The sequence below is a fragment of the Neovison vison genome, unplaced genomic scaffold (genome assembly GCF_020171115.1).
Source record: "Neovison vison isolate M4711 unplaced genomic scaffold, ASM_NN_V1 Scaffold_085, whole genome shotgun sequence".
Classification (NCBI taxonomy): domain Eukaryota; kingdom Metazoa; phylum Chordata; class Mammalia; order Carnivora; family Mustelidae; genus Neogale; species Neogale vison.
The window spans coordinates 1-142951 of NW_025334889.1; the positions used below are offsets into that span (position 1 = coordinate 1).

The following is a 142951-nucleotide window of genomic DNA, read 5'->3' on the forward strand; positions in this document are numbered from 1 at the left end:
GTTGAGGTCCACCAGGTGAGAGAGGACGATGCTTCTGATAAAGATGATGAAAATGAACATGAGGGTGAGCAGCACATGCACTTGAGAAAAACTTCCTTAGAAAGAAGGAAGCAGGGGCGCCTGGGTGGCTCAGTGGGTTGAGCCTCTGCCTTCGGCTCAGGTCATGATCTCAGAGTCCTGGGATTGAGCCCCGCATCGGGCTCTCTGCTCACTGGGGAGACTGTGTCCACCCCCTCTCTGCTTGCCTCTCTGCCTACTTGTGATCTCTGTCTGTCAAAGAAATAAATAAATAAATAAAATCTTTGGGGAAAAAAAAGAAAGAAGGAAGCACTGAGCTTAACGATCATCTTACCAATGGTTATTTAAGGCTGCTGTGGACAGTGGCTCACCATTCTCTGGAGACATGGGCACCTGGAGGGATTGCGGTGGTGTGTCTTGATCCTGAGAAATTGGGAAGTGTCCTTGGGGTGTAGAAATACCGCACATTCTTTTTAGCACGTGGCATGTGTTGTGTCTCTAAGGCAATTGCTTCACAGATGTGTCTGGTGAGGTATCACACACATATACATGAGCGGGGGACAGAGGGAAGGCTTGCTTTGTGGATACACATTTGGGTGCCGACAACATATATCGGTACTAGGGACTTAGGTAGGGTTTTAAGAGGAGCAGTTTGAGAGTGGAGAGAATATGCCTGAGAACTTAGTAACAAGTTAGCTTCATTTAAAGATCTGATAGAGGAGATAGATCTATACTTCTACTCTGTTCATTCCTTTATTCATTCATTTTAACGAGAATATTCAATGCTCCCTTACTATATGTCTGGCACTGTTATAGGCAATGTTTCAGATATGAACATATAGTTATACATCTGATAGGAAGAAATAGTGGTCCTTATGGAGTTTATATTCTACTGCGAGTGGCAGAAAATATTAAATAGATACCATAGTATTTCAGCTGCTGCTAAGTGCTCTATTGAAAACTAATGAGTAGGAGGGGGACAAGGAATGCCCTGGGTGATTCAGCTTTAGTGTTTTTTTTTTTAAGATTTTATTTATTTATTTATTTATTCGAGAGAGAGAGTGTGTATGTGCTCATGAGTGGGGTTGGGTAGAGGGGGAGGGAGAGGTAAACAGAATCTTTTCTTTTTCTAAAAGATTTTATTTATTTACTTGACAGAGAGAGAGAGAGAGAGCACAAGCAGGCAGAACAACAGGCAGAGAGAGAGGAGGAAGCAGGCTCCCCGCTGAGCAGAGAGCCCGATGCAGGGCTCAATCCCAGGACCCTGAGACCATGACCTGAGCTGAAAGCAGAGGCTTAACCCAGGCACCAAGGCACCCCTAAGATTAAGATTAAGATTCATCAGAGAGAATCTTAAGCAGACTTCCCCTGAACGTGGAGCCCGACGTGGGGCTTGATCTCATGACCTTGAGATCATAACCTGAGCAGAAATGAAGAGTTGGGCGCCCAACTGACTGAGCCGCCCTGGCACCCCCTGTAGGTGATTCAGTTTTCAATAATCTGGTCAGGAGATTCTTCCTGAGAGTGTGATATTTGAGCAGAGACTTGAAGGACTGGAGGGAGGACGTGATGCATACAGCCTTTGGCAAGAACATAGAGGATAGAGCGGATATGTAGGGGAAAGATGGAGCAAGGACAGTTATTGGTGCATTTAGGGAATAGGAAGGTGACTAGAGGGGCTGTGGGGAGACTGGGGAATGAGCCACAGGAAGAGTTTAAAGTGCCAGCATATATGAAGTATTGTAGGTAGTGTAACTATTTTGACTTTTTTTAGGGAGCCACTAGATATTTTTGAACAGAGGAATGACATGGCCCTATTTATCTTCAGAAACAAAGATGATGGTGGTTTTCTACTCTACCAGTTCCAAGAACTCCCTTTCCCTAATGGTTTCAGGATGGGCTTGACGGAGGCGATGTTGGTGCCATATTTGGAAGCTGGAAGAGAAGCAGTAGCCATATGCTCTGAAGGACAGTGTGGGCCCAGGTGCTGCTGCAGCTCCCCACGGGGCTGCTCATCTGCTGACTCAGTGGCGGGCACGGGGCCCCAGCTCCTGCCAGGACCTTGTTCAGATCCTCCCAGCACTGTGCCAGGTGTGTGTGCAGCCCGGGACTCGGTGCCCACTTCTGCATGTTGCCCACATTGTAGGAGGTGGAGGTCGTGAGGCACCGACTTGGGTCCCAATTTGTCCTCGCCCTCTCCTATTTCACACCCAGCTTTTATGGCCTGTGTGGCCTGTGAACCTGCAGCGACCTCAGGCCCACCCCTGGACCTGTGTGGCATCCTGTAGACTCCACAATGGTGAGAGGTCTAATCCTTATTTTAAGAAAACTTCCTATTCCATTCCCCTCCTATTCCATTCCCCTCCCGTGGTTCTACTTCTCTGATTGACTCCAACCTGATACAACAATGTTCCTCCTGGGTTCTTGTTTGGGAGATCAAAGGACACAAGAAGGCAAATTTGCGTATATTTTTACACATTTGCTTTTTTCCTTTTCTGAGGCAGTTACAATTCCCAGGCAAATAGGAGTCTTTTTTAAAAAAATATTTTATTCATTTTTTTGAGAAAGAGTGAGAGCGAGAGTGATCACAGAGTGAGGGGGAGAAGCAGACTCACCACTGAGCAGGGAGCCCAATGTGGGGCTCAATCCCAGGACCCTGAGATCATGACCTGAGCCGAAAGCAATCTGTTAACTGACTGAGCCAGTCAGGTGCCCTTAAATGACATCACTTTTAAAGTTTCTTTGTTAAAAAAAAATAAAGTTTCTTTGTTGGTAGTATTTAGAAAGTACATAGAAATAAAATCAGCATTGTATTTTGAATTTGAGTCCAGCAACATTGCTAAATTATAGTATATTGCTTAATTTTTAAAAAAGATTTTATTTATTTTTTTGACAGAGAGAGATCACAAGTAGGCAGAGAAGCAGGCAGAGAGTGAAAGCAGGAGGAAGCAGGCTCCCAAGCAGAGAGCCCGATGCGGGACCCGGTCCCGGGACACTGAGATCATGACCTGAGCTGAAGGCAGAGGCTTAACCCACTGAACCACCCAGGTTCCCAGGATATTGCTTTATATTCCATTTCATTTTCTATATGCACCATGCTGTCATCTGCAGATATAACAAGTTTATTCATTTTCATCTGATCCATATGCCTTTTATTCATTTGCCTTGCCTTAAATTCATTGGTAGAACCTCTAACAACATGGTGAGAATGGGCTTATTTAGTTAATTCTGATGTTATGAGGGAAAGCTTTCCATTTTCATCATTAATTATAGTAACTCATCATTGTGATTGGCTGTAGAAATTTTCGATGTTAGTGTAAGAATAAAGAGGTTTTCTTCGATTCTCACTTTGCTAAGAATTTTGCATTTCTTGAATAAACCCCCATTTGGTTGTGATATATTTTTTTTAAAAAGATTTTATTTATTTATTTGACAGATAGAGATCACAAGTAGGCAGAGAGGCAGGCAGAGAGAGAGGGGGAAGCAGGATCCCCGCTGAGCAGAGAATCTGATGCGGGGGCTCAATCCCAGGACCCTGGGATCATGACCTGAGCCAAAGGCAGATGCTTAATGACTGAGCCTCCTAAGCACCCCATGTCGAACATTTTTTCATGGGCACATTGACCTTTTAATTTCTTCTTTGGGAAATGACTGATATCTTGCTCATTTTAAAATGGAATTGTTTGTATTTTTCTTACAGATTTCAAGAGTTGTTTATAAATTCTAGATATGAGTTAGATATAGGGCTGTAAATGCTTCCTTCCATGCCATGGTTTGTCTTTTTTTTTTTTAAGATTTTGTTTATTTATTTGACAGACAAGAGATCACAAGTAGACAGAGAGGCAGGCAGAGAGAGAGGAAGGAAAGCAGGCTCCCTGCCGAGCAGAGAGCCTGATGCGGGGCATGATCCCAGGACCCTGAGATCATGACCTGAAGGCAGAGGCTTTAACCCTCTGAGCCACCCAGGTGCCCCATGGTTTGCCTTTTTATGTTCTTAACTGCAAATTTTGAAGATCAAAAGCCTTTAATTTTGATGAAGTCCAGTTTTTTTCTTTTATGATTTGTATTTTTGTGTTCTGTTTAAGAATTCTGCACCTACTTCAGAGAAATATATATTTTCTTCTGGTGTATTATAGTTTTAACTTTCATATTTAGTTCTATGATCAAATCTGAGTTAATTTTTGTGTATGATGTAAGGTATGGGTCCAGTTTCTCTCTCTCTCACTTTTTTGCATATGGATGATGAATTGTTCTGTAAGTCTTTATATGAATTTTTAGAATGAATTTCTTATGCAACAGCTAATGGTTGGTTCTTGCATTTTTATTTTTTCAATTTTATTTATTTAAGAAATCTCTATACCTCATGTGGGTCTCAAACTCATGACCCCAAGATCAAGAGTTGCATGCCTCTCTTAACTGAGCCAGCCAGTGCCCTGGGTCTTGCCTTTTTTTTTTTTTTTGAAGAGTTTATTTATTTGACAGACAGAGATCACAAATAAGCAGAGAGACAGGCAGAGAGAGAGGGGAAGGCAGTCTCCCTGCTGAGCAGAGAGCCCGGAGCGGGGCTCGATCCCAGGACCCTGAGACCATGACCTGAGCCCAAGGCAGAGGCTTAACCCACTGAGCCACCCAGATGCCCCGGGTCTTGCCTTTTTATCCACCCTACTATTCTCTGCCTTTTAGTTGAAGTATTTTTACCATTTATAATGTGATTATTCATATCATTGAACTTAAATATACCTTTTTTGATATCTTCTTTCACTTTCACCCTCTGTCACTTATTTTTTCTCCTTTTTTCCTTTTTGGGTTAATTGAAGGTTTTTTTGGTTTGTTTGTTTTTAGCATTGTGATCTCTGTTACTGGTTTATTAGCTATATATCTTATTTTATTGTTGTTGCTCTAGGGTTTTGCAGTGGACAACTTACCAGTCTACCATCAAGTAATGGTGGGCCACTTCACATACCAGGGAGTCTGCTTCTCCTCTCACTCCCTTTCTCCCTCTGTGTTCTCTCTCTCTCTCAACTAACTAACTAACTAAATAAAGTCTTTTTAAAAAAAAATAAAAATAATATTTTAAGAAATCAATGATGAAGAACACCTGGGTGGCTCAGTGGGGTTAAAGCCTCTACCTTTGGCTCAGGTCATGATCTCAGGGTCCTGGCATCAAGCCCCACATTGGGCTCTCTGCTCAGCAGGGAGCCTGCTCCCTCCCGCCCGCCTCTGCCTGCCTCTCTGCCTACTTGTGATCTCTAGCTGTCAAATAAATAAATAAAATCTTTTTAAAAATTTTTAAAAAATAAAAAAGAAATCAAAGATGAGAAAAACTCCTTTGATATTACCTACGCATTTCCCATTTGCAGATTTATTTGTGTAAATCTAGGTTTCCATCTGCTATCATTTTTCTTCCATTCAAAGAACTTCCTTTAACTTTTCTTCCAGTAAATGCCTGTTGGTGATAAATTCTGTTTTTGTTCATCAGAGAAAGTCTTTGTTTTTATTTATTTTTTGGAAAGTCTGTAAATTCCCTTGAGAAGATATTTTATTTGGGTATAAAAGTCTAGGTTGACAGTTTTTTCCCCTTTCAGCTCTGTAAAAATATAATTCAATTCTCTTAGGCTCTGTGTAAATTCTGATTAGAAATCATTAATGTTTCTTATTTTTGTTCCTCTTCTTCTTCTTCTTCTTTTTTTTTAGGTTTTATTTATTTATTTGGCAGACAGAGATCACAAGTAGGCAGAGAGGCAGGCAGAGAGAGAGGGAGGAAGCAGGCTCTCTGTCAAGCTGTGAGCCTGATGTGGGGCTCTATTCCAGGACCCTGAGATCATGACCTGAGCCAAAGGCAGGGGCTTTAATCCTCTCAGCCTCCCAGGCACCCCTCCTCTTCTTTTTTATCTTATCTTTTTTTTTCATTAATGTATAATGTATTATTTGTTTCGGGGGTACAGGTCTGTGATTCATCAGTCTTACGCAATTTACAGCATTTATCATAGCGCATACTCTCCCCAATGTTCATCACCCAGCCACCCCATCCTTCCCTCCACCCCTAGCAACCCTCGGTTTGCTTCCTGAGATTAAGAATCTCTTATGGTTTGTCTCCCTCTCTGGTTTTGTCTTGTTTCATTTATCCCTCCCTTCCCCTGTGATCCTCTGTCTTGTTTCCCAAATTCCTCATATCAGTGAAATCATATGATAATTGTCTTTCTCTGATTGACTTATTTCACTTAGCATATAGCCTCTACTTCCATCCATGTCATTGAGATGGCAAGATTTCAAGTTTTTTGATGGCTGCCTAATATTCTATTGTGTATAGATCCCACATCTACTTTTCCATTCATCTCTCCTTTTGGGCTGGTCATAACTTGAACACCTTCCAGTTTTGAATGAGCTCTGGGAACTGTTTAGTTCATAGCTACCTATCTTTTGTATGTGTGACCTTATGGAGTTTCACCCTATGCACGTACAATTTAGTATTCAGCAAAGACTCTGGTGGAATCCCATGCAGATTTCTGGGACCCTTTTTATGCATAGCTCCCTATTCTCTCTTATCGCCTCTGGAGCCTATTACATACATATTCTTAGTTTTCTTTCTTTTTTTTTAAAAAAGATTTTATTTATGTGAGGGAGAGTGAGAGAGAGCATGAGCGAGGGAGGAGGAGAGGAAGAGGGGCAAACAGAATCCCTGCCAAGCAGGGAGCCCAAGGTGGGGCTCAATCCCAGGGTCCTGGGATCATGACCTGAGCTGAAGGCAGATGCTTAACTGACTGAGCCACCCCGGGCTCCCCACATACTCTTTTTTCTGTCATGTCAATTCATCCCAATATTTATTTTTTTCTCTCTGTGATTTGCTGGTCAGTCTTTTGTTGATCCCAGTATCCTTAATTCTTTTCTTATTTCATCACCCTGACCTAGAAAAATCTCAGCATTAATTGAATCTAGTGTCCATTTTCCCCCTGTGTCTACAACTATGGCAATTTTGTGCAGCTGAATACACAACTTGGTAGAGTGGTGTCAGCATAAATGTTTCATTGGAAATAGCCTGAATTCCTCCTGTGATTCTGCCCAGCAGATCCCTTCTATTTCATCTTTCAACTCTTTCTATCATTATATGTCGGTGGGCTTTCAAATATTCTCAGCCATCCTCAGATCTTCATGCTTCTTCCTCCCTTTTAAAATATGCTTGTCTCCTACATCATAGAGAGGTTGAAGTTATCTGTTGAGAAATCCCTGTGTTTCCTTCCACAATTCAGAATGATCCTCACTTTACACCCATTCTTTTTTTTTTAAGATTTTATTCATTTATTTGACAGACAGAAATCACAGGTAGGCGGAGAGGCAGGCAGAGAGAGAGAGGAATAAGCAGGCTCCCCGCTGAGCAGAGAGACCGATGCGGGGCTTGATCCCAGAACCCTGAGATCATGACCTGAGCCGAAGGCAGAGGCTTTAACCTACTGAGCCACCCAGGCGTCCCGCATTCTTTTTTTTTTTTTAAGTTTTATTTATTTAACTAATCTCTATACTCCGCTGGGGCTTGAACTCATGACCCCGAGATCAAGACTCAAATGCCCCCCTGACTGAGCTAGCCAGGTGCCCCATACCCATTCCTTTTTCCTACACTTATGTTAAGTGATGAATTCCTTTTTAAAACTAAGATTAGGGGCGCCTGGGTGGCTCAGTGTTAAGTGTCTGCCTTCAGCTCAGGTCATGATCCCAGGGTCCTGGAATAGGGTCCCGCATCAGGTTCCCTGCTCAGTGGGAAGCCTCCTTCTCCCTCTCCCACTCCCCCTGCTTGTGATCCCTCTCTCACTGTGTATCTCTCTGTTAAATAAATAAATGAAATCTTAAAACAAAAAAAAAACCCCTAAGATTAATTTTTTTGCTAATGCACTGGTCCAATGTTTCTTCTCCTCCTTCTTCATACTTAGTAATGGGCTTTGATTTAATTAATATTAAATATGTCTTTCTACTGTAATCCAACAAATCCAATCTACCAGCTCTTACCCATCAGTATTTAAACTCTCTCTCTTCCCCATGAGGTTCTGGTTACTCTCTCACAGTTACATTTATTGGTAGAGTGATCTGTACTCCCCTCCATTGCCTCACTCCCATACACTGAGTGCATAGTAAATTGGCCTTCCGTCACACAGCCCCACTGCATTTATTTTATCTTTTTTAAAAAATATTTTATTTATTTATTTGACGAAGAGAGAGAGGGATCACAAGTAGACAGAGCAGCACACAGAGAGAGAGCAAGGGGGAAGCAGGCTCCCTGCTGGGCAGAGTTCCCGATGCTGGGCTTGATCCCAGGACTCTGGGATCATGACCTGAGCTGAAGGCAGAGGCTTAACCCACTGAGCCACCCAGGCACCCCTATTTTGTCTTTTAAAATGGGTCTCTGTCAATACCTACTGCCTTGTTTATTTAGTTTTTTAAATTTCCATGTATTTATTTTAAGTAATCTCTACACCCAAGGTGGGGCTCAAACTCACAACCCTAAGATCCAGAGTCACACACTCTTCCAACGGAGCCAGCCAGGTGCCCCTCTTCTGTCTTGTTCAGATATCCCGCACGCTCCTTCCTTGGAAGGCCTCCTGTTTTCCCTACCAAACCTTTGATAGGTGGAAGTCATTCAGGCCTGTGAGAGATTTTCCAAAGATAAGGCAGAGTCCTATGTTATTCTCTAAGCCTCACTGTTTAATGACCTCACAATTATTTGACCTCATCCCGGTAGAGAATACAGAAAAATGTTTTCTTCCTGCTCCCTCTGATAGCATCTTGCGATATTCTCTTGAAACACTGATAATTAATTTGGGTAATTAGTATGCTGAGAAAAAAATGTTTAGAGATTTTTCTTGGAGACACTGTCATTGATGCTAGAAATAACATAATAATCACAGCTCTAAAGAGATGAGGTCAGTCCTTCTCCTCGCTCGTGCTCTCTCTCTCACTGTCTCTCTCTCTCTCAAATAAATAAATAAAATCTTTAAAAAAAAAAATAAAGAGATGAGGTCAGTAAAACCAAGCCTGTAACTGAGGGTTCAGCTTTTCCCTCCCATGGCAAATCTGGTAAACTTTGGGTTTACTGTCTTCTAACAAAGGTTGCTCAGGTGAGTGGAGTTTTAGTTCAGATTTAGAAACTGGGAGAAAAGAGGGGTGGATATTCAGAGATGGGAATCTGCACAGCATCTGGACAACACTGCCTTTTCACAAGTACACACAAGAATACGTGTAGAGCCTGCCTTACTGGGAAAGGATGTTCTCTAATCATTTGGAGATTCTCTTGCCCTTGCCCACTTGCCTACAGTGTCTCCTTGATTCTTTCTCTGCATTAGTTCTGCCCCAATTTTTACCTCTGTTCTTTGATTAAACCTTAGTCTGAGATTCCTTAAGTGTGGAATCAAAATGAATTAAATGTATAATAGGGAAAGTTAGAGGCCTGATGCATAACATAGAATGTCTTAAATAAATATTAGAATGTCTTAAATAAATATTAACATCTTCTGTTTCCACTGGACCTTGTCCGGATGAGACTGAATTTGGACAATTTATTTATATGGGAGAGTACTATGTGTGCACAGCATGAAAAATTTAAAAACATTGTCTGCATCTTAATTAGCTTGGTACACTAAGAAATTATATCTTATTGTAGGTTCTGATCTTTTAATCAAAATAATACACCTTGGAACACATGCCAGACCCAATTCCGGAAGAAGGCATGCTTACCCATGACTATCTCACAGCTGGGTTCTCATTTCCAATAGCATACTTGGAACCAAAACCAAAATTCTGAGATGTGGTATATTGTTCTTACAATCAGACATCTGATGTGGATCCTTCTTTCTGCTCTCTGTTCCAGGGACATAAAAATCCTGAAAGCAAATATGACCGATCAGGACCATGGCTAGCACAGGGTCAGTGCTCACAGGGGCTTAAGTATTTGGTGCAATCTCACTGAATCTTGGGGGACATGGACTTTAGGAAGCCATTTTCACACTTTTTTGCTCAAGCACAGAGCCTATACAGAATTCATCATCAGCCGCCGTATTCCCTTGGTCAGCAGCACCTCTGCTGCTATTTCTTTTCTTTTTTTAAGATTTTATTTATTTATTTGACAGATAGAGATCACAAGTAGGCAGAGAGGCAGGCAGAGAGAGAGGAGAAAGCAGGCTCCCCGCTGAGCAGAGAGCCAGATGCGGGACTCGATCCCAGGATCCTGAGATCACGACCTGAGCTGAAGGCAGCAGCTTAATCCTCTGAGCCACCCAGGCACCCCTCTGCTGCTATTTCTATCTGCGTGTATGTGTCTGGTTCCTGCTCTTTCCTTTGCCCTGAAATTTATTTGTCTGTTAATATTTGATTTGACAATCCAACTTTATACTTCCCAAATCATCCACCAATTATTCTGCTCCCTCTTACCAAATGGCTGTTTTCTAATTTGTTGAATTTTCTATTTATTTATAATTTTTAATAATTTTATTTATTATAGAATTATAGATTCTAAAAATAGTAGAATTATTCTAGTTAATAATTATATTAATAATTATAGTTGATAATTATACCAATAATTATAATCTATAGATAATATAAATATTATAGAATTATAAATAATTCTATTTATTTATAATTTTTTATATTATATAATAATTACATATTTATAATTTTTTCTGGACACTTCATCCTGACCCATTGATATATTTGACTGGTTTTCAATTGTACCCACACTTTAATTGCTGTAATAAGTTCTAGGAAATCAGGTAAGCAATCCATTGTTATTATTATTTTTTAAAAAAATGAATCAGTTTCTGTATGTTTGAAAATTTTGGTAATAAAGTATTGGGGAAAATGACTTGGATTTTCTTGCACAATTATAGCTAAATTTCGAGATAAATTTCCCAATTCTCCCCAAAGCTGTCTTGCTATTTTGACTGACATTGAACTGAATCTACACATTTGAAGAAGTTTCAAGAGTTGAATCTATACCTTTGAGGAAGTTTCAAATCTTGAGGCATTATATTTTCCCATCCAGGAACATGCGATGAATTCCACTCATTCAAGATTTTTTAAATGCTATTTTTTTTTACTTTTATATTTCCAGCACATTACTGATCTAGTTTGGTTCCAAGATTCGAAAAGTGTTTATTCATAATATATCTTAAAATTTTAAAAAGATTTTATTTATTTCCTTGACAGAGAGAGACAACAGTGAGAGAGGAAACACAAGCAGGGGGAGTGGGAAAGGGAGAAGCAGGCTTCCCGCTGAGCAGGGAGCCTGATGCGGGGCTCGATCCCAGGGTCCTGGGATCATGACCTGAGCTGAAGGCAGGGGCTTAATGACTGAGCCACTCAGGTGCCCCTATATTTTAAATTTTTGCATACTTGTGTAACATTTGAGCAAATTACTATATTATTACTTCTAAAATATTTCAGCATGTTCTTCAAATGTTACACATAAAAATGATCTAATTTTCAAAGAGAAATAACTTTTTCCTGCCATTTTGTTGACCAAGTCAGAAAAATAATGAATTGTGTGCATGAGTTCATGTTAGTCATTTTTCCCCCTTGAAATGAGATTGTTTCTAATATTCATTGTCATATTAATCGTGGGTAGTCTCGGAATATATCTTCGTTAATGTATTATTATTAAGATATACTGCTCATCCAGTTTAGGTCCTTGATTCAGAGTTGTATTAAAAAATTACATAGGGGGACACCTGGTGGCTCAGTTAAGTGTCTGCCTTCACCTCAAGTCATGATCCCAGGGTCCTGGGATCAAGTCCCACATCGGGGACCTGGGATCAAGTCCCTTGCTCAGTGGGAAGCCTGCTTCTACTTCGCCTGCTGCTCCCCCTGCCTGTGCATGCTCTCTCTCCCTGACAAAAAATTACATTGGTTTATAGAAACATAACATTTGGCAGAGGGTATTTGATAGTATCCAGTGCAACATAAGCTACTTGAATACCTATCTCTCAGATAGATTAGGCTTTTACATAAACAAAACCAAGCAAATGCTCAAATCAAGCAAGAACATGCGGTTTCAAGTAACACAATTATTGAGCTTAAAGCATTATTTTAAACAGGTTTTATTTGTTTGTTTGACAGAGAGAGAGAGAGAGAGAGAGAGAGAACGCACAAGCAGGGGTAGCAGCAGGCAGAGGGAGAGGGGGAAGCAGATTCCCCACAGAGCAGGGAGCCTGATGGGGGCTCAGTCCTAGGACCCTGTGATCATGACCTCAGCTGAAGACAGATGCTTAACTGACTGAGTCACCCAGGCGCCCTTTAATGCACTATTTTAACAATTAAGTGGAGGATATGCATTCTGTGTTAAGAAACCTGTCAATGTAAAGAACATATTGAAATGACTTTTGGCGTGAAAATAATGACTCTATTCATATTTGTTTATTCATGTAATAGATATTAATTGACTGCCTACTAGTAACAGATTGTTCTAGACCCTGGATATGGACTGAAAACATGGAGACAAGACCCCTGCTTTCGTGGCTCTCATAGTTCTTTTGGAGGAAATGGTCTTCCTTTGATAGAAATAAGGTTATCCAATAAGATCATCTCAGTTGTTATAAGTACCACAAGAGATATAGTAGGTGATGAGGAGAAAAGAAAACTTCAGGGTTAGGATTTTTGTGCATGACAAGAGGATAGGTTTCCCAGAAAGGAGTTTTTAAAGAAATTATGGTGAGAACTGTAGTTCACTTGATTTGAAGACACTCATGTGTTCTTTCTGTTTCTCTCCAGGTGCTACGGACCCGAGCAAAATCATACCTCAGTCATGACCTTTAGTCACCGAAGCAATGATTTCTGCTAACTTGGCAATAGGTATGGTCATCCTTGCTCAAACTGGAATAAGGATTGTGGGTAATGCTTTACTCTGTTGTTATGTCTGCTCTCTTTTTAGGAGAGCTAGATTGAGACCATTAATGCAAATAATCAACCATCTTGCTTTAGCCAATACTTTGATCCTTCTTTGTGGAGGAATCCCTTTGACAATGGTAACCTTTGGGTTGAAATATTTCCTATATGATGTCATACATAAACTTGTCTTTTATTTTCAGAGTTGCCTAGGGAAATTCTCTTAGCATCACCTGTCTTTTGGGTGGTTTCGGGCCTTGAGTATAGACCCTACAAACTGTAGATGGGCAGAACTCAAATTCAAATCCCCAAAGCACATTAATTCACCATGTGTCCCAAGTTGGATGTTTCATTGGCTGATAAATATCATTGCTCCCATGAAAGCAACTGGACCAAAGACTAGCAGAAATATCAGTGTGAAATAAAATCTGGGGTGTTGCCCTAATTGGTTGGTTAATGCAATTACAGAATCAACACATTTAATTATTTTCACCTCTGTTGATGTTACTTGCTTGGGATTCATGATATGGGCCAGTGGGTACATGATATTTTTCCTTCACAGGCACCAACAGCAAGTCCAACACATTCTCAGCACTAGATAATCCTCCCAAATATCCCCAGAGACCAGAGCCATGAAAGCTATCCTAAGACTTGTGAGCAGTTTTTCTTTTTTTTTTTTTAAAGATTTTATTTATTTATTTGACAGAGAGAGATCACAAGAGGGAGAGAGGCAGGCAGAGAGAGAGAGAAGGAAGCAGGCTCCCGGCTGAGCAGAGAGCCTGATGCGGGGCTCGATCCCAGGACCCTGCGATCATGACCTGAGCCGAAGGCAGCGGCTTAACCCACTGAGCCACCCAGGCGCCCCGTGAGCAGTTTTTCTATATTTCATTCTCTCTCTTCTGGTTTTGAAATGCATGCTTCTCTTTTTGAAAACCACCCATTGTGGCTTGTGAACACCAGTGCGCTTCCAGCATCTTGTTTTCCAACCCTCATTCCCTTTTTGCTCTTAAAAAGGGACCCTCATATCTCTAGCTTCTGCTGTTCCTGCTTGAGAAAGTTGTAGAATTCACCCAACTACTGACAGTCTTCTAGAACATTCATTCACCCATGGATCTCCTACTGTCAAGTATGTGAAGTATATTCTCGGCACCGCTGACGTGTGTTAGGCACAGTGGTGAACAGCAAGGGTATTTGCTCCAATGAAGTCGGTGGGGAATCCAGACGTCAGACAAATAATGATAGAATTGCATTTGCGCGGATTGGTGCACTAAGGAACTCAGGAAAGCATGTTTTAGGACTGTGGAAAGCTCCCTTTACTTAGGATGCTCCCTGAGCATTTTGGAGGAAGTTTGCCAGCTTTAGTGGGTGTTTTAGGTAAACAGAAAAGCGTGTCTGGACACCATCTGCAGGAAGGAACAGAGAACATACAAAGAACTGAAGGAAACCCCATGTACCTCGTATGCCAAGAGCAAGGGACTTCGGCATGATTGAAGGACGGATGACAATTAGCTAGGTCTTACAGATTAGGTGAAGAATTTGTATCATGACTCTCAACAGTCGTTTCAGACAATTTAAGGATTTTCGTCTAGGAGAAAGGAGGCATTAAAAGAAAACGTCTAATTTGCATACCCATTCTGAGCAGGGTTTATTGAGTTGAGCAACAGTGGCTTTGGGAGGCAGATACGGGAGACTGTTGAGGTCCACCAGGTGAGAGAGGACGATGCTTCTGATAAAGATGATGAAAATGAACATGAGGGTGAGCAGCACATGCACTTGAGAAAAACTTCCTTAGAAAGAAGGAAGCAGGGGCGCCTGGGTGGCTCAGTGGGTTGAGCCTCTGCCTTCGGCTCAGGTCATGATCTCAGAGTCCTGGGATTGAGCCCCGCATCGGGCTCTCTGCTCACTGGGGAGACTGTGTCCACCCCCTCTCTGCTTGCCTCTCTGCCTACTTGTGATCTCTGTCTGTCAAAGAAATAAATAAATAAATAAAATCTTTGGGGAAAAAAAAGAAAGAAGGAAGCACTGAGCTTAACGATCATCTTACCAATGGTTATTTAAGGCTGCTGTGGACAGTGGCTCACCATTCTCTGGAGACATGGGCACCTGGAGGGATTGCGGTGGTGTGTCTTGATCCTGAGAAATTGGGAAGTGTCCTTGGGGTGTAGAAATACCGCACATTCTTTTTAGCACGTGGCATGTGTTGTGTCTCTAAGGCAATTGCTTCACAGATGTGTCTGGTGAGGTATCACACACATATACATGAGCGGGGGACAGAGGGAAGGCTTGCTTTGTGGATACACATTTGGGTGCCGACAACATATATCGGTACTAGGGACTTAGGTAGGGTTTTAAGAGGAGCAGTTTGAGAGTGGAGAGAATATGCCTGAGAACTTAGTAACAAGTTAGCTTCATTTAAAGATCTGATAGAGGAGATAGATCTATACTTCTACTCTGTTCATTCCTTTATTCATTCATTTTAACGAGAATATTCAATGCTCCCTTACTATATGTCTGGCACTGTTATAGGCAATGTTTCAGATATGAACATATAGTTATACATCTGATAGGAAGAAATAGTGGTCCTTATGGAGTTTATATTCTACTGCGAGTGGCAGAAAATATTAAATAGATACCATAGTATTTCAGCTGCTGCTAAGTGCTCTATTGAAAACTAATGAGTAGGAGGGGGACAAGGAATGCCCTGGGTGATTCAGCTTTAGTGTTTTTTTTTTTAAGATTTTATTTATTTATTTATTTATTCGAGAGAGAGAGTGTGTATGTGCTCATGAGTGGGGTTGGGTAGAGGGGGAGGGAGAGGTAAACAGAATCTTTTCTTTTTCTAAAAGATTTTATTTATTTACTTGACAGAGAGAGAGAGAGAGAGCACAAGCAGGCAGAACAACAGGCAGAGAGAGAGGAGGAAGCAGGCTCCCCGCTGAGCAGAGAGCCCGATGCAGGGCTCAATCCCAGGACCCTGAGACCATGACCTGAGCTGAAAGCAGAGGCTTAACCCAGGCACCAAGGCACCCCTAAGATTAAGATTAAGATTCATCAGAGAGAATCTTAAGCAGACTTCCCCTGAACGTGGAGCCCGACGTGGGGCTTGATCTCATGACCTTGAGATCATAACCTGAGCAGAAATGAAGAGTTGGGCGCCCAACTGACTGAGCCGCCCTGGCACCCCCTGTAGGTGATTCAGTTTTCAATAATCTGGTCAGGAGATTCTTCCTGAGAGTGTGATATTTGAGCAGAGACTTGAAGGACTGGAGGGAGGACGTGATGCATACAGCCTTTGGCAAGAACATAGAGGATAGAGCGGATATGTAGGGGAAAGATGGAGCAAGGACAGTTATTGGTGCATTTAGGGAATAGGAAGGTGACTAGAGGGGCTGTGGGGAGACTGGGGAATGAGCCACAGGAAGAGTTTAAAGTGCCAGCATATATGAAGTATTGTAGGTAGTGTAACTATTTTGACTTTTTTTAGGGAGCCACTAGATATTTTTGAACAGAGGAATGACATGGCCCTATTTATCTTCAGAAACAAAGATGATGGTGGTTTTCTACTCTACCAGTTCCAAGAACTCCCTTTCCCTAATGGTTTCAGGATGGGCTTGACGGAGGCGATGTTGGTGCCATATTTGGAAGCTGGAAGAGAAGCAGTAGCCATATGCTCTGAAGGACAGTGTGGGCCCAGGTGCTGCTGCAGCTCCCCACGGGGCTGCTCATCTGCTGACTCAGTGGCGGGCACGGGGCCCCAGCTCCTGCCAGGACCTTGTTCAGATCCTCCCAGCACTGTGCCAGGTGTGTGTGCAGCCCGGGACTCGGTGCCCACTTCTGCATGTTGCCCACATTGTAGGAGGTGGAGGTCGTGAGGCACCGACTTGGGTCCCAATTTGTCCTCGCCCTCTCCTATTTCACACCCAGCTTTTATGGCCTGTGTGGCCTGTGAACCTGCAGCGACCTCAGGCCCACCCCTGGACCTGTGTGGCATCCTGTAGACTCCACAATGGTGAGAGGTCTAATCCTTATTTTAAGAAAACTTCCTATTCCATTCCCCTCCTATTCCATTCCCCTCCCGTGGTTCTACTTCTCTGATTGACTCCAACCTGATACAACAATGTTCCTCCTGGGTTCTTGTTTGGGAGATCAAAGGACACAAGAAGGCAAATTTGCGTATATTTTTACACATTTGCTTTTTTCCTTTTCTGAGGCAGTTACAATTCCCAGGCAAATAGGAGTCTTTTTTAAAAAAATATTTTATTCATTTTTTTGAGAAAGAGTGAGAGCGAGAGTGATCACAGAGTGAGGGGGAGAAGCAGACTCACCACTGAGCAGGGAGCCCAATGTGGGGCTCAATCCCAGGACCCTGAGATCATGACCTGAGCCGAAAGCAATCTGTTAACTGACTGAGCCAGTCAGGTGCCCTTAAATGACATCACTTTTAAAGTTTCTTTGTTAAAAAAAAATAAAGTTTCTTTGTTGGTAGTATTTAGAAAGTACATAGAAATAAAATCAGCATTGTATTTTGAATTTGAGTCCAGCAACATTGCTAAATTATAGTATATTGCTTAATTTTTAAAAAAGATTTTATTTATTTTTTTGACAGAGAGAGATCACAAGTAGGCAGAGAAGCAGGCAGAGAGTGAAAGCAGGAGGAAGCAGGCTCCCAAGCAGAGAGCCCGATGCGGGACCCGGTCCCGGGACACTGAGATCATGACCTGAGCTGAAGGCAGAGGCTTAACCCACTGAACCACCCAGGTTCCCAGGATATTGCTTTATATTCCATTTCATTTTCTATATGCACCATGCTGTCATCTGCAGATATAACAAGTTTATTCATTTTCATCTGATCCATATGCCTTTTATTCATTTGCCTTGCCTTAAATTCATTGGTAGAACCTCTAACAACATGGTGAGAATGGGCTTATTTAGTTAATTCTGATGTTATGAGGGAAAGCTTTCCATTTTCATCATTAATTATAGTAACTCATCATTGTGATTGGCTGTAGAAATTTTCGATGTTAGTGTAAGAATAAAGAGGTTTTCTTCGATTCTCACTTTGCTAAGAATTTTGCATTTCTTGAATAAACCCCATTTGGTTGTGATATATTTTTTTAAAAAGATTTTATTTATTTATTTGACAGATAGAGATCACAAGTAGGCAGAGAGGCAGGCAGAGAGAGAGGGGGAAGCAGGATCCCCGCTGAGCAGAGAATCTGATGCGGGGCTCAATCCCAGGACCCTGGGATCATGACCTGAGCCAAAGGCAGATGCTTAATGACTGAGCCTCCTAAGCACCCCATGTCGAACATTTTTTCAAGGGCACATTGACCTTTTAATTTCTTCTTTGGGAAATGACTGATATCTTGCTCATTTTAAAATGGAATTGTTTGTATTTTTCTTACAGATTTCAAGAGTTGTTTATAAATTCTAGATATGAGTTAGATATAGGGCTGTAAATGCTTCCTTCCATGCCATGGTTTGTCTTTTTTTTTTTTAAGATTTTGTTTATTTATTTGACAGACAAGAGATCACAAGTAGACAGAGAGGCAGGCAGAGAGAGAGGAAGGAAAGCAGGCTCCCTGCCGAGCAGAGAGCCTGATGCGGGGCATGATCCCAGGACCCTGAGATCATGACCTGAAGGCAGAGGCTTTAACCCTCTGAGCCACCCAGGTGCCCCATGGTTTGCCTTTTTATGTTCTTAACTGCAAATTTTGAAGATCAAAAGCCTTTAATTTTGATGAAGTCCAGTTTTTTCTTTTATGATTTGTATTTTTGTGTTCTGTTTAAGAATTCTGCACCTACTTCAGAGAAATATATATTTTCTTCTGGTGTATTATAGTTTTAACTTTCATATTTAGTTCTATGATCAAATCTGAGTTAATTTTTGTGTATGATGTAAGGTATGGGTCCAGTTTCTCTCTCTCTCACTTTTTTGCATATGGATGATGAATTGTTCTGTAAGTCTTTATATGAATTTTTAGAATGAATTTCTTATGCACAGCTAATGGTTGGTTCTTGCATTTTTATTTTTTCAATTTTATTTATTTAAGAAATCTCTATACCTCATGTGGGTCTCAAACTCATGACCCCAAGATCAAGAGTTGCATGCCTCTCTTACTGAGCCAGCCAGTGCCCTGGGTCTTGCCTTTTTTTTTTTTTTTGAAGAGTTTATTTATTTGACAGACAGAGATCACAAATAAGCAGAGAGACAGGCAGAGAGAGAGGGGAAGGCAGTCTCCCTGCTGAGCAGAGAGCCCGGAGCGGGGCTCGATCCCAGGACCCTGAGACCATGACCTGAGCCCAAGGCAGAGGCTTAACCCACTGAGCCACCCAGATGCCCCGGGTCTTGCCTTTTTATCCACCCTACTATTCTCTGCCTTTTAGTTGAAGTATTTTTACCATTTATAATGTGATTATTCATATCATTGAACTTAAATATACCTTTTTTGATATCTTCTTTCACTTTCACCCTCTGTCACTTATTTTTTCTCCTTTTTTCCTTTTTGGGTTAATTGAAGGTTTTTTTGGTTTGTTTGTTTTTAGCATTGTGATCTCTGTTACTGGTTTATTAGCTATATATCTTATTTTATTGTTGTTGCTCTAGGGTTTGCAGTGGACAACTTACCAGTCTACCATCAAGTAATGGTGGGCCACTTCACATACCAGGGAGTCTGCTTCTCCTCTCACTCCCTTTCTCCCTCTGTGTTCTCTCTCTCTCTCAACTAACTAACTAACTAAATAAAGTCTTTTTAAAAAAAAATAAAAATAATATTTTAAGAAATCAATGATGAAGAACACCTGGGTGGCTCAGTGGGTTAAAGCCTCTACCTTTGGCTCAGGTCATGATCTCAGGGTCCTGGCATCAAGCCCCACATTGGGCTCTCTGCTCAGCAGGGAGCCTGCTCCCTCCCGCCCGCCTCTGCCTGCCTCTCTGCCTACTTGTGATCTCTAGCTGTCAAATAAATAAATAAAATCTTTTTAAAAATTTTTAAAAAATAAAAAAGAAATCAAAGATGAGAAAAACTCCTTTGATATTACCTACGCATTTCCCATTTGCAGATTTATTTGTGTAAATCTAGGTTTCCATCTGCTATCATTTTTCTTCCATTCAAAGAACTTCCTTTAACTTTTCTTCCAGTAAATGCCTGTTGGTGATAAATTCTGTTTTTGTTCATCAGAGAAAGTCTTTGTTTTTATTTATTTTTTGGAAAGTCTGTAAATTCCCTTGAGAAGATATTTTATTTGGGTATAAAAGTCTAGGTTGACAGTTTTTTCCCCTTTCAGCTCTGTAAAAATATAATTCAATTCTCTTAGGCTCTGTGTAAATTCTGATTAGAAATCATTAATGTTTCTTATTTTTGTTCCTCTTCTTCTTCTTCTTCTTTTTTTTTAGGTTTTATTTATTTATTTGGCAGACAGAGATCACAAGTAGGCAGAGAGGCAGGCAGAGAGAGAGGGAGGAAGCAGGCTCTCTGTCAAGCTGTGAGCCTGATGTGGGGCTCTATTCCAGGACCCTGAGATCATGACCTGAGCCAAAGGCAGGGGCTTTAATCCTCTCAGCCTCCCAGGCACCCCTCCTCTTCTTTTTTATCTTATCTTTTTTTTTCATTAATGTATAATGTATTATTTGTTTCGGGGGTACAGGTCTGTGATTCATCAGTCTTACGCAATTTACAGCATTTATCATAGCGCATACTCTCCCCAATGTTCATCACCCAGCCACCCCATCCTTCCCTCCACCCCTAGCAACCCTCGGTTTGCTTCCTGAGATTAAGAATCTCTTATGGTTTGTCTCCCTCTCTGGTTTTGTCTTGTTTCATTTATCCCTCCCTTCCCCTGTGATCCTCTGTCTTGTTTCCCAAATTCCTCATATCAGTGAAATCATATGATAATTGTCTTTCTCTGATTGACTTATTTCACTTAGCATATAGCCTCTACTTCCATCCATGTCATTGAGATGGCAAGATTTCAAGTTTTTTGATGGCTGCCTAATATTCTATTGTGTATAGATCCCACATCTACTTTTCCATTCATCTCTCCTTTTGGGCTGGTCATAACTTGAACACCTTCCAGTTTTGAATGAGCTCTGGGAACTGTTTAGTTCATAGCTACCTATCTTTTGTATGTGTGACCTTATGGAGTTTCACCCTATGCACGTACAATTTAGTATTCAGCAAAGACTCTGGTGGAATCCCATGCAGATTTCTGGGACCCTTTTTATGCATAGCTCCCTATTCTCTCTTATCGCCTCTGGAGCCTATTACATACATATTCTTAGTTTTCTTTCTTTTTTTTTAAAAAAGATTTTATTTATGTGAGGGAGAGTGAGAGAGAGCATGAGCGAGGGAGGGAGGAGAGGAAGAGGGGCAAACAGAATCCCTGCCAAGCAGGGAGCCCAAGGTGGGGCTCAATCCCAGGGTCCTGGGATCATGACCTGAGCTGAAGGCAGATGCTTAACTGACTGAGCCACCCGGGCTCCCCACATACTCTTTTTTCTGTCATGTCAATTCATCCCAATATTTATTTTTTTCTCTCTGTGATTTACTGGTCAGTCTTTTGTTGATCCCAGTATCCTTAATTCTTTTCTTATTTCATCACCCTGACCTAGAAAAATCTCAGCATTAATTGAATCTAGTGTCCATTTTCCCCCTGTGTCTACAACTATGGCAATTTTGTGCAGCTGAATACACAACTTGGTAGAGTGGTGTCAGCATAAATGTTTCATTGGAAATAGCCTGAATTCCTCCTGTGATTCTGCCCAGCAGATCCCTTCTATTTCATCTTTCAACTCTTTCTATCATTATATGTCGGTGGGCTTTCAAATATTCTCAGCCATCCTCAGATCTTCATGCTTCTTCCTCCCTTTTAAAATATGCTTGTCTCCTACATCATAGAGAGGTTGAAGTTATCTGTTGAGAAATCCCTGTGTTTCCTTCCACAATTCAGAATGATCCTCACTTTACACCCATTCTTTTTTTTTTAAGATTTTATTCATTTATTTGACAGACAGAAATCACAGGTAGGCGGAGAGGCAGGCAGAGAGAGAGAGGAATAAGCAGGCTCCCCGCTGAGCAGAGAGACCGATGCGGGGCTTGATCCCAGAACCCTGAGATCATGACCTGAGCCGAAGGCAGAGGCTTTAACCTACTGAGCCACCCAGGCGTCCCGCATTCTTTTTTTTTTTTTAAGTTTTATTTATTTAACTAATCTCTATACTCCGCTGGGGCTTGAACTCATGACCCCGAGATCAAGACTCAAATGCCCCCCTGACTGAGCTAGCCAGGTGCCCCATACCCATTCCTTTTTCCTACACTTATGTTAAGTGATGAATTCCTTTTTAAAACTAAGATTAGGGGCGCCTGGGTGGCTCAGTGTTAAGTGTCTGCCTTCAGCTCAGGTCATGATCCCAGGGTCCTGGAATAGGGTCCCGCATCAGGTTCCCTGCTCAGTGGGAAGCCTCCTTCTCCCTCTCCCACTCCCCCTGCTTGTGATCCCTCTCTCACTGTGTATCTCTCTGTTAAATAAATAAATGAAATCTTAAAACAAAAAAAAAACCCCTAAGATTAATTTTTTTGCTAATGCACTGGTCCAATGTTTCTTCTCCTCCTTCTTCATACTTAGTAATGGGCTTTGATTTAATTAATATTAAATATGTCTTTCTACTGTAATCCAACAAATCCAATCTACCAGCTCTTACCCATCAGTATTTAAACTCTCTCTCTTCCCCATGAGGTTCTGGTTACTCTCTCACAGTTACATTTATTGGTAGAGTGATCTGTACTCCCCTCCATTGCCTCACTCCCATACACTGAGTGCATAGTAAATTGGCCTTCCGTCACACAGCCCCACTGCATTTATTTTATCTTTTTTAAAAAATATTTTATTTATTTATTTGACGAAGAGAGAGAGGGATCACAAGTAGACAGAGCAGCACACAGAGAGAGAGCAAGGGGGAAGCAGGCTCCCTGCTGGGCAGAGTTCCCGATGCTGGGCTTGATCCCAGGACTCTGGGATCATGACCTGAGCTGAAGGCAGAGGCTTAACCCACTGAGCCACCCAGGCACCCCTATTTTGTCTTTTAAAATGGGTCTCTGTCAATACCTACTGCCTTGTTTATTTAGTTTTTTAAATTTCCATGTATTTATTTTAAGTAATCTCTACACCCAAGGTGGGGCTCAAACTCACAACCCTAAGATCCAGAGTCACACACTCTTCCAACGGAGCCAGCCAGGTGCCCCTCTTCTGTCTTGTTCAGATATCCCGCACGCTCCTTCCTTGGAAGGCCTCCTGTTTTCCCTACCAAACCTTTGATAGGTGGAAGTCATTCAGGCCTGTGAGAGATTTTCCAAAGATAAGGCAGAGTCCTATGTTATTCTCTAAGCCTCACTGTTTAATGACCTCACAATTATTTGACCTCATCCCGGTAGAGAATACAGAAAAATGTTTTCTTCCTGCTCCCTCTGATAGCATCTTGCGATATTCTCTTGAAACACTGATAATTAATTTGGGTAATTAGTATGCTGAGAAAAAAATGTTTAGAGATTTTTCTTGGAGACACTGTCATTGATGCTAGAAATAACATAATAATCACAGCTCTAAAGAGATGAGGTCAGTCCTTCTCCTCGCTCGTGCTCTCTCTCTCACTGTCTCTCTCTCTCTCAAATAAATAAATAAAATCTTTAAAAAAAAAAAATAAAGAGATGAGGTCAGTAAAACCAAGCCTGTAACTGAGGGTTCAGCTTTTCCCTCCCATGGCAAATCTGGTAAACTTTGGGTTTACTGTCTTCTAACAAAGGTTGCTCAGGTGAGTGGAGTTTTAGTTCAGATTTAGAAACTGGGAGAAAAGAGGGGTGGATATTCAGAGATGGGAATCTGCACAGCATCTGGACAACACTGCCTTTTCACAAGTACACACAAGAATACGTGTAGAGCCTGCCTTACTGGGAAAGGATGTTCTCTAATCATTTGGAGATTCTCTTGCCCTTGCCCACTTGCCTACAGTGTCTCCTTGATTCTTTCTCTGCATTAGTTCTGCCCCAATTTTTACCTCTGTTCTTTGATTAAACCTTAGTCTGAGATTCCTTAAGTGTGGAATCAAAATGAATTAAATGTATAATAGGGAAAGTTAGAGGCCTGATGCATAACATAGAATGTCTTAAATAAATATTAGAATGTCTTAAATAAATATTAACATCTTCTGTTTCCACTGGACCTTGTCCGGATGAGACTGAATTTGGACAATTTATTTATATGGGAGAGTACTATGTGTGCACAGCATGAAAAATTTAAAAACATTGTCTGCATCTTAATTAGCTTGGTACACTAAGAAATTATATCTTATTGTAGGTTCTGATCTTTTAATCAAAATAATACACCTTGGAACACATGCCAGACCCAATTCCGGAAGAAGGCATGCTTACCCATGACTATCTCACAGCTGGGTTCTCATTTCCAATAGCATACTTGGAACCAAAACCAAAATTCTGAGATGTGGTATATTGTTCTTACAATCAGACATCTGATGTGGATCCTTCTTTCTGCTCTCTGTTCCAGGGACATAAAAATCCTGAAAGCAAATATGACCGATCAGGACCATGGCTAGCACAGGGTCAGTGCTCACAGGGGCTTAAGTATTTGGTGCAATCTCACTGAATCTTGGGGGACATGGACTTTAGGAAGCCATTTTCACACTTTTTTGCTCAAGCACAGAGCCTATACAGAATTCATCATCAGCCGCCGTATTCCCTTGGTCAGCAGCACCTCTGCTGCTATTTCTTTTCTTTTTTTAAGATTTTATTTATTTATTTGACAGATAGAGATCACAAGTAGGCAGAGAGGCAGGCAGAGAGAGAGGAGAAAGCAGGCTCCCCGCTGAGCAGAGAGCCAGATGCGGGACTCGATCCCAGGATCCTGAGATCACGACCTGAGCTGAAGGCAGCAGCTTAATCCTCTGAGCCACCCAGGCACCCCTCTGCTGCTATTTCTATCTGCGTGTATGTGTCTGGTTCCTGCTCTTTCCTTTGCCCTGAAATTTATTTGTCTGTTAATATTTGATTTGACAATCCAACTTTATACTTCCCAAATCATCCACCAATTATTCTGCTCCCTCTTACCAAATGGCTGTTTTCTAATTTGTTGAATTTTCTATTTATTTATAATTTTTAATAATTTTATTTATTATAGAATTATAGATTCTAAAAATAGTAGAATTATTCTAGTTAATAATTATATTAATAATTATAGTTGATAATTATACCAATAATTATAATCTATAGATAATATAAATATTATAGAATTATAAATAATTCTATTTATTTATAATTTTTTATATTATATAATAATTACATATTTATAATTTTTTCTGGACACTTCATCCTGACCCATTGATATATTTGACTGGTTTTCAATTGTACCCACACTTTAATTGCTGTAATAAGTTCTAGGAAATCAGGTAAGCAATCCATTGTTATTATTATTTTTTAAAAAAATGAATCAGTTTCTGTATGTTTGAAAATTTTGGTAATAAAGTATTGGGGAAAATGACTTGGATTTTCTTGCACAATTATAGCTAAATTTCGAGATAAATTTCCCAATTCTCCCCAAAGCTGTCTTGCTATTTTGACTGACATTGAACTGAATCTACACATTTGAAGAAGTTTCAAGAGTTGAATCTATACCTTTGAGGAAGTTTCAAATCTTGAGGCATTATATTTTCCCATCCAGGAACATGCGATGAATTCCACTCATTCAAGATTTTTTAAATGCTATTTTTTTTTACTTTTATATTTCCAGCACATTACTGATCTAGTTTGGTTCCAAGATTCGAAAAGTGTTTATTCATAATATATCTTAAAATTTTAAAAAGATTTTATTTATTTCCTTGACAGAGAGAGACAACAGTGAGAGAGGAAACACAAGCAGGGGGAGTGGGAAAGGGAGAAGCAGGCTTCCCGCTGAGCAGGGAGCCTGATGCGGGGCTCGATCCCAGGGTCCTGGGATCATGACCTGAGCTGAAGGCAGGGGCTTAATGACTGAGCCACTCAGGTGCCCCTATATTTTAAATTTTTGCATACTTGTGTAACATTTGAGCAAATTACTATATTATTACTTCTAAAATATTTCAGCATGTTCTTCAAATGTTACACATAAAAATGATCTAATTTTCAAAGAGAAATAACTTTTTCCTGCCATTTTGTTGACCAAGTCAGAAAAATAATGAATTGTGTGCATGAGTTCATGTTAGTCATTTTTCCCCCTTGAAATGAGATTGTTTCTAATATTCATTGTCATATTAATCGTGGGTAGTCTCGGAATATATCTTCGTTAATGTATTATTATTAAGATATACTGCTCATCCAGTTTAGGTCCTTGATTCAGAGTTGTATTAAAAAATTACATAGGGGGACACCTGGTGGCTCAGTTAAGTGTCTGCCTTCACCTCAAGTCATGATCCCAGGGTCCTGGGATCAAGTCCCACATCGGGGACCTGGGATCAAGTCCCTTGCTCAGTGGGAAGCCTGCTTCTACTTCGCCTGCTGCTCCCCCTGCCTGTGCATGCTCTCTCTCCCTGACAAAAAATTACATTGGTTTATAGAAACATAACATTTGGCAGAGGGTATTTGATAGTATCCAGTGCAACATAAGCTACTTGAATACCTATCTCTCAGATAGATTAGGCTTTTACATAAACAAAACCAAGCAAATGCTCAAATCAAGCAAGAACATGCGGTTTCAAGTAACACAATTATTGAGCTTAAAGCATTATTTTAAACAGGTTTTATTTGTTTGTTTGACAGAGAGAGAGAGAGAGAGAGAGAGAGAACGCACAAGCAGGGGTAGCAGCAGGCAGAGGGAGAGGGGGAAGCAGATTCCCCACAGAGCAGGGAGCCTGATGGGGGCTCAGTCCTAGGACCCTGTGATCATGACCTCAGCTGAAGACAGATGCTTAACTGACTGAGTCACCCAGGCGCCCTTTAATGCACTATTTTAACAATTAAGTGGAGGATATGCATTCTGTGTTAAGAAACCTGTCAATGTAAAGAACATATTGAAATGACTTTTGGCGTGAAAATAATGACTCTATTCATATTTGTTTATTCATGTAATAGATATTAATTGACTGCCTACTAGTAACAGATTGTTCTAGACCCTGGATATGGACTGAAAACATGGAGACAAGACCCCTGCTTTCGTGGCTCTCATAGTTCTTTTGGAGGAAATGGTCTTCCTTTGATAGAAATAAGGTTATCCAATAAGATCATCTCAGTTGTTATAAGTACCACAAGAGATATAGTAGGTGATGAGGAGAAAAGAAAACTTCAGGGTTAGGATTTTTGTGCATGACAAGAGGATAGGTTTCCCAGAAAGGAGTTTTTAAAGAAATTATGGTGAGAACTGTAGTTCACTTGATTTGAAGACACTCATGTGTTCTTTCTGTTTCTCTCCAGGTGCTACGGACCCGAGCAAAATCATACCTCAGTCATGACCTTTAGTCACCGAAGCAATGATTTCTGCTAACTTGGCAATAGGTATGGTCATCCTTGCTCAAACTGGAATAAGGATTGTGGGTAATGCTTTACTCTGTTGTTATGTCTGCTCTCTTTTTAGGAGAGCTAGATTGAGACCATTAATGCAAATAATCAACCATCTTGCTTTAGCCAATACTTTGATCCTTCTTTGTGGAGGAATCCCTTTGACAATGGTAACCTTTGGGTTGAAATATTTCCTATATGATGTCATACATAAACTTGTCTTTTATTTTCAGAGTTGCCTAGGGAAATTCTCTTAGCATCACCTGTCTTTTGGGTGGTTTCGGGCCTTGAGTATAGACCCTACAAACTGTAGATGGGCAGAACTCAAATTCAAATCCCCAAAGCACATTAATTCACCATGTGTCCCAAGTTGGATGTTTCATTGGCTGATAAATATCATTGCTCCCATGAAAGCAACTGGACCAAAGACTAGCAGAAATATCAGTGTGAAATAAAATCTGGGGTGTTGCCCTAATTGGTTGGTTAATGCAATTACAGAATCAACACATTTAATTATTTTCACCTCTGTTGATGTTACTTGCTTGGGATTCATGATATGGGCCAGTGGGTACATGATATTTTTCCTTCACAGGCACCAACAGCAAGTCCAACACATTCTCAGCACTAGATAATCCTCCCAAATATCCCCAGAGACCAGAGCCATGAAAGCTATCCTAAGACTTGTGAGCAGTTTTTCTTTTTTTTTTTTTAAAGATTTTATTTATTTATTTGACAGAGAGAGATCACAAGAGGGAGAGAGGCAGGCAGAGAGAGAGAGAAGGAAGCAGGCTCCCGGCTGAGCAGAGAGCCTGATGCGGGGCTCGATCCCAGGACCCTGCGATCATGACCTGAGCCGAAGGCAGCGGCTTAACCCACTGAGCCACCCAGGCGCCCCGTGAGCAGTTTTTCTATATTTCATTCTCTCTCTTCTGGTTTTGAAATGCATGCTTCTCTTTTTGAAAACCACCCATTGTGGCTTGTGAACACCAGTGCGCTTCCAGCATCTTGTTTTCCAACCCTCATTCCCTTTTTGCTCTTAAAAAGGGACCCTCATATCTCTAGCTTCTGCTGTTCCTGCTTGAGAAAGTTGTAGAATTCACCCAACTACTGACAGTCTTCTAGAACATTCATTCACCCATGGATCTCCTACTGTCAAGTATGTGAAGTATATTCTCGGCACCGCTGACGTGTGTTAGGCACAGTGGTGAACAGCAAGGGTATTTGCTCCAATGAAGTCGGTGGGGAATCCAGACGTCAGACAAATAATGATAGAATTGCATTTGCGCGGATTGGTGCACTAAGGAACTCAGGAAAGCATGTTTTAGGACTGTGGAAAGCTCCCTTTACTTAGGATGCTCCCTGAGCATTTTGGAGGAAGTTTGCCAGCTTTAGTGGGTGTTTTAGGTAAACAGAAAAGCGTGTCTGGACACCATCTGCAGGAAGGAACAGAGAACATACAAAGAACTGAAGGAAACCCCATGTACCTCGTATGCCAAGAGCAAGGGACTTCGGCATGATTGAAGGACGGATGACAATTAGCTAGGTCTTACAGATTAGGTGAAGAATTTGTATCATGACTCTCAACAGTCGTTTCAGACAATTTAAGGATTTTCGTCTAGGAGAAAGGAGGCATTAAAAGAAAACGTCTAATTTGCATACCCATTCTGAGCAGGGTTTATTGAGTTGAGCAACAGTGGCTTTGGGAGGCAGATACGGGAGACTGTTGAGGTCCACCAGGTGAGAGAGGACGATGCTTCTGATAAAGATGATGAAAATGAACATGAGGGTGAGCAGCACATGCACTTGAGAAAAACTTCCTTAGAAAGAAGGAAGCAGGGGCGCCTGGGTGGCTCAGTGGGTTGAGCCTCTGCCTTCGGCTCAGGTCATGATCTCAGAGTCCTGGGATTGAGCCCCGCATCGGGCTCTCTGCTCACTGGGGAGACTGTGTCCACCCCCTCTCTGCTTGCCTCTCTGCCTACTTGTGATCTCTGTCTGTCAAAGAAATAAATAAATAAATAAAATCTTTGGGGAAAAAAAAGAAAGAAGGAAGCACTGAGCTTAACGATCATCTTACCAATGGTTATTTAAGGCTGCTGTGGACAGTGGCTCACCATTCTCTGGAGACATGGGCACCTGGAGGGATTGCGGTGGTGTGTCTTGATCCTGAGAAATTGGGAAGTGTCCTTGGGGTGTAGAAATACCGCACATTCTTTTTAGCACGTGGCATGTGTTGTGTCTCTAAGGCAATTGCTTCACAGATGTGTCTGGTGAGGTATCACACACATATACATGAGCGGGGGACAGAGGGAAGGCTTGCTTTGTGGATACACATTTGGGTGCCGACAACATATATCGGTACTAGGGACTTAGGTAGGGTTTTAAGAGGAGCAGTTTGAGAGTGGAGAGAATATGCCTGAGAACTTAGTAACAAGTTAGCTTCATTTAAAGATCTGATAGAGGAGATAGATCTATACTTCTACTCTGTTCATTCCTTTATTCATTCATTTTAACGAGAATATTCAATGCTCCCTTACTATATGTCTGGCACTGTTATAGGCAATGTTTCAGATATGAACATATAGTTATACATCTGATAGGAAGAAATAGTGGTCCTTATGGAGTTTATATTCTACTGCGAGTGGCAGAAAATATTAAATAGATACCATAGTATTTCAGCTGCTGCTAAGTGCTCTATTGAAAACTAATGAGTAGGAGGGGGACAAGGAATGCCCTGGGTGATTCAGCTTTAGTGTTTTTTTTTTTAAGATTTTATTTATTTATTTATTTATTCGAGAGAGAGAGTGTGTATGTGCTCATGAGTGGGGTTGGGTAGAGGGGGAGGGAGAGGTAAACAGAATCTTTTCTTTTTCTAAAAGATTTTATTTATTTACTTGACAGAGAGAGAGAGAGAGAGCACAAGCAGGCAGAACAACAGGCAGAGAGAGAGGAGGAAGCAGGCTCCCCGCTGAGCAGAGAGCCCGATGCAGGGCTCAATCCCAGGACCCTGAGACCATGACCTGAGCTGAAAGCAGAGGCTTAACCCAGGCACCAAGGCACCCCTAAGATTAAGATTAAGATTCATCAGAGAGAATCTTAAGCAGACTTCCCCTGAACGTGGAGCCCGACGTGGGGCTTGATCTCATGACCTTGAGATCATAACCTGAGCAGAAATGAAGAGTTGGGCGCCCAACTGACTGAGCCGCCCTGGCACCCCCTGTAGGTGATTCAGTTTTCAATAATCTGGTCAGGAGATTCTTCCTGAGAGTGTGATATTTGAGCAGAGACTTGAAGGACTGGAGGGAGGACGTGATGCATACAGCCTTTGGCAAGAACATAGAGGATAGAGCGGATATGTAGGGGAAAGATGGAGCAAGGACAGTTATTGGTGCATTTAGGGAATAGGAAGGTGACTAGAGGGGCTGTGGGGAGACTGGGGAATGAGCCACAGGAAGAGTTTAAAGTGCCAGCATATATGAAGTATTGTAGGTAGTGTAACTATTTTGACTTTTTTTAGGGAGCCACTAGATATTTTTGAACAGAGGAATGACATGGCCCTATTTATCTTCAGAAACAAAGATGATGGTGGTTTTCTACTCTACCAGTTCCAAGAACTCCCTTTCCCTAATGGTTTCAGGATGGGCTTGACGGAGGCGATGTTGGTGCCATATTTGGAAGCTGGAAGAGAAGCAGTAGCCATATGCTCTGAAGGACAGTGTGGGCCCAGGTGCTGCTGCAGCTCCCCACGGGGCTGCTCATCTGCTGACTCAGTGGCGGGCACGGGGCCCCAGCTCCTGCCAGGACCTTGTTCAGATCCTCCCAGCACTGTGCCAGGTGTGTGTGCAGCCCGGGACTCGGTGCCCACTTCTGCATGTTGCCCACATTGTAGGAGGTGGAGGTCGTGAGGCACCGACTTGGGTCCCAATTTGTCCTCGCCCTCTCCTATTTCACACCCAGCTTTTATGGCCTGTGTGGCCTGTGAACCTGCAGCGACCTCAGGCCCACCCCTGGACCTGTGTGGCATCCTGTAGACTCCACAATGGTGAGAGGTCTAATCCTTATTTTAAGAAAACTTCCTATTCCATTCCCCTCCTATTCCATTCCCCTCCCGTGGTTCTACTTCTCTGATTGACTCCAACCTGATACAACAATGTTCCTCCTGGGTTCTTGTTTGGGAGATCAAAGGACACAAGAAGGCAAATTTGCGTATATTTTTACACATTTGCTTTTTTCCTTTTCTGAGGCAGTTACAATTCCCAGGCAAATAGGAGTCTTTTTTAAAAAAATATTTTATTCATTTTTTTGAGAAAGAGTGAGAGCGAGAGTGATCACAGAGTGAGGGGGAGAAGCAGACTCACCACTGAGCAGGGAGCCCAATGTGGGGCTCAATCCCAGGACCCTGAGATCATGACCTGAGCCGAAAGCAATCTGTTAACTGACTGAGCCAGTCAGGTGCCCTTAAATGACATCACTTTTAAAGTTTCTTTGTTAAAAAAAAATAAAGTTTCTTTGTTGGTAGTATTTAGAAAGTACATAGAAATAAAATCAGCATTGTATTTTGAATTTGAGTCCAGCAACATTGCTAAATTATAGTATATTGCTTAATTTTTAAAAAAGATTTTATTTATTTTTTTGACAGAGAGAGATCACAAGTAGGCAGAGAAGCAGGCAGAGAGTGAAAGCAGGAGGAAGCAGGCTCCCAAGCAGAGAGCCCGATGCGGGACCCGGTCCCGGGACACTGAGATCATGACCTGAGCTGAAGGCAGAGGCTTAACCCACTGAACCACCCAGGTTCCCAGGATATTGCTTTATATTCCATTTCATTTTCTATATGCACCATGCTGTCATCTGCAGATATAACAAGTTTATTCATTTTCATCTGATCCATATGCCTTTTATTCATTTGCCTTGCCTTAAATTCATTGGTAGAACCTCTAACAACATGGTGAGAATGGGCTTATTTAGTTAATTCTGATGTTATGGGGGAAAGCTTTCCATTTTCATCATTAATTATAGTAACTCATCATTGTGATTGGCTGTAGAAATTTTCGATGTTAGTGTAAGAATAAAGAGGTTTTCTTCGATTCTCACTTTGCTAAGAATTTTGCATTTCTTGAATAAACCCCATTTGGTTGTGATATATTTTTTTAAAAAGATTTTATTTATTTATTTGACAGATAGAGATCACAAGTAGGCAGAGAGGCAGGCAGAGAGAGAGGGGGAAGCAGGATCCCCGCTGAGCAGAGAATCTGATGCGGGGCTCAATCCCAGGACCCTGGGATTATGACCTGAGCAGAAAGCAAAGGCTTTAACCCACTGAGCCACCCAGGCACCCCGGTTGTGATATATTTTTTATTTTTTCTTGATTTATTGGTATTTTGATAAGGAGTTTTGCATCTTTGTTTATGAGATGCATTTTGAAATGTCCTTATCAGGTTTGGTATCAAAATTGCTGGACTTTTACAATGAGTTGCAGTGTTTTCTTCTTTCTATTCTCTGGAAGAATTTATGTAAGACTAATATTATTTCTTTATTAAATGTCTAGAATTCCCTGGTGAAGCAATCAGGCATGGAGTTTCTTTGTGGAAAAAATTTAAAATAGTGGTCCAATTTCTTTAATAGTGCTAGGAGAATTCAGACTTTCTAGTTATTCTTGTATCAATTTTTATAGGTTTTATTTTTCAAGAAAATTGGTCATTGAACTAAGTTTTCAAATATTGAGAAGTTGTTTATTGGATTCTCATTATCTTTAAAAATGTGTGGAGAGGGACACCTGGGTGGGACAGTTGGTTAAGCATCTGCCTTTGGCTCAGGTCACAATCCCAGGGTCCTGGGACCAAGTCCCATGTTGGGCTCCTTGCTCAGGGTGGAATCTCTGCCCTTCCTTCCTACTCATGCTCCCTCTCTCTCACTCTCGCATTCTCTCTCTCAAATAAATAAATAAAATCTTTTTAAAAAAAAGAAATTGTGGTCATTTATTCCATTTCTTGATGCATACTTGACAACAGCAGAATCCCTACCTTTCCTCCTTAATATGACGAGTGAGTACTGTTACTATAAGAAGTGTCCTTGGAAAGCCCTTGGAAATTAATCTGACTGTTGCAATAGCAATTTGCAATTGACACCTATATATGGCACTGTGAGGAGAGTGACTTTGTCAAAGAATAAAAGAGGCAAATGCGGTGACTCCTATCACCTACCTCTCTGCTGACTTCACTTGTTTAGCTTGTGTTGAAGTGCGTAGAGTTTGGATACTGACTATAGTTAATCATTAAATCAATCAGGATTCCTAATTTCTGTGCGTTAGATGATGGCGGGTAAATTCATAACAGATGCCAGTAGTACAGATGTCTCAGCTATGTCACCCAAATGACAGTCATTGCTGCATTTAGCAACTCCCTCTACTTAGAAGCACAGTGTTGGGCGCCTGGGTGGCTCAGTTGGTTGGACGACTGCCTTCGGCTCAGGTCATGATCCTGGAGTCCCAGGATCGAGTCCCATATCAGGCTCCCAGCTCCATGAGGAGTCTGCCTCTCCCTCTGACTTTCTTCTCGCTCATGTTCTCTCTCATTGTCTCTCTCTTAAATAAATAAATAAAATCTTTAAAAAAAAAAGAAGCACAGTGTTAGTGGCCCCTGAGTGGCTCAGTCAGTTGAGTGTCTCTGACTCTTGATTTTGTTTTGGGCTATGATCTCGGGGTCATGGGATCCCGTCCCACCACAGGCTCTGCACTGGATGGGGAGTCTGCTTGGATTTCCCTTTCTCCCTCTGCCTGCCTTCCCCCCACCCAGTTCACTCTCTCTCCCTCACTCTTTCTCTCACACACGCAAAAGGCGCAGTGTTTATTTGGTTTTGGTTTCTGTACATTTTAAACATACACACCATTTGAATGTGCTGCTTTGACCCATTTTTTATGAAATAGGCAGTATTGATTGGGTTCCAAAGCTAGAGAAGATTTGGCAAGTCTTTTTAAAAATTTTTTAAAGATTTTATCTTTAAGTAATCCCTACACTGAATGTGGGGCTCAGACTCACAACACTGAGATCAAAAGTCACATGCTTCACTGACAGAGCCAGCCAGGTGCTCCTGGCAAGTCTTTTTTTTTTTTTTAATGGGATATAATTGACATATAGCATTGTATTAGTTTTAGGTGTATAATGATGATGACATAATGATTTGATATTTGCATAGATTGTGAAATGATTAAGCAAAATAAATTTAGTTAACATTCATTACCAAACATAGCTACACATTTTTTTCTTGCAATAAGAACTTTTAAGATCTGAGATGCCTGGGTAGCTCAGTCAGTTAAGCATCTGCCTTCAGCTCAGGTCATGATCCCAGGAACCTGGGATCATGTCCCACATTGTGCTCCCTGCTCAGTGGGGAGCCTGCTTCTCCCTCTGCCTGCTGCTCCCCTGCGTGTGCTCTCCCTTTCTTTCTCTGACAGATAAATAAATAAAATCTTTTTAAAAAGAACTTTTAAGATCTATCTTAGTCACTTTCAAATATGTTTTGATCTTATCAAATATATGATACGATATTGTTAACTATAGTCACAATGCTGTCTGTATATTACAACCCCAAGGCTTATTGATTTTATAACTTTTGAAGTTTATACCTTTTGACTCCCTTCACCCACTCCACCCCTCTATTTTACTATTGATGTACTTCATTCTCTTAGTTTCTGAACAACCCCATTCTTTTCTGTCCCACATTCTTTGCTGCCCACTTCTTTCAACCTAGATCTCTTAACTCTGTAGTACACCAGGGGTTGTTCTTAGTTCTCCTCCTCCTCTCTACCTTCATATTCTTTTAAAAAAAGATTTTATTTATTTATTTGAGAGGGACACAGAGAGAGCAAGAGCACAAGAGCAGGGGGAGGGAGAAGCAGACTCCCCACTGAGCAGGGAGCGCAAAGACAGGGCTCAATCCCAGGACCCTGAGATCATGACCTGAGCTGAAGGCAGACACTTATCTGACTGATCCGCTCAAGTGCCCCCATATTCTTTTTTTTAAGCTTTATTTATTTATGAGAGAGGGAGAGAGAGAGAGAGAAAATGTAAGCAGGAGGAGGGGCAAAGATGCAAAAATCTTTAACAAAATATTAGCAAATCAAATCCAGCAATACATAAAAAGATATTACATCATGAGCAAATGAAGTTTCTTTCAGGAATGAAATATATTTTTTAATTTTAATTTTTTAAACATATAATGTATTATTAGCCCCAGGGGTACAAGTCTGTGAATCACCAGGTTTACACACTTCACAGCACTCACCATAGCACATACCCTCCCCAGTGTCCATCAGGAATGAGATATATTTTTAACATTGGAGGCATTTTACCATACCAATAAAGGAAAACCCACAAATTATACATTCATCTAGGTACATAAAAAATTAGTAAGTGAAGAACATTTGACAAAATGCAAGACCCATTTATGATGAAACTCATAGAAAACTGAAACCAGAAGGCAACTTCCCAAGTCTGTTTGTTGAGTGATATCTTACCCAGCACCCCCCCAACAAATCAATAACAAACATCATAATATCAAACTGTTAAAAATCATTCCTCTAACATTAGGCATAAAACAAGGATGTCTGATGTTAAACAACCTCTACTCAACATTGTACTGGAGGTTTAGCTATTGAAATAAGGGGAGAAAAAGAACTAAAATACATACAAATTAGAAAGGAAGGACTAAAACTGTTATTTTTTAAATTTTTAAAAATATTTATTTATCTATTTTTAGAGTAGGGAGAGGGACACATGGAGGGGGCAGAGAGAATCTCAAGCAGACTCCATGCCAAACAGAGATCCTATGCAGGGCTCAGTCTCACTACCTGAGATCATGACCTGAGCCAAAACAAAAAATCGGATGCTTAACTGACTGAGCCACCCAGGTGCCCCAAAATTGTTATTACTTGCAAATCACATACTTGCTTTGGGTTTTCTAGATACACAATCTTTATAAATTCAGAGTTAGTGAATTTATCAATGTTTCTATGTATAGGTCAATAAATAAAAGCCAATTGTATTTCTGTTTATCTGCAATAAATTAAAAATGATTCATACCATTTACATCAAAACACAACACATACCTCAGAATGAGTTTAACAAAATAAACAATACCATAACACTGAAAAACACAAAATTTCTCTAAGAAATTAAGGAAGACCTAAATAAGGAAGAATATAACATTCATGGACTAGAAGGCTCAATATTGTAAATATGTAAAAATTTCCCTCAAATGTATGTAATGCAGTATTGATTAAAAATCACAGAACAGGGGCACCTGGGTGGCTCTCAGAACAAGGGGCACCAGGTTAAAGCCTCTGCCTTCGGCTTAGGTCATGATCCCAGGGTCTGGGATCGTGCCCCGCATCAGGCTCTCTACTCAGCAGGGAGCCTGCTTCCCTCTCTCTCTCTCTCTGCCTGCCTCTCTGCCTATTTGTGATCTCTGTCTGTCAAATAAATAAGTAAAATCTTAAAAAAAAATCACAGAACATTTTGTGGAAATTGACAGGACGATTCTAAAACTCATATGAAAGGGCGCCTGGGTGGCTCAGTGGGTTAAAGCCTCTGCCTTCACTCAGGTCATGATCCCAGGGACCTGGGATCGAGCACCACATTGGGCTCTCCGCTCAGCAGGGAGCCTGCTTCCTCCTCTCTCTGCCTGCCTCTCTGCCGACTTGTGATCTCTGTCTGTCAAATAAATAAATAAAATCTTTAAAAAAAACTCATATGAAAATGTGAAGGTCCCAAAATAACCAAGGCAATCTTACAGAAGAATAATAAAACTGGAGGACTTTTGCTGCCGTGTATAGAAATCCATTATACTGGTACATTGTTTAAGATAGTGAGATACTGATGCAAGGGAAGAGAAATTGACCAGTGGTATAGAATAGAGTCTGGTAATAAATCCTTGCATATATAGTGACCTGATTTATGACAATTATGCTACAGCAATGCAGTGATGCTGCTCCAAGTCAATTCCAGATAGTTAGAGACTCTGTAAATATTAAATAAAGTTTTTAGAGGGAGCAGAAGAGAATACCTTCTTGACTTTGGAGGAGACAAAGATATACATTTTAAAAATATTTATTTATTTTTGAGAGAGAGAGAGCGTGTGCAAGTGGGGGAGTGTTAGAAGGAAAGGGAGAGAGAGAATCTCAAGCAGACTCCCGCTGATATGGGGCTCAATCTCAAACCCCTGAGATTATGGCCTGAGCTGGATTCAAGAAGCAAATGCTCAACCGACTGAGCCATCCTGGCACCCTAAGACAAAGATATTTGTAACAGGACACAAGAAATATTAACCATAAAATAAAAGTATTGCAAGTTGTAATATATTAAAATGAAGAACATTTTTCCAATGGCAACATTAAGGGACTGAAAATCAACCCACAGAATGAGGGAAGATACTTTCTTTTTTTAAAAAAGATTTTATTTATTTATTTGACAGATCACAAGTAGGTAGAGAGGCAGGCAGAGAGAGAGATGGGGAAGCAGGCTCCCTGCTAAGGAGAGAGCCCCATGCGGGGCGTGATCCCAGGACTCTGGGATCATGACCTGAGCCATGTTTCTCCCTCCCCAAGCCCCTGGCAGCTACCATTTTACTCACTGCATCTATGATCTTGACTATTTTGGATTCTACATATAACTAAGAGAATATTTGTCTTTCTCTATCTGGCTTATTTCACCTGCCATAATGTCCTCCACGTTTTTCAGTGTTGTCACAAATGGCAGGATTTCCTTCTTTTTAAAGGATGAATAATATTCTACTGCATGTGTGTGCCACAATGTATGTCCCTGCATCCTGTTTTCCATAGTGGCTGCACCAATTTACATTTCCACCAACAGTACACAATGATTTCCTCTTCTCCACATCTTCACCAACACTTATTATCTTTTCCTTTTTTTCTTTTAATGATGGTCACTCTGACAGATGTGAGGTAATATTTCACTGTGTTTTGATTTGCATTTCCCTGGTGATCAGTGTTATTGAGGACTTTTTCATGTACCTGTTGGTCCTTTGCATGCCTAGAAAAATGTCTATTCGGGAGCTTTGTCCATTTTTATATTATATTTTTTATTAAAGATTTCTTTTAATTTTTATTTATTTGACAGAGATCACAAATAGGCAGAATAGCAGGAAGAGAGAGAGGAAGGGAAGCAGGTTCCCCACTGGGCAGAGAGCCTGATGCAGGGCTCGATCCCAGGACGCTGGGATCATGACCTGAGCCAAAAGCAGAGACTTTAACCCACTGAGTCACCCAGGTGCCCTCCTTTGTCCATTTTTAAATTAAATATCTATAGATCTGAGCTCTTAAAAACTACAGGAGTTCCTTATTTTTTAAATATTAACCCTTTGTTGTATATATAATTTACAAATACTTTTTCCCTAATCTGTAGGTTGCCTTTTCGTTTTTCTGACTTTTTTTTTTTTCCTATGAAGAACGTTTTGACCTTGAATTAGGTAGGCTCACTTGTTTATTTTTGCTTTTGCTGTTTGTGCTTTAGGTGTCATATCCAAGAAATCATTGCCAAGACCAACACCAATGAGCTTTTTTTCTGTTTTCTCCTAGGGGTTTTGTGTTTTTATGTCTCATGTTTAATTTTTAAATACATTTTGAGTTGATTTTTTGTGTATGGTATAAGATAAGGGTCTATTCTTTTGCATATGGTATCCTGTTTTTCCAGCACCATTTATCCAAGAAACTGTCCTTCCACGTTACGAATTCCCGGCTCCCTTGTTAAAGACTGTTTGACTGTATATGTGTGGGTTTATTTCTGGGTTCTGTATTCTAGTATATGTGCTGCCAAAGTGAGCACTGGGTTCTCTATTCTGTTCCATTGATCTGTGTGTCTGTTTTTATTCCAGGACCATGCTGTTTGATTACTATGGCTTTATAATATAATTTGAAGTCAGGAAGTGTGATGCCTCCAACTTTATACTTCTTGCTTAAGATTGCTAGGTGCCTGGGTGGCTCAGTGCGTGAAAGCCTCTGCCTTCAGCTCAGGTCATGATCTCAGGGTCCTGGGATCAAGCCCTGCATTGGGCTCTCTGCTCAGCAGGGAGCCTGCTTCCTCCTCTCTCTGCCTGCCTCTTGCCTGCTTGTGATTTGTCCCTGTCAAAGAAATAAAATCAGGGCGCCTGGGTGGCTCAGTGGGTTAAAGCCTCTGCCTTCGCTCAGGTCATGATCCCAGAGTCCTGGGATCGGCCAGCATCATCGTGCTCTCTGCTCAGCAGGGAGCCTGCTTCCTCCTCTCTCTCTGCCTGCCTTTCTGCCTACTTGTGATCTCTGAGTGTCAAATAAATGAATAAAATCTTTTAAAAAAATTAAAAAAAGAAGTAAATAAAATCTTTTAAAAATTATTTAAGATTGCTTATTTGAAGGCTTTTGGGCTTCCATCTGAATTTTAGGATTTTTTTTTCTATTTCTGTGAAAAATGCCACTGCAACATGATAGGGCTTGCATCGAATTTGCCCATTACTTTGGGTAGTATGGACATTTTAACAATATTCTTCCAATCCGTGAACACGAGATGTCATCCCATTTATTTTTGTGTTTTCTTCTATTTCTTTCATCAAGGATAATTTATGCACCTCCTTGGTTAAATTTGTTCCTACGTTTGTATTGTTTTGATGCTATTGTGAATCAGACTGTTTTCTTAATTTTTTTTTTCAGGCAGTTTGTTAGCGTACAGAAACACAGTTGAGTTTTGTACGTTGATTTTGTATCCTGCAACTTTAATAAATCTGTTTATTCCACAGTTTTTGGTGGAATCTTTAGGGTTTCCTATATATAGGATTCCGTCTCCTTTAACATTTATGCACATCTGCATTTTTCTCCATAAAGAGAAAAGTAAGTTACAGAGACTCTAGGAAGAAGCAATGTTCTCTCAGGGGAACCCTCAGTCACCAGCAGCCTGCACCTGCACGCTCCTGGGGGCTAGAACTCCCACAAATCTCTGGGCTGAGCTCCGTTAGGGGCGGACCCAAGTTGCATGCTGGGAACCTTCTGAAACCGCAGAACGCTGGGCTTCGGAAGCGTTTCCACTTTGGGACTGCATTTCCCAGTGGCCACCACGGGGAGTCAGCGACCACTTCCGGCCATCCCAGGGTCGTCGTCGTCGTCGTCGTCGTGGTGGGGCGAGGCCGTTAGGTCTAGGAAGGAGTCGGGGGCTGCTAGAGAGAGGCCTCTGCTGAGCAGGACCCCAGCCGGAGGGACCCGCCAGTGTGGGTGGGCAGACAGAGGCGCTCAGGACAGGCCGCTGACAGGCACCCGAAGGAGCCTCGCCTGAGCGTGCGCGCGCAGCGAGGAGGGGGATTGTGCGACCGCGAGAGGCGGACGTGGAGGTGGGGCGGGGGGAAGGCTGCGTGAGGGCGCTCCTGGTGCTGAGGTGCTATGGTAACGGAGACGGGGCGTGGGGACACTGAGTGTGCTTTGCTGTGGCTGTGTGTGTGTGTCACTGGGACCAGTGGGCCCTCCGCTTCCGCCGTCTTCTCCCCTCCCAGCCACGTGGCTGTAGCCTACCAGTGGACCCAGTAGGGAGGTCGGATACTGTCCCTAGAATGAAAGTTTCCCTCTGAAAGCCCAGGCCTGGACTTAGGAGTTTCAGAGCTGCAAGTGCTTGTCTGCGTCCTGCACGGGGGCAGCTAGCTCCATGTTCAGAACCACCGCATTTTCAGAGCACTGTCCCCAGGAACCAGCTTCCAACTCGGGGACCGATTGCTCCTTTCACTCCCAACCCATTTTGTGCGAAGTAAGGGAGGTGTGACTCTGGAGGGTGCTTTCAAATTTAGTCTGCCGTCCAAGAAAAGCCTGGGGTCTCATGCTCGCCTTTTCCTTCCCCTTCTACCATTATCCATAAGGACCCCGGGAAGGATGAGAGTATAACTATTGCTGCACGTCAAAGTCAAGGGTGAGTTCCAGCTTTGTTTTGCATAAGAAAGGCGTTTTTGTTTTTAGAATATAGAGGTTCCAGTAAATTTTCAGGAAATGTAGGGAGACGTGCAAATTGATACCCCACCATTTGGTCCCCCGTTGCCTCTCACCTCTTCACTTAATATTCACTTGGTAAATAATTTGGTATACACCAAAAACAGTTTGGTAAATGTGTTCACATCTTCTTGTGCACTCCGTTTTTCTAAGATAACACGGAAATAAACCTCCAGCGATTAATGCTAAAACTTAATTTTAGACTCTGATTTGGTAAGAAGGAAATTAGTGTTCAGGTAGAGTCACACACTGGATATCTTTTGATCTGTTAGGGCCTGCTTTTCGAAGACGAGAAGAATGGAGATGATTAGTCGATTTCAGTCAGTCTGAGGCTTTCAGAAAAGGGAAAGTGCTAGCGAAAGAAGTCGGTATCGGTAAGAGCCAGGATTTTTCCAGGGAGTCCCATCAGTGAAATTTGTATCATTGGCCACATCTGTTTGAAGTTTGGCAGCTCTAGTTGTGTGTGGGTGTCCTTTTGCATGGACCATAAGAAGCGATACTGTGTGGTTGAGAGTAGGGGCTGTGGACCCAGAGTATCTGGGTTGGAATATTGGCTCTTTCTGGCTCTCAGGTTTGTAATGAATGTTAGATGGGTTAATATGTATAAAGCCCCTTAGAGCAGTGCCAGGTTTACAGTAAGTGCTTGGTAACGTTTTAGCTGTTGTGTGTATGTGTTTTTGCTCATTTCTCTCAATTTCTATACAACGTGGGCCTTAGGAATATGTGATCCATGATTGCTGCCTGCATGTTAAGACAAGGAGTGAGATGCTCAGGCGATAATAAAAATTCTTGGGGCACCAATGTGGCTCAGTTGGTTAAGCATCTGACTCCTGATTTCGGCTCAGGTTGTGGTCTCAAGAGTTGTGGGATCAAGCCCTGTGTGGGTCTCCATGCTGGGTTTGAACCTGCTTAAGGTTTTCTTGCTCTCCCTCTGCCCCTCCCTCCCCTTCTGTCTCCCTCTCTTAAGAAAAAAAGAATAAAAGTGCTTAACCTGAGTTGCTGTGACTCCATTTATGGTCTCAGGGGACAACAAATCCCTTCAAATAGTATACGAAAGTGTTATGGTGGATTTGGTGGGGTAAGTGTATAGTTTCATGAGATTATTCGAAGCATGCATGACCTAAAAGGCTTGTACTCATAGGTGTAGATCAGTAGTTCCTAACAGGGGGTGATTTTGCCCTCCGGGAGACATTAGTGATATTTAGAGGCAGCTTTGGTTCCCACACTGGGGGCCAGTGATAGTTGGATCAAATAAGTAGAGGACAGAGATGCTACTAACTTTCTATAGTGCACAGGAGAGCCCTCCCCACCTTCCTTCCCGCCCCACCCCCGAAACAAAGACTTTCCTGGTTTAATATGGCATTAATGCTGAGGATGAGAAACCCTGGAGTGCTATTTAAAATGATCTTGTACAAACTGAGTAGTTAAGCAAATCACACTAGACTCGTGATGGAGTATTATGCACTTAGGAAAATTACATTCCTAAATAATCATGAAAAGAGAAAACGTTTGCTCTCGTGTTAAACAGTATTCATGTTAGGGACAGTAATACTCAAGAAGATGTATACGAGTCCCATTTACTAAGCAAGGGCATTCTGTAAGGATTCTCTCCAAAATGATGTTTTTCATCAGTTTCTTAAGAAAACCAAGCCTGGTACTGTGTATATGCTTATGATTTTCTTACTCAGTCTGCAGGTGCCACTTACCTGCATTGTGTTTTTTCAGAATCTTGATCATGGAAATTTCTGATTGTCTTGGTGAGAAACAGGTAAAGGAGATTAGAACTGGTTGCTGTTAATTGTGATAGTCACATTGATTTGTCGACTCTCATTGACAAGCTCTGTTCTTTAATGACTGAAAGTACCCACTTCCTGATAGCTCTGTTTTTGTTTTTATGGTTTAATTTGGAAGTAGCTTTACTGTGGGTCTTTGTTTGTTTGTTTTGGGTTTTGTTTGTTTTAGAGAAACAGCATGAAGCAGGGGGAGGGAGGGGCAGAGTGAGAGAGGGAAAAATCTTTGGCTTCAGGCTCAGTGTGGAGCCCCATTCAGGGCTCTATCTCACAACTCTGAGATCATGACTTGAGCCATAATCAAGAGTTGGATACTTAATTGACTGAGCCACCCACGCACCCCTTTATTGTCTATTTTTGATGATGGAATAGTGCAAAACTTATTTTTAAGGAACTTAAGAAGAAAGTTAAAATTACAGTACCACCCTCTAGAGGTAGTCATTATCTATGCCTTGGTTTATATTTTTCCAATTTTTTTTTTGTGTGTGTGAATGCGAGCATTTTGTTTCTGTAGAATAGAATCAGAATCAGTTCAAAAAACAAACCAAGCCATTGTTTTCATTCATTTCTGGGCCTGTGAGAGAGGGCATAACACCATTGCCTCTCCTTGAGGCTTCTGGCTTGGAAGACTCCTTTTCTCCTTGTCTTTCTGAGAACCCTCTTTGCTAAGGTGATTCTTTAAAAATTTCATTCTCCAAATTAAGCTCTGAATATTTTTGGTTAGCATTCTAAAAAAGAATAGGCCTTACACTATATTTTGTTGTATGACTTACACAAGGGAAAGGAAAACCGTGGAGTTAAGTTTTTTTTAACAAACGTAATCTTTATCCTCAGTTAATATGTGTCATAATGCATTTCCATTGAATTCTCTTAGTATTCTTTTAGGTTTCTTATTTCTCTGGCACAGAAGTCTGAACAAGAGTAACTTTAGAGCAGAGGTTGACAGAGCCCAATCAGAAAAAGTCATCTCGTGTACTTTGAACGTTTACAGGAAAGACACCTCTTTTGGCCTACAGTGTCACCAGGCTTTGACCAAATTATAAGCCCATGGAATTTCTTTTTTTTTTTTTTAAAGATTTTATTTATTTATTTGACAGAGAGAGATCACAAGTAGGCAGAGAGGGAGGCAGAGAGAGAGGAGGAAGCAGGCTCCCCGCTGAGCAGAGAGCCCGACGCGGGACTCGATCCCAGGACCCTGAGATCATGACCCGAGCCAAAGGCAGCAGCTCAACCCACTGAGCCACCCAGGCGCCCAAGCCCATGGAATTTCTATAGAGTTAAAGAAACTGTTGGAAAATTTATACCTTACTTAGAAATTCTAAATCTGTTAAATGCAAAGTGATTAATAGTAGAAGACGATACAGTGGCTGTGTAGGGAATATCGTAGCCAAAATAATAGTTTTATTATTATTTAAACTTTAAAAAAATATTTTATTTATTTGACAGAGAGAGACACAGCAAGAGAGGGAACACAAGCGGGGAGATTGGGAAAGGGAGAAGCAGGCCTCCTGCCAAGCAGGGAGCCTGATGCGGGGCTTGATCCCAGGACCCTGGGATCATGACCTGAGCCAAAGGCAGACGTGTAATGGCTGAGCCACCCAGGTGCCCCCGAAGTAATAGTTTTAGAGATAATAAGCTTTTCTGTTAAGAGGACATGTGAGACTATCAAATGTATACAGGACATTGCTTGGGGCCTACAGACATTTTTTCCTACAAATTATTGTAAACTGCTCAGATAAATATAGATATTTCAGTGTTGATTCAAGAATTGGGAAATAGGGGCGCCTGGGTGGCTCAATGGGTTAAAGCCTCTGCCTTTGGCTCAGGTCATGATCCTAGGGTTCTGGGATCGAGCCCCGCATTGGGCTCTCTGCTCAGCAGGGACCCTGCTTCCCCCTCTCTCTCTGCCTACTTGTGATCTCTGTCTGTCAAATAAATAAATAAAATCTTAAAAAAAAAAAAAAAGAATTGGGAAATAAAGGAAACAAACCCGTTAAGTAAAAACAAGAATTTATTAGAATATCTTGAGTTTTTCCAAGTTCATAGGGAAGTTGTTTAAATCAAAGTTTGTTTCATCTGACTTAGAGAACAGCTTCCTCATAGGAAAAAATACATATAAGTGTACACGTACATATATGTATGTGTTAGTGAATATAACTATATATACATTCCAAGTTACCAACGCACCATAGTTACAATTGTGAAGCACTCTTAAGCAAAAAGTAGAGAATTGGGGCCACAAAGAGTGAAAAGAACTGTTAACATGAAATGTAATTTTCCAGAATTTTTTTCTGTCAATGTCTGTTAGTCTTTACATACATACACATGTTTTATAGATGTCATCATATTCTGCATCCTGTTTTGTAACGTGAGTTTTCTGCTGACCATGTATCTTGAGCATGTAATGACTACTTAGTATTCTGTTGATGCCAGTTTGTATGGGGGATGGGAGGGAAAGGCAGAGGGATGGAGGGAAAGGGAGATTGTGTGAAGCCCTGCCCTGTGTAACCGGCTGGCTTTGGGGGACTTAGAAAGCCAAACTCTACCTGAGTAATTCCATCTACATCCTTCCCAGTTTTCATGCCTTGCCCCACTTCTCCCAATTCTGAGTTCACAGAGAGGTTCTGATGTGGATGATGCGACCCATTCTCAGCCCTGAAAGGTGGGATGGCGAGCGGGAGGAGGATCTGCACAGAGCAGGATAGGGGGGCCCAGTCCTAGGCCTAGTCATGCGTCCCAAGATTGGAGGATCCCTCATGCTAAGATATTTTGGAGGACAGCATGTTCCCCGGGGCTTGGGAGAGCTTGATTTCGTCCAGACTCCTCATGTTTGATGCCAGTTTGTATGGGGGATGGCAGGGAAAGGCAGAGGGATGGAGGGAAAGGGAGATTGTGTGAAGCAGAGAGAGATAAAAGAGGAATTTTAGGGAGTAGTTGAGACATAAAAATGGAAGAAAAAATTGTTGTATTAATATGAGTCACTTAGCACCAAGGCACAGCTTGGCTTGAGCCCTTCTTTGTTTTTTCTCTCTCTCTAGGAGGGGAAGCATGAGGAAGATGTACCAATTTTGTCATTCTAAAAACATGGCCTATGTAAGTCGATATTTCTTCTCCCGAAATATAATGACTTTTTTTTTTTTAGCCATTCCCCGCCAAGTGGGTATCAGTAGATCATCCCACAGCACCCAGCAAGTGTGCTGTGCAGCCACAAGATGCCTCAGGAACCAGCAGGCACGCTGGGAAGCGGCATATTGTCCCTGTCCTGCGTGGTGGTTCTTTGCCTCCTCTCTCTTCACCTTGTGGTAATTTCCTTCAGTTTCACAGTAATGCATGTGTGTGTGGTTTCAGGGATCTCTGTCATTCAGGGACGTGGCCATCAGCTTCTCCCAAGAGGAGTGGGAGTGTCTGGACCCTGCTCAGAAGGCCTTGTACAGGGACGTGATGTTGGAGACCTACAGCAACCTGGTCTCCCTGGGTAAGACTGTCCCCCAGTAGTAGTTCATTCTAAAGATTAATAATACAATAAAGGGATGCCTTGGTTAAGCGTCTGCCTTCAGCTCCGGTCACGATCCCGGGATCCTGGGATCCAGCCCCGCGCTGAGCTCCTGGCTCATTGGGGAGCCTGCGTCTCTCTCCCCTGACCCTGCCCAGTGCTCTTGCTTGCTCTCTTTGTCTCTCTCTTTCTCAAATAAATAAATAAATAAAAATCTTTAACTAATATTACAATAAAATCAGTATTGAACAGTTGTAATTAATAATTTAAATTTTAATAATTAATTTTGTAATTTAAAACAATAATTTAATAAAGTCTTAATGTCTCTTCTCTGGAACATCAGCTTGCTTCACCGTGAGTTTCAGGGCCATCTTTTAAGAAATAGCTGAGTTCCTTCTTGTTCCCAGAGGAAATCGTTTGGAATTTGTCAGGTTGAAAACGGGCCTGTTTTTACAAATTTAGGGGCGCCTGGATGGCTCAATTTGTTAAGCGTCTGACTCTTAGTTTCAGCTCTGGTCATGATCTCAGGGTCATGAGATTGAGCTCTGTGTCGGGCTCCACGCTGGGTGAGGAGTCTGTTTGAGATTTTCTTTCTCCTTCTCTCCTGCCCCCTCTAAAAAATATTACTACAGATGTAACCAGATCTCAACCAAAGGTTTTCGGTTTGTTTTGTTTTGTGGGGTTTTTGTTTGTTTGTTTGTTTGTTTTTGAATATTTAAAAAAATTTTTTCAGGATGCCTCGGTGGCTCAGTCAGTTAAGCATCTACCTTCAGCTCAGGTCACTTATCCCAGTGTCCTGGGATCGAGCGCCGCATCGGGCTCCACACTGAGCATGAAGCCTAAAATTTTTTTTCTGTCTCTCTGCTCTTCCTTCTCCCTGCTTATACTGTCTCTCTAAAACAAACAAAGAGGGCATCTAGGTGGCTCAGTGGGTTGGGTCGCTGCCTTTGACTCAGGTCATGATCTCAGGGTCTTGAGTTCAAGTCCCACATCAGGCTCAGCAGAAAGCCTGCTTCCCACTCTCTCTCTCTGTCTGCCTCTCTGCCTACTTGTGATCTCTGTCAAATAAATAAAATCTTTTAAAAAATAAGTAAATAAAAATAAAACAGAACCCCACAATAAAGCAGCTTCCAAATTAAACCGCAAAAACAAAAACAGAGCTATCAGGAAGTGGGTACTTTCAGTCATTAAAGAACTGAGCTTGTCATGAGAGTCGACAAATCAATGTGACTATCACAAGTAACAGCAACCAGTTCTAACCTCCTTTACCTGTATCTCACCAAGATAATTAGAAATTTCCACGATCAAGATTCTTTTCTGAAAGAACACAGTGCAGATAAGTGGCACCTGCAGACTGAGTAAGAAAATCCATATGCATATACACAGTACCAGGTTTGGGTTTCTTCATTAAGAAACTGATGAGCCTGTTTCTCCTTCTGCTTGCTGCTCCCCATTCTTGTGCTCTCTCTCTGACCAGTAAATAAAATTTTATAAATAAATTTGGGATGCCTGGGTGGCTCAGTTGGTTGAGCAGCTGCCTTCGGCTCAGGTCATGATCCCGGGGTCCTGGGATCGAGTCCCACATCAGGCTCCTTGCTCGGCAGGGAGCCTGCTTCTCCCTCTGCCTCAGCCTCCCTCTCTGTCTGCCTGTGCTCACTCTCTCTGACAAATAAATAAATAAAATCTTTTAAAAAATAAATAAATTTCTATACCATATGTCATGTCATTTCTCTTTTTGTTTGTTTGTTTTTAAGCAGAAAGTTCCATTTCTAAGCCAGATATGATTACCTTACTGGAGCAGGAGAAAGAGCCCTGGGTGGTTTTGAGGAGAGAAACAAGTGGATGGTACCCAGGTGAGTAGAGGAAAAGCCGGCAAAGAGGAGCAGGAGGGTCAGAGAGGGGGTCATACCCCTGAGATGTGGTTTGGAAAAATGCCTTCAAAGACCCAAGGCCTGTTGGATAAAAATGCCCGAGATCTGAGAAGGAAATAAAGATCACACAGCATGGGCTCTCACAGGATCTCCATCTTTTGCTAATTATCTCTAAGTTTTGTTCTTTTATTTCCTCTCCTTTTAGTGGAGTGACCTTTTTTTTTATTTTTAAGATTTTATTTATTTATTAGAGATCGCACGCACATGAGCAGAGGGAGAGGGAGAACCCCAACCAGACTTCCACACTGAGTGCGGGGCCTGCCGAAGGGCTTGATCCCACAACCCTGAGACCATGACCTGAGCCAAAATCAAGAGTCAGACACTTAACTGACTGAGTCATCCAGTCACCCCCCCGACACCCTAGTATAACCTTTTAACATATTTTGCATCCATCTGCTTTCTAGCTCTGCTTTTGCATTTAAATTTCTAAGATTTATTTACTTATTTATTTGACAGAGAGATCACAAGTAGGCAGAGAGAGGAGGAAGCAGACTCCCTGCTGAGCAGAGAGCCTGATGTGGGGCTCGATCACAGGACCCTGGGATCATGACCTGAGCTGAAGGCAGAGGCTTTAACCCGCTGAGCCACCCAGGCGCCCCTGCATTTAAATTTCTATATGTGTTGCTAGGGTCTAAAAAATGTTTTCATATATTCAGCAAATATTTATTGAGGGTCCACTCCAAGCAAAGCACTGTGCTTGGCACTGTCTGTACAGTGAAATGAGCATGACTGACAGAGTCATGCTCTCATGGACTTCACCTGCCCTTGGTAAGACGCGGATCAGTCAAGTAAGCAGATGAGTAAGTCTGTACTGTCGGGAATGATGCTGTGCAGACAGGTGTACAGGAGCAGTGCGGGGAGAATGACAGGGTTGGGTGGTTAGGGAGCATGTCTTGAAGTGGATGTGCTTGCACAGAGTTGTGAAGGAAGGGTTCAGGCCACAAATCTGGGCAGGAGCATTCTAGTCTGAGCAGGACACACAGAGGCCCTGAGCAGGATATGGTCTCTTTATGCCTGGGAGCAGTAAGAAGTTTCGAGCAAAAGAGACGAAGGGATGGTGGGAAGGGAGGTCTGGGAGTTAGGCCAGGACCAGATCCTACAAGATTCTGATTATCATTGTGAAGAACACAGAATGTTTTCTAAGAGTTTCTTAGAGCCATGTTCTGATCTATGTTGAGAGTGATCCTCACTTCTTAGTTTTTAAATAAACTAAGTATGACAAGGACACAGAAAACTGCAACATAGAGAATTGCATGATTAAAAGTACCCAGGCGGGTGGCTCAGTGGGTTAAAGCCTCTGCTTTCGGCTCAGGTCATGGTCCCAGGGTCCTGGGATTGAGCCCTGCATTGGGCTCTCTGCTCAGCGGGGAGCCTGCTTCCCTCTTTCTCTGCCTACTTGTGATCTCTGTCTGTCAAATAATAAAAATTTAAAATATATATATAAAAAAAAAAGTTAAAAAATAAAAGTACCTATACTTGTAACCACCAGGCCATGAGTCACAATTTTGCCAGCTGTTCTGGAAGCCTGTTGTGGGTTTCTTTGCACTCACAAACTTTCCCCTCCCTGCAGGAAAGGTTTTCTCTAGGGTTTTATTGTCTGAGTGAACATCTCCAGTCCGATTTCATTTTACCTATCGTTTTAAAAGTCTTTTAAGTCTCTTTTAGATGAAAGGTTCCTCTTTGGTTTTTTGTGAACTGTTTTTTTCTCGATTAAATTAGAGCATTTGTCCTGTAGTTTCAGACCATCTGGATTTTGCTGACAGCATCCTGTTGTTATGGAGGAACATGTTCCTCTGTCTTCTCTGATGGGTCCAGAACCTTAATCAAACTTTTGGGAAACTTTTTTCCCCCTAGGTGATGGTGACACTCTTCAGTCCATTGACATGTGATGTCTGGATTTCTCGTTCTAGTGATATCAGCAGCCACTGACAGGCAGTAACTATGTCCCTTAATTCGTCAGAGGTTGTAAATTGGTGGATATTTGAATTCTGTCATTTATTCTTTTTTTTTTTTTTAAAGATTTTTATTTATTTGACACACAGAGAGAGAAATCACAGGTAGGCAGAGAGGCAGGCAGAGAGAGAGGAAGAAGCAGGCTCCCCGCTGAGCAGAGAGCCCGACACGGGACGCGATCCCAGGACCCCGAGATCATGACCCGAGCCGAAGGCAGAGGATCAACCCACTGAGCCACCCAGGCACCCTGTCATTTATTCTTTATTAGCTGGAATGCATGTGTAAAAAGAAACTTCACCTTATTTACTACTCAGTTACTCAGTTGTACGGCTCATATGAAAATTGAAGATACATATTCTTTAACTTTGTTTACTGATTTTCTAAATAACGAGTTGGTTTCTTATATCCTTTCAAAGGTGACCTTTTTGGGGGGCACCTGGGCGACTCAGACAGTTAAGCGGCTGACTCTTCATTTTGGCTCAGGTCGTGATCTCAGGGTTCTGGGATCAAGTCCCGTGTTGGGCTCCCTGCTGAGTGGGGAGCCTGGTTCTCCTTCTGCCCCCCAAGCTTGTTTTCTCTCTCTCTCTCTCAAATAAATGAATAAAATCTTAAAAAAACAAGAAAGAAAACTAGATTCACTAGTTGTGAACATTTGGCCACCTTTGCTGTATGTATTTATGTATCTAAATGTTTGAAACCTTTTTTGCTGAACCACTTGTAGGTCTAAGTCACTGATGTTTTGACACAGGGTACCTAAACATTTCACTTTGCATCTTCTAAGAATAGGAAAGTTCCTAATAACCTTTCATTATTCCAAATTAGCTTCATTATCTTAATTAACCTAAATAACATACCATTGTCACACCTAAGAAAATCACCCTATTTCAGGAGTATCATCTGCAGCTCATAGTTCACAGCTCACAGCTAAATTTCTCCCATTTCTCTTTAAAACTTTCATTTATTTGGTTTTGTGGGAGTATGTTTTAATTTAAGATCCAGTCAAAGTTCATGAATTGATTTATGGATCGGTTTACTTTTACTTTTTTTTTTTTTTTTTTTACTGTTAGGCTTTTTTAGTCCCTTTTTATCTGAAGAGCTTCTGTGCCTTAAAATTTATTTAAATTTAAATTTTTTTAAAAAATTGGCTTTTAGGGCACCTGGGTGGCTCAGTGGGTTAAGCTGCTGTGTTCAGCTCAGGTCATGATCTCAGGGTCCTGGGATCGAGTCCTGCATCGGGCTCTCGGCTCAAGGGAGCCTGCTTCCCTCTCTCCCTCTCTGCCTGCCTCTCTGTCTACTTGTGATTTCTCCCTGTCAAATAAATAAATAAAATCTTATAAATAAATAAATAAAATTGGCTTTTATCTCTCTCTCTTTTTCTAAGTCCAGGCTTGTTTTGAATTTTTTTCGAAACTTAAACTATGACATTCTGAATTTTTTTTTTTGAGATTTTATTTATCTATTTGACAGACAGAGATCACAAGTAGGCAGAGAAGCAGGCAGAAAGAGAGGAGGAAGCAGGCTGCCTGCTGAGCAGAGAGCCCAGTGCAGGGCTCGATCCCAGGACCCCGGGATCATGACCTGAGCCGAAGGCAGAGGCTTTAACCCACTGAGCCACCCAGGCACCCCTGATTGGTTCTTTTTAATATTTACTATTTGTTTTCAAAGGTCTCACTAAGATCGTCCACTCTTTACTCAAGTCTAGTGAGTATCTTCATGATCATTACTTTGAATTCTTTATCAGGTACATTGCTTATCTGTTTCATTTAGCTCTTTTGCTGTGGTTCTTTCCTGTTCTTCCATTTGGGACACTTTCCTCTGTCTTCTCATTTTATATAACTCTGTTTCTGTGTATTAGGAAAATCAGTTATAGTTCTTGATCTTGAAAATGGGCACTTGGGTGGCTTAGTGGGTTAAGTGTCTACCTTTGGCTCAGGTCATGAACCCAGGGTCCTGGTATCAAGTCTTGCATCAGGCTTCCTGCTCAGCAGGGAGTCTGCTTCTCCCTCTGCTGCTCCCCCTGCTTGTGCTTGCTCTCTCTGTCAAATAAATTGATTGACTCTTAGGAAGGAAGGAAAGAAAGAAAGAGAGGTAGGCAGAGAAAGAAAGAAGGTCCTGTGGTGCCCTGGGGTGCAGTGTCTGTCATTCACCAGAACAGGCACTTCAGGGTGTCTCTTGTGTGGGTTGCCTGTGCTCTGCTATTGTGGCAGAGCCTCTTTTGCCTTCAGCCCATTGGTGGCAATGGCTCACTTTGCCTGTTCTGGGTAAGGTTTGGTCTCTGTGCTGTTAAGGGGTCTGTTGGGCGTCACTAGGGGCTTGCAGATCGGTGGTGTCAGCAGTCAGACTGGATGCCTGCTCTCAGCCTGTCTACTGGGACTGTAGTTGCACCACCTTGCAAGGCACTCTCTCTGACTTTCCCCCTGAGAGGGGGCCAAGTTCCCTTGCTCACTGGTAGGCAGGACTGGCAGTCACACTGCCTACTTGTAGAACATCTGCCAGGGCTGAAGGTGCACTGATCAGCAGGGGACTCTCTGTACCGCTAGCTATAAGGTTTGGTTGCTGGAACTGTGGGTACACTGGTGCGTGTGCTTATCCTTCCCCTGACCACAAAGGAGGAGTCTCTTTGGAGTGGCACTTGTCCCAACTGGGGCTGCTTGGAAGGTGTGTTGGGGCTGGAGCCTCTCTGGATTGCAGTGGGTTGGATGGGGCAGATCATCAGGAGAATGTGAAGGTGGGGCATGCAGTGCTAGAAGGGTAGGTGCTGTGTGTTTGTACTGGTTTCCTAAAGCTTCCAGCTATCTAGGCAGTGATTGGGGGTGGGCAGGGAATGGTTCCTGCTGGCTCTTTTCTTCTTGGGGAAGTTTCCCAAAGATCCGTGTCCCTCCATCACACATTCTGAGATTAGTAAATAAATGTTCTTCATGTATACCCCAGGTGCTTTTTCAAACTGCTTTTTCTATGTTGTTATCTGAGCAGGTTGTTTGTTATGCTGGCTCTAAAAGGATAGGGACTCGAGTTTCCTGTCACCCTCTGGCTCTCCTAGAACCAAACCTGCTGATTTTTAAAGTACCCAGAGTTAAGGCCCACTGATTGTAAAAACTTGTGAAATTAAGCCCCGCTGGTTTTCAAAACCAAATGTAACAGGACTCATCTTTCCAGTGTGGGTCCCCCATTCCTGGGGTGCCTGGTGTGAAATCTGATCCTCTTCTTTGTGTTTGTGGTATCCCTCCTGTTTGTGGTTATTCTCACTGGGGGTTTGGTTCCCAACTTCATCGCCACCCCTTCTACCCTTTATGATGTGGCCTGGTCTATGCTATTACCTGTGGAAAGTCTGTTCTGCCATTCTCAGGTCATTTTCATAGTTGCACTGATGTGGCTGTTATCTTGGTGTGTCTGTGGCAGGAAGTGAGCCCAGGATCCTTCTAATCCACCATCTTTCAGAACTCTCCCTATATCCTCTATATTTTTGTTGAGATTTTCTATTTTTCCATTTGTTTCAAGAGTATTTGTGTTTGCTTATTGGAACATTTGCGTAATTATGGTTTTAATGTCTTTGTCAGGTTATTCAAACACCTGTTATTTCAGTGTTGGCATCTGTTGATTTTTTTCGGCAGGTGGTCAACCTAGTTAAAGTTCCAGCTTCAAGTTTCTATCTGTTTGCTGTGGTTTGTTTTCCCACAGTGACATATATATGACCAGTAGGGCTCAGATGTGCATTTGTTCCCATTTGAAACAAATAATATGAGAGTGGTTCAATTTATCAACTTCAGTAGTTTTGAATGAATTATTATTATGATAAGCCTTTCCCAGTGCCTCATTTTTGCATTATATACCTTTATTCTCAGCCTTACTTCTTTTATCAGTACTTTTCCAATTACTTAACACCTACTGTGTGCTATGAGCTTATTATTCAGTGGTGAATTCTATGAGGATTGTTTCTCCTCCTAGGCAGATTTAGGAATAAGAAAATATACAGAATGAGAAATGAGCTATTGAATGAATGAATGTATAATTAAAACAGAATTGTGAGGGCAAGGAATGAGACTCTTGAATAGAGAATAAAGGAGAGGGATATAATTAGATGGGCCCAGTAGGAAGGCATTTCTTTTGAGTCTTAAAAATGAGACTGTTGTCTCCTTCAAGCAACTCGTGCCACAGGATTCTTGTGTGATGGATGAAAACAGTCTGACCAAAGCATGAAGATACTGAAGAAATCACTATAATGTTCGGAGCACTAAAAGAAGGCAGTGGGGTAGGGATAGGGTCCAAAGGATGACAGTGGCTTCATAGGCCTTGATATTCGTGGTAAGGGTTTTGGATTTTATTATAAGAGTAAAGACTAACCATTCAAAACAGTTTTTAAGTGTGGATCCTTGAACTTTGATCTGCATCAGAATTATCTGATAGAGATGTTAAAAATACGGCATCTTAGGACTTATTCCTAAAAATTCTGATTCTTTGCATCTGAGTTGCTTGAATATCAGTACTTTTAACAAGCCTACCAAAGGATTTTGATTAACACCTAAATTTCACAGTTCATCCCTTCCCATATTATGAGCATCACCATCTAACATAAACTTTCTGCATTTTCGGAGCTCTTCTTAATCCTTTTTCAAATACTCTGGAAGTGTATTTTATATACTTCACTATATATTTAAGAAAATTTTTTTCTAAGACAATTATCATGATCTGTCTGATAGGAGAGATTTGAGAGAGAAGGCAGAGGTTTGGGGGCTAGGGAAGGAGAAAATGAAGCAAGATGGGATCAGGAGGGAGACAAACCATAAGAGACTCTTAATCTCACAAAACAAACTGAGGGTTGCTGGGGGGAGGTGGGTACGGAGAGGGTAGTTGGGTTATGGACATTGGGGAGGGTATGTGCTATGGTGAGTGCTGTGAAATGTGTAAGCCTGACGATTCACAGACCTGTACCCCTGAGGCAAATAATACATTTATATGTTAATAAAAATAATAATAATTAATAATCCAAAAATTTTTTTCTATATGTATATATATTTTTAGAGTTATATACTCTTCAGTGGATTTTGTACATGTGTGTACAGGAAGATAAAATGTGTTTGCTTTCTCCTTTTCTTTCAGATTTAGAGTCAAATTATGGAACTGAGAAGTTACCTTCAGAAAATTATACTTATGAAATAAATTTGCCTAAACTGGGTATAAAACAAATAAGTAAAACTCTTGGCCTCAAGGCCTCCAATTTTAGAAATGACTCAGATAGCAATAATAGATTTAGGGAACAACAGGGACATCAAGAGGGGTATATCGGTCAAAAGATAATAAGCTATGAAAAAATGCATACTTCTTCTCATCGTACTTCTATTCACACTACAGATAAGCCATATGAATGTAAGGAGTGTGGAAAGTACTTTAGTCGTGGTTCAAATCTTATTCAGCATCAGAGTATCCATACTGGAGAGAAACCCTATGAATGTAAGGAATGTGGGAAGGCCTTTAGACTTCTTGTCCAACTTACTCGACATCAGAAATTTCATACTGGTGAGAAACCCTTTAAATGTAAGGAATGTGGGAAAGCTTTTAGTCTTCCCACCCAGCTGACTCGCCATAAGAATATTCATACAGGTGAGAGGCCCTTTGAGTGTAAGGAATGTGGGAAGTCCTTTAATCGTAGCTCAAACCTTGTTCAACATCAGAGTATTCATACAGGTGCAAAACCATATGGATGTAAAGAATGTGGAAAAGGCTTTAATCGTGGTTCAAATCTTGTTCAGCATCAGAAAATTCATTCTAGTGAGAAACCCTTTTTATGTAAGGAATGTGGGAAAGCCTTTAAATATCATTACCAACTTATGGAACATTGTCGGATTCATACTGGTGAGAAACCCTTCGAATGTAAAGAATGTGGGAAGGCCTTCAGTCTTCTGATAGAGCTTGCACGACATCAGAACACTCATACTGGCGAGAAACCATTTAAATGTAAGGAATGTGGCAAGGCCTTCAGTCGTGGCTCAAATCTCATTCAACATCAGAGTATTCATACTGGTGAGAAACCATATGGGTGTAAGGAATGTGGAAAGGCTTTTCGACTTCACCTACAGCTTTCTCGACATCAGAAAACTCATACTGGTGAAAAACCCTTTGAATGTAAGGAATGTGGGACAGCCTTCCAGTATCAGTACCAGCTTAGTGAGCATCAGCGAATTCATACAGGTGTGAAACCATATGAATGTAAGGAATGTGGGAAATTGTTTCGTCGTGGTTCAAACCTTATTCAACATCAGAGCGTTCACACTGGAAAGAAACCTTTTGAATGTAAAGAATGTGGGAAGGCCTTTAGACTCCATATACAACTTATTCGACATCAGAAATTTCATACTGGTGAGAAGCCCTTTGAATGTAAGAAATGTGGAAAAGCCTTTAGTCTTCTCACTCAGCTTAATCGCCATGAGAATATTCATACAGGTGAGAAGCCATTTGAGTGTAAGGAATGTGGGAAGTCCTTTAATCGTGTGTCAAACCTTGTTCAACATCAGAGTATTCATGCTGGTGTGAAACCATATGAATGTAAAGAGTGTGGAAAAGGCTTTAATCGTGGTTCAAATCTTATTCAGCATCAGAAAATTCATTCTAGTGAGAAACCCTTTGAATGTAAGGAATGTGGGAAGGCCTTTAGGTATCATTACCGACTTACTGAACATCATAAAATGCATACTGGTGAGAAACCCTTTGAATGCAAGGAATGTGGGAAGGCCTTTAGTCTTCTGACACAGCTTACTCGACATCAGAACATTCATACTGGTGAGAAACCATTTAAATGTAAGGAATGTGGCAAGGCCTTTAATCGTGGCTCAAATCTTGTTCAACATCAGAGTATTCATACTGGGGAGAAACCCTATGGATGTAAAGAATGTGGAAAGGCTTTTAGACTTCATCTACAACTTTCTCGACATCAGAAAACACATACTGGTGAGAAACTCTTTGAATGTAAGGAATGTGGGACAAGCTTCAGACGTCAATACCAACTTATTGAGCATCAGCAAATTCATACAGGTGTGAAACCCAATGAATGTAAGGAATGTGGAAAGAGCTTTAGTCGTGGTACAGACCTTAGAGTACATCAGAGAATTCACACTGGTGAGAAACCCTTTGAATGTAAGGAATGTGGGAAGGCCTTTCGACTTCATTACCAATTTCTTGGACACTACAGAATTCATACTGGTGAGAACCCCTATGAATGTAAGGAATGTGGGAAATGTTTTACTTGTGGTAGTGAACTTAGAGTACATCAGAGGATCCATGCTGGTCAGAAACCATATGAATGTAAGGAGTGTGGGAAGGCATTTAGTCGTAGCTCAAACCTTATTCAACATGTTAAAATTCATACTGGCGAGAAGCCCTATGAATGTAAGGAATGTGAAAAGGCCTTTAGCAATAATTACGAACTTACCGTACATCAGAGAATTCATACTGGTGAGAAACCTTATGAATGTAAGGAATGTGGGAAAACTTTCAGACTTAGTTCAGTCTTTACTGCTCATCAGAGAATTCATACAGGTATGAAACCCTATGAATGTAAAGAGTGTGGAAAGACCTTTAGTTGTAGCTCGAACTTTACTCAACATGAGAGGATTCATACTGGTGAGAAACCTTATGAATGTAAGGAATGTGGAAAGGCCTTTAGACTTAGGTCAGTTTTTATTGCCCATCAAAGAATTCATACAGGTCTGAAGCCCTATGAATGCAAAGAATGTGGAAAAGCCTTTACTGTGAATGGTCAGCTTACTCGACATCAGAAAATTCATAATAGTCAGATGTCCCATGAATATAAGGAATGTGGGAAAACCTTCACTGGATACGAACAACTTACTCAACATCAGAGAGTTCGTAGTGGCAAGAAGTCCTATGAATATAAAATGTGGGACAACCTTTCATCATGGACTGAGATTCACTCAACAGCACAGTATTCCTACTGGTGAAAAACTTTGAGTAGGAGTAATGTGGAAAGATTTACAGTCAAAGCAAACACCTTAGTGTTGAGAGGACATTCTGATGAGAAAGTCCTTGAATGTAAAGAAATACAGAGTAGCCTTCATGTTCACCGTTTACTAATCATGAAAGATATTTTCCTAGGTATTTTAATTTCACGCACTTAGAAAAGCCTTCAAACTCAAACTGGAGGAGAACTTGTTGGAACAAATGTAAGCTAACATCTACCTGAGGCAGGTGCTTTATCACCACTGCCATTTCACTACCTGCATGACATTAGGTGCCTATCCTCTTTGTGCATTATTTGTAAATGGCAACAATGGTGAGTGCATACTAGTGCAATTACGGGAATAATTGTATTACAATACGTACAAAATCCTTACAAGAGTACTTGGCACATGCTTGTGTTCATAAAGAACAGCTTTTATGTTTCATTAGCATCATTGTTGATGACACAAAAATTATAGTATTGTGTATAATTTAGAAAAATCTCATCTATTCCTTAATAAGTTTTAAATAAGTACTGTATAAAATTTTATGGTAAGTAAAAGAATATGAGGATTTTCATTAAGAGTTCATTCCTTAAGTTACATCAAAAAGTTAATATTGAAAAAAAAAGTTAATTTTGAAAAGAAATCCTATGGACTTAGGGAATGAGGAGATGTTGAAAAACCAGCTATTGAAGAGTCAGTTTTTGAAGTGATTTGTCTATAAAAATAAAATGCAGAAAATGTATAATTTATTTCCCTGTCCAGAAGTTAAGATAAATATTAGTGAAAGATCAAAATAAAAGCATCCATTTATATATTCAACCTTATCATGAAAATTGCTGCACATATGAAAAGTTGAAAGAATGAACACCCATGTACCCCTATGTAGATTCAAAGTTGTTAACAATTTGACACATTTTTCTTTATATTTTATGTTGTACCATTGAGAATATGTTTTTGACCTCATGATACTTTCCCCTTTATTACTTCAGTATGTCTCCCAAACATAAAGACAATCTCATATAGAGCCATAGTACCATAATTACCCTTAAGGAAATTCTCCATAATTCCACAGTATCTATCTTACCAGTTTCTTCTAAGATGCCACAGAGGTTCATTTAAGTAGAATGCATTCCAGATTCTGTACTGTATTTTGTTAGCACTCTTTATTTTTAGTCTACAACAGTGACTCTAAATATACTTAGAACGAGAAAGGAGATTGAATCAACATCCCAGTACCTTCCAACAAAGAAAAGCTTGGGATCAAACAACCTCACTGGTAAATTCTTCCAAATGATTTTAGATCTTAATTCTTTCATGGTACTATAGGCATGTACGTAAGATACGAATTTCCCACTAAAAACATCCTTAACTGCATCCCATACATTTTGATAGGCTTTGTTTTTATTCTCCTTCAGTTCAAAATACTTTCTAATTTCTCATAATTTTTTTGAATCCTAGAGTATTTAGAAATTTGTTGATTAAAATATTTTTGGATCCCAAATTTCCTTAGTTATTGATTTCTGATTTATTTCCATTGTAGTCAGAGAACATACTTAGCATGATTTCATTTTTTAAAAAATTTATTAAGATGCTTTATGGTCTAGCATATGTCCTATGAATATAAAATGTGGGACAACCTTTCATCATGGACTGAGATTCACTCAACAGCACAGTATTCCTACTGGTGAAAAACTTTGAGTAGGAGTAATGTGGAAAGATTTACAGTCAAAGGAGAGACTAATAGGGCATGCTACCTTGAAAAGAGTGTGTATTCTTATCTTGGTAGAGTGCTCAATAAATATCAGCTTAGTCAAATTCTTTGCTAATATTATTTAAGTTTTCTGTATTCCTGCTGATTTCCTGCTGGATTGTTATATCAATTATTGAGAGTATATTGTTTAACTTCCCAACTTCTATGAATGAATTGTCTATGTCTCCGTTCAATTTTGTCAGTTTTTATTTTGTATAACTGTGGGTTCTGTTGTTAGGGGCATACATATTCATAATTGTTATATTTTCTTGAGGAAATTATATAAAAGCATATAAAAATATATAAATACAAATAATTACAGTTTGGCAAAGATTCTGAATGACTATTCCACCAAGGACAATATACAAATGGCCAGCAAGCACTCGAAAAGATAGTCAACATTATTAACCAGCAGGGAAACGCAAATTGAAATCACACTGAGTTATAATTTCATGTCCATTAAGGTGACTAGAATTTTAAAAAAGAGATAATAGGGGTGCCTGGGTGGCTCAGTGGGTTAAGCCTCTGTCTTCAGCTCAGGTCATGATCTCAAGGTCCTGGGATGGACCCCTGCATCAGGCTCTCTGCTCAGCGGGGAGCCTGCTTCCCCCCTCTCTCTGCCTGCCCCTCTGCCTACTTGTGATCTCGATCTCTCTCTCTTTCTCTGGCAAATAAATAAATAAAAACTTCTAAAAAAAGAAAGAGAGATAATAGGTGTTGGTGAAGATCTAGAGAAATTGGAATTCTCAGACGCTGCTGGCAGGAGTGTAAAATGGTGCAGTTACATGGGTTAACAGGCTAGCGGTTCCTTAAATGATTAAACATAGTGTTCCCATATCACCCAGCAATTCTACTTCTGGGTATGTACTCAAGAGAAATAAAAAACGTGTTCACACAAAAACTTGTAAATGGAGGAGTACCTTTGATGTGTGGGGAGGGCCAATCTGTGTAGCTCTCCAGTCACACTGTAGGAAGATGGCTCAAAGACTTCTCCTGATGAGGTGGGCACCCCTTACCTCCAGGGCTCTGAAGAACCCACAGTACAGTCCTGGAGGCCTGACATGAACAATATACACCCACCAGAGTCTCTACAGTGACCTTTAAGATCCGGGTGGACCTGACTTTCAAGACGGAGTTGTCAACAGTGAGACACCAGTGCTTGTGGGTTTCCATGCACAGTGGTGTGGCCCCTGCAGTTTTTTCTCTCAGGCCAAGGCTAGAGAAGATGGTGGCCGAGCAACATGAAAAGGTGGTAATGACCAAGGTGGACATTAATGACCACACATTATGAGTATGAGATATCAGCTGTTCCCCAATGTGCTGGCCATCAAGAAAGGGACATGGGGCACAAGTTTGTAGGTATCAGGGACCAGTTGGAAAGCCTCCTAAAGAAACCAATCGACTGACAAACAGGGAAGAGTCCTGTTTCCCCTTATTCCCTGGATCCCCATGGTCCCAGGGAAGGACTCTGCTGGAACTCATAGCACTTCTGTGCCTTCCCTTCCCACTTCCTCCCTTTGTCTGACCCCCATGGGCCCATGCTTTGGAGACCGGGCCTCCAGACATAGGGGCCTCTAATATTTTCAACCCAGTTGACTGCCCATGGTGGCCACCAGAGGAACGGTACTGCTGCTAGTCTGGGGATTGCCATCTTCCCACCTTTGTCTTTCCTTCTAGGGCTTGCTGCCATTCTCCCAAGATCCCTGGAGAGAGCCCTGGGGCCAGCCATAGTGTTACTGTTCCAGGAGTAACAGCCTGGTTCTCATCTCCCTGGTCCCTTCTGAGCTGAACCCAGGTTTCTGGCTCATTTGCTTCTTGTATTTTTCTTTCCTGCTGTTTTTGGTTTTTTTTGGTTTTTTGTTTTTTTGTTTGTTTGTTTTGGTTAAAAAAATTTAAGAACCCCCCCCAAAAGTAAGAATAATATATAATTCTCTCATTTATTATGAGAGAATTTATGTAGGGGTGGCTCAGTGGATTAAGCCTCTGCCTTCGGCTCAGGTCATGATCCCAGAGTCCTGGGATCAAGCCCGGCTTCGGCTTTGGGCTCTCTGCTCAGCAGGGAGCCTGCTTCGCAGCACCTCCCACCTCTGCCTGCCTCTCTGCCTATTTGTGATCTCTGTCAAAAAAAAAAAAAACTTTATGTGGTTACTACCTCCTGCTGTGAAGAACAGACCCTAGGCTTTACAATAAAATTATCCCATAGCTGCCTCTCACTCCCCCACCCAAAGAGGCTCTTTCCTTTTTTCCTCCTAGGCACAAGGGCAGAGAATAGCTTTGGGCTGGGGGAGCCCTGCAAACCCATGACTCTGGAAGGCTGGGGACACTGTCTTCCCTACCATCAGCTGGCCCTTTGGTTCTCTGAGCAGGAGGCTTAACTGTGAACAAACCAGACCAATCAAACTAGAGTTCGAATTACCCACCCCTCCGCCAAAAGATAGTTAAACTTGTAAATGGATTTTTACAACAGCATTATCCACAAAAGCCAAAAGGTAGAAGTAAGTGTATGTCCATCAACAGGTAGAGAAGCAAAATGTGGCTGTTGTGGGATGAATTTGTCTCCCCAAAATTCATATATTGAAGTCCTAGCACCGAGTACCTCAGAAGGTGATTTGGAGATTGGGTCTTGAAAGAAGTAATTAAGGTTTAGTGAAGTCATGAAGGTGGGCCCTAGTGCAATGACTAGTGTCTTTATAAAAAGCGATTAGGGGGCACCTGGGTGGCTCAGTGGGTTAGGCCTCTGCCTTTGGCTCAGGTCATGGTCTCAAGCTCCTGGGATGGAGCCCTGCATCAGGCTCTCTGCTCAGTGGGGAGCCTGCTTCCCTTCCTCTCTCTCTGCCTGCCTCTCTGCCTACTTGTGATCTCTGTCTGTCAAATAAATTTTTAAAAAATCTTAAAAAAAAGAAATAAAAAGAGATTAGGACACTGAAGGACACTGCCCATACAGAAGGAAGACCATGTGAAGACACAGGGAGAAGAAACAACCCTGCTGACACATTCATGTTGGACATTGAGCCTGTACAAATACAAGGAAACACCTTTCTGTTATTGAAGCCACCACCCTGTGGTACTTTGTCTCAGCGGTCCTTGCAATCAAATCCAGTGGATCAAACACAAGGAATGAGGTAGTAATTTACACTATAACTGGGATGAACCTTGAAAAACATTCTGCTAAGTGAAAACAAACAAACATAACATAACCCAGTCACAAAAGACCACACATGTTCTATGATCACATTCAGATGAAATTTCAGAATAGGGAAATTCAGAGATGAAAGTAGATTAGTGGTTGCTTATGGCTTCAAGGACTTGGGGGTGAGGGGTGGTCTTTTTTTAATTGAGTTGTGCTTATGTGTAAAATTGCTGTTAACATTCCTGAACAAGTTTCCTGTAGGTATATATTTCTAATTCTCTCACACAGATGCCCAGGAGTGAAATTACTAGATCATAGTATAGATCTGTGTTTAATTTTACAAGAAATGCCAAATTGCTTTATATAGTAGTTGTGCTAGCTTATACTCTCAAAAGTGATACATGACAGTTCCAGTTTCTCCATAGCCTTGTTAACGTTTGACATTGTCTGTCTTTCACATTTTAATCATTCTGGTAGTACGTTGTACTTGCTATTGTGACTGCTTTGTGTTTTTCTTGGTGACTTGAGAGCTCATGATAATACCGTTTTTACAAACAGGTAATCCCCAAATGCTTTTAGACCCTGGCTAGAAGTCAGCAGTTGCTCTTCTTGAGCTGCTGGTTAAGCGCACACCCGAACTACCTCTCTCGTTGGGCAGTCACACTCTGTACAGGACACTGTACACGCACCCTAATTGCCCCAGCACCAGGTACCAACCAGGGACAGCCCCTCTTCCCCAGAGCCTGCTGAAATTATTCAAAGTCGCAGTCCTAAGCCTGCTTACCTTGCCTCTTTCATTTCTTCCCACAGAAAAAGCAATAAAAGTGCTTGCCCATTGTTCTCTTCTCTCCCGTGGCCTTGTGTGTGACACTGGCACTTCCCCAGAGCGACCCCATGTGGCATGCTGTGTTCTCCTCTGGAACTGTGAGTATAATAAATTATAAAATTCTCCACTCTCTCTCTCTCTTTTTTTTTTTAAGATTTTATTTATTTAGTTGACACAGAGATCACAAGTAGGCAGAGAAGCAGGCAGAGAGAGAGGAGGAAGCAGGCTCCCTGCTGAGCAGAGCCCGATGCGGGGCTCCATCCCAAGACCCTGAGATCATGACCTGAGCCGAAGGCAGAGGCTTAACCCACTGAGCCACCCAGGCGCCCCCACTCTCTCTCTTGATCTGCATTGCCATACCTTACCTAAAGTAATATGGTTTAAATACTCATGATGTGAACTTTTTTTTCTTTTGGTGGTTTTTTTTGGCCATTTGTCTATCTTTTGTGAAGTATCTGTTCATATCTTTTGCCCATTTTTTGGTTTTGATTTTCATCCTATCAAGTTGTTTGAGTTCTTTAGATATGCTAAAGAGAAGCCCTTTTTGGATATATGTATTATAAATATTACGTGTTAGCCCATAACTTCATTTTCACTGTCCTAATGGTATCTTTTGATGCTAAATTTTTCATTTTTGGGAAGTTCAATTGATATATATATATTTTAAGTTAGGGCTTTTGCTTGCTCCAAGGCCATAAGGATATTCTACCATATTTAATTTTAGAAACTTCATAGATCTTTTATGTCTTTGATTCACCTCAATTTAATTTGGGGGATGGTGTTAGACATAGGTTGAGGTTAATTTTCCCAAGTTTATCCCATTGTTTCAGCACCATTTTTTGAAAGAACTGTCCTTTCTTGCATTGAACCGCCTTAGAGTTTTTAAGGACAATTAAATGACTGTATGGATATAGGTCTATTTCTTGATCCTCTATTTTGTTCCACTTATCAATTTATCATTATACCAATACCACATTGCCTTGATTTTAGCTTCAGAGTAAATTAGCTTGAGTTCCGGTAGTATAAATCCCCCAGCTTTGTTCTTCTTTTAAAATACCCTGAAGTATTCTAAGTCCTTTGCATGTCCACATGTTTACAATCAACCGAGCAACTTCTGAAGTGCCTGTTGGGATTTTAGTTCACTTCCATTAAACATACAGTTCAATTTGAAAAAGATTGATTTCTAAACTCAGCCATGATTATGGCACATCTTTCCATTTATTTAGGTATTCTCTAGCTTTTCACAGCAAAATTGTGTAATTTTCAGGTGTGTGTTTTGTTAAATTTATTCCTAGTATTTTATGTTCTCTAAAAATGGAACTTTTCTCTTTAAAATTTAATTTTCATTTCTCTGCTGTAATATAAAAATTCAAATTGGAGACATATATCATCCTTGAGACTATAAATCTTTCCCACAAAGAAAACTCCAGGTTCAGATGACTTTAATGTCAACTGGACCTAAGATTTAAGAAAGAAATAATACGACACCAGTATCACTTTCAGAAAATAGAGAAAGAAGGAACATTTCCCATTTCAGCTTAATACTGATCTAAAATCTGAGAAAGATATTATGAGGGAAAAAAATCGTAGATCAAGATCAGTAATAAGCATAGACACAGCAGCACCTGGGTGGCTCAGTGGGTTAGAGCCTCTGCCTCCGGCTTGGGTCATGATCCCAGGGTTCTGGGATCGAGCCCCAAATCGGGCGCCCTGCTCGGTGGGGAGCCTGCTTCCTCCTCTTTCTCTGCCTGCCTCTCTGCCTACTTTTTGTGATCTCTGTCAAATAAATAAATAAAAATTTTTAAGCATACACATAAAAATCTCCAAACCTTCCCCCCACCACAAACCCACAATTAGCGAATGGAATTCAGCAGTATATATAAAGGATAATACATCATGACCAGGTGGGGCCTAACCTAAGAATTCAAGGCTGGTATGACATTCTAAAATTAATCAAAGTAATTCACTATCTTAAGAAGGAAAGAAACCAAAAGATCGTGTCAGTAGTTGCTTTTTATGTATTTGACAAAACTCGATACGATTCGTGATGACTCTCGATAAGCTACGAATGAAACAAAACTCTCCCTGTTTGAGAAGGGATGTGTACGAAAATGAACATCTAACAGACACCTTGTGATAAAATATTCACTGATTTTTCCCTACGGTCAGAAACAAGGTGCTGCCATTCAACACTGTCCCGTTATGTGTATAAGTATAGTATATAGCAAAACAACAGCATTCCCATCACACCCTCACCCCCGGTATTTCCAGTCTACTCCAAGAGTCAACTACTTCCCATCCTCTTGTTTGTTTTGAAATTCACTTCCGTATTTCCAAAGTCTATGCTTTTGTTAATTCATCAGTTTTAGGTATTAGCTGCTACTGAGTGGGAAAGATGAGGGTTTAATGTGTCTGAACAACCCATCCTCTTTTCTTTCTCTCATGCTGCTCAGTTTCCTGATAGAATCCTTCAGTTGCCTGCCTGGGGCTCTCACTTAAGCTTGTCTTTGGCACACGCGCCCTCTCTCATCCCCGCTTCAGGCCTGACAGCCCAGGGACCCAAGGTCCAGCCTTTCCTGGAGTAAACCTCCAGCCAAGCTGGAGAAGGGGCTTGGAGCCTGGAATAACAACCGTTCGTTCTTTCACTGCAGGCCAGGTTCAAGTCCCACTTGGTGTCTGAATTCTGATTTTTGTGTAGCCGTTCTGGTAGTCCACATTTCCAGCCCTCCCCTTCAGAAGGGGCACCTGTGATCTCTCAAGCGTGACAATCTCTTTGGGCTCCCCTGTAGCTCAGGCTCAGTTGGATTGATGAGCAGTTATCAGCCTCTCCCCAAAACTGTGTTGCTCCTGTGTCCTCTCTCCTCCTGTGTTCTTGTGAATGTCCATCTTGCTCTCTTCTCTCCTTACTCTTACTTTAGCGAGTTCCAGGGGGGGAAGAAAGGGTAATGTCTCCATTCAACCCGTCATGCTCCTCTGCAGAAGAATCACCCCTATCTCCTCAAGGACCTGTGACTACTGTTTTTCCATATACTTTCTTCCTAGCTCACCTTCAAAGACATAGTGACATTCATGTATTTAAGAAATATTAAGTAAAAGTCTACCATGTGTAGGCACTGGGACTTGAATTGTGATCAGGTCACAATCCCTTGCCTATAGGAGGTTCCATTTGGAGGAGGGACAGGCAAGCACGTGACAAAGTCTAAGGGGGCGTAAGTGCCAAGGAGAGCAGGTACATGGGGTCAGTGTGCACAGAAGGGTTCCTTCCCAACTTGGGGCATTAGGGAAGGCTGCCCAGAGGGAGAGCCCTCAACAGAGAATGGGCACTGGTCCAACCAAACACATTTGTGCCCCAACAAGACCATAAGGAGGAGAGCCAGAGACAATCACAAAACCCAGGCATCCCACCTCCTCTCCACAACCCTCATCCCTACTCTTGGGGACTCTGCAGGGCTATCTCCTCATCCTTGATACTCCCTCTGAGTGTGAGGAAGGCAGGAATCACCAAAGACACAAATGGTCTTCTACCTACTCTAGGAAATGTGGGTGACGAAATGTGCGGGGGCTTTATTATGTGGTCAAGGGCCAGTCTGCGATTCGATTTCCGTTCTTTCCCCCAAATTTCTAAAGTCATCTGATCTGAATTCTTTGCTTCTCTCTCAAACTGTAACCTAGGCCTGTACCTCACCCATTCATCTGTCAGAAGAGCAGGAAGGACAGAATATCCTATTCATGGCCCAGTTTTCTCCAAAGGAGTGAAACTTTTAGGAAGAAATAGAACAGATTTAATCTTGTATATTTATTGAGTAAACCAATCCTGGGTAAAGAAAAAAGAACACTAGGTTTGGGGACAGAAGTTGGGAGGTGAGAGAAGTCCCCTCCTCTCCCCTCCCCTTCTCCCACAGGGGCTGGGTCACTTATAAAACTCATGCTCCTGCTCATCCTTCTTGATGACGGTCTTGTATGCTTTCTCGAAGTCCTTTGCCAGAACAATGTAGCGGTTCTCACGGACTGCCAACATTCCACTCTGTTGAGGGATGACAGTTAAAATCTATTCCCCAGCCCTAGTGATGGTGGGGGAAGAGACCAGGCCCCAAGCCCCAGGGAGACAACATGGGACACAAGGATGGCGGCAGAGTGGTCTCAAAAAGGAAGGGTCTTCATACACCCCTGCCTCCAAAAGAGAAACCCTCACTCACCTCCTGACAGATGGAGTTGATATCAGCTCCCGAAATCTTATCTGGTCGGGCCACATCTGTGGCAGGTGAGTTAAGGAACCATTCCCTGCACAAAAGGGTTAAGTGCCTAGAACCAGAAGTCATCCTCCAGCTGTCTTTGTCACCATCCCCATCGTTGGACCCTGGTGTCCCACCCTGCACAAGGTGGGTCGCGGTGAAGGCAGAGGTGGTGATGAAGATCCAGTCCCCGCTCCCAACCGGGACCCTCCCCTCCCTTCTAGAGGAGGATACAGTCTTCCAAGTCAACCTCCTCAGAGAGATTCATCTTGCTGGTGATAGTGGAGAAAATCAATCTTTTCTGGCGGCGGTCAGGGAGTGGAAATTCGATTTTACGGTCAAGGCGTCCTGGCCGCAGCAGGGCAGGATCCAGAGTGTCTGCTCTGTTTGTGGCCATGATCACCTGGCATTGGGGACAGGCCAGCTCAGACCTCGGTGCCCCCCCACACCCTCCTTCCTGTCATGATACCTGCCCCCATACATGCCAACCTCCACCTTTCCCTCATTCCCATACCACACATCCCCCTGTCCACCCTGAACCCCAAACCTTGACGTTAACGTTCTGGTCAAATCCATCCATTTGATTCAGCAGCTCCAGCAGGATTCTCTGAACCTCCCTGTCAGCTAGAGAGCACAACACAGTCAGTCCTAGGCATCCCGTACAAGCCTGCCCAAGACCCCAGGCCCTGCTGAGGCATCACTCACCCCCCGTCTGGGCGTCAAATCTCTTGGTGGCAATGGCATCGATCTCATCGATGAAGATGATGGCAGGTGCGTTCTCCTTGGCCAGGCGGAACACGTCCCGGACCATACGGGGGCCCTCGCCCAGGTACTTCTGTACAAACTCTGAGCCCACGACCCGGATAAATGCAGCTGATGGCGGGATGACAAGGGTTAGATGAGGAAGGGCCTCCCACGGGGACATGCTGCTTTACTGAAACTGAGAATCCCCTGAAGATATCCCTTTCTTTGACACCCACTCCAAGTAACCCAGCCATTCTCTCATTCCCTGGGGCTGTGTCCCAGATCCTGCTGGGAGAACCAGCCATCTGCCAGCTCCCCACAGCAACCCAGCAGCCCAAATCACGAATCCTACCACAGATGTGTTGTTTTTGGCACAACATGTAAATACCAGGACATCATCAAAAAAAAAAAGCACCTGTGCTTCAAAAGCCCATATGGAGGAAAACAGAGACATCTGTGGAATCTAAGACAGAAAAAACAAACCCCTGGATCTCCACATGTTGAAAAAATCAATAAGAGAAAAAAAGAGATCTGTGGGGCGCCTGGATGACTCGGTTGTTAGGCGTCTGCTCACGTTATACTTCGGCTCACGGGATCAGGCCCCACATCAGGTTCCCTGATCGGGGGAGCCTGCATCTCCCTCTCTCACTCCCCCTGCTTGTGTTCCCTCTCTTGTGTCTCTTTCTCTGTCAAATAAATAGAATCTTGACCAAAAAATTAAAAAAAAGGAGATGCTGTCCATACACTACGGTATCATACCACCTCACTGAGAGCTTGGAGTTCCGTTTGGTATGGAAAAGGACCCACTTTTGAATATCATGCAATAATCCGGGACCCCAAGCACGTATTCCGATTAACCAGCAAGTGGCAATGTGGTTGAAGACAGGCTTGTTCTGGGCCTCTCCTTTTTTTTTTTTTTAATTTATTTATTTATTTATTTATTTTTTAAATTTTTTAATTTTTTTAATTTTTTTATTTATTTAACAGACAGAGATCACACGTAGGCAGAGAGGCAGAGAGAGGGGGGGAAGCAGGCTCCCTGCTCAGCAGAGAGCCCGATGTGGGGCTCGATCCCAGGACCCTGGGACCATGACCTGAGCCGAAGGCAGCGGCTTAACCCACTGAGCCACCCAGGCGCCCCAAGGGCCTCTCCTTTTGAACTTATTTCTTAAAGTCTAACTTATTTGTTAACGACTAGATGTGGCTCTGCGAGGCATGTATCAACCCCCACAACCCTCCTTTCAGCCACTGCAAGGAAGGGAGCCACACTGTCCATGATGCAGCCCTGCGGGTCTTCTGTCCTAACCTGGAGCCGTGCACTTGGCTGGCCCGCCCTGCCATGCCCTAACATCCAGCATCCACACGTGGCTCAAGGTGTCCCTCCTCTGCGATACCTTCATTACGTGCGGGCTTGCTCACTGGCAAACCTCAGGGTATCTAAACACATCCCAGGGTCTGCTTCCGCCACACATTTCTGTGGCTGCTCTGCAGGTGTCCATGCTGTTAACTGTGAAATGCCAACTTCTGAGCTCCCCGTATCTGACTCGGATCTTGGTCTACCTGCCTTCCCCACACTCAGTTGCTGCAGTGCCCCGTCCCCCAGCCTCCCCTTTCTCATCCTCCCAATCTCTTGTACTGTGTTTCAGTGAAAATCTCCAGGTCACTGAATTATAGCGCGCCCCACATTCACTCCATCTTCCCCTGACGCCAGTCCTGTGAAGGTCACCATTACCCACCCGCCCATGACCCAAGGGAGGATATGGAAGTTGCTCCTCACCCCTCCCACTTGCCAACCCCTTCTAGTCAGTCAGTAAATCCGGTCACTTCTGCCCCATGATTTTACCTTCTCTCTCCAACCACCTCCAAGGCCTTTGCCCAAGGCTACAACAGTCCTCCTGATCACTCCAAAATCTTCTGATTGGCTATCAGATTTCTCCTCCCTCCAGTTCACTTCCAGCTGCCAGGATCATCTTTCAAAAAGCTAATCTGATCATACCACTTCTCTAATGGGGTGGCCACTGGCGACATGTGGCTGCTGGGGAACCGGAAATGTGGCTGGTCCAAAATGAGGTAGGCTGTCACTGTGAAATACTCATTGGACTTCCAGAGACTTAGCATAAACAAGTGTAAAATATCTTCATAGATGTCCACATAAAGAAAACAGGGTACATACATACAGTGGAATATTATCTGGCCTTAAAAAGGAATTGTTTGACACCTGCTTCAGCATGGATGAGCCCTGAAGACGAGGTTAAATGAAAAAGCCCGTCACGAAAAGACAAACATTGTACAATTCATCTACTTCTATGAGATGCTCATATATGACAGCCCAATTTATCACTGCTGAATGCAGAATAGAGGTTATCAGGTTTGGGGGCGAAGGAGTCTGGAGAAAAACGGAGTTAGCGTCTACTGGATACAAGTTTCAGTCTGGGTAGACGAACAAGTTCTGGAAATGGGACAGTGGTAGAAGTTGTGCAGCACTGTGAATGTTTTTAATACCACTGAACTATATACTTAAAAATTGGTTAGGGGCACCTGGGTGGCTCAGTTGGTTAAGCAACTGCCTTCAGCTCAGGTCATGATCCTGGAGTCCCACGATCGAGTCCCACATCAGGCTCCCTGCTGGGCTGGGAGTCTGCTTCTCCCTTTGATCTCTCCCCTCTCATGGTCTCTCTCTCTCTCAAATGAATAAATAAAACCTTTTAAAAAAATGGCTAAAATGGTAATTTTTGTTACATATATTTTATTAAAGAAAGTAATAGGGTGGCGCCTGGGTGGCTCAGTGGGTTAAAGCCTCTGCCTTCGGCTCGGGTCATGATCCCAGGGTCCTGGGATCAAGCCCCACATCGGGCTCTCTGCTCAGCGGGGACCCTGCTTCTTCCTCTCTCTCTGCCTGCCTCTCTGCCTACTTGTGATCTCTGTCTGTCAAATAAATAAATAAAATCTAAAAAAAAAAAAAAAAAGAAAGTAATAGGAAAAAATCTCAAATTTTCTATCTGCTACCTGTTCAAATAATGGTATTTAGAGGATACCTGTTATATAAGATTTAATAGGGTCACCTATTTCTTCTAACTTATTTTGTTAAATGGGTACTTAAAATTTTTAAATTCTAGATGCGGCTTGTGCTGTATTTCTTTCTTTTTTTTTTTTAAAGATTTTATTTATTTATTTTTCAGAGAGAGAGGAGAGAGAGCGAGCACAGGCAGACAGAGTGGCAGGCAGAGGCAGAGGGAGAAGCAGGCTCCCTGCCGAGCAAGGAGCCTGATGTGGGACTCGATCCCAGGACTCTGGGATCATGACCTGAGCCGAAGGCAGCCGCTTAACCAACTGAGCCACCCAGGCATCCCTGTGCTGTATTTCTATTGAACCCTGCCTGTCTAAAGCCACCGCGCTCTCAGGACAATGTGCAAAATCTGAGATTCACGCTGAGACTATATTTACAACCTTTCTGAGTTCCCCAGTCTCACCGCTGGGGTCCTGCCAAGCACAGCCCTCCTTCAGCCAGGCCCCCAACATTGGCTGACCAAGTACCACAGTGAGATTACTGGGCAGGCGCTTGGAAAATGGGAAAGAACCAATGTACAAGGTCCTGCCCTTGTGGAGTTTAGTCATGGTCTACTCACGATTCACTAAATAAAAGTTCTTTCCCACCCCGGGCCTTTGCACATACTACTCTGGGATCCTCCCCCCCAGCTGCATGCCCGACAAATCGCTCATGCCTTGCTTCCTCTGGGAAGCCCCACCCGAGAGGCACAGGCAGAATGGACCGACTTGCCCTCCTGTAAGGGCAATCCCATTTCTCTCCCTGCTTCTCCAGGGCATCTGCTGCTTGGCAGACTGCTCCCACTCAACCTCCCCTGTAACTGTGAGCCCCTCGTTCACTCCTTTCGACTATAGGGCCTCCCTATTATTCCTGGGACACTAAGCATGTTCCAGCCTCCCCCAGACATCCTCAGGACTCACTCCTGCACGTATTTTAGGTCTTTATGTAAACGTTGCCTCATAAACGTCTTCCGAGACCAGCAGTTCTGCCACGCAAAGTGGCAGCCATACTATTCTCTATCCCCTGGTCCTGCTTCCTCTCATCGCACATTCGGTACCATGTGATCTCTAATCTGTTCACCTGTTTATCTGTTCAAGAACATCCCCAACTAAGATATCACCTCCACAAAGTAAGAAAACTTCGTTCTGTTCACTGCCATGTCTCCGGCACCTGGAACACGGCTTGGCACACATCAGGTATTCAATAAGTAGTAACTGAATTCTAAGTGTTTCTTTTGCTTTTTCCCCAGTCACACTGGGAGATTCTCCACCACAGGGGACACGTCTGAGCTCAGCTCCAGGCCTGGGAGAGCAGAAGTCCAAGGAACCTCTAAGCAAATGAACGTTCGAGACAATGGCTGACATTTCTTGTCCACTCTCTACGTGTCAGGTATGGTTCTAGCTTTATATTGATTTAATCCTCTGAGTAATCAGAAACAGAAAACAGGAGTCAGAGAGAGACTAACTTACTGAGTAGTGACATACATGAGCTTACATAAATGGTTGTAGGGGAGGCAGATCTCAAACCCACTCAGCCTGGCCCAGAAAACCCACTGCTTAACCACTGCCTCCTACTGCCCCCCAGCTCACATGTTAGGATTTTAAGATGTGCTGAGCTTATCCTCAGCCTTTACAAACAGTAATATAGCGACCTTCAGACATTTTTGTCTGGAACCTATGATAAGAAATACATAAGAATTACATGTATAAGAAAAAGAGGGTGGCTCAGTGGGTTAAGCCTCTGCCTTCGGCTCAGGTCATGATCTCAGGGTGCTGGGATCAAGCCCACATCGGGCTCTCTGCTCAGCGGGGAGCCTGCTCCCCTTCCTCTCTGCCTGCTTGTGATCTCTGTCAAATAAATAAATAAAATCTTAAAAAAAAAAAGAAAGAAAAAGAACACATACATAAACAACCACAAGCGTGTTTGTGTGCAACAGGTTTCTACAAAGTCATATGAGCTCCTACTATGTGGGATGGACTCTGATGTTTCCGGTTTCATTTTCTTAAATGCTGGTTGCAACCCATGAATTTGAACTCACGGTTACTGGTGGGTGACAACCCACTGAGAGGCAAATCTGTGAGACGAGGAAACTGAAGCACGAGGCAGTGAAGCCACCTCCCCAAGACGGCACAGCCAGTAAGGGTCACCCTGGGGCTTTGACGCCACAGCCCCCGTTCTTAATCACCACACCTCGTCACTTCCTGGGGAACATGAGAAAGCAGGGGGCAAGGTCCCGAGCCCAGAAGGCCAGAGCTCCAGGGAGTGGCTCACCTGTCGTGTGATGAGCCACGGCCTTTGCCAACATGGTCTTCCCACAGCCGGGTGGGCCGTACATGAGGACACCTCGGGGAGGGTCGATGCCGATCTGAAACGCGGAGGTAAGGGAGGATGAGCCAGGGAGTCCAACCGCCAACTCGAGGCCCAGGGCGGGGGGCCCCTCCCAGCCTCTCACCTGCTTATAGAGCTCGAAGTGTGTAAGCGGGAGCTCCACGGCCTCCCGCACCTCCTGCTTCTGGATGTCCATGCCCCCGATGTCTGCATACATCACATCTGGCTTCTGGTCTGGTGGGAGAGCAGAACGGGGGCTCCCAGCCTGGCCTCAAGGTCCCCCCAGGCCCACCAGCCCCAGGCTCCCCCTCCCACCTGAGGTGAGCATCATGATGCTGCTGTCGGCCTCGGGTGGCAGCACGTCCACCAGGGCGTTGCTGTGTTTGTGGAGGGCCACCGAGGCGTTTGGCTTGAGCAGCTCCCGGTCAATAGTGCTCAGGATGCGCACGTAGTAGTTGGAGCCTTTGGGAGATGGGGAGGGGGGGTCAGAAGTGCCAGAACCTCAGAACCATCTCCTCCCCCAAACCCTGCAGTCGTAGTAGCCACCAGGCCACCAGTGTATTTCACTCAGACCCAGAATGGCCCTCCTGGCCTCTAGTCTTGCATTCCCCTGGCCATCCCCACGTTCATGATGACAGTTTCCTTGTCCATCTCCAGCTCCAACAGTCTCGCGAGCTCCAGTCCTAGCTGAACAGCAGCCTCCTGCACTGCGTCCCCCCACATGTCCAGGGTCTTCCTCACTCACTGGGTTCCAATATGGTCTCAGTATCTTCTCTCAAACTGTGCTGCTCCTCCTGGGTCCCTGTCTCAGAGAGGCCCGTGGTCCCTAGTCACGAGCCAAAGTCCCAAGCCTCATTCTGGACCTTTCTCCCCTGCCCTCCACAGCCCATCAGTCCCTAGGCAATTCCTCTCAGCCTCCTGAATGTCTCCAACCAACCTCCTCTGCTTCTTCACAGAAACCCCGATTCAGCCTTCTGCTCCCACCTAAGTCTCCGCACCAGACTCCTCCCTGCTTGCCCAGGCCCCATCGACCTTCTGCTCTTATGGCGGTGATACACACCTCTGTCCAGCATCAGTCTCTCTCCTGACCTTCAGATCTGGCTGTCTAGCAGCCTCACAGACCCCCCCTGTGAAGTCCAAAACTGCCCACACTGCCTCCCTCCAAACCTACTCTTCTGCCCATGTCAGCATCTCAGGGACAGCCTGAGTGTCCCCTAAGTCCTACAGGTCCAAGTCATAAGCCTCATTTCAGGTTATCTCCCTCCCTTCACCACCTCACCTCCAGCCCAACATTCCAATTCCAGGCCCAGTTATACACCTTTCCCCACCCTTCCAGAACATGCTTGGTCCGCAGGAGTAGAGGCCAAAAGCAGGAAATGACAGATAATACACAGAGATAACACCCATCATGAGGGCAGGGCCCGAGTCAGTGTTAACAACAGCAACTACCACATACTGAGTCCGACTGGGGCCCAATCCCTTCACACTTCACCCATGGTTTCAAATTGTAGGTCCCAACTCAGTAACTGTCACATGAAATCAATTTAGAGGATCACATCCCGAACACGGTTTAAGACAAAACCAGACTAGAATGAACGGGAAACATCAGAGTATGTGACACACAGTAAGGCTAAATATCATTTGATGAGACTTCCAGTGTGTATACGTATGCCACTGACCCTTGAACACTGCAGGGGTTAGCAGCGCAGAAACCCCCAAGCAATTGAAAATCCATACATAACTTGACTCCCTCAAAACTCAATTACTAATAGCCGTTGACCAGAAGCCTTACCAATACCATACACAGTCAATTAACATGTGTTTTGTATGTTTTACCTATTACATACTATATCCTTATGGTAAAGTAAGGCAGAAAAAATGTTACTGAGTGATTCGTAAGAAAATACGTTTACAGTACTGTACAGTATTTATCCAAAAATCCGTGTATAAGACCCACACAGTTCAAACCTGTGTTGTTCAAAGGTCAGCTGTACACGTGGGTATATACATATACACGAACACACACAAAACATACACACACGTAGAGAGAGAATGTGAAATATACGTCTACTCTTATATCAAAGTTAGAAAAACATCATTACGTCGCTTTTCCTTGTTCGCTCTTCTAAGACTTCAGCACACTTCCTGGTCCGTGACCAGAAAGAGTTAACCGACAATGAACGAACAGATGAGCAAATGAGGTGCCCCCACCCACCCACCCTCCTGTGCACCTGTGGTGGAGCCCACAATGGCTGTGTTCTGATCCACAGCCTCCAGAAACTGTCCGATGACCAGTGGGATGCTCTGGATCCGCTTCACCTCTTCCTGGGCATGGAGGAATTCCTTCTTCAAATTCTTCTGCTCATCCTTGATGTACTCCTCCTGCACCTCGAGGAACTCCAGCTCTTGCTGTAGCTTCTGTGATTGGAGAGGGGTAAGGCAGACGGCTGGCTCTGGCCCAGCTGAGCCAGGCGGGAGTGGAAGGTGTCGGGGAGTATGGGGTGCTGGGCCCTGTGCAGGATCCAAACTGGGGGTGACGGTACCTTGTAGCGGCTGTACAGGTCCTCCAGGTCCTCAGGCTCAGGCCCCAGGAAGGAAAGGCCAGTCTGGGGCCGTGACACAGACAGTGCTGGGATCTCATCCTAGAACAAGGGAGAAAACTCAGGCTGGAAGAGCATCCTCCCCCTCCACCATGAACCACTTGAGGCTCCTGACATCATTCAGCCCCTCTAAATAGATCCTACAAGCCTCTCAGCCCCCTAAATGGGCTCCTGATGTTACCCATCCCCAGGGTCACCAGACTCCCAACGAGGGCCTAAAGGTCACATCAACTCCTTACCGGACTCCAAGGCCTCTTAACCCCTCAACAGGTTCCTACTATCATACGGCTATCTCACTAGAGGCTGTTAAAGTCACCTTCGAACATTCCAACAATACCCAGTTTTCCCCAAAACATCCTTCATGTCACAAAACCCAAACTCACATGAGGTTCTTATGTCATCCAGTTCCCTAGGTCGGCCGCAAACATCACGCGGCCAGACCACTGATATTACGCAGCCCCCCAACACCAGCCAAGCCCCGAACATCAGTCAGCTCCCCCGCCCACAGTGAGACATCATTCGGCCCACGGCCAAGGCCCTATCACTCACACCCCGACACATCCGCAGACCCGCCGGGCCACCGATGTCACTAAGCACTCCTGGCTAGCCCCCGAAATCATTCCGTGCCAAAGAATCCGGAACGTCACTCATTCCTGCAGCCGTGCGTTCTGAGCCTTACTGCCCTCCTAACATCATTCAGCCACCGAGCCAGGCCTCGGGGCGACACAGAGCTCTCCACCGCGGCCTCCAAAGCCAGCCAGACCTGGGCCGGAATTCCCGCAGCCACTCAGCACCCCTCTCAGTTCGGCCTCGCCCTCTCCCCGCGAGCCTGGCCCCACCGGACCTGTGCTTTCTCCACCAAGATGCCTATTTCCTCCATAGTGACCAAGCCGGCCTCTGTGTGGCCCAGCCAGATCTAGTCACTGCTTCCGCCGACGCTACCGGAAGACTAGGGCCTCAGTGGGTTCTGGGAAACGTAGTTTAAAATGTTGCTAGAGCAGGCTGGGTTGGGCCGCAAAGGATGGAGGGAAGGGAAGCCTTCGTCCTCGACTCCGCCCCCAAGACTTCCAACGCGCTCTCCTTACCCGGGCTTGGGATAGTGCGCTTGCGCAGTAGTGCATGGAGGCAGGGCCTCGAGAGGCGTCTGCGCGGGTTTTTTCTCGCCAGCAGGAGGCTCTGCCTCGTTGCTATTTTAATTGAGGAACTCGCAGATCCGTCACGGAGAGCTTCGTGGCCAAGTGCTGGTGGCTCTCCAGCCCCATTTACTGGCTGGGCTGGAGATGCTCTGGGTGAGGTTCCCCAGAGGGGTTCCTTTAGGAGATATAAATGAGGGCTGCGTCCGAGGATTGCCCGCCGCGTGGGGGCAGGAAGCACCGGGCGCCACCCTGGGGGTTGATGTGCTGTGGGCCAGGGGCTAATACTGGAGAAAGAATTCTTGAGATGTTTTTGGTGGAAGAAGGTGCTTTATTATAGTAGGGGGACAGGACGCGTGGGCAGGAAAAGCTGCACTTGTGTTTGTGGGGAGTGATGATTAAATACCTTCTAGTTTGGGGTGGGGGCGGGCTAAGGATAGAGTAAGTCTCTAAGGAATTTGGAAGTAAAGATTTCAGGACCTTGAGGGGCTAGCTGCTGCTAAGATAACATTATTTACTAATACCTAGTAAAACATCAGTCTTGAGGCTCTTCAGATGTGTATCAGTGGGCCCTATGCTCAGAAGGTCATTGTAAATACATCTTGGGGAGTGGTTATAGTGATCAGAAAATGTGACACTAACAGGAGCAAAACTATGGTGGTAAAGCAATAGAGAGCTTGAGAGGAATTCCACCCCAGGAATTCAAGACTCAGCAAAGTGTGGCCTTAGGTTACTTTTTCTCCCATCAAGGGTGAGAAGCCCCGAGCCTATGTTACAGATTAGCAGTGAACCAGGTAGAAACACCGTCAGGGCTGGAGAAAATGAGGCAGCCATGCCAGGCGTTGGGTTGAGAGGGAGACCTGCAGACCTATCCACCCCAGGCCCTGCCTAAGTCATAGGTACCTCAACTCACTGAATCCTGACAGTATCTTCCCTTTGACAGAGAAGGGAACAACAGGCTCAGAGCTTTGAAGCTACTTGTCTGTCCCAACACTCAGAGCGTGGAGCCCCGGATCTGTCTGTCCCACAGCCCAGGCAGGCCTCTGGCCCCGGGGATACACGGCTCAGTGTTTGATAAGTAAACATTTTATTGAAGTATAAATACAGAGAAGTCTACACATCATTAGTGTGCCATTCAATGGCTTTACACAAAGTGAACACACCAGTATACCCAATACCCAGATCAAGATACCAAACATTAGGTGCCCCCAGGTGCCCCCCACAGGCTCTTTTCCTGCCACGCCATCGCCTCTGAAAGTTTTTCCTTTTCTGACCTCTGGCCGCCTGGATTACTTTGTCCGTTTCCATTCATGCGGCACATACTGTGTATTTGGCTTCTTTTTTTTTTTTTACCTAAGTCACGTTTGTGACGTCCAAATTGCACAGAGGAATAGTTCCTTCCTTTATGTCTGCTTTCTATTTTGTGATTATGCCTCAAACTGAATATTTTCCTGCTTGGGGTTATTCGCATGCTGTGAACATTCTCATCCATTTCTTCCATAGACATTTGGGTATATCCGAAGGAGTAGAATTGCTGGTCAAAAGGTGGTTGTGTGTTTGGTTTTCTTAGAAGACACTGTCAGACTCTACTAACTTGCACTCCCACCACTTGTGCACACACTTGATACTCTCAATTTTTTTTTTCCATTCTGGTGGGTGTGCTGAGGGTTGTCACACTAGGCACCGTTTGTGCACTTTTCGCTGGCACTTTCCAAACTCAGAATCCTTACAACACCCTCAGAGGTGGATTTGCTATTCCTCATTTTACAGATGAGGCAAGAGGCTCAGACAGGGGAAAGTCACTTCCACGTAGTCACAGAGAGAATTAGTGGCACCTGCTCGGTGCCAGCCCTGTGCTAGGGGAACCCAGAAATCAATCAGATCTGGCCCCTGTCTTCTTTCTTTCAAGTCCCAGGACTTTTATTTCCATTAAAAAAATGGAAACAACGATGACAACTAATCTTCTGTTCTTTCTCTGCATTGACAACCCTTAGTTTTGTCTTCCATATTTCCGTCTCCTCCAAAAGATATTCCAATTTCTGCTTGAGTCTTAGAATCTATCTTCAAACAAGCACTCATCATCTCCGTCCTTGCCTCTTGTTCCCTAGCTTCCCAGTTTCCAGACTTCAGACTCAAACCTATGTGAGAGCCTTGCCTTTACTCCCCCAAGTCCTGTCAAACCATCACCAAGCTCTCTCTGCCATCTTTGGCAATGATAAATCAATGAATCCCTTTGGAGTTTTATGGATAATAATTATAAGTAACTATTTCCTGAACACAGACTAGGTACCTGCCTCTTCGCTAAAACATTTTATTGTATTATCTCATTCAATCCTCACAACCTTATGAAGAAGGTAGTAAAAGTGACCAACATTTATACAGACTCTTTACTTTTACTACCTGCTTCATAAGGTTGTGAGGATTGAATGAGATAATACAATAAAGTGTTTTATACACATCATCTGATTTAATGTCCTATTAAAGTGGGATTTGAAATGGAAGCTGCTGTCTTACTTCCTACTTCCTCATTTCTGATACAAGATACCAGACTCAGGGAGGTGAAGTTGCTTGGCCAAGGTCACACAGCATGGAAATAGTAGAGCTGGTATTTAAATCAGAACCTGGGCTCTTAACCTGACATGATAGTTATTGTTTGGATTTGCAGATGATCTTCAACAAGAGAATGACAAGGTAGTCATTCTCAAGAAGGAGGAAATCACATTCTTTAGGGAGTAAAACTAGACCCACCTTTACCTTATTTTAACATTATGACCCTTCCTCCCATCTTCCAGTGAAGAACTACCCATCTAGATCATTTAACAGATGGGTAAACTAGAACAAGGATCAGGCCAACTTACTAAAATTTCTTCCTCCTGGGTCAAGTTCAGGGCTTTCTTCCTCTAAACTACACTGCCTTCTGACACAGGTCCTGGGCAGCTCTTGTGTTTAGTGAGGGCATTCCCAGATCTGGGTCTTCAGAGCCCTGTGTGAGGCTGGGTGCATACGGGAGCCAGCAGACAAGTAAGTAAAGACGTCAGGGCTGGCAGAGAACTTCTTCCTCATTTATAGAGGTCAGCTGAACTCCAGCCATGACAGCTGTGCCAAAATGTGGGCCCATGGTTGCCAGATCTGATGTTTTAAGAAAGTCAAGAATGGAGATTTTCAAGTGAAATCTAATTTTAAAATCTTGACAATAGGAACGCCTGGGTGGCTCAGTTGGTTGGACGACTGCTTTCGGCTCAGGTTATGATCCCGGAGTCCCGGGATCGAGTCCCGCATCGGGCTCCCAGCTCTACGGGGAGTCTGCTTCTCCCTCTGACCTTCTCCTCGCTCATGCTCTCTCTCACTGTCTCTCTTTCAAATAAATAAATAAAATCTTAAAAAAAAATCTTGACAATAACTTCAAACACTTAAAAATACCATGCCACAGGGTGCCTGAGTGGCTTGGTCAGGTAAGCGGCCAGCTCTTGATCTCAGCTCAGGTCTTGATCTCACGGTTGTGAGGGTTTGAGTTCAAGCCCCACGTTGGGCTCCATGCTGGCTCTGAAGCCTACTTAAAACAAAAACAACCACGCACCATGCAGGTCAAAGTGGGCTTCATACAACAGATAGATGACCCCTGGTCTAGGTTCATCCTGTCCCCAGCATTGCCATCAAAGGCCCAGGAATGAAAGATTTTATTTAGTCCCAGGGCGGAAGTGGAGGGAGGGTCTGAAACATTGAGAAGGCAGCAAGAATAGAAGGTAAAGGATGAATAAGGATGAAACTCAGGGAAAAGCAAGTGTAAATCTCTAGCAATAGCTGATTTGTTAAATAAACTGACCATCTTTTGTTATGGACTCGGTTTTTAAAAGTGGTGTAGAATATTTAACGGTATACCATGTGGTCACAAGATATGTAATACCTAAAAGAAAAAAGAGATGACAAAACAATAAGTATAAACCCCTTAAAAATCTTTCTATTTGGGGACACCATGGTCACTCAATTGTTAAGTGTCTGCCTTTGGCTCAGGTTATGATCCCAGGGTCCTGAGATCGAAACCCACGTCGGGCTCCCTGCTCAGCTTCTCCTTCCCCCACTCCCCCCTGCTTGTGTTCCCTCTCTCACTGCCTCTCTCTCCCTGTAAGTTAAGTAAAATCTTTTTTTAAAAGTACATACCTTAATTTAAAAATACTTTATCGCTGAAAAACGTTATCTATCATCTGAGCTTTCCATTAGTTATAGCCTTTTTTGCTGGTGGAGGGTCTTGCCTTGATGTTGAGGGCTGCTGACTGATCAGGGTGGTGATTGCTAAAGGTTGGGGTAGCATGGCAATTTAAAAATAAGACAGCATTGGGACACCTGGGTGGCTCAGTTGGTTAGGCCACTGCCTTCAGCTTGGGTCATAATCCCAGGGTCCTGAGATCTAGTCCCGAATCGGACTCCTTGTTCAGCGGGGAGCCTGCTTCTCTCTCTGCTTCTGCCTGCCACTCTGCCTGTTTGTGCGCTCGCTCTATCTCTCTCTCTCTCTCTCTGACAAATAAATAAATAAAATATTTTTATAAATAAATGAATAGGATAGAATAAAACAGCATGGAAGTTTGCTGCATCAATTGACTCTTTTAGAAACAGTTTCTCTGTAGCATGTGAGGCTGTTTGATAACATTCACCCGCAATAGAACTTTCAAAACTGAAGTCAGTCCTCTCCAATTCTGCTGCTGTTTTATCATCTACGTTCAGGTAACATCCTAAATCCTGTCATTTCAACAATCTGCACACCATCTTCACCAAGAATAGGTTCCATCACAAGACACCATTTTCTTTGCTCATTTCCAAGTATCAGCTCCTCATCTGTAAAACTTTGATCATGAGATCGCAGCAATCCAGTCCCATTCTCAGGATCCACTTCCAATTGCAGTTCTCTTGCTGTTTCCAGAACATCTGCGGTGACTTCCCCCACTGCAGTCTTGGATTTCTCAAACTCATCCATAAAGATTGGAATCAACTTCTTGCAAACTCCTGTTCATGTTGCTATTTTTACTTCTCCCCAGGAATCACAGATGTTCCTGATGGCATCTAGAATGATGAATCCTTTCCAGAAAGTTTTCAGCTTGCAGCGCTAGCCTTATGAAATGTTTTTCTTAAATAACAAGACTTGAAAGACAAATGATTCCTGATTCATGAGCTGCAGAATGGATGTGGTGTCAGCAAGTACGAAAACAACATAAATCCCACTGTCCGTCTCCTTCAGAGCTCTTGGGAGACCAGATGCATAGTCTGTAAGCAGTGGTATTTGGAAAGGAATCCTTCTTCTTCTTCTTCTTCTTCTTCTTCTTTTTTTTTTTTTGGCTGAGCAGCAGGTCTCAGCAGTGGGTTTAAACCATTCTGCAGACCGTGCTGTAAACAGATGTGCGGCCATCCGGGCTTGGCTGTTCCAGGTACAGAGCACGGGCAGAGTAAGATAACTCGTCCCGGCCTTGGGATCTTCAGAAAGAACAGCCCGGGAGCACAGGCTTCCACCGAAGTCACCAGCTGCATTCCCCCTCCTGGGAGAGTCAGCCTGTCCTGTCCTTGGAAGCTTGAAAGCCAGTCATTGACTTCACCTTCCTCCAATAAAAGGCTGTTTTTGTCTGTACTGAGAATTCGTTTGTGATAGCCACCTTTGTTAATGGTTCTTGCTAGATCAGGGTAACTGGCGGTGGCTTCTATACCAACCCCTGCTGGTTCACCTTGCACTTCTTCGTCATGGAGATGGCCTCCTTTCTTGAACCTCAGGAGCCAGCCTCTGCCGGCATCAAACTTCTCTTCTGCCGCTGCCCTACCTCTCTCTCAGCCTTCATGGAACTGAAGAGTCCTGAGGCCTAGCTCTGGATTAGGCTTTGACTTAAGGGAATGTTGTGGCTCATCTGATCCTTGAGCCGAATCCCTAAGACTTCCTCCACATCGGCAATAAGGCTGTTTTGCTTTCTTAGAATTCATCTGTTCACTGGAGTAGTGCTTTTAATTTCCCTCAAGAACTTTTTCTTTGCATTTACAACTTGGAGTAGTGCTTTTAATTTCCCTCAAGAACTTTTTCTTTGCATTTACAACTTGGCTAACTGTTTGGCTCAAGAGACTGAGCTTTCGGGATATGTTGGTTTTCGACATGCCTTCCTTACTAAGCTTAATTATTTCTAGCTTGGCATTTAAAGTGAGAGATGCAGGACTCTTCACTTGAACCCCTAGAGGCCATCGTAGGATGGGTCACTGTTCTGTGTGGGCAGGGTTCATGGTGACCCCAAACAATTTTATCTATTTTTATTATTTTTAAATATTTTATGTATATATTTGACACAGAGATAGTGTAAGTAGGCAGAGCAGGAGGCAGAAGGAGAGGGAGAAGCAGGCCCTCTGCTGAGCAGGGAGCCCAATGCAGGGCGCCCAACGCAGGGCTTGACCCCAGGATCCTGGAATCATGACCTGAGCCAAAGGCAGCTGCTTAACCAACTGAGCTACGCAGGTGCCCCGAAACAATTTTAAGAGTAACATCAAAGGTCACTGATCAGAGGTCACCATAACAGATATAATAATGAAAAATTTTTAGGGGCGCCTGCGTGGCTCAGTGGGTTAAGCCTCTGTCTTCAGCTCAGGTCATGGTCCCAGGGTTTTGGGATCGAGCCCCACATTGGGCTCTCTGCTCAGCAAGGAGCCTGCTTCCCCCTCTCTCTCTGCCTGCCTCTCTGCCTACTTGTGATCTCTCTCTCTCTGTCAAATGAATAAATAAAATCTTTTAAAAAAAGAAAAAAATTTAAATATTGTAAGGATTACCCAAATATGACACAGAGACATGAAATGAGCAAGTGTTTTGGGAAAACAGTAGCTTTATTCAGTGCAGGGTTGCCCCAAACCTTCAACCTGTAAAATCACAGTATATGCAAAGCACAATAAAGCAAATGCAATAAAACAGGATATGCCCTTGCCCATTTCATTTTTTCTAGCTATTTAAAATAGTATCTCAGGATGCCTGGGAGGCTCAGTCAGTTAAGAGTCTGCTTTCAGCTCAGGTCATAATCTCAGGGTTCTGGGTTCGAGTCCCACATCCAGCTCTCTGCTCAACTTGGGAGCCTGCTTCTCCCTCTCCCTCTGCTGCTCCACCTGCTTGTGCTCTCTCTCTCTCTGTCAAATAAATAAATAAAATCTTTAAAAAAGAATAAAAATAAAACAGTATCTATAAAAACAGGTGTAATTGAGGGGGTGCCTGGGTGGCTCAGTGGGTTAAAGCCTCTGCCTTCAGCTCAGGTCATGATCCCAGGGTCCTGGGATTGAGCCCCACATCAGGCTCTCTGCTCAGCGGGGAGCCTGCTTCCTCTCTCTCTGCCTGCCTCTCTACTTGTGATCTCTCTCTGTCAAATAAATAAAATAAATAAAATAAACAGATATAATTGATATATAATACATTGCATGTATTTAAAGTATACAACTTACTAAGTTCGGGTACACGTACACACACAAGGAACCATCTTTAGAATCAAGATGATGAAATAATATATTACCTTCAAAAGTTCTTTCAGGTCCTTTTCTCTACTCTTCTTGCCTCCGTTCTGGAGAACTCTTTTTAATTTTTTGGCATTTTTTAGAATTTTATGTAAATGGAATCAGACAGCACATACTCTTTCATTCCATATAAATATCCTGAGAGTTATGCATGTCACTGTGTGTGTCACAGTTCGTTCCTTTGCACTGCTGAATACCCACGGTATTGAGTATCAGCCTTTGGCTATTATAAGTGCCGTTGCTATGAATGTACAAGCTGGACATGTCCTTTTATTTCTCTTGGATAAACACCAAGGAGTGGAGTGACTGGGCCCTAGGGTAGATGTATGTTTAACATTAAAAAAACAAAACCAAAAACCACCACACCGATCCCCAGCATGGCTTTACAGTTTCACATCCCTGTCAGTGATACGGGAGTTCCAACTACTCCATAGTCTCACCAAATGCTCCTGGACTTTGAAATCGATCTTTCCATTTCAGACATTCTGATAGGTATGATTTTAGCTTGAATTTACCTAATGACTAATCATGTTGACCCTTTTATCACATGCTTATTTACCACCCACATATTTTCTTGGGTGGGGTGTCTGTTTAAGTCTTTTGCCCATTTTTCATTGTGTTGCTTTCTCATTATTGAGTTTCAACAGTTATTTATTTATCCTGGTGTCTCAATATGCTTGGGCCACCATAACAAAATATTGAGCAGCCCAAGCAAAAGGAATCTATTGCTCACAGTTCTGAAGGCTGGGAAGTTCAAGATCAAGGTGCTGGCTGTTTGGGGTCTTGATGAGGGCTCTCTTCCTAGCTGATAGATGGTTGCCTTTTCACTGTGTCCTTACATAATGGAGAAAGAGAGCTCTGACATCTTTTCCTCTTGTAATAAGGATAATGTGTCTATAGGATCAGGACCCCATGCTTTAGGAGCTCATGAAACCTCTACCACCTTCTCACAGGCTCTATTTCACCGATACAGTAACAGTGGGAGTTAGAGTACCAACCTATGAATTTTGAGGAAACACATTCAGTCCATAAAACTTATACTAGTCCTCAATCATATATGTTATTTAGAAATGCCTTTTTAATATGTGGCTTGCCTTTCCATTCTCTTAATGGCTGGTGTCTTTTAAGAGGAGAAATTCTTAATTTTAAGTCAGATTTATCAATTTTTTAAGAAATAGATCATTCTGTCAGTGTTATTATCTAAAAAATCTTTGAATAATGGAAATTCACATTTTATTTTAAAAGTTTTATAATTTCATTTTACATTTAGATCTATAATTCATTTTGAAGTTTGGGGGGTTTTGTTTGTTTTCTGGGTTTTTATTTTGTGTGTGTATGGTACAAAGTATTGATCAAAGTTTATCTTTAAAAAAAAAAGAAAAAGTTCATCTTTTTTTGCCTATGGATACCCCGTTTTTCCAGCACCATTTTTGAAAACACTATCTTTCCCGCTGAATTGTCTTGCAGCTTTGTCAAAACTCAATTTACTATACATGTATGGACCTATTTCTTTTTCTTGCTTACTTGCATTGGCCAAAACTGAGTACAATACTGACTAGAAGGTGGTGAAAGCAAATATTATTTTCTTGCTTCCAGTCTTTCTTTAAAAGATTTTATTTATTTATTTGACAGAGAGAGAGAGAGAGAGATCACAAGTAGGCAGAGAGGCAGGCGGGGGGCAGGAAGCAGGCTCCCCACTGAGCAGGGAGGCTGATGAGGGGCTCAATCCCAGGACCCTGAGATCATGACCTGCACTGAAGGCAGAGGCTTAATCCACTGAGCCACCCAGGAGCCCCTGTTTGTTTGTTTGTTTTAAGATTTTATTTATTTATTTATTTGAGAGAGAGAAAGCATGAGCAGAGGAGGGGCAGAGGGAGAAGCAGACTCCCCACAAGCAGGGAGCCCGATGTGGGGCTCAATCCTGGGACTCCAGGATCATGATCTGAGCAGAAGGCAGAAGCTTAGCTGACTGAGCCACCCAGATGCCCCAAGTATTCAGACTTTTAATATTATCTTTCTAAATGCCCTCTGGCAAGTTCAAGAAGTTTCTATGATTCTTTCTATTCCTTGGTTCCTGAGTTTTGTTTTGTTTGTTACTCTGACTGGATGTTCAATTTTGTTGAAATTTTTTAAATTTTTAATTAACATATAATTTATTATTAGCCCCAGGGTTATGGGTCTGTAAATCGTCAGGCTTATACACTTCACAGCACTCACCATAGCACATGCCCTCCCCAACGTCCATAACCCAACCACCCTCTCCCTACCCCCCTCCACCCAGAAACCCTTAGTTTGTTTTGTGAGATTAAGAGTCTCTTATGGTTTGTCTCCCTCCCGATCCCATCTTGTTTCATTTTTTCCTTCCCTGCCAGCAAGTCCCCCCCCAATTGCCTCTCAAATTCTTCGTATCAGAGAGATCATATGATAACTGTCTTTCTCTGATTGACTCATCTCGCTCCGCACAATACCCTCTAGTTCCATCCATGTCATTGCAAAAGGCAAGATTTCATTTCTTTGATGGCTGCATAGTATTCCATTATATATATACCACATGTTCTTTATCCATTCATCTGTTGACGGACATCCAGTTTCTTTCCATAGTCTGGCTATTTGTTGAATTTTTTTTTATCTATTGAGATGATAGTGCAGTGTCCATCTTTAGTTCGTTAATATGATGACTTTCATTGATTGCTTTTTAAAAATGTATTTGTTTGTTTGTTTGTTTAAAAGAGAGAGATTGATCCAGGGGAGGGAAGGGCAGAGGGAGAAATAGAAGCAGGCTCCCCACTGAGAAGGGAGCCCAATCTGGGGCTGGATTCCGGGACCCTAAGATCATGACCCAAGCTGAAGGCAGTTGCTTAACCAACTCAGCCACTCAGGCACCCCTCATTGATTACTTTTTAAATGTTTAATGAATCTTGTATTCCCAGAATAAGCCCTACTTGGCCTTTTTATATATTATCACTTTAATGTGTTGATGGATTCAATTTACTAACACTTTTGTTGAGGATTATTGTGTATGTTCATGGGGGATATTGATTTATAGTAAATGTCTTTGGTCTCTGGTATCAAGATAATGTTAGTATCATGAAATTTGTTGGGGAAAAAAATAAAATTAGTTGGAATGTGTTCCTTCCTCTTCTATTTTCTGGGGGAGTATTTTAGAATTCATGTTACTTCTTTAAATATTTAATAAATTTTTCCAGTAAAATCATTGGCCTAGAGATTTATGTTTCAACAGATATTTAACTATAACATCAGTTTTTTAATAGTTGTAGGACTTCCCAGTTTATTTTTTTCATTTTTGGTGAATTTGCAGCAAATTCAGTGTCCCTACTGAATTATATTTAAAGTGAGTTTCTTAGGGTAACTGGGTGGCTCAGTCATTTAAGCCTCTACCTTCAGCTCAGGGATTATAATCTCAGGGTCCTGGGATGGAGCCCTGCATTGGGCTCCCTGCACAGCAGGGAGTCTGCTTCTTCTTCTCCCTCTGCCCCTTCCTCCTACTCATGCTTTCTCTCTCAAATAAATAAATAAAATCTTTTTAAAAATAGAGTTCCTTCTCTCTGTCAAATAAATAAATAAAATCTTTTAAAAAGGGGTCCCTGGGTGGCTCAGTGGGTTAAGCCTCTGCCTTCAGCTCAAGTCATGGTCTCAGAGTCCTGGGATCGAGCCCCACATTGAGCTCTCTCCTCGGCGGGGAGCCTGCTTCCTCCTGTCTGCCTGCCTCTCTGCCTACTTGTGTTCTCTCCCTCTCTGTGTGTCAAATAAATAAATAAATACTTTTTTTAAAAGAGAAAAAAATAAAAATAGAGTTCCTTTTAGATAGCATGTGGTTTAAATCTAATCTGACAATCTCTGTCTTTTATTTGTATACTTAGATCATTTATGTTAATATGATTATTGATAAATTATATTTAGGCCTATAATTTTATTGTTTTGCTTGTTCTCTCTGTGTTTTTTTCTCTTTCCCCTTTCTGTCTTCTTTAGGATTTGAAATTTTTTTCATTTAATCTTTCCATTGGTTCCCTACGTTGTTCCCAAATACTTTCTGTTTATATGTGATCCCTCCCCAGTTCTCTGGCCAGAAAGAGAGTATTTCTCAGAATTTATCTGTCTGTATCTGCTGCCCAGGTCTGGTATTTGGATCACCCACTGGTTAAAGTAGGGAGGTACTGGAGGAGAAAAATACCCACAGAAACCTCACCACTATATCAGTCATTTTTCAAATTTTGACTTCATTGAATTTTTTGAAATTTTTCATTGAATTCATTGAAAATTGAAAATTTTCAAGTTTTACCTACCTACTCTCAATTACTTTTTAGTGTCCTCAGGTTGTTGCTTTATGTATTCTGGCAAGAGCTTTTAGTTGTAATCAGTGAGAGATTACATATAGTAGGCTTGATCAACCTTAATGGGAAACATAAGTACACATGCACAAAAGTCTTTTGATAAGAGTGACATTGATTTGAGTTTTTGCAAATCTTGTTAATATCCAGCTGAATAGAAAACAACTAGATTCTGATATCAGTTTCTGCATTCAATGTATTGTAATATGTTGTTCTGATGGAAGTACATGAAGAAAATCTGGCCTCACACATAGAAATAATTTTGATTTAGAAGTGTATTTAATAATCTTTTCAGATAAATGTGAATCTTCTTTAATACTACACCAAAACTACAATGGTTTTTTCCTAAAAATTCATTGCAGTGTAGAACCTGAAACTCGATCAACAAACTTTAAAATCCATCAATCTATCTTGAATGTGGAATGGATTTTTGACCTATTCATACTTTTATAACAACATGCATCAGGCATTTGGAAAATACTGGCTTACTGAGTTATTCAGCTTTCCATATGTTGACACAATATCCATACTGATTTCACCAGAAAAACTGTGTTTGGAACACTATTAAGCTCAGATATGGTTTTTTTCCCTTGAAAGACTCAGATTTTATCATCTGTAACAAATTCATCAGTTATTTTCCTTAAAGGGACAGGCTCTGTTCATGTTTTAGAAAATATCAGCCAGATACTCAAATCTGTATAGTTATAGGGGTTTTTTTTCTGTTAAAAAATTTTATATGAAAAAAGCTACTAGTACGATTCATAATTCAAATGATCAAATACTTTTTTTGAGACAATTCATCATATATCAATGTGCAGCTTTAAACATATACCTTGCATTTTGTTACAGAGAATATTAAGATGACTTGTACTCAAGGATAGAGATTTAATTAAATTAATAATTTTTACTGTTTCATCAAGGACATTGTTTTGGGTTTTTTTTTTTAAGATTTTATTTATTTACTTGAGAGAGAGAGAGAGTGAAAGAGGGCAAGCAGGAGAGGGGGAAGGTCAGAGGGAGAAGCAGATCCCCCACTGAGTAGAGAGCCCAATGCAGGATTTGATCCTGGGGCTCCAGGATCATGACCTGAGCTGAAGGCAGTCGCTCAACCAACTGAGCCACCCAGGTGCCCCCATCAAGGATATTGTTAGGTGAAACTGGTTTTTGTTGTTTTGGGTTTTTTTGTTTCTTTCGTTTTGTGTTTTTTTGTGCTGTGAATGAGTGGTTGTGGAGAATACAACAACTTCTAAACATTTGGTGTCACCGCCTCGATTTGAGACAAGGGCCAGCAGTTTTATCCACCATTGTTTTTGCACCATCAGTGCAAATTTCAACACAATGAAAATTCTGAATAACATCTTAGTTATATTATGAAAATAATTTTGACCTCAGGGACTCTCTAAAAAGCTCAGGGACATGAAGGGATCTGAGAGCTACTCTACTAGGGTTAAGTATTAAGGAAGTGTACAGTGTTCTCCTATGAAAATAAAAATAATGGCACTTAGACCAGCCAGGAAACTATAGCCAAAGAGACATGAAGAACAGTAGGAATTAGTTGGATTAGGGAAGGAGAAGGGCACTCCAGACTAAAAGAAGAAGCAGGACAAGTGAGAGTATATGTGTGGGAGACATGTAGGCTGAGACCAAGAGTGAGGTTGAGATAGAGCTGGAGTCATATTATGGGAAGTATGGAATGTCATCTTCTAAGGAGTATAAAATTGACCCTAAGGGTAAAGGACAACCACTAAAGGGTCTTAAGCAGGAGAATGACTTGACAGGATTTTGTGTTTGTTAGGATGATCGCTCCTAGTGCAGTGACGGTATGGACTCGAAGGCAATAAGACCTTTGAGCAAAAAAATCCCAGAAAGCTGTTGCATTAATCCAGGTGAGATATAGCTGCCTGAATCCATCAATAAAATGACAGTGGACTTGGAAATAAATAGATTAACTGGAGAGATATAAAGGAGGTATATGTAATAAGATTAAGTGACTAAATAGAAATGAGAATGAAAGGAACAGAGAAGAACCAATATAACACTCCTAGCTTGGGCTGCTGGGTGATGGCATATTCCCTGAGAAGACATGGGAGAGGGGCGGATTTAGAAGGAGGGTCATGATGTTGAGTAAAAGTGCCTGTGAGACATCCCAATGGAAATATCCTATAGTCAGATGGGTATATGGGACTGTCCTATTCCATTTATAAGACATTCTTGAGAGAATGTAGAACAGATAGATTAGTAGTTTCCAGGGATTAGGGGGTGAGGAAAGGTGTGACAGAAAAGATAGCACTAGGGAGGGTTTCAGATGATGGAACAATTCTGCATCCTGATTGTGGTAGTGGTAACATAAATCCACACATCAACTATACTGTGTGTTGATTTAAAACATAAAATAGGCAAATGACTCTCTGGCTTGCAGAAGTAGTGCCAATGGCGGCATCACTTTCTGAGATTCAGAACAAGAAAGGAGCTGAGGTAGGTGGTGGGAGACAATGAGATTTGGGATATACTGAGTTTGAAGTGACTTTGAGACATTCAGTAGGTATCAAGTAGGCAGTGAGACACACTGTCTGAAACTCAATAGAAGAGCTGTGTCTGTTCTTAAAATTTCCAAATTACTCACTTGGTATAAAATCATTCTTTTCAGGGTGGCTGGGTGGCTCAGTCAGTTAAGTGTCTGCCTTTGGCTCAGGTCATGATCTCAGGGTCCTGGGATCAAGCCCCACATCAGGGTCCCATAGGGAGACTGCTTTCCCCCCTCCCTCTGCTTGCTGCTCCTCCTGCTTGTTCTCTCTCTCTGCCAAATAAACAAAATCTTTAAAAAAAAAAAAAGAATCATGCTTTTCTTCTGAACTTCTACATGAGCTATCAAGAGTCACTATTTCATGTTCCCTATCACTGGTGTTTACATTGGCCTGACACGGGCCAACTTAAACCTTTCATCTCAACCATAACATGATGGTAAATAATTAATTTTGGTAACTTCTGCTTGTGTGCATGGGGTGGCAGGATGTCTTGTTTACAATATAACAAAGGCAGGGGCATCTGGGTGGCTCAGTTAGTTGGACATCTGCCTTCAGCTCAGCGCATGATCCTGGAATCCTGGAATCAAGCTCCACTTTGGGATCCCCACTCAGCAGGGAGTTTGCTTCTCCCTCTGCTCCTCACCCTGCCCATGTGTGCACTCTCTCTATCTCAAATAAATAAATAAAACTTTTTTAAAAAAGCAATATAACAAAGACAGAAGGTCACTTAGAACCAACATGAGGCATGAGTCACCATGGGTCAGTGGTATCTGAAGACAGGAAAGGATTTGAGAAGGCTTAGAAAGACTAGAATGTCAGAAGAGGCTTGAAAATGAGAAGTGACAGAGGATAAGGAGCTTGAAAGTTGCAGCTGGAGGTGTTGGTGGGAGACCAGGGGTGTGTGTGGGGTGGGTGCTTTCATGTGTGTGTGTGGGGGGGTGTGGATGTCAGTATGTGATGCCAGAAAAGCCAATGGAAGGAGAACATTAAAAAAGAAGTGCTTATTCTCTGAGACCAGGAAATGTTCTCAGGTCTTAATTACAAGGAGGTTATTGGCAGCCTTGGTTGGCTTCAACTCAGACCAGTGGTGGGGTAGAAGCTAGACTACAGTGGGGGAAGGATGTAGAAAGAAAGTGGAAGACAGGAACTGTACTGAGAAGAACAGTATTCTGATGGGGATGTCCCTATCTTCAGTCTCTTTCACTTTGTGTTGGAGCCAGGAGCCAACACCAGTTAGAGACAAGAGAATTGGAAACGATCTTTATTTGATGAGAATATATTCAATAATCAATGGAAAAGCAACTACAAATAAGAAAATTTAGTTAAGTAACATGACATAAAATGAATATAGAGAAATCAACGGCCTTCAACTGTTTCCAGTTAGAAGAAAAAACAGAAAGGCAGACCTTGTTCCTAAGAGCAAAAAGAATAACAATAGAGGGGCGCCTGGGTGGCTCAGTGGGTTAAGCCACTGCCTTCGGCTCAGGTCATGATCTCAGAGTCCTGGGATCGAGCCCCGCATCGGGCTCCCTGCTCAGCAGGGAGCCTGCTTCCTCCTCTCTCTCTGCCTGCCTCTCTGCCTGCTTGTGATCTCCGTCTGTCAAATAAATAAATAAAATCTTTAAAAAAAATTAAAAAAAAATAAAAATAAAAATAAAAGAATAACAATAGAATATCTAGGCATATAAATAAATAAAATCTTTAAAAAAATTAAAAAAAATAAAAATAAAAATAAAAGAATAACAATAGAATATCTAGGCATACGCTTGACAAGAAATCTGCAAAATGGTTAAGAGGAAAACTATAAATACTCCTGAAAGACACAAAAGTAAACATGAACAAATGGAAGGGCAGCATTTTGGGGCAGAAGACTCCCAGAATAAAGGCATCAATTCTTTCAAAGTTAATTTACAATGTAGTACAATCTTCCCCCAAAGTGCCATCAAGCTTTTATCAGGAACTAGAAAAAGGTTGATGACAAAACTTATTTGAAAGAATAAACAGACAAGGACAGTCAGGAAAACTCTGAGATAGACCGTAGTAGGAGGGCAGGATTGGCCCTACCAGATAGTAAAACATAGGATAAGACCCCTGTAATTACAACAATGTGGTATCAGCACATGTGTGGATACACCAAAAGAGCAGGATAGAAAATCCAGGAAGCGATCCAAATGCATATAGAAATTTAGTACATGTCTCAAACCTCTGGAGAAAAGGATTTTTTGAATAAGTGGTACTAGAGTAAGTGGGTAACTATGTGGGAAAAGTTCAGATTAGATCTGTTCCTCACAACACACATCAGGATAAATTTTTAGTGAGATCTAAATTTTTTAAAGTGAAAACTGTACAATTACTAAGAGAAACATGATGAATTCCTTTATAAACTTGAAGCAGGAAAAATGGTGCTAACTCTGATTCAAAATGTAGAAGTAGCACAAGAAAAGCTTGACACATCTGGATGAGGAGAACAAAAGCAAAAGAAATGTAGATAAAATTAAATTTCCTTACTTTTTTTAAAAAATTGTATTTATTTATTTGACAGAGGGAGAGACAGTGAGAGAGGGAACACAAGCAGGGGGAGTAGGAGAGGGAGAAGCAGGCTTCCTGCCAAGCAGGGAGCCTGATGCAGGGCTCACTCCCAAGAACGTGAGATCATGACCTGAGCCAAAGGCAGATGCTTAATGACTGAGCCACGCAGGCACCCCAAAATTTCCTTACAACTTGCAGCCCACTGGCAGATATTGAGACAGGAAGAATATGGCAATTCCTCAAGGAGTTCACAACTGCCTTAATGTTGATGCTTTGTTAGGAAAAGAAGCAACCTTAGATTGGTAATAGCCAGACCTCCAAGTTCCTCTAAGTCTTCTTTAACAGATGAAAATCCTTTGGGAAGCTTCCTTATTTCTAACCCACCCCCAACTTAAAAGTATAAATCAATTGCTCCTCACAAGCCCAGCTCAGGTCTTCCTACCCATGGGTCCTGTCCCTGTGCTTTAATTTAAAAAAATAATAAAAATAATTTTTTTAAAAACCCAAAACAAAAAACAACCTTCTTGCACTTGAAGACATCTCAAGAATTCTTCCTTGACTGTTGCTTCCAGCCCCCTCACATCATTTTGGCACCCAACATGGGGCCTGAGTCCGGACGTGGAAACTTGGTATAAATTTGCTGAGTACTTGCGCTTCTCTTCTTTTACTTTCATTTCAAGGGCTTTTCAAAGAGTTCAGTCTTATTAAAATACTTTGATGTTGTGGGGTGCCTGGGTGGCTCAGTGGGTTGGGCCACTGCCTTCGACTCAGGTCAAGATCTCAGGGTCCTGGGACTAAGTCCTGCATCAGGCTCTCTGCTCAGCGGGGAGCCTGCTTCCCTCTCTCTCTCTCTCTACCTCTCTGACTACTTGTGATCTCTCTCTCTCTCTGTCAAATAAATAAATAAAATCTTTAAAAAAAATACTTTGATGTTGATTGTTCAGGCTACAATCCTCCAGCCCATAGCTACTCAATGGGGAAGAGAAAGCCTGCCTTTTGGCTGGAAGTTAGTACTCTGGCTCTAATGGTAAAAAGATCCAGAAATTTGATGCCCTCTCTTTATTCCTATTCTTACACAAAGTTGTCTGTCTTGGGCATGGGACAGCCGCCTAAGTCATTAAGATAGTTGCCAACTTTAAGACTCCTGCGTGAGGTTTCCTCCTCATTGGCTTAATGTGATCCCCTCCATATCTCAGATTGAGCTGCTTCTGGCCAGGTAGACCTCTGCTTGGAGCTAGCCAACACTACCCAACTGAATTAAAACCTCAACCTGGACGGTTTCCTAGGGAAGTCAGGTGTAGGGATTACATGTGTTGGCTTGTCACTTAGATCATGATGAATTTCTATCTTTACTGTTTTCCACCTACTAGTTAGTAATATCCTCTACTAACTACTTAAATTACAAAATTGGGTGATTTCCCCTTATAAAACTTTTCTAGTGTTTTCCATGGGTTAAAAATGACAGGTTCTTCACAGCATTCAAAGCATGGCACAGTATTTTTGTTCATTCACTGGCATTCATTTGTAGCCTAGGATGCCATGGGGAAGTCAGGGTGGGAGGGGACACTGGCATCCCTCCTACAGGGCAGTGCATGGTGGTAATCATAGTGATTCCATTTAAGGGATGCCTCCGATTCCATTTGAGGGCTGCCTCCATGGGATGCTGCGTGGGATTGGGGGGGTGGTTCTTAGTAATGCATCTTCTCTACTTTTCTAGGAACATGAGATCTTCTTCAGTTCCCAAGGACTCTCCCTTGGGATGCCTTTTAATCCACTGAAAACAATTCAGACTATAAGATTTCGGTTGGGGGGAGGAGATTGAAACCAGGACTTGACCTAAGGGCCTCTGGCAAAATATTTGGCCACTAACCAGGCTAATAGACTCCCTCCCACCATATTGCATGATGATTATCCAAGTAGGTCTCCTCCTAATAGATGCAGGTTGCTGGAGGAAACACAGGCCATTCCTGACAAAGGGAGACATTAATTCTTACTGTTCCTCTTCCCAGTTGGTCCCCCTCTTGTAGGGGGATTCTCCTTCATTCATTTCTCATTTCCCTCACTAAGACAGTTGGAACTTTCTAGAAGAAAGTCACACATAATGCAGCCAGGAGCAGGTGGGGGAGGTTGTAGGATGCCAGCTTAGTCTTGCTTCAGCTAGCCTTCTGCTCCCTCAACAATCTGATACCTTTAAAATCATAAAACTAAAATGGGTAAAAATTTATGAAACTAACTTCAAAAAGCTGCTTTCAAACTGAACAAGAATTAGTAAATGGGGCTAAATGAACCGAGGAAGATGATTATAACTTTTGTGACTCTTGTTTGAAACATTGCTGGTTTTCTAATGTTTGCTCTTCCAGATTAAGGAAACTTTCTCTTAAGATATCTCTGACTTACAGAAATAAGATAAAATAGTCTTTTGTGAACAAATTGAAGCCTTTAACTTTTCTCTCTACCTGAACCCTCGGAAATTCAAAAGGTCTCTGTAGGTATTCTTTCTTCTATGGCAATCACAGTTATTTGCATGAGTTCAATAAGAATCTGTTCTTCTCTTGACAAGACAACACTGGAAACATTGGTTATTTTACCAAGGCTTCGACTGGAATGACTTATTTGAGAAAGACATGTATAGACTCAGATATGACCAAACAACTTTAAGGAACTAAAGTTGACTTTATGAAACATGGAGCCATAAATCCCCTTGGAAATGTTGGCCTGACATCTTGCTTACAGAGTTCCCAGTAGCTGTACCAGGTGAGTAAGAAATGTCATTTCTGGAAGGTGCAGGAAACTCAGGATATTTTGGGGACCTTGAGAAGAGGAACTCACATAAATCTGCATGTATTGAAGGCATGTCTGATGACAAATATTTGGCTTGGCTTCTTACCTTGGGGTTACTAAAAGTTCAATCTAGAAATTCCTTATAAAAAGTTGTGACAAAGCAGATTTTGAAAGATCTATATGATCGATCGCTATTCTTGCTGAGCTTATGTAAATGATTACGTCGTTTGTTAAAATTGAAATTGTTTTTCAAATAAATTAGTGTTGGCTTGGATATCTTTGATAAAAAATGAGGGCGATTATAGAGAAAATATGTTTCAATAACACATCTTTGTAGGTATTAGATTTTAAACATTGAGACTCAAGAAAACTGGTTTCTTTTCCTGGTAGCATGTCTCAAAATGAGAATTGTCCTGAAACTGACACGATTAAGTCCCACTGAGTTACTATTTAGAAAACCTTAAAAAATAAAAAATAAAAAATAAAAAAAAAAGAAAACCTTTCCTCACCGTAGACTTATCAATAGATGGAGACTATAATAGTCTGTTAAATTATTCACTTGAGGCTGAGTTAATTAATAAATCTCTAAACAAATACACAGACCATATTGATGTGGAGAACAAAGGCAGAAGGAAATGTAGATAAAATGAAATTTCCTTATACCCTGCAGCTCATTGACAAATACTTGAGGCAGAGTGTAATATTCCTCCAGAAACTCCCAGCTGCCTTAAGATTAATGCTTTGAAAAAAAAAAAGATTAATGCTTTGCTAGAAGGAAAAACAACCTTAGTTCCACAATAACCAGGTCTCCAGGATTCTCTGAGTATGGAAGTCTTTTCGAAAACGCCCCTTTGTCTTTACCTCCTCTAACTCCAAAGTATATAATTGGCCATTCCTCACAACCCTAATGCAGCCCTTTTATGCCCGTGGGTCCTGTCCTCTTGCTATAATAAAACTACCTTTTTGCACCAAAGAGTCTCAAGGATTCTTTCTTGGCCATCGGCTCTGAACCCCAACATTTCCACATCGGTATCCTCCCTGAACCTGACCTGATAGTCATTAGCAACCCACCCCATATAAGCTGAGGAGACATGCTTTATTTAAAGGATTGGAAGTCTCACACAGCAGGGGATTTAACTACAAAATAGAAGGGCCCCTTCTGGTTTATCATGTATTCCCGTGACCATAAAATTTGAAGGACATTCCTCTTGGACTCCTATTGTTATGGTTTTGGAATGTTAGTGAGGTTGGGAGCCAATGACCAAGAAAGAATTCTTGACATTTCTTTAGTGTAAAAAGGTGATTTTATTAAAATCACTAAACACAATGAGCTGTTGCCTGTTGCTACCTGCTGCCCCCAGGATTGTGAGGGGCAACTGATTATATACTTCGGGATATATAAGTAAAGGTAAGAGAAGGACCCTGAAGGTCTTGCCATTGTCAAACCCAGGTTGGTTTTCCCTCTACCAAGGCGTTAATATTAACACAGTTGGGAGCTTCCTGGAGGAACATTACACACTGCCTGCCTCTAGTGTTTGTCAAGGAACTGCAGGTTATAAGGAAATTTAATTTTATCTGCATTTCCTTCTGCCTTTGTTCCCCATATCATTATCAAGAATTAAGCCTGGACCTTCCCCACAGTAACCCACCGTGCCAGCTAACAACACACCTTCTCACTCCTGTGGCAGACCTAAACTTCTCTTCAAACCACAATGAAAGCTGTACCTCTTTTTCATTCTCCTTTCCCCTGATTTCTACTGACAATTCCTTCTTACAATGGACACAGCATTATGCTGAACTTCAAACTCGAACAGCTTGCTCGAGATGTGGAATTCTGCCTATATCAAGCACATTGGGTCTGCCTTGGTGGTCTCCCCACTTCAGGGCACAAACTGGCATTGCTTCTATAACTATGTCTTAGGTATGATCCATGACCCATACTGCTATATTTCATGATAGGTTAGAACAACACATGGCCATGAATAGCACACTACAGTTATGATGGCTGCCATCAAAAATATGCTCGCAAATCATTGTTCTTCTGGCCGCCATTTAGTTTGCTACTGACTGGACAAGGAGGCCCAGAGTTAGATGGCTGGTTCCTAATGGGGCCCAATGGCTGTGCAGCTCTACCGTGTGGCCATGGCTTCCCCCAAGCTGGATAGCCTGCTGTACTCTGGATATTGCTTGGAAACACAGATGTATTTTTAAAACCATTACTGACCCAGCCAACCTTCCACATTTAAAACAACCATGGATATGTTCTGTGTTTCATTGGTATGACCACCTAGCTTCCATCTTTACTCCCTCTTTAGGACTGAGGGATACCGCTCGGTACATGGAAGGTCTTACTAAGTTCACAGAGCTGTAAATCTTGAAATAGCATTTCCTTATTAAATACTGAAGTAACACAATTGTGTAAGACAGTTTTATAAAATAGAATGGTATGCACAAGGTAGATCCTATGCTGTCATAAAATCAACACTGTGTACGCATTCTGGATTACCGCAGAACTATTTTGGGGCTTCTAATTGACATGAACACTCAAATTGGTCCTTGAGACAGGCAGTGTATGACAATCTTCAAGGAGTTCACAACTGTGTTAATGCTGATGCTTTGCTAGAGACAAAAAGGAGCCTTAGCTTCACAATGGAAAGACCTCTGGGATGCTGTAAATCTTCTTCTTCTTTTTTTAAGATCTTTATTTATTTATTTGACAGACAGAGATCACAAGGAGGCAAGAGATAGGCAGAGGGGTGGGGGGGAAGCAGGCTCCCGGCTGAGCAGAGAGCCCAATGTGGGGCTCGATCCAAGGACCCTGAGATCATGACCTGAGCCTAAGGCAGAGGCTTAACCTACTGAGCCACCAGGCACCCCTGTAAGTAAATCTTCTTTAACATATGACAATTCTTTTGGAAACTTCCTTTATTTCTACCCTCCCAACTTAAACGTATATAATCAGTCACTCCTCACAACCCTAGTGCAGCTCTTCCTTCCCACGGGGCCTGTTCCCTTGCTTTAATAAAAGCAACTTTTGCCCTGAAAACATCTTAAGAATCTTTCTTGACTGTTCGTCCTGGCCCACATCACATCAATAGGGATCCAGGCTCTTTGAGAAATGGCTATTCTGGATCTGGTCAGGAAATGTACAAAGATGAGCCTGGAACATCTTGTCATGCCAAGATGGTGGAAGAGCAATGGGTTGAAATACCAAATATGTAAAATCTATGCATTCATAGTATCAAACACATACACACCATGTTTGTTTATCTTCAGAGAGAACCATCTAAATCTGAAAATGGAAGCATTTAAGTTGCTTTTTCTATATTAACTGCAACTCAGGGTACCCAAAGAATTAATGTGGGAATGTTTCTCTGCATAGTACAGAAGTATACAGATGTTCCTCTGATAGTAGCTAATTAATGAAGAAAAGACAATAAATTAGAAATTCCTGTTTTTGCAAAGCCCCTAATGAAATAATGGCTGTAGGCAGTTTGCCAGAGTTAGCAAATAAATTGCATGTGGCATACAAAGTTATAACAGATTGTATGGAACATACTTACACTGAAAATTAACTTAATTTATCTGAAATTCCGATGTAACTGGATGATCAGTAATTAGAAAATGATTAGTTAATGATCAACAATGGATATTAACATCACTGAGCTAGGTGAAGAAAAATCATTTAATAAAGCTATACATCAGGGTGCCTGGGTGGCTCAGTTGCTAAGTGTCTGCCTTCGGCTCAGGTCATGATCCCAGGATCCTGGGATCGAGCCCCACGTTGGGTTTTCTGCTTGGTGGGAAGCCTGCTTCTCCCTCTCCCACTCCCCCTGCTTCTGTTCCCTCTCTCACTGTGTCTCTCTCTATCAAATAAATAAAATCATTTTTTTAAAAAGCTATACATCCATTTGTGTTGAAGCTAAAAATTGAAGAAAATGTCTTTAAGATAATAATGTGTACTTACTAAAATCCTATGCAAGCATCATACCTTAATAGCAAAATGTTGAAAGCTTTTGCTTTGTGTTCAGGAGTAAGACCAAGATGCCCCCCAACATGTCTTTTATTCCACGTATTGGAAAGCCCAAAGAAAAGACATAGAGATGAGAAAAAAAGGAGTTAAACTCGTTCTCTTTAAATAATGTGGTTATGTATGTAAATAATCCAAAAGGACCTACAAATAAATTACTAGAATTAGAAGTGGTGACCTCTGGTTCCAGACAAGATGGTAGAGACTCATTTCTCCATACTCATCTCTAAGTACAACAAAACAGTTATGGCATGGTCTGATGTGGTGCTTGATGTAGATGGAGGAAATACTTAAAACAATTGTATTTTTTTAAGTGAGGGAAGTAAATGGACGTACAGAGAAGTAAAGCTTCAGCACTTCAAAGTGGTAAAATATTGATGTTAGATTGACATATGTTGCATATTCATATTGTAATACCTAGATCAAATGGTAAGACAATTGCCCAAAAGAATACACTCAAAAGGAATAGAAATAAAAATAGAACTCTAAGAAATGCTCATGTAACCCACAGAAATGTAAAAACAAAAATAGGAATGAGAAGCAGAAGGAACAAATGGAAAATGAATAATAAAATGTCAAACTTGAGACCAAGCATCAATAATCCATTTAGAGGTAAATTATCAAATACACATAATCAAAAACAGAGATTGGTGGAGGGAATTTAAAAAACATAATTCAACTATAAACTGTTTCCAAAACTCACTTGAAATGCAACAATATTGGCAGAATAAAGGTAAAAGGATAGGAAAAGACATGTTGTGAAAATATTAACTTTAGGAAGCCAAAAAGGGGTGCCTGGGTGGCTCACTGGTTTAAAGCCTCTACCTTCAGCTCAGGTCATGATCTCAGGGTCCTGGGATTGAGCCCCACATTGGGCTTTCTGATCAACAGGGAGCCTGCTTCCCCCTCTCTCTCTGTCTGCCTCTCTGCCTACTTGTGATCTCTCTCTCTCTCTCTGTGTCAAATAAATAAATAAAATCTTTAAAAAAAAAGAAGCCAAAAGTTACTACATTAATATCAAATTAAGTAGACTTCAGAGCAAAGAAAAATTACTAAGAACAAGGCAGGACATTACATGATGATAAAAGCCTCTTTCTATTAGAGAGACATTGCAATCCTAAATCCATATTCATCAAACAATAGGATTTAAAATAAACAAAACAAAAACTAATGGAACAGAAAGGCCAGGGCCACCTGGGTGGCTCAGTCAAACGTCCAACTATTAATTTCCACTCAGGTCATGATCTCAGGGTTGTGAATGTGAACCCCACATGGGGGCTCTGAGCTCAGTGAGGAATCTGCCCGAAATTCTTGCTCTCTCTCTCTCCCCCACTTGGAGTGCTCTAAATAAATAAATAAATAAATAAATAAAATCATTAAAAGAAAAGAACTGAAAGGCAAAAGAAACAAATCTGCAATCATAGTTAGGGAATTCAAAACCTTACTCTTGTTAATTCATAGAACTACTATAGAGAATATAAGCAAATATACAGAAGAACTGAATAACACTGCAATCAATGGGATCTGATTGCTACTTGACCACCCCACCCAACATAGCAGTATGCACATTCTTTCCAAGAACCCATGGAACATTTACCAAAAGGAAATATAGATTGGGTAATAATGCAAAGTATTTGCATTATTGGGTAATAGTACAAAACAAGGACAAAATGAAAAGAATTGATTATACAAGAGTATGTTCTCTGACCATAATAGAATCAGCTAGAAATCAACAACAGAAAAAGAAGAGAAAAACCTCCAGTCACATGGATATTAAACAACTTACTTCTAAATAACCCATGGTCAAATAGGAAGTCTCAAGAAAAAAAATTTTTTCTTGAACATATCAACTCATGGGATGCAGCTAAAGCAGTGCTGGAGAGCATATTTATAGTACTAAAATGCTTACCTCAGAAAAATAGGAAAGTTGTGGTGCCTGGGTGGCTCAGCGGGGTAAGCCTCTGCCTTCAGCTCAGGTCATGATCTCAGGATCCTAGATCCAGCTGGTGTTCTTGTTCCCTGCTCAGTGGGGAGTCTGCTTCTTCCTCTCTCTCTCTCTGCCCCTCCCCCTGCTTGTGCGTGCACACTCACACACACTCTCTCTCTCTGTGTCAAATGAATAAATGAAATATTTTTTTTAGGGGCACCTGGGTGGCTCAGTGGGTTAAAGCCTCTGCCTTCGGCTCATGTCATGATCCTGGGGTCCTGGGATTGAGCCCCACATCGGGCTCTCTGCTCGGCAGAGAGCCTGCTTCCCTCCCTTCCCTCCCTTCCCTTTATATATATATATATTTTTTTCCTGATTGGAATATGTATGTTTATTGCCTTTTCTCACTTGGAAACAGAATCAGAAGCTAATGAGCACTGAACATTTAACAATTCCAAGCAGAATAATCCATATATATTTTTGTCTTTATATTATCCACATTGATTTTTCAGTGTCATTTTTTTCCTACTTAGAACTTGAAGCACTCCACACTAACGTCATTTAAATAAACTGAAGAGTGAATGGTTTTGATGAAAGAAAGTAGCATATTAATTTTTTCCAATAGTTGAAAGCATTAGCAAAACTCTAAAAATAAAAGATAGGCATGCACAAAACAAAGGAAAATCATATCTTGTCCATCAGCTCCTCACACATTCAAAAGCTGTGCCATTAATAAAAGAAGAATATTTCACTCCCTCTTTGCTCTTTCAGGGACGTAGGGATTCATCATGATCTGAAAAGATATCTCTGATAATTATTTTAATGTAAGTAATGTGGAAAAATATATTTTTTAAGATTTTATTTATTCGTTTGACAGACAGAGATCATAAGTAGGCAGAGAGGCAGGCAGAGAGAGAGGAAGGGAAGCAGGCTCCCCACTGAGCAAAGAGACCTACATGGGGCTCAATCCCAGGACCCTGGGATCACGACCTGAGCCACTGAGCCACCCAGGTGCCCTAAAATATGCCTGGGTGGCTCAGTGGGTTAAGCCGCTGCCTTCGGCTCAGGTCATGATCTCAGGGTCCTGGGATAGAGTCCCACATCAGGCTCTCTGCTCAGCGGGGAGCCTGCTTCCCCCTCTCTCTCTCTCTGCCTGCCTCTCTGCCTGCTTGTGATCTGTCTCTGTCAAATAAATAAATAAAATCTTTAAAAAAAAAAAAAGAAAAATAAGAATGTCTCAGACCAATAATCTAAGCTCCTACCCCAAAAAACCAAAGACCAAAATAAACACAAATCAATCAGAAGGAGAGAAACAATAAAGAATAAAAATTAATAAAATTGAGAAGAGGATCATAAGAAAGTCAATGAAACAAAAATCTGGTTATTTGAGAAGATCAATAAATTTAATAAACATCTAGCAAGGTTGACAAACATAACAGAGAAGCCCCAAACTACTAATATCAAGAATGAAAAATGATATATATCAATACAAACCCTACAACCATTAAAAGGATGCAAGAGTAATATGAACAATTCTACAGTCACAAATTTCATAGTTTACACGAAATGGATCAATTCTGCAGAAACCTCAAAACTGGTAACCAATGAATGATTTGTATCCAGAATATACAAAAAACCTCACACAAACCAAAAGAAAAACTGGCAAGCGACTTGAATAAGCACATGACTGAAATCACAAATCATAACAAGAGATCCAAATGGCCAATAAATCTATCAAAAAGCACTCAGCCTCCTTGATAATCCAGGAAATGCAAAATAAAACCACAACTAGACACCACATAGCTTCTAGCATGGCTAACACGACTTTGTTACAGACTCTCACAAGACCAAGTATTGCAGTGGAGCCAGCACCATAGTCATGACCATGGGAATTGAAATTGCAGCACATTTGGGAACATCTACTAAAGCCGAGCCCAGTGATCTAACCATTCTACCCTTAGAAACCCCACAGCATACCCCAACAGAAATGATGTGCACATGCGCATCGAAAGATAGGATCTATCAGCCCAAGCGGGAAACAGTCTGAATGTTCATCAACAGTAGAATGGGTAAGTATGTGGGGATCTTTATACGAATTCCATATGGCTGTGAAAATGAGCTGTGGTTTTGTGCTCAAGGTTAGCACCCAGTGGAGGAAGTGAGTCACAAAGAAACACATATGGTTCTATTTAGGTAAAATTTTATTTTTTTAAAGTATCTTATTTATCTGACAGAGAGAGAGTGCGCACACAAGCAGGGGGGCGAGAACAGATAGAGGGAGAATCAGACTCCCCGCTAATCAAGGAGCTGATGTGGGGCTCGAGCCCAGGACCCCGGGATCATGACCTGAGCCAAAGACAGACACCTAACTGAGCCACCCAGGCATCCCTCCATTTAGGTAAGATTTTAAAGTAAACTTAGAAGCCAAAATAGTGGCTCTCTGTGGGAAGGAAGGAATGGGTGGTAATTAAGGAAAACCATGAAGAGAGTCTCTGGGATGCTAGGAATGTTCTCTTTCTTGACCTGGGTGAAAGTTATGAGGTTGTATTCATTCTGAGATAATTCAATGAATTGTATACATTTATTATTCGTGCACTGTAGTGTACAGCTGGAGGTTTCCATGATTTTTCCTGCTTAACCCACCACTCTGGCCCACAAGTACAGGACTCCTGCTGCATAAGTGACCTTGGGAGCCTGATTTATTGACATTAGCTGGCCAGAAGTGACCCTTCTGGCCTGGACGCATAGAGCTATAAATTGTGCCCTGTATCCCCTCTGGCTCCAGGCTGGGCTGGCCCCCCAAGAATGGAATCCAGGAGGGGAGGCAAACACACTTAGCCCAGCCTCCTAGAATATGTAAAGACATGATTACACAGAAACGCAGCTGACTTCAAACTGCACTTAGGCAAATGAATGTTTAAGTAGGTAAACAAATGTTTAACTTTAGACCCCATTATTTGCCCTATAAATATAGCCCTAATGGGGATGGTCAGTTGGAAGTCTCACATGAGGGGAGGTTGATCTGCCCAAGCCTCTCCATCAGGATGCAAACTGGCCGTCTCCTTGGGGCTGCCCCATCTAATGAGGTTGGATGTTTTAAGTCCCTGCATTGATGAAACTGTCTTATTCTCCTTCAGTGCTTACAATAGCCCCCACCTATACACAGATTTCCCTTCTTTCTGTTTCTGTTAGATTTTTTACAATATCAATAAAGTGTTCGGTGTGCCTGGGTAGCTCAGTGAGTTAAGCCTCTGCCTTCGGCTCAGGTCATGATCTCACAGTCCTGGGATCGAGCCCCGCATTGGGCTCTCTGCTCAGCAGAGAGCCTGCTTCCCTGCTCTCTCTCTCTCTCTCTCTCTCTCTCTCTCTCTGCCTGTGTCTCTGCTAATTGTGATCTCTGTCTGTCAAATAAATAAAGTCTTAAAAAAAAATAAAATAAAAATAAATAAAGTGTTCCTCTCAGAAATTGAGAGTACAGCCATGGACCTTCTTTTTTTTTTTTTTTTAATTTATTTGACAGAGAGAAATCACAAGCAGACGGAGAGGCAGGCAGAGAGAGAGAGAGGGAAGCAGGCTCCCCGCTGAGCAGAGAGCCTGATGCGGGACTCGATCCCAGGACCCTGAGATCATGACCTGAGCCAAAGGCAGCGGCTTAACCCACTGAGCCACTCAGGCGCCCTCAGCCATGGACCTTTTGTTTAGAATGTGAACTTTTTTTTTTTAAGATTTATTTATTTATTTATTTGACAGACAGAGATCACAAGCAGGCAGACAGGCAGGCAGAGAGAGAGGAGGGAAGCAGGCTCCCTGCTGAGCAGAGACCCCCGATGTAGGACTCGATCCCAGGACCCTGGGATCATGACCTGAGCCGAAGGCAGAGGCTTTAACCCACTGAGCCACGCAGGAGCCCCTAGAATATGAACTTATTAATACACCTACTTTATTTCATTGAAACATTATGAACCATTCCCATGAGTCACATTAGAATGGTTGTCTACAAGGGGGCAGTAGGAATGGAAAACGGGTGTAAAAGAGAATAACTATGTGGGTAGATGAGCGATGGACGGATAGGCAGTGAGGTCGCTGGATGAAATGGGGCCTGTGCTAACCGCAGCTCTAGAGCTTTGTCCTTGTCCAACATAGACACAAATTACAGGTGGTCATTTGAATTAAAATTTAAATTGATTAAAATTAAATTAATTGGAGCGCCTGGTTGACTCAGTCGGTTAAGTGTCTGACTCTTGATCTCAGCTCAGGTCTTGATCTCAGGGTGGTAACGTCAAGCCCCATGTTGGGCAGGGAGCCTACTTAAAAAAAATTCAGTCCCGCCTGGTGTTAGTCACATTTCAAGAGCCATATGTAGTTCTTGCCTACCGTACAGGACGGGGTCAGATATGGCACATTTTCATCATCACAGAAAGTTCTATTAGACAGCATAGGTAGACACGGGTAAGATCTCCTGGAGAGGGACGCCTGGGTGGCTCAGTTGGTTGGACGACTGCCTTCGGCTCAGGGCGTGATCCTGGAGTCCCGGGATCGAGTCCCACATCAGGCTCCCAGCTCCATGGGGAGTCTGCTTCGCTCTCTGACCTTCTCCTCGCTCATGCTCTCTCTCACTGTCTCTCTCTCTCAAATAAATAAATAAATAATCTTTAAAAAAAAAAAAAAAAAAAAAGATCTCCTGGAGAGAAGAGGTAGTTGAGAAAGAGAATCTAGAACCACCCATGTCAAAAGAGTCATTGTAAGGAAAAAAACAAGTAACAAGATCTGCAAGAAAGTGGTATCATGGAAACAGAGGCATTCGAAATTTTTTTAAAATTTTTATTTCTTTATTTATTTGACACACAGAGAGAGATCACAAGTAGGCAGAGAGGCAGGCAGAAAGAGAGGGGGAAGCAGGCTCCCCGCTGAGCAGAGAGCCTGATGCGGGGCTCCATCCCAGGACCCTGAGATCATGACCTGAGCCAAAGGCAGAGACTTAACCCACTGAGCTACCCAGGTGTTCCTAGAAATTTTTTTTTGAAAGATTTTATTTATTTATTTATTTGTCAGAAAGCACAAACATGGGGAATGGCTAGCAGAGGGAGAAGCAGACTCCCCACTGAGCAGGGAGCCAGATGCCAGACTCCATCCCAGGACCCTGGGATCATGACCTGAGCTGAAGGCAGATGCTTGACCGACTGAGCCGCCCAGGCACCCAACTAAAGATTTTATTTTTAAGTCCCCTAATGTGGGACTTGAACCCACAAGCCCGAGGTCAAGAGTCACATTCTCCATTAGCTGAGCCAGCCAGGTGCCCAGGCCTTAGACGTTGTCCAGGAAAAATGTGTCAAATGTAATAGAAGGAGCAGGAACCAACTGGCAAATAAGAGGGCTCAGCAAGAACAGTTTTGGTGAGAACGGAGGTCGGACCGTGGCAGGTGGAAGAGAGATTGGTGGGGAGGCAGGGAACTGTGGATGCAGTAAGAGTCTGAATTTCAAGAGTGGAGAAAAGCGGGTGGGGGGGAATCTCCATTAAGCAAGGGAGCAAGCAGTCAGTGTCGATTAGCCTTACATTGGGTTCTTGGGAAATAAAGTGCGGTCTGGACTCCAGACACAGAGTCAGCAAGCAAAGTATCAAGGAGGGGGCTCCGAGAAGGAAGAAAAGCACAGGCGGTGCCCAAGTGGCAGGTGCAGGGCATGGAGATAATCCTGCCAGGAGGGTGGGCTTGCGTTCACAGGGACAGGGAAGCATGGAAGGGTATTGAGCAGAGGAGGAATGAGATCAAGGGAGATCAGTGGCAGTTTATGGGAGATGGAAGAATTCCTGCGGGGGCAGGAATCCTTGTGGGACCCAGGTTTGAAGGAATGATGTTAGAAATTTCCAGCAAATCTGCATTGATCAGGGCGCCTGGGTGGCTCAGTTGGTTAAGGGGCTGCCTTCAGCTCAGGTCAGGATCCCCAGGTCCCAGAATCAAGGCCCGGCTTCGGGCTCCCTGCTCACCAAGGAGCCTGCCTCTCCCTCTCCTACTGCCTGCCTCTCCCCTGCTTTTGTTCTCTCTTTCTAATATACACATAAATTTTTTTTTTAATCTGCATTTAGCTACAGAGAGTAACTTCTCTCCAGCAGCGCCCTTGTTTTGTAAAGCCCAGACAAGTCTGAGGGTCCCAGGGCTCTCCAGCTGAATGACGAGTGCAGAGCTGCCCCCTGCCAATCCCGCTGCAGGGAGAGGCCAGAAGGCTCAGGTTCAAAAAGACCCCTGTTTGGGCTCTGAATGAGTATTCGAGGGGTGGGATGGATGTGTTTTTCTGACCATAAAGAAGTGTCCATGCATGTTATCTCCTGTGGGATTTCCAAGAATAGATAAGGGTGTCCTGAGAGTTGATATGATAGAGTAAGACACAGCTTGTGTCAACACACACACACACACACACACACACACATATACACACACACTCTTGGGCCCTGAAAGGAGTAAGAAGGTCCCACGCAGTGTCAAATCCAAAATATTAATCCAAAATACGAGATTTCCCACAACCACCCCATATCTAGGGCCTCTGACTGCAGAGGACAACAGTGGATTTTGTGGAGGCAAAGACTTTTCTCTGGGGTCAGCCAAGGGGACACCTCACGGCTTAAAAGAGATTGAAGGGGCACGATCACCCCTGAGGTTCACCCTAATTCTCTGCCCCCTCACCCCTCATTTCTCTGTCTCAGACCACAGTGGGGTATCCAGTTTAGAAAATTTTGCCACGTTTGCCATACCTGCTTCCTTCCTAGGACTCCCAGCAGCCCTTCCTCCCAGTCCTTCGTTTCCTCAGAGAGCCAGGCACGGCTCCCCACAAAGCTCCTACTCCTGTAAGCCACCCCTCACCCCACAACTGCTTCTTGACATCCCTGGCTTTCATCCAGTCTCCTGTTTGCTCACTTCATTTTCCTGGTTGACTTTGGGTCCCATTCAACTCTGAGGTTTTATCTCTCCCTATGGGAACCTGACCTGAGTGGGGGATGCCAGAGCCCCTACCCACCCTGGCCACCCACAGGCCTGGGTGATAAGAGAGGGAGCGCTGGGGGCAGCAGCTGCTGGGGTGTTGTCCGAGAGGGCGCCCAGGCCTTGCAGCTGCTGGGGAAACTCCCCAACAAACAATGAGTCCTAACACTGGGTGCGAGGAGACCGGGGCATGGGTCAGGCCAGCTCCTCTGCAGGAGGATCCCAGAGCCCACACCACCTCGAGGCAGTCTCGTCCTCGGCTCCCCATGTGACACCTAGGCTCCCAATCCCACTAGATTCTGGGGTGATGGGAGGCCCAGAGTTCCCCAAAACCTGTTCATCCAGTCCCTTCTTTTCTTTCTTTCTTTCTTTTTTTTTTTTTTACTTTTTTAAATCTTCTTTTCTTTTCTTTCTTTTTTGATTTTTATTTATTTATTTGAGAGAAGAGAGAAAGTGAGCATAGCAGGGAGAAGGGCAGAAGGAGAGGGAGAAGCAGACTCCCCGTTGAGCAGGGAGCCCTGGGGCTTGATCCCAGGACCCTGAGATCATGCCCTGAGCTGAAGCCAGGCGCTTAAATGACAACTCCCCAGGTGCCTCAGCCAGTCCCTTCTTGGGTCAAAAAGACCTCCCAGAAAACAAATAATCTTCCAGGAAGTAGAACCCAGTGTCTGCGTGGAACCAGGAAACAGAGGCCTCCATCCTTCTTCACACTCCGCTCCAGCCTCGAGTTTCTGCCCTGCTCTCCACAGGGGCACAACCAGAAGGTCCCCACCAGAAGAGCCTGCCTCCCACCTCCAGTCCCCAGTAAGGCTAATTTTGATGTTCACGTTTTTCAGACAAGGTTCCCAGCAGGCCCTGCTGAACTGAGGGGGGCATATTGTGTCCCACTGGCCTAGGTCAGCTGCTCAGATGCTACCCACCCCAGACACCACAGTGGGGCCCGGACACGGGATGTGGATGGCTGGGGAGCAGGAGGAATCAGCTTGTGGGGACTAGGGAGCAGCCAGGACCCGGATATGGGTCTTTTGCTATTGATCCTGGCAGGAGGCAAAGGAAGACATCCAACCATCGAACCAGCAAGCAAGACCAAATACCACACTCCGCCCCTACCCCACACCCCACCCGCCGGGTACCCAGGCTCCCAGCACCCGCTCCCCAGCTGTTCCCCTCAGGGACACCACCCTTCCAGTTCTGAAGTTTCTAGCAGGCTCCCAGGCCACAGCCACCAGCTGTTCTCACACCCCTCTAAGGACCCAGGTGTCCAGGCTTGTCCTCCACCCTTCCCAGGCATTCAAGGTCCCCATTCCACCTGCCCTGGGATGACCAGCCTCCTCCAGGAAGTTGGCACCATCTTCTTGGCAGGTGGCCCGGGGTGTGGCCTGAGGAGCCACGAAACTCCACTATATAGCCCAGCCCAGGGGCTAGCCCTGAAGCTCCAGGGACCTGCAGGTGAGAGAGGCCTGGGTCCCCTATAGAAGTGGGACATGAGGTCCCCTGCTCTAGCCCCTTGTTTTAGGTTTCCCCACTCCAAACCCACTGGACCCACTGGACACCTAACTCCCCATCCTTGCCTTGTCCTGCCCTCCCTGCCCCTCACCAGACCCACTGGACATGTAACTCCCCTATACACACGCACACTGGCCCTTGGATCCAGCCCACCCCCCTTTGTGTCCAGGTGGCCCCCGTCCTCTCTTGAATAGTGCCCAGCCAGAGGGACAGACTAACCTTCTATGACCCCTTCTCTTTCCCCACGGCAGATATGGGTTCCCTGTGGAGCTGGTGGACACTCTGGACGGGAACAACCCTCCTGTGTGGTAAGTCAGACTGAGACCCAGTCCTCGTCTTTGCTCTCGTCTGGGGGACTCTGCCTGCTGCGGTCAGCACCCTCTGTCTGTATGTCCTCCACAGCCCCAGCTCCCAGTACCACCCCGGGCTAGCTGAGATGGGAGTGAGTTCCCTTAGGGTCTGCAGAGAAGTGTGGTGGGATCCTCCCATTCTTTCTCTGTCCTAGAAGGAAGCAGATAAAATCCACGGTCCCCCAATTTAAGTCTTCAAGAAGTACCACTTTCTCGATTTTCTGTAACTCAGCTGAAGTTCTGACTCTGAGTCTCCTGCTGAGATGATGGAAAATTTCACTCAAGTTATTCTTGGGGGGTTTGGTGCCCGATTCCCCAGGATTATGCCCTGGACTGCAGTCTCAGGTGAAGCCAGGGTACTAAGGAAGGTTGGGGCCTCAGAGCCTTTTAGTCGTCAATCAGCATCTGCTTCGTCCCTTTTGAAACCTTCATTGTTCCTGATGCTCTGGCCCCATAGGACACTGGGACATCCTTCCAGGCTCCCCTAATTCAGTAGACAGTCCTTCTATAACCCCATATTCTCTCCAAGACCCTGCAGATCTCCTCCCCTGCCCTCTCTCTTTCCCCAACTCCCTCTCTCTCCCTCCTTGTCTTCCCGGCCCTGGAGAATCTCGTCCTAGTTGGGGGTGTTGAAAAGCACCCAGTCCTCTCTTTCTGGGAGACATATTGTCCACACTCCCATACCCTCCTTCTTCCTTTAACCCCCTTTACATCCCCATGTTTTTATTAAGACCAAAGTCATAAACCAGCACCTAAATCCAGCCCGTTGGAGCCCCATAGCACTTAAAACAATTTGGGGTTGGAGATTTCACATGGAAATTCAAATAGCCACTTTCTCCTGAAAAATGGTTAAGATCTGGCATAAAAAAGGGGAGGGGAAGAGCCCACAAATCATCATAATAACAGGCTAACCCTACCCACTTTCCTTGGCATATGAACACTCTAGTTTGCACACCGGCCACCCAGACGGTTTCCTACATTCTTATTACTTGCCTGGCCCATCAGGTCCGAAGTGTTCAGGCTTTTGTTTTACTTACTTACTTACCTACTTACTTATTTATTTAGAGAGAGGGAGTGCACAGAGAAGAGGGAGAGGGAGAAGCAGACTCTCCACTAAGCAGGGAGCCCGATGCGGGACTTGCTCCCACGACTCTGAGATCATGACCTGAGCCTCCCAGGCGCTCCCTGTTCAGGCTTTTAGAACACAAAAGCCAGAAGGGCTGGTAGGCGAATAAGAAGAAAGGAAAGCAAGAGGAGAAAAAGCTCGAGTCAGTATTTCAATGTGGTATCTAGGCTCAGTGCAAGGCCTTCCTTCTCTGCTGGAGAGGACTAGGTCCTCTAGACCTGCAACTGTGTTCTCTCCCCTTCCACCCCACTCCCAGGGTTGACCCAAGGGACCTCAGTGGACTTCCTTGCGGCCTTCCTGCAGAACTACATGCCTAACTACCACCGGGCCTCCCTCCAGCTCCTCCTCTCCAGTCTGTCGGACCACTCTGCCTCGGTCTCCATTCACTGCCACGCAGATGGCACTGAGCAGAATGTCACAGTGAACCCGGGACAGTCAGTCCTGGTCAGCGTCAGTTCCAAGGCCGAGATGTTCGGCAGTAAGGTCTTCCAACACGCGGTGACCATCCACTCTGACCGCGAGATCTCTGCTCAGGCCATAAACACAAAGCCTAACACAGCAGAGCTGACCCGGCTGTGGCCTGTCCGGGTTTTGGGCACTGAGTACTTTGCAGTCACACCTCCTGGCGTCTCATCCAAGAATGTCAAGGAGTTCGCCGTGGTGGTGGGGGCAGCGGGGGCCTCGGTCACTATGAAGCTGAAGGGGTCCGCGACATTCCAGAACAAGTTCTACCCAGCGGGCAGTATCATAACCTTGACCCTGCAGCCATACCAGGTGGCCCAGGTACAGAGCACATCTGAGCTCTCGGGGTCGAGGATCACAGCCAACAGCCCCGTGGCTGTGTTCTCCGGCCACAGCTGTGCCCAGAAACACACGAACTGCAACCACGTGGTGGAGCAGCTGCTCCCCACGTCCGCCTGGGGCACCCGCTACGTGGTGGCCTCGCTGTCCTCCCAGACCCGCTACGATCTGGTCTATGTCGTAGCCAGCAAGACCACGAAGCTGAGCTACAATCAGGGGGGCACCACTGGCTCCCGTGGGCTCCAGGAGGGCGATGTGACCGAGTTTGAGACCCGGCAATCGCAGCCGCTCTACCTGTCTGCAGACGTGGGCATCCAGGTCCTGCAGTTTGGCACAGGGGCCACAAGGGACGAAATAACCTATGACCCCTACCTGGCCTTGGTCCCAGACGTGGCAGCCTACTGCCCAGCCTATGTGGTGAAGAGCTTGCCAGGCACTGAGGGCGTGGCTCTGGTGGTAACACAGACAAAGGCGGTTAACGAGCTGACCCTGGAAGGGCAGAAGATGGGGGCCAAGCTCTCCTGGACAGCTGTGCCCGGCAGTGAGTTCTCCTATGCCGAGGTGGACCTTGGCCACACTGACGAGATCCACATGATTGAGGCCACTACTAACTTTGGGCTGCTCACCTTTGGGCTGCTCCAGGCTGCAAGCTATGGGACGGCAGGTGCCTGTGGCCGAAGTGAGTGATGGGAATGCCCACCCCCCCACCACCATCAGCCCTGTCTAACCCATGACCCCTTGGCTGGCTCTCTCGCCCTCTCCTTTTTCCCACCAACTGCTCCCCTTTGGCTGTCCCCACCTCACCTCCATCCTCTCTGCCATCCTCCCCCTCCCTAAGGCTTCCCAGCTCCTCCCTACCCAGCCCCCTCCAGGAACCACTAAATGTTTAGCAACCAGTGTGATCCAAGGTCCCCAGCAGTCAGAAACAATGCCCGCCAGAGCACGGCAGCAGGGTCCTATGTGGAAGCCCCCACAGCGTCTGACATGTGTCTGGCCTCAGCCCTCTGTCTCTTTTTTGTTTTGTTTTGTTTTTTTAAGATTTTATTTATTTATTTGGCAGAGAAACAGAGATCACAAGTAGGCCAAGAAGCAGGCAGAGAGAGAGCCGGGGGCGGGGGAGGGGGGGGAATCAGGCTCCCCGCTGAGCAGAGAGCCCGATGTGGGGCTCAATCCCAGGACCCTGGGATCAGGACCTGAGCTGAAGGCAGAGACTTTAACCCACTGAGCTACCCAGGCGCCCCCAAGCAAGAGGTTTTAAACACTGGGAGGCGGGGGAGGAAGAGATATTTCTTCCTACGTGGACCCCTTGTTTCAAGGGATCCCCTAGACATTAGAGTCCCCAGCACTGGCAAAAAATGCTCCCTCCAACCACGAGCATGCAAGCCACCTACCCTCCAAGAGCCACTTCGGGCTTGAATAGTAGAACAGGAGAAGGGGTAGGGGATTCATTATAGCAGGTAACACTCACCACCTGGGCCAAACCCTACTTATGTTTTAGCTTCATTAAGTCTGACAATGCTCTCCTCCCAAATATCCCTGTGAAGAATGTACTGTTATCACCCCCTTGTTGCAAACGGGGAAACTGAGGCATAGAAGGCTTAAAATCACTTGTCCAGTGCCACCCAGTGGACCAGAAGAGCCAGGATTCTAACCTAGGCAGCCTGATCCAGGAAGGCAGAGAGTTCCAAGAGTTCCATTTTCTGTCCTTAAAAAAGATACCTTAGCCTTCTGACCCAAGTGGGAATGCACGGGAAGAGGACACGGAGAGAGAAAAACCACAGATCAACATTTCCACAGTGATCCCTGCCCGGCTTTCTTCACTACCTTCCAGTTCTTCTGGGCTGGGCCATGTCAAACCAGGGAATTAGAATACCTGGGGTTGGGTCACGCCTGGGCAGCCATCTCCTCAGGGGGGCCTCCAGACCTCAGTTTCCCCACTTCTCCACTAGGTAGTTGTGAGCCCACTGCCCCAGCTCCGCACAGCAGGAGAGCTCCAAGATTTCCACCTGTGAGGATACCCCTGACTCATTCTCTGTTGCCGCCCCCTCCCTCCCCTCTGCAGCCGTGTTGTCCCAGAAACCCTCCTGTCAAGACCTGCAGTGCAGTCCCCAGCAGAAATGCCAGGTGGTGGATCAACAGGCCAAGTGCGTGGCGGTCCCCGTGGCCACCTGCCGCGCCCAAGGTGACCCCCATTACACCACCTTTGACGGCCGGCGCTACGACATGATGGGCACGTGCCTTTACTTGATGGCGGAGCTGTGCGGCAACGACCAGACCCTGCCTGCTTTCAGCGTGGAAGCCAAGAACGAGCATCGCGGCAGCCGCCGGGTGTCCTATGTGGGCTTGGTCAATGTGCGTGCCTACAGCCACACAGTCTCCCTGGCCCGAGGGGAAGTTGGCTTCGCTCGGGTAAGTGTCCACAGGGTTCAGACTTAATATCTATGAGTCTCTAGTCGGAAGGAGGAGGCAAAGCCTGGGGGTCGGCCCCAAACCCAAGCCCTTGGCTGTGGAGTGAGGGGTACAAAGGAAGGGCGTGGCCACGGGAGTGGGGACTGGGGAGGGGGAATTTGAAAATCAGTGGCAGAGCCTGCCATCCCTTTCGTCCAGCAACTCCACTTTTAGAAATTTCGGGGATACTCAGAGATATGGTTAGGGGAAGAAAAGCTTATGCCAACGTGGTTTGTGATAGCAAAAGGAGAAAAAAAAAAAGGAAACAAACTGTCCAACAATGGGGAATGTCTTCAGTGACCAAACGCTAAATTTAGGGAACATTTCCTATGTGCTAGATTTGTTTCTTAGTGCTTTCCATGTATTAATGCATAGAATGCTCACAGCAATCTACAGGGGGAGACGTTATTATTATTAACACTTTCAGGTGAGGAGACTGAGGTCCAGAGAGATGAGCCAGTAAGAGATGTAGCGGGAACACAGGCAGGCTGACTCCTGAGTCACTATTCTTAACCTCTTTGCCATCCTGCCTCATATCATATATTTACACTCTTTTGTTTTGTTTACTTTGGATATCAAATGTACACATAATAAAACCCATAAATCTTAAGGTCATGGGGTTTTGACAAATATGCAATTAAGATAAGAATCTATTCGTTATTCCAGAACATTCTCTCATGCCCCTTCCCAGACGATCCCAGCCTGCTCCTAGAGGGATGCATAGTTCTAATTTTTCCCCCATGGATTAGTGTTGCCTGTTTAAGAACTTCGTGTTAATGGAATCACACAGTGGAAGAAGCCATTTGCAGGAAGATTCTTTTGCTCTCCACAGTCCTTGTGCATTTCTTCCATGTTGCTGCAATTCTTTTTTTTCTTTTTCTTTTTTTTAATTTTTTTAAGAGGTAAAGCATCAGCAGAGCTCAAAATAAACAGGGCATGTCCTGGAAAAAGGTCTGGCTGTCACTCCTATCTTCACCGGCTTTCTCTCTCTTCCCGACCCCTCCCCCACTCCCCAGTTTTCCTGATTTCTTCAGGGTTTCCAGGTTTCTTCTAGGGTTTCTTTATGCCAATACAAGCAAGGGAAACCTACATTCTTCCCTCTCCCCTTTCTTAGCAAAGAGTACTATACTATCTGCTCTGTTCTGCACTTTGCTTTTTACTCTGTATGGTAGCTTCTGGAGCCGTTTCCATATCAACATAAAGGGAGCCTCTGCTTGCTTTCTTGTTGTTCTTTAAATCTGTGTGGCTCTGCGTTGGATGGATGCCCCATGATTCATTGAGCTCGATCTCCCACGGATGGATGCTTTGTTCACGATGGCAGATTTGATAGCACAGCACTGAGCATTCTTGTACCCCCTGGCCATGCGGGGGTGCGGGTGGGTCTGTGAGATTCATGAGCAAGTGGATTAAAGTAAGTGTTCTAGAAATCTAGAGGGACTGAACACCAGTTCAGAGGGACTTCAAATCCCCCAAAATTACGTGCAGAATTTTGCCCCTGCTGTGAGAGAGCCGGGTATGGTTACTTTTGTCAGATCCTTACAGAGGTCAGTGACTTGACAGGGGTTTAGAGCTCTTGAGAGAATCATGATAGGCTGTTCCCAGGACTCCTGGAGTCACCCAGCCAGGACCAGGCTGAGAGGGAATGCCTGGTGAATGTTTATCTAACACATCAGCGCTTTTGCTCACTCACTGAGAACTTGCAATTCTACCAGGCACCTTTCTAGGCATTGGAGGTGAAGCCACAAGCAGAGAAGACAAAAATCCCTGTCTTTGTGGGGCTGCCGGTCTCTGGAGTGAGGCAGAGGATAAACATGAGACATTTGCAAATGATATGTTAGAAACTTAGAAGCTACAGAAAAGCAAAATAGACCAGGGAGAGGGCATAGGGAGTAGGGACGGGTTTGCCACATAGAATAGAGTGGTCAGGAGTGGCCTCACTGCCATGGTGACAACCAAGCAAAGCCTTTGTAAGAGGACAGAGGTCAGGGAATGAGCCACGGGTGCGTCCAGGGGAAGAACATTTCAAGGCACAGGGAGGTGAGGGCAAAGTGGCAGCAACAGGAAAAAGGAATCCCAGGGTAGCCGGGGCAGGGGGAGGCGAGTGCGGAGGGTTTGAGGGGTGAGGACCAGACCACGCAGGATCTGACAGCTCATCCTCCCCACCCCCACCCCCTGCAGATTGACAACCAGCGCTCACGCCTTCCCATCTCCCTGGCCGAGGGCCGCCTGCGCGTGTACCAGAGTGGGACCCGGGCCATAGTGGAGCTGAACTTCGGGCTGGTGGTCACCTACGACTGGGACTGCCAGCTGGCCCTGAGCCTGCCCGAGCGCTTCCAAAACCAGGTGTGTGGACTGTGTGGCAACTACAACAACAATCCCGATGATGACTTCCTCACCTACGACTCGGAGATGGCAGCTGACCCCGTGGAGTTTGCCAATAGCTGGAAGCTGGATGACGAGGACTACCTGTGCGAAGACGGCTGCCAGAACAACTGTCCCTCCTGCACCCCAGGCCAGGCCCAGCACTATGAGGGCAGCCCTCTCTGTGGGATGCTGACCCAGGCCAATGGCCCCTTTGCGGCCTGCCACAGTGCCCTGCCCCCCCGGCCCTTCCTGGAGGAGTGCGTGTACGACCTGTGCGTGGTCAACGGGGACCGGGCCAGCCTGTGCCGCAGCCTCAGCGCCTATGCCCAGGCCTGCCAGGAGCTTGGCATCTCTGTCGGGAACTGGAGGCCGCTGGCCCACTGTCGTGAGTGATGCCCTTGGCATGTGATGGGAGGCAGGGGACTCCTCGCATCTGCTCCACATCTGAGCTCTTCTTGGGGTTCAGCCTGAAGCTGGACAGTGCAGGAGACACAGGGAGGGCCGAGATAGCAAGACTGTACCCACAGTGAGCCTAAGGTTGGGACAGATACATCCTAGACAGTGACCATGAGGGTGGTCCCTGCTGGGCTCCTCCAGGCACAGGCAGAAGGGACAGGGACAGGAGGAGGGAAGTCTAGGGGCTATGGGCAACCAGGAGAACTTTTCGACTCAGCCTGGGGGTCGAGGAGGGTTTCCTAGAGAAAGGGATGCCCAATATGAAACCTGTAAGAGGAACTGAAACAAGATAGAAAAGGGGGGAGCAGGACATGGGTTCCAGGCTGGGAGAGGAGCATGGGTAAAAGCTGGCACGAGAGGTAGTCCTCCAAGTCCCAAAGCAGAAATGGGAGCATCCCCTGGTTCACAGCCCTTCCATGACTCCTCGAAGCCCTCTGGATGAAGTCCAAGCTCCTTAGTCAGGTGTCCGTCCACTTAATCATTCATTCATTCATTCCACCAGCATTCCCCGAGCCCCTATCGGGCCCCATCCCTCTGCTGATGATGGACACAGCTGTCCCTGACCTTGAGAGGCTCCCCCAAAAATTTTTAGGAGACAGAAAGTCCAGTGCACAGGGAGGAAGAGGCGTGCAGGTCCAGGCCTAGGTCTTGAGATGGGGATTCCAGAGGGGGAGTAGGTCTGGGGGAGACGCTGAGACCACGTGGGGCTTGGCTTAGTCACTCCTCTGTCCTCACTTCCCAGTAAACACCCACCCTCCCGAGTTCCCCCAATGCCTGGTGTGAAGGAGGAACTGGTGAGTCCTTTCATCCACTCATGCATTTCTGAAAGAATGAGCATCTCCATGGGCCAGACACTGTCCGTTGGTGCTGGCAGTTCAGTGGGGGATTGAGGCTGACCAGACCCCCACCCTCACAGAATTTATACCCTAGCAGGGGAGAAAGACAGTAAACAGCAAACCATGAAATATCTTTAAAGAGCAAAAGAAATGAAGTTCATGTATAACAGCAAACAGGAGGCTCCTGAAGAGGGTGCTCGGGGATGGTCTTTCTGGGGAAGTGACAAAGGAGTCGAGAGCAGGATGACACTGGAGTCAGCTAAGTAGTAATGATACTATGGGCTGTTTCTGCATGGATGAACTCATTGACTCCTCAGAACTCTGTGAGGTCAGTACTATTATTATCTCATGTTACTGATGAAGAAACTGAGGCACAGGGTGATTGGAGTCATTTGCTCACAATCACACAGCAAAAAAAGGAGACTGGTGTTTGAACCCAGGCTATCTGGGCTCCAGTAGCTTTCTTTTAACCATATGCTGCACTGCCTTCTGAGGAACAACCAGTACAGACCCTGGGAACAGCCAGTGCAAAGGCCCTGAGGTGGGAGCTTGAGGACCCATGAGGAAGCCTGTGTGGCTAGGACAAAGTGAACCAAAGGGAGAGTAAGAGGAGATGAAGAGAGACACGATGGGTGCAGATGATGGGGAGCTTGGTGGGCCACCAAGAGCTTTTCCCCTGAGATGGCACGACAAGAGGGCTCTGAGCAGGAGAGGGACATCACTGGTGCTCACAGGGTCCCTCTGGCTGCATGTGAGGAAAAGCCTGTGAGGGTCAAATGGGAGATATGGGGGAGAGACCAGGCAGAAGGCTGCTTTGGGGGCACGTGAGGAGGGGGACGATGACGTGAGAAGGGGGCAGATGCTGGATAGATTTTGACTGTGAGCTCACAGGATTTACTGACAAGTTGTCCGTGAAAATGAAGGAGGAAAGGAGTCAGCAATGTCTCTGAGATTTGGGGCCCCAGCACCTGGAGGGATGGAAGCGCTGGGCAGAGCTCCAGGGCGAAGTAGGGTGTGGGGAGGGAAGTCCTGTTGAGCGCTGGCCTCACCCCCCTCCCCGTCTCTCTCCTCCCTGTCTCTCCTGCAGCCCTGTCCTGCCCCGCCAACAGCCGCTATGAGCAGTGCGCCCCTGCCTGCCTCCCCACCTGCAATTCCCAGGCGGTGCCGTCCAACTGCTCCGGGCGCCCGTGTGCTGAGGGTTGCGTGTGCCTCCCAGGCTTTGTGGCCAGCGGTGGCGCCTGCGTGGAGGCCTCGTCGTGCGGCTGCACCTTCGAGGGCCGCCCGCTCGCTCCGGGCCAGCAGGTGTGGGCGGACGATCAGTGCCAGCGGCAGTGCACTTGCAATGGCGCCACCCAGCAGGTGAGCTGCAAAGACACTCAGGGCTGCCCCACGGGCGAGCACTGCGGCATCCAGAACGGCCTCCTGGGTTGCTACCCCGACAGCTTCGGGAGCTGCCAGGCATCCGGGGACCCGCACTACGTGAGCTTCGACGGCCGGCGCTTTGACTTCATGGGCACCTGCACGTACCTGCTGGTCGGCTCGTGCGGCCAGGCCGCCGCGCTGCCCACCTTCCGGGTGCTGGTGGAAAACGAGCACCGGGGCAGCCAGACCGTGAGCTACACGCGCGCCGTCCGTGTGGAGGCTCGTGGTGTGAAAGTGACCGTGCGCCGGGAGTCCCCTGGCCAAGTGCTGGTGAGTGAACCGGGGGCGGTTGGAGGAGCAGGAAATCTCCCTTAGGGAGGAGGCGCTCTGAACCCCGGGTGGGTTAGAAGACCTTGTGGTCAATGCTTAAGCCCCGGGCCCCCAAGCGGGGTGGTGCTGCGTCTCCTTGGCTGTGTGACTGTCTCTCCAGGCTTTCGTTTTGTCTTTTGGATGCACCACCCAGCAGAAGTCAAGAACCACTGATTTTTCTCTGTTCAAAAAAAAAAAAAAAAAAAGATTAAAATCGAGAGGTGGGGTTGTAAGATTCACAGCTCTAGTAAGTGATCACTGAGATGTTTGGGACAGTGACCCATGTCCTGGGGAGGAAGAGGATGGATTGGAAATGGAAAATAAAGGAAATTTCCATGGCCAAGCACCACGGCTAAACCCTTTACAAGCCTTAGGTCAGAATCTTCAGAATGACCCTGGAGTAAAGGAAATTTTGCCCATAAATCTGAGTGTCTGGCATAGAGAAACTTCTAGATAAACAGAGGGCATAATGATTCATTTTTAAATTCCCACCTCTCTGAGATGACATTTAAACTGAGTCTGGAATAGCCATCGCCAATACATACTAAGTTACTTCTACGTGTTAAATGCTTGACATAGAGTAACTCAATCTCTAAAACTCTGTGAAATAGCTAATCTTGTTAGGTGAGAAACTGAGGTATGCAATGGCTAAATTATCTATTCATGGTCACACAGCTAGTGAGTGATAGAGCCACGACTTGAAGCCAGCTCGTTTGGCTCCTGAGCCCATACTTTCTTAACCACTACACCCTGCTGCCACTTCTGCGCAGAGAGATGGAACAGGCAGAGACAGAAGTGGATGGAAGAGTATTCCAAGCAGAAGGAATAGCGAGTGCAAAGGCCCTGAGGCAGGAACAAACAAGAGGGCCAGAGGAACAGCCTGGAGGCCCCAGGGGCTGGAATGGAGGGAGGGGATGATGGAGGGGATGACTGTGACAGAGGTCTTGATTTCACCCAAAATCTGAAAGACAAGGGAGAGACTACCAGGCAAAGAGGGGTGGTTCCTAGGTGCAGGGAGCAGCAGGTGCAAAAGGTGGACTGAACTGAGCTTCTTCTATAGAACAGCATGGAACCAGTGCAGCTATACTTGAGAATGAGGCTGGGGGGATGGGAAAAGAGGATGGTAGGAGAGGAGGTCAGAAAAGTGGGGACAAGCAGGGCCTGGTGGGGGGAGGGGTTCTATTTTAAGCTGAGACACAAAGGATGATGGGGAGTCAACCAGGCGAAGAATAGGGATGTGGAGGAGGGTAGCACTGTCCAGCAGAAGGCACAGTGAAGGCTCTGAGACCAGGCTGAGCTTGCTGGGTCCAGGAGAAGGTAAGAATACCTGGACGGAGTTGTGGGGGTGGGGATGGACAGTATTGAAGAACGAAGTTGGAGAGCAGATCACCTAGGGCCACCAGAAGGGGTTTGGCTCAAAGCTAACACCCAACAACTGAAGTAGCATTAGCCAACTAAAGAGTGCTGCGTGGGGTCCTAGGAGGAGGGCATGGCACGTGCAAAGGCCATGAGGTGGGAGCGCACTTGGTGTGCTGCATGCTCAGGGAGACAACAAGGAGGCTGAGTGAGCAATGTGGCAGGTGCTGCAGGCACCAAGGTGGACGGAGCCAAAGTGAAATGAGACCTCATAGGGAAGGGGCCTGGCTTTGCGCCATGTCCTGAAGGATGAAGGGGAAGCAGCCAGGAGGGAAGTGTTGAGTGATATTCTTGGCAAAATGAAAAGGCCATAGAGGTGGACGAAACTGAGAGAAGTAGAAGAATAACAAGAAAGCCAGTGTGGCTGGAACAGACTGGGTGAGGCAGGGGGAGTGGGAGGTGGTAAGGTTGGGGAGGTAATGGGGAGACAGATCCTGTAGGTCATGGGTTAAGGATTTGGGTTTAAGGTGATAGCTGGAGGTTGGAGGCAGGTAGCTGGTGTGTCAGACAGGGGAAGAGCAAGTGCAAAGGTCCTGAGGTGGAGCCAAGCATCATGTGCTCAAGAGAACAACAAGGAGTTCAGAATAGTTGAAGCCAAGTGAGTAAAGGGCGGGACACCCAGCCGTGCATACCCTGACCCCTTGGACCTCCTTCATCTCTGTCCAGGTGGATGGCATCCTTTATCACCTGCCTTTCCAGGCAGCAGACGGACAGGTGCAGGTCTTCCGCCAGGGCCAAGATGCTGTTGTGCGCACAGACTTTGGCCTGACTGTCACCTACGACTGGAACCACCGAGTGATTGCCAAGGTGCCCAGCAGCTATGCTGGGGCCCTGTGTGGGCTCTGCGGGAACTTCAATGGGGACCCCAATGATGACCTGGCTCTGCGGGGTGGAGGCCAAGCTGCCAATGCCCTGGCCTTTGGAAACAGCTGGCAGGAGGAGACGAGGCCAGGGTGCGGAGCAACTGAGCCAGGGAACTGTCCAAACCTGGACTCCCTGGTGGCCCAGCAGCTGCAGAGCAAGAAGGAGTGTGGGATCCTTGCGGACCCCAAGGGGCCATTCCGTGAGTGCCACAGCAAGCTGGACCCGCAGGGTGCTCTGCGTGACTGCGTCTATGACCGCTGCCTGCTGCCAGGCCAGTCTGGGCCATTATGTGAGGCACTGGCCACCTACACTGCTGCATGCCAGGCCGCCGGGGCCACCGTGCACCCCTGGAGGAGTGAGACGTTTTGCCGTGAGTACCGGGACTGACAACAGGGGGGGCTCGGCCTCATGAATATTCATTAACATATAAATAGCATTAATTCATGGAATTCTTAGAAAAGTGTTTCTGAGGTAGAGACTGTGGTTGTACCCATTTAACAGGTGAGGAAACAGAGGCTTAGGAAGATTCAGTTACATGCCTGGGAAGTCACAGATGCAGGAAATATTTGTAAGATGACCAGAAATATCTGGTGGCCCCGGGTCTAATTCCTCTATGGCAGCTGTCATTCAGAGATGAGTAGCAGTGCTGCCTCTAGAAGAAGACTTGTCCCTTTCCAGTGTTTTTGGTCCCCAGCTGGCCAACTCCACTCATTTACAGCACCTGCCTGCCTGGTATGCATCACTGTCCATTGAAATACACATGATAAATACATACATGTCACACCATTACTTCTTCTCCTTCAGCTTATATTCATTCATCCATTCAACAAATATTTATTGAACACCTACTATATCCCAGGCACTGAGGATATAATGGGGAAGAAAACAGGAAAAAAATTTGTTTCCTCTCCTGAACTGCCTTTCTAGTGGTTTTTAGTTCCAACAGCATCTAACCTAACTTAATATACTGACAGATGTGAAAGTCTCTTTTCTCATCACGGCACCAGTTAGTTCTTGCTGTGTAACAAATATCCCCGAAGCGAAAAGTGGATTAAAACAACATATAGTTATTATTTCTCATGATTCTGCGGGCTGCTTGGCTCATCTCCTAGTCTAGGCCAGCGGGGTTTTTCTCTGCGGGCTTGCTGGTGGTTCTGTGAGGGCTGGAGGGTCCAGAATGCCTTGACCTTACACATCTGCTTGTTGTCAGGCTGGTTGGTTTGGGGCATCTTCGTCGGGACTGCTTGTGCCTGCTGACTCGGTCTTATCTTCCAGCCGATTGGCACAGACTTCTTTGTATAGTGGTCTCAAGGTTCCAAAGAGCGGTGTGCATGGGCAGACCCCAGTAGGCCAGTGCACTTAGGGCCTTTGCTTGGCATCCCATTTGCTATCATCCCGTGAGCCAAAGCCAGGACCACGGCCAGGCCCGGAAGAAGGGGTGGCCATCATCAGTCTGTCCCAATCCCCACCATACTTCTTCACCACAAATATAAGACCCCTGTGAACAGCATTTCATTATCTTCAGAAATTCCCAAGACTATCAGACTCTAAGTGTTTAAAAAAAAAAAAAAAGGTTGGAGTGACTTCTCATTGCAAGTATCATTAGTACACAACTGATAAAAAATATTCAACATGAAGAGTAGAATATCCTGGAAAAGCATCTCTTAGTGAGACAGATGAAACTTCCCCCCCAAAGAGTTCACATCTGCTGTTGAGCGAGACCAGGTTCAACCTCAATTCTGGTTCTGGTTTTCTTTATTTTATTTTTTTGGTAAAGATTTTATTTATTTATTTGACAGACAGAGATCACAAGTAGGCAGAAAGGCAGGCAGAGAGAGAGGAGGAAGCAGGCTCCCTGCTGAGCAGAGAGCCGAATGCAGGGCTCAATCCCAGGACCCTGGGATCATGACCTGAGCCGAAGGCAGAGGCTTTAACCCACTGAGCCACCCAGGCGTCCCTGGTTTTGATTTTCCTTTTTTTTTTTTTTTTTTAAGATTTTATTTATTTGACAGACAGAGATCACAAGTAGGCAGAGAGGTAGGCAGAGAGAGAGAGAGAGAGGAGGAGGAGGAAGCAGGCTCCCCGCCAAGCAGAGAGCCCGATGCGGGGCTCGATCCCAGGACCTGGAGATCATGACCTGAGCCGAAGGCAGAGGCTTAACCCACTGAGCCACACAGGCGCCCCTGGTTTTGATTTTCTTATATAGGATACTAATAAGTGGGTAGAAGGGGTTCTCGCCCAGCAATGTCGCTGCACTCCGAACTCCTTTTGAGTTGAGGGGAGGTCAGGCACACAGAGAGATGCCATAAAACTTAACTCCTCCTGTCCTCCGAGAAGCTGGCTCCATCAGACCCTCCTTCTTTCTTGTCAAGAGTGACGTTGGTCCCGATCCCTTATCAGGGAGGACTCATCGTTCCCATATTTCACAGCATGGTCCCCATACTTCACAGCAGTATTTGGAAGTGTCCCTTTGTGTCCCCAGAGGTTTCCACACCCCTGGGGGGGGCATACTGTGTTGATTTGGGATGGTAGGGAGTGCACAGTTGTCCTCCATAAAGTGGGAGATGCACGCTCCCCAAAGGAACAATGGGAAGGTAGATGCATCTCGGTCTGAGGCAGGTCCTCAGCCCGGTCTTCTTAAGAAAGGTTCCTATTGCTATGGGTAACACTCTGGCGGCACACTTCCCACCGCCCAGCTCCCATTGTGAGGGCTTCTAAGGCTTCTTATTGCCTCCTGACTGCCACCCTAGATGGTGGGATCTTTCCTATTCATAGTTTACAAAGTGAGCAGTTGGAACCAGAGAGATAAGAAATCATCCGCCTGAGGCCACACAGCAGGCGGGCGTGACCTGCATTCAGGCAGGTTGGCTCTTCAACTTGTACGGTTAATTGCTTCATTCCGTAGCCTTTGTGGAAACTGAGGATCTCTTATTTCCTTAAGGCCACTCTTGTGCTTATACCACTTGGGGCGGTTTTAGAAGACTGGGTCGTGAGGACGCAGACATCAGGCAGGGGGCACCTAGGGTGGGCCTTACCCCGTGCACCCAGCCCCAGCTCTGATGACTGTGCATGTTGTGCCGTTCTCCGTTCCTCCAACACCCCTTTGGTTTTTGTTTTGTTTTTTTAAATTTTGCTGAAATGTTTTATTTTTTAAAGATTTTATTTATTATTTACTTATTTGAGAGAGAACACAAAAGAGAGCACAAGTCGGGGGGAGGAGCAGAGGGAAAATGGGATCCTGGGATCATGGCCTGAGCCAAAGGCAGATGCTTAACCCACTGAGCCACCCAGGCGCCCCAATTTTGCTGAAATATTTTCAAGCAAATTCTAGACATATGAGTTTTCCCATAAATACTTCAGTAAACATCTCCAACAGAGAAAACTTTTTTTTTTAAGATTTTATTTATTTATTTGACAGACAGAGATCACAAGTAGGCAGAGAGGCAGGCAGAGAGAGAGGGGGAGGCAGGCAGAGAGAGAGGGGGGAAGCAGGCTTGGCGCTGAGCAGAGCGCCTGATGTGGGGCTTGATCCCAGGACCCTGAGAGCATCACCTGAGCCAAAGGCAGAGGCTTGACCCACTGAGCCACCCAGGCACCCCCAGACAGAGCTTTTAAGAAACATGACCACAGTGCTGTTCTTACCAGTAACAAAAATAACACTGACATCATTTAAACCCAACCTAGGTTCAAATTTCCCCAATTGTGTTAAAAGAAGTGAATTTTTTTCCCCGAGTTTGTTAGAATCCAAATCCAGACCAGATCCACACAAGGCACTGAGTTGATTTTTCTCGAATATCTTTCATCCTGCAATAGCCCCTTTCCTCACCTCCCCTTACACATTATTATGAAAATGTTCAAATGTATAGAAAAATGGAAGGGATTTTACAATGATTACCCATATACTAACTGTCTAGATTCTTCAGTCTACACTTTGCTATGTTTACTTTATCTCATATCTGCCCCCCTATCCATTTTGTTCAGGCCATTTATTTGTTGGGAAAAAGATCAAGTCATTGGTCCTGCAGAATTTCCTACTCCCTGGATTTGGCTAGTTGCTTTTTTAAAGTATGATTTAACTTGTTCTTCTGTCCCCGGGTTCTCTTTCAAGCTGGCTATAAGATCTAGAACAGTGCTCAACTTTGGTGATGATGGCAATGTGCTGTCCCTGTGCTGTCCTGTATGGTCACCACCGGTGACATATTGAGCACTTGCCATGGGGCTAGTCTGACCAAGGAACTAAATCTTCTATTTTATTGAGTTTTTCTCCATTGAGAATGATATTTGCAGTGGGTTTTTCATAGATGGCTTTGGTGATATTATTTTACTGAGTTTTAATTAACTTGGCTTTAAATGGCCACACATGGCTATCATCTCAGCACACATAGAGGCTTTACTGGGCTCAGTCTCAGGTGTCTTGTTTCGTTTTGTTTCGAGGAAACCACCTGTCTTATAATCTGGAGTGACTGGCGTTTGGAGAGGAACAGGAATTATTTTTTTTCCTCTTCTCCACAACATGGGCCAAAGACTTCAATTTACTACAGAATCACTCTTCCTACTACTACATTACTATAGAATGAAGAGGCTAAAATTTCTGTGTTCACAAATGCACTGCATAGATCACAAACATGCATGTACTGTATATGCTCTTACATGTTTAAGACACGACATTAAGGACATTATAGGTAACCATAAACTACAGTCAGGTTGGAACAGAATCTTCGCTGTCAGGCCCAGATGAATTGTGATATAATCTGGGCCCCGGGCCCCACTGAACAGAGGCGCTCCTTGCAGCAGGACGGCGTACGTGTGAGTGTGTGGGCAAGGGTGTGGCTGTGTGTGTGTGTGTGTGTGTGTGTCACCCGGGAGCCCGGATTCTTGATGCTCATGTGCTTACCGCTGCTCTCCCTGCAGCTCTGAGCTGTCCGCCCCACAGCCATTATGAGACCTGTTCCCGTGGCTGCCCGCTGTCCTGTGGGGACCTCCCGGTTCCTGGGGGCTGTGGCTACGACTGCTACGAGGGCTGTGTGTGTGACGAGGGCTTCGCACTCAGTGGTGAGTCCTGTGTGCCCCTGCCCTCCTGCGGCTGCACACACCAAGGAGTCTACCACCCGCCAGGCCAGACCTTCTACCCCGGACCCGGGTGTGATTCCCTTTGCCAATGCCAGGAGGGCGGCCTGGTGTCCTGTGAGCCCTCCGCCTGTGGCCCGCAGGAGGCCTGCCAGCCATCTGGTGGCCTCCTGGGCTGCGTGGTCGTGGGCTCTGCCACCTGCCAAGCTGAGGGAGACCCCCATTACACCACCTTCGACGGCCGCCGCTTCGACTTCATGGGTACCTGTGTGTACGTGCTGTCTCAGACCCACCAGACCCGGCCCGGGCTGCAGCAGTTCACCGTCCTGCAGGAGAACGTGGCCTGGGGCAATGGGAGAGTCAGTGTGACCAGGGTGATCACCGTCCAGGTGGCGAACTTCACCCTGCGGCTGGAGCAGAACCAGTGGAAGGTCACGGTGAGAGCCGCAGCGGAGCATGCGGGGGAGAGGGCCTGGGATAGAGGGTGCTCTGTGGGTGGGACACACGCAGCACTCAGCCCCGGGGCAGGGGCTCTGAGCGCCAAGTGGATGTGGGAGGCACGAGATCCCTGAGGTGGGGAGGTGCCGGTCAAAACCCCAAGGGGGGAGCCGAGGAGTCAGGAGGCCTTGGGGACCTGAGACCTGCTCCCGCGTGGCTTAGTTTCCCCATCTGTCTGCTCCTCAGTCTCTCCTCTCCCTGCTCCTGCCTATCGCCTCTAAACATCTCTTTCTCTGCACCTTCCCTGCACCTGGTCCTTGTCCCAGCTGCCCCCTGGTCTTCCGGCCAGCAACAGGATGCAGTCAGAGGCTGGGCAAGGTCGGGGATGGGAAAAGTTGGAGGCCAGAGGATGATCTGTGAGTGACCCCATCACCCCTCACCAGCAGTAACAACAGTAACAGCAGCTACGGTTGTTCTCACACGGTGGACCCCTGATCTTGTTGGCCGCTGAACACTTCACATCCGCAGTGTCATTTCCTCCTTGCAGCTGGAAGTACCAGGATTTGCTTTATTCTCTTGGGGGGGGATCCCATCCCTGGCCCAGAGTGCCCCAGCTAGGGCACGACTTGAACCCAGGATGACATGCCAGGAGACGGTGCACCTGACCCTGGGTACACCATGGTGCTTTTCTGAGAAGGATTTGATCTCTTACGGAAAGTGGAGGGGTCTTCGCAGGGATCCCATGGCCGTTGTACTCGGGCAGGATTGATGGTGAGGCTGCCAACGAAGACTGACTTTTCAGGGCCCGCTGTGCCCTGGGCATGCGTTAGTTAGATGCTCACAGACGCTCCTCGGGCAGCACCTCACACAGAGTTCGCTCTGAACACAGGAGTGGTCGGTGTTCTTGTCATTCGCATCTCACTGAAGTTGCCAGCTTCTCCATGAGGTGGAAACGTCAATATCCCTCACTTGACAGATGAGGAAACTGAGACACAGAGGTCCCTGCTTGGGAAGTCTGGCAGGTGACTGTGTTTTAAGGAGCTTTAGCAAGGAGTGTGTTCTCCTGCCTTCTCCTCTGATGCTCATCGGGTCTGCATTCAGGAAGGACGAGCGAGTGTGTTAATCAGGGGTCGATCTCCAAGGCTTCACTGGGTGCCCAGCAGCCTTCAACTTGAAACCACTGGCTCTTGGCTCAGAGGGTTGAAGTTCATTTCCCATCAGCCTAACATTCCACTTAAAGTGAAAAACTTTATGCTTGATGTGAAAAACCTTAGCACCCACTTACTTGTGAAAAGAAAGACTTCCCAATCAGAGCTCAAAATCCTAGCAGATGCTCCCAGAACACCCATTCCGTTCCAGACACACTTCTCACCACTTCCCAAATGTCAGTTTAAATAATCCTGACAGTAACTGGAAGGACCCCACTCCGCAGGTGAGGAAACAAACACAGAGAGGCATCTTACGGGCAGAGTTGCAGGAAGGGGAAGAGGCTGGAACCCAGACAGGTGGCTCTGGAGTCCATTGCCGCGTTATTGATCCGCAAGGGGTAATGGAAGGGTAGCTGGGAAGCTTCTTACTCCTTGGAGACCTGTGTCAGCATCCCGGGGCTGCTGGCACAAGTTACCACAAGCGTGGTGGCTTAAAACCAGAGAAATTTGTGTTCTCACCATTGTGGAGGCCAGAAGTCCAAGCTCAAGGTGTTGGCAAGAGCTACTACCCTCCCTCCGAAGGCTCTGGGGGAGGCTCCTTCCTTGCCTCTTTCAGCTTCTGGTGTTTTCCAGGTGCTCCTTGGCTCGAAGCCACAACATTCCCATCCCAGGCTTTGTCTTTTTTTTTTTTTTTTAAATTTTAGAGAGAGAGAGTGTGCACGAGCAGGAGGGGCAGAGGGAGAGAGAATCTTAAGCAGAATCCACACTGAGTGCAGAGCAGGACACAGGGCTCCATCTTATGACCAGGGCTGAGACCAAGAATCAGTGGCTCAGCCGACTGTGCTGCCCAGGCGTCCCCCCCGGCTTTGTCTTCACGTAGCCTCTTTTTTTCTTTCTGTCTCCTTTTCTGGCTCTCATTATTCTATAAGGAAACTCATCACTGGGCATAGGGCCTACCTGAATCCAGGATGATCTTGAGAACATGACCCTAAGAAAATCTACAAACACTCTTATTCCAAATAAAATCATATTTTGGGGTTCTAGGTGGACATATCCTTTGGGAACCACCATTCGACCCACTATAAGACCCAGGGATTATGCCCATTTTACAAATACAGAAACTAAGGCCTAGAGAGGGGAGGTCACGTGGATCTCCACGTCAGGCAGGGACTCGAATTAGGGTCTGCCCTCTCAAAGTGCACCCTCTGATGCATGGAAACTGCTGCCTCCCAGGTGAATGGTGTGGACATGAGGCTGCCCGTGGTGCTGGACCAGGGCCGGGTCCGTGCCTCCCAGCATGGCTCAGACGTTGTGATCAGCACTGACTTCGGCCTGCGTGTGGCTTATGACCTCGTGTACAACGTTCGGGTCACTGTCCCAGGCAACTACTACAAGCAGCTGCGCGGCCTGTGCGGGAACTACAACGGCGACGGCAAGGATGACTTCCAGAAGCCGGATGGCTCACAGGCAGGCAACTCAAATGAGTTTGGTAACTCCTGGGAGGAGCCGGTGCCAGGCTCCCCCTGCCTGCCGCCGCCCACCTGCAAGCCCGGCGAGGATTGCTCCCCGAACCCCCAGTGCCCACCCGAGCTGGCGGAGAAGTACAAGCAGGAGAAGTTCTGTGGGCTTCTCACCAGCCCCACTGGGCCTCTGGCCGCCTGCCACAAGCTGGTTGATCCCCAGGGTCCCTTAGAAAATTGTGTCTTTGATCTTTGCCTGGGTGGTGGGAACGAGAGCATTCTCTGCAACAACATCCACGCCTATGTGAGTGCTTGCCAGGCGGCCGGAGGCAACATTGATCCCTGGAGGACCGAAACATTCTGTCGTGAGTAAGGGGCAGAGAAGGGGGGTGGGGGGGATGGAGGGGCAGCGGGAGGGGACACTGAGGCACAGAAGGGACAGACACGGGGCCCTGCACCCCCTCCCACAGAGCCCCTGGGAGGGGGCTCTGATGAGAACTCCCTCTTTGCAGCAATGGAGTGCCCCCCCAACAGCCACTACGAGGTCTGCGCGGACACCTGTTCCCTGGGATGCTCGGCACTCAGCGCCCCCCCACACTGCCCGGAGACATGTGCAGAGGGCTGCCAGTGTGACCCCGGCTTCCTCAGCAATGGCCAGGCCTGCGTGCCCATCCAGCAATGTGGCTGCTACCACAATGGTGTCTACTATGAGGTAGGAGCCCAGTGATGGCGGGCAGAGCCCGGGCCTTGTGTGGGACCCCGTTCCACTGCCCATCACCCCACAGCCCATCCACTGGCTTCCTGAACGTCTCTCCCACCCAGTCCTTCTTCTCCCCATAGCCCCACTGTGGTCCCATTGGTCATCTCACACCTGCTGCCCCTGTCCCCTCACTCTGGCTCCCTTGGGCCACCTTCCCCCATGGCCCAGGAAGACCCTTCTCAATATGGCCGTGGGCCTTGCAGCTTCAAACCCTCTCCTGGCCCCCCCCAGTCTAGGCTGTCTCTGTGACACAGCAGGTAACCCCCTTGCTTCCCTCTCCCACCCTCTCACCCACTTAACTCCTCTTCCTTTGATTTGACTGTGTGTTTGTCTGAAGTCTGTCTCGCTCAAAAGACCACGAGCTCTGCAAGGGCAGGCACCCTCTCTGCTCTTCCCCTCATACAAATGGAAGTGGTAACAAAAGCAAACAGGTAGACGCTGCTTACCACGCACCAGTTATGGCATTTGGTGCTACGTGCAGTCTCGGTGTGTTACACAGAGAGACGAACTTTTTGTTATGAAAATTTTCTTTTTTTTTAAAATTTATGTATTTATTTATTTATTTGTCAGAGAGAGAGAGAGAACACAAGCAGGCAGAGTGGCAGGTAGAGGCAGAGAGAGAAACAGGCTCCCCGATAAGCAAGGAGCTGTTGCGGGACTCGATCCCAGGACCCTGGGATCAGGACCTGAGCTGAAGGCAGCGGCTTAACCAACTGAGCCACCCAGGCGTCCCAGTGATGAAAATTTTCAAACATGCAAAAGTTAAGAGAACAGTGTGATAAATCTCCATGGACCCTTCATGCAGCTTTAGTGATAACCACATTTTCCCCATCTTGTTTCCTCTCCAACTTGGATGATTTCTTTAAAAACTCCCTTTCCCAGGGTGCCTGGGTGGCTCAGTGGGTTAAGCGTCTGCCTTCAGCTCAGGTCATGATCTCAGAGTCCTGGGATCCAGCCTTGCATCAGGCTCTCTGCTCAGCGGGGAGCCTCCTTCCCCCTCTCTCTCTGCCTGCCTCTCTGCCTACTTGTGTTGTGTTAAATAAATAAATAAAATCTTTTTTTAAAAAGTTCCCTTTTCTTTTCCCCTATACTTCATATGTATTATTAACTAAGTCATACTACCATAGGCAGGTGCTATTATTATCAACAGCTTCTAGATGAGGAAATTAAGTGATCAAGAGGTTAAGTAATTTTTTAAAGATTTTATTCATTTGAGAGAGAGCATGTGAGTGCATGAACAGAGGCAGAGGGAGCAGGAGAAGCAGGCTCCCTGCTGGGCAGGGAGCTCAGCATGGGACCGATCCCACGATCCTGGGATCATGACCTGAGCTGAAGGCAGACGCTTAACCAGCTGAACCCCCCAGGCGCCCCAAGGTTAAGTAATTTGCACAGGGTGATACAGTTTGGAAATAGCAGAAACAGGCTTCAGACCCAGGCAGTTGCTCCAGAGCCTTTGTTCTTTTTTAAAAAATTTAAATTCAATTAATTGACGTAATGTATTATCGGTTTCAGGGGTAGAGGTCAGGGATTCATCAGTCTTGTATAATACCCAGTGTTCATTATAGAGCCTTTGCTCTTAATTGGTACGTTCCAAGCTCCTCACACACAGCAGACATTGAGAGGCCACTGTGGAATCATGGATGAGTGAATGAATGAAAGAATGAGTGAATTGGACCCCAAGGCCATGCAGTGCCTCAGAGTCACAGACATCCCTTTCGTGTTCTCTGAACCCTCTGGGCCCAGAACACTGGACTTGCCGGTGTCAGCTCCTGCCCTGACAGCTGCTGCCCTCTGTCCCCACAGCCAAACCAGATGATGCTGATTGACAACTGCCAGCAGCAGTGTGTGTGCCACGCTGGGCAAGGTGTGGTGTGCCAGGCCCACAGCTGCAAGCCAGGACAGGTGTGCGAGCCTTCAGGAGGCGTCCTGAGCTGCATTACCAAAGGTGCTGGGCTGCGTCGGGCCCTGGGTGGCTGGGAATGGAGGACAGGGACCCCAGAGCAGGGGGTGGTTGAAACCCTCATTTTTACCGTGGGAGGCACAGAGGACCAAGGATCGAGGTCTCCACCTGGGGACCTCTGGGCTGGGATTTCTAGGGCCTGGAACAGAGGGGCCCCCAGGATGGAAGGTAGAGACTCATATGGTAGAATTCAGGCTGTGTGGATATACTCCCCAGGGCTATGTTTCCTAGGGCAGGTGTCTGAGACCCTCTGCATAAGGCAAGGACAGGCAAACTTTTTCCCTAAAGGGCCAGATGATAAATATTTTAACCTGCAAGGCCTTAGGGCCTCAGTCATAGCTACCCAACTCTGCCATCATGGCGTGAAATCAGCCATAGACTATGTAAGCGAGGAGGTGAGGATCTCGTGAAACTCTGATATTTATGAAAACAGGCAGCCGGCTGTGAAAAGTCACTAGATTAGGCTCAGGGCTCCTAACACCATCTCCCCTTAAGGTAGGGGTCTCGGGCAGGGACCCCACCAAGGCTGGGGTCTTCGATACAGGGCACTCCTCAAAAGGAGGATCAGGACTTAACAGGGACACAGTCTCAGACAATGAGACACCACCCCCAATGCCCGATTAAGTTTAAGTCTCAGCGCTGCCCCCCAGGACTACTTTCTTAGGGTGAAGCACAGAGCATAATTTCTTACTCCCAAAGACAAGGGAAAGGGACCTCCAGAACGGACTGAGACTCTCAGTGATGCTGGGCAGGCTAACAGGAACCCCAGGGATGGGGGTATAGCAGTCAGAGTTGGATCCAGAGATGGAAATCACAGAGTAGCTTCAATGCAGAGTTTAATCAACAGAATTTACCTGTAATCAAGTACCAGAGGGTAAGAAGAATATGAATGAACACAAGAAGAGCAGATGTTGGGAGCAGCCCCCTGCTACCACCCCCAGGTGGTAAAGCAGGGCACCCAGGGAAGTGGGGGGAGACCAGGATGTCATTGGAAGTTGCAGCCGGAGCCCACTGGCTTGTGCAGGCTGGAACTGGCAGGCGGGAAGATTCTGCTGGGTTGCCAGCAAAACTAGCAAAACTCCACAGAAGCTGCTGGTCAGAGCCTAAGTGATTCTCCAGGAGCCATGGACCTGGCTGCATGTGTTCCCGACCCCCTCCCCCACACCGCAGGCAAGGGGAGCCAGAAGCCCCGCCCCCTGCCACGACCCTCCAGTGCTCTCTCCCGATAAAGCCCCATACTGTTTGTTGGTGAAATTTGGAGCTGAGAGGCGATAAAGTGAACACGCGCACAGGGGCAGAAAGGAGGCAGTTTTAAGGTTAGGCACAGGGGTTCAAAAACTAGGGTCACAGATACAGTGGCCCTAGGGACAGAGTTTTAGACAAAGAGACCCTCAGAGCTGGGGCTTTAGAAATGAGATCCCCAAAGCCAAGGTCTCAGAGGTAGCCAGCTCAAGGAGGCAGAGTCTTACACAGAGGGATCCCAGGTCCTGAGGAGATACAGGGAGCCCCAGGGCAGGGTCTCAAATGTTTGGTCCTCTGAGGGTTTAAATTCTCACCAGGAAGTTCCTCTAGTACCTGGGTTTAGCACAGAAACCTCCAGGACAGAGTCTTGGAGTGGCCCCCAGAAGGCTAGGAGCTCAGGCACATGGAGAAATGGGGGTCAGGGGGGGCAGTTCTGGAACACAGAAAGCCCTGGGGCTGTGGATGCCCTTCATTAATGCCTGCAGGGCTGGTATCACAGCTAACGGGACCCACTGGGGCTGGGTTCCAACGTAAGGGCCCTACAGTGTGGGTCTTGGCTGCAAGGTCCCCAGGACCCGGGTCTCAGACAGCAAACTGCCGGGTGTGGGTCTCAGCTGGGAGGCCCCTGATATTCCTCCTCATCCGCAGTAGCCCTCGGCACCATACAGTAGCCCCAGCACAAACTGGGGCAGATGCTGGGGAGTGAGCGGCCTTACGCCAGACAGACCCAGAATGCCCTCTCTCCTTGTCTCCAGACCCATGCCACGGTGTGACATGTCGGCCACAGGAGACCTGCCAGGAGAAGGATGGCCAGGCCATGTGTGTGCCCAACTATGAGGCCACATGCTGGCTATGGGGTGACCCACACTACCACTCCTTCGATGGCTGGAACTTCGACTTCCAAGGTACCTGCGACTACGTGCTGGCTGCAGCTGGCCCCCAGGGGGGCAGGTCCCAGGGCCTAACCCCCTTCACCGTCACCACCAAGAATGAGAACCGGGGCAACCCGGCTGTGTCCTATGTGAGGCTCGTCACCGTGTCTGCCCTCGGCTTCAACATCTCCATCCACAAAGGGGAGATCGGCAAAGTCCGGGTAAGTCAGGCAGCGCAGCCTGCCAGGCTCGGTTAGGAGCTGAAGGCTCTCTCTGCCCTGAGGGTGGAAACAAAACAGCAACAGCAGTTACAGCAATTATTACCTCTCTGTCGGGAATTAAGCGGCCCTAGCCCTTTACTAAGGGCTTTGATGTGGGATGGCAGTGTTTGCCTTTGGAGAGACTGTCCTTGTGAGCTGCGTGACGTTGGGCGAGTAACTTTTCTTGGTGGGCCTCCATTTCCTCATCTGGGACATGGGATCCGGCTGAGAGCCTGTGAATGTTTGTGAGGGAATAAATGAGAGGCCCAGAGCCTCGAACATGGAGAGAAATTCAGGGAGATGGGGAGAGGGACAAGGGCCAGGAGGAGACGGACCACCCTTCCTGCTCATGGTAAAGGGGTTGCAGATGAATGGCAGTCCACAGCGGGAGAGGGAGAGGTGTGGGACAGGGTAGGGACCTGATAAATAATGTTGAGTGTCTTGAAGAGATGTCCAGACACAGAGAGATGCACAGGGAATGAGGGGGGAGAGAGGGAGTCACTGAATGAGAGAGATGCAGAGAAAGACCCAGAAAGAGAGAGAGAGAGAGAGAAAGATACAGAGTGAGAAAGAGAAACCCCGAGAGAGAAAGAGCCAGAAAGAGCAATAAGTCTAGATGTAGAGAGAGGGAGAGACAACAGAGAGACAGAAAGAGAGAGAGAGAGAGAGGAGAGGAAGGGAGGGAGATTGAGGGCGAGTGACAGACCCAGGAAAAACAGCAGAGGGAGGCTTCATTCTCCAGGGTCTGGACTCCAGCAATGTCCACAGTGCTTGTCAGATGACCTACAGCCATCAGTCAGTCGTGAGGGAGGCCTTGGCAGCTGCCAGCAGCAGCGGGATGAGGGAGGGAGGCAGGGGCCCGAGCTGGAGCCTCCACACCTCGAGTGAGCTCTGTTTGCCTCCTTTCCCCCTCCTCCCCAGGTGAACGGTGTGCTGACAGCACTGCCCGTGTCTGTGGCAGGCGGCCGGATCTCGGTGACCCAGGGCGCATCAAAAGCGCTGCTGGTCACCGACTTCGGGCTTCAGGTCAGCTACGACTGGAATTGGCGAGTGGAGGTGACGCTGCCTAGCAGCTACTATGACGAGGTATTTGGGCTCTGCGGGAACATGGACCGCGACAGCAGCAATGACCGAGTCTTCCCCAATGGCACCCTGGCTCCCTCGATACCCGTCTGGGGCGGCAGCTGGCGCGTTCCAGGCTGGGACCCGCTGTGCTGGGATGAATGTCAGGGGAACTGTCCAACATGCCCCGAGGACCGAGTGGAGGAGTACAAGGGCCCTGGCTTCTGTGGACCCCTGGCCCCTGGCACAGGAGGCCCATTTGCCGCCTGCCATGACCACGTGGCCCCCGACAGCTTCTTCAAGGGCTGCGTTCTGGATGTCTGCCTAGGCGGGGGGGCCCACGACATCCTTTGCCAGGCGCTGGCTGCCTATGCTGCCGCCTGCCAGGCTGCTGGGATTGCCATTAAGGACTGGAGGGAGCAGGCTGGCTGTGGTGAGTGTTCGGGAGCAGAGCCAGAACTGGGGTAGGGGAGGGGTCCTGTCTCTGCCAGACTGGATGGGTCTCGCTTTCTGGGTCGTTTTGTTTGTCTCTCGCTCTCCCTATCTGTTTTTGTCTCTCGATTCCTTGGTGCTTATCTCTGTGTCTCCCTTTGATTGTCTCTCTGCCTCTCCATTTCTCATTCTCTCTCTCCTTGTCTCTGTTTGGGTCTTTCCCTGTGTCCCTATCACTGTCTGTCAGTGTCTCTTGCTGTTCCCCTCAGTCCCTCTGTCTGTCCCTCTCTGTCTGCCTCTGTCTCCTCCCAGTCCTCTAACTCCATGCCCTGATGCCATTCCCTCCCTTTCTCTCCCTCCCACTCTTTGGTCTATCCACAGAGATCTCCTGTCCTGAGAACAGCCACTACGAGCTCTGTGGTCCTGCCTGCCCAGACAGCTGCCCATCCCCTAACCCCGCCACGACGCCAAAGCCATGTGATGGCCCCTGCGCTGAGGGCTGCCAGTGCGACTCGGGCTTCGTGTGGAGTGCTGACCGCTGCGTTCCCCTGGATGGTGGCTGTGGCTGCTGGGCCAACGGCACCTACCACGAAGCTGGCAGCGAGTTTTGGGCTGACGCCACCTGCTCCCAGATGTGCCGCTGTGGGCCTGGGGGTGGCTCACTGGTCTGCAAGCCTGCCAAGTGTGGGCTAGGGGAACAGTGTGCCCTGCTGCCCTCGGGCCAGCATGGCTGCCAGCCTGTCAGCACAGCGGAGTGTCAGGCCTGGGGTGACCCCCATTACGTCACCCTGGATGGGCACCGATTCGACTTCCAAGGCAACTGTGAGTACCTGCTGAGCGCACCCTGCAAGGCACTGCCCACGGGAGCCGAGAACTTCACTGTCACTGTGGTCAACGAGCACCGGGGCAGCCAGGCGGTCAGCTACACTCGCAGCGTCACCCTGCACATCTACAAACACAGCCTTACCCTCAGTGCCCAGTGGCCCCGGCAGCTGCAGGTGAGGGGCCTGGAGCCAGGCGGGAGCACATGCCAGCCCTGGGGTTGTCTGGGACAGTCAGGAATTTGCCGTTCCCCTGATTACCTTGCATAGGTTAGCAAGGAATGATGCAGGGGTCAGAGTATAGGCCTTGGGGCAGGGCGTCTCGGAGCAGCGGCTTCCCCACTGGATAACTCCTTTAGTTTGGCCTTAGTTTATCCCGCTATAAAATGGGTGTAAGGAAAGTACCTGCTTCAGAGCGTTGTGTGAAGAAGCAGCAACCTCCTGTCTGCAGAGGCCTGTTATTACTACTACTGCTGTCATCATTATTATAACAAAGGGTAGATCCCGGGCTCAGTTTCCACCCTATACCCCCAACCCCGTGGGTAGTGGAGCCAAAATTCAAACCCGTACCTGCACCGTTCATTCCTCCCATCCTTACCCCGTGTCCGCAGGTGGATGGCAAGCTCGTAGCGCTGCCCTACCAGCTGGACTCGCGCCTGAGCGCCTATGTGAGCGGCGCCGACGTGGTGGTGACCACCGCCGCCGGGCTCTCTCTGGCTTTCGACGGGAACAGCTTCGTGCGGCTGCGCGTGCCGGCGCCGTACGCGGGCGCCCTCTGTGGCCTGTGCGGGAACTACAACCAGGACCCGGCCGACGACCTGAAGGCTGTGGATGGGAACCCAGATGGCTGGCAGGTGGGAGGCGAGGCTGGCTGCGGGGAGTGCGTGCCCGGGCCATGCCCACCGCCGTGCACAACGGAGCAGCAGGAAGCCTTCGGTGGCCCGGACGCTTGTGGCGTGATCTCCGCCGCCGACGGCCCACTGGCGCCCTGCCACGCCCTCGTGCCCCCAGAGAAATACTTCCAGGCCTGCTTGCTGGACGCCTGCCAGGCCCAGGGCCATCCGGGAGGCCTTTGCCCGGCTGTGGCGGCCTACGTGGCAGTCTGCCAGGCCGCGGGGGCCCAGATCGGCGAGTGGAGGCGGCCGGACTTCTGTCGTGAGTACTGATGCATGTCTAGTCTACATAGTGGTGGTCTTCCTACCTCTCCTTTCCAGGCCTCTAAGACAAGAGCCTTCTCCACCATGGAGTTAGGCACCCCCTTGCCTCCCCTGAGCCAGATAGCTCCTGTCTGAAAAACGATCTTGGCATTCACACCCTGCAATGCACCAGGTCATACTGCAATGGGAGAGACTCAGATATACCTGGTCAGAACCTCGGGTCCAGGATCCTCTCAGGGATTCAGGTGCTGATATCCTAGTCAGACAGACTGGGGTGGCTGGGCCCGCGGAAGCTACACAGCAAGATACAGCTGATCAGGTAGAGGCTGTCCGGTACCCCTGGTGAGAGAGCCCTGGAGTTGGTCCCATGCACCTACGCTATTTCAAACCCTGAAAGACACAAGGTCAGACAGAATTGGTCTGATAACCTCAGACAGGGAGTCTCCTGCTTAGAGGCACTTGGGCAGAGACTCCCGGGTAGAATCATGACCCTGACATAGCCCCAAGTAGATAGACATATACAGGTTCTTGGTGGGATCATCCAGGGCAGTTCCCCTCAGACACATTGCCTTGGTCAAATGTATCCTGTTAGCTTCATGCAATCAGACACCTATGGTCAAAGTCACGCTGACACCAGCCTTGTCAGAGAGACTCCATCAGAGGCCCCTGGTCAGACATCCACAAACCAGGTAGACCCAGGTGGATTCCCACCAGACACACAAGATACATTTGGCTCCACACCCCACTCAGGCTCACCTGGGCAGGTCCTCCCACTCTGCGCCTCCCCTGTGCCCCTCCCTTGCTGCTTCCTGGCTCATTCCCTCTTGCTCCCCACAGCCCTCCAGTGCCCTGCCAACAGCCACTACAAGCTCTGCGGCGACTCCTGCCCCGTGAGCTGCCCAAGCCTCTCCGCGCCCGAGGGCTGCGTGCAGAGCTGCCGTGAGGGCTGCGTCTGTGATGCTGGCTTCGTGCTCAGCGGTGACACCTGCGTGCCTGTAGGCCAGTGTGGATGCCTCCACGAGGGCCACTACTACCCGCTGGGCGAGTCCTTCTACCCAGGCCCTGAGTGTGAGCGGCGCTGTGAGTGTGGGCCGGGTGGCCAAGTCACTTGCCAGGAGGGCCCGGCCTGCAGGCCCTACGAGGAGTGCCGGGTAGAGGACGGTGTCCAGGCCTGCTACCCTACTGGCTGTGGCCGCTGCGTGGTCAATGGGGGCCTCCACTACATTACCCTTGATGGCCGTGTCTATGACCTACATGGCTCCTGCTCCTACATCTTGGCCAAAGTCTGCCACCCACAGCCCGAGGATGAGGACTTTAGCATTGTGCTCGAGAAGGATGCGACCGGCAATGTCCAACAGCTGGTGGTGACTGTGGCTGGCCAGGTTGTGAGACTGGCTCGGGGGCCAAAGGTAAGTGGATGT

The 142951-nt window shown here is 45.1% G+C and overlaps 3 protein-coding genes across 11 annotated transcripts in view; 2 read left to right on the forward strand and 1 right to left on the reverse strand.

Moving 5' to 3' along the window:
* The first annotated feature begins 1440 nt into the window (after positions 1-1440).
* Positions 1441-60484, forward strand: LOC122898008 (zinc finger protein 780A-like). 8 transcript variants are annotated; one of them, XM_044236192.1, is made up of 10 exons: positions 1441-2109; positions 12766-12846; positions 16484-16680; positions 27330-27410; positions 31048-31244; positions 31368-31452; positions 46247-46301; positions 46557-46683; positions 48456-48554; positions 55683-60484. In XM_044236192.1, exons 7-10 carry the CDS (start codon positions 46257-46259, stop codon positions 58535-58537), a joined length of 3126 nt encoding a protein of 1041 aa, XP_044092127.1. In that variant the 5' UTR covers positions 1441-2109; positions 12766-12846; positions 16484-16680; positions 27330-27410; positions 31048-31244; positions 31368-31452; positions 46247-46256; the 3' UTR covers positions 58538-60484. The 8 variants fall into 8 exon arrangements, with proteins under 8 accessions (XP_044092127.1, XP_044092126.1, XP_044092128.1 ...); XM_044236191.1 differs by having other exon boundaries at positions 31048-31452; XM_044236193.1 differs by lacking the exon at positions 31368-31452.
* A 7543-nt stretch (positions 60485-68027) lies between these two features.
* LOC122898006 (26S proteasome regulatory subunit 6B) lies at positions 68028-78146 on the reverse strand. The gene is made up of 11 exons (XM_044236186.1): positions 78041-78146; positions 77140-77238; positions 76828-77014; positions 74912-75058; positions 74721-74830; positions 74540-74633; positions 69184-69351; positions 69026-69102; positions 68713-68881; positions 68443-68498; positions 68028-68270 (listed from the first exon to the last, which is right to left on the reverse strand). Exons 1-11 carry the CDS (start codon positions 78074-78076, stop codon positions 68157-68159), a joined length of 1257 nt encoding a protein of 418 aa, XP_044092121.1. The 5' UTR covers positions 78077-78146; the 3' UTR covers positions 68028-68156.
* A 33434-nt stretch (positions 78147-111580) lies between these two features.
* LOC122898007 (IgGFc-binding protein-like) overlaps positions 111581-142951 on the forward strand; it is a 42203-nt gene continuing 10832 nt past the window's right edge. Inside the window, exons 1-16 of one of the 2 annotated variants that reach the window (XM_044236188.1) lie at positions 111581-111757; positions 112711-112767; positions 114192-115415; positions 116799-117145; positions 119363-119933; positions 121928-122532; positions 124654-125221; positions 129763-130355; positions 132738-133329; positions 133477-133676; positions 135528-135669; positions 137682-138019; positions 138980-139553; positions 139934-140550; positions 140985-141528; positions 142368-142939. In XM_044236188.1, the coding sequence (XP_044092123.1) occupies positions 112713-112767; positions 114192-115415; positions 116799-117145; positions 119363-119933; positions 121928-122532; positions 124654-125221; positions 129763-130355; positions 132738-133329; positions 133477-133676; positions 135528-135669; positions 137682-138019; positions 138980-139553; positions 139934-140550; positions 140985-141528; positions 142368-142939 (7542 nt within the window). In that variant the 5' untranslated portion in view covers positions 111581-111757; positions 112711-112712. Of the gene's footprint in view, positions 111758-112394; positions 112403-112710; positions 112768-114191; positions 115416-116798; positions 117146-119362; positions 119934-121927; positions 122533-124653; positions 125222-129762; positions 130356-132737; positions 133330-133476; positions 133677-135527; positions 135670-137681; positions 138020-138979; positions 139554-139933; positions 140551-140984; positions 141529-142367; positions 142940-142951 lie in introns of those variants that run through there. The other variant, XM_044236187.1, reaches the window with a different exon arrangement.

What these genes read in the sequence shown, in the direction of transcription:
- LOC122898008 (XM_044236189.1), top strand. An exon ending in ATTCTAAAAACATGGCCTAT is followed by an intron (nt 46,302 to 46,556) that starts GTAAGTCGATAT and finishes GTGTGGTTTCAG; the next exon opens with GGATCTCTGTCATTCAGGGA. An exon ending in CAGCAACCTGGTCTCCCTGG is followed by an intron (nt 46,684 to 48,455) that starts GTAAGACTGTCC and finishes TTTGTTTTTAAG; the next exon opens with CAGAAAGTTCCATTTCTAAG.
- LOC122898006 (XM_044236186.1), bottom strand. Translation starts at nt 78,076, where the DNA reads ATGGAGGAAATAGGCATCTTGGTGGAGAAAGCACAG. An exon ending in CATTGTGGGCTCCACCACAG is followed by an intron (nt 75,059 to 76,827) that starts GTGCACAGGAGG and finishes CATCTCCCAAAG; the next exon opens with GCTCCAACTACTACGTGCGC. An exon ending in CATCATGATGCTCACCTCAG is followed by an intron (nt 74,831 to 74,911) that starts GTGGGAGGGGGA and finishes CTCTCCCACCAG; the next exon opens with ACCAGAAGCCAGATGTGATG.